Raw genomic sequence first — 144179 nt, 5'->3', positions numbered from 1 at the left:
TACCCTTTTGTGTCTCTCTACCTCTCTGGCAGCACATCACTTTAGAAGCAAACACTCAGATTCCAGATCAATGCATGGCTAATAGATGAAGCTTCTGGAAATCCCCACTGACTTTCTGAGAGGCCAGCTTGAAGGATAAGAATGGAGTGAGACACCTCTTCAAACATCTTGGAAACAAATGACAGATTAGTTCTGGAACTGTAATTAGGACCTGAGATGGGGTTTCTTCCATTGTAGAAACTAAACAAACTAGAAGAAAGAGAAAATAAAAAACAAACAAACAAACAAAAACACAACCAAATGTAGTTTATAGACAGGAAAAGGAACAATTAAGTTAGTAAGACTAGGCAAGAACTCAAAGGTAAATATAAGCATGAATTTTATAGGCATGGGATCAGATAAAATACATTTTTAAGCCTTTCAAATCTCTGAATCCCACTGCTATTGAAATGCAGCTGAAGAAATGGAAAAAAACATGGCTAGAAGATTTACCGAAGCCAGGGGAGTAGAAATTCTTGGTACTGGTCAGCCAAACTCATCCCAGGGACAGGGAATGAGGAGTCAAAGGAGTCATGCTCCCACATCATCCTTGTTAAGGACACAAGAACTGTAGCCTCACCCTTCCTCTTTGTAGACACCATATGGGATCAATCTTGGTGATGATGATAAGTCCTTGGTGACTGTGATAGTTCCCTTTAAGCTCCTTCAGATTTGACATGGAACTGGGACTGGGTGGAGGGGTGGAGTCAGAGGGAGAGAAAGGAGTCATAGGGGATGAAAGAGGGTAATGAATATCAAACAAACCACAAGAAGACAAAAAGATGGGACTCCTTCAAGAAGTTTCAACACTTCCCAAATGAGTGAGTTAGGAAAACCTCACTAAATGTACCGCCCCTAATTTAAGGTAGTAAAGAAGAGGTTCTTTTGTATTGTGTTTTCTGAAAACTAGATTAAGTTCTGATGGATGCTTTTGCAAATAAAACAGTAATTCTTAATTTCTCAACTTGCTGGAGCTTGCCACTTGAGCCGGACACCTAGGATGAAGCTGCTGTGTGTTTTTCCAATTTACAAGGACAATCATGAGGGAAGGAGTGCTGTGTTGGGAGCCTAAAGATGTGACTTCCTGCCACCAACCGCTTATGCAAACTTTGGCAATCTGGTGGGATCTCTGGACCTGCTTTCTCATCTGTAAAATGATGCTGGGTCTGATGACCCATTAGAATGCTCTGAGTTCTAGAAACACCCTCAAATTTGATAATCTATAGTTTTAAGTTTATCTCATGTCTTCCCAGTTGACATAACTCTCAGTCATCGCTTCTGGAAACTTCCTCAAAATTCACTTTAAAAGGAAAACTTTACGTAAAATGTTTTCTGTAGACAAATATGTGTCTCTAGTTTTTATTTGCTAAAGACGTGTGTCATGCATGCCATCTGTAGGAACCCTGTAGGAACCCTCTTCTTTTCTCTGCCTCTTTCTGGGGGTTAAGCTTCCTTTCTTACTGTTCTCCACATGATTGCCAAGGATGAGACCAAAATAGAACCCTTAACAACAGTAATAGCATGAGAGGAAAAAGAAAGAAGGGAAGAGAGAAGGCAAGTCCAGGGAAGAGCAGGCCAAAATGAGGAGAATGTGAGGAAGAAACTATTACACAGCCAACCTAAGGAATGAACTTTGCCCCAGGCAGTCCTCAGGATGAGAGGGCTTCAATAGCCCTCTGATGGCTCAAAATTTCTAAAAGAACAAAGAATGCTTTAGCTGGCCTAGCTGAGAATGTACACCTACTTTTCTTGAGTTCTGTGGAACTTTATATTACACAAATAAAAGGGTACTGTAGCCTGACAGTCTCTAAGGCAGAAGTGGGATCTGCCAACCTAAACGAGCAGCCCCAGTGGAGCAGCAGCACCTTGGGAAATTGGGGAGGCGTCCCTGAAGGCCTCCTGTTAAAAAAAGCAGGGGCTGGGCTCCTTTTGGAACACCTGAGAAACATGCAAGCCCATGAGTTGCCACTGGATCCATGGGTAAAGCCCACTGCGACACTCCACTCATTTTTTTTTTTTCAACGCAAACAGTCCTCATCGTCAGGACTGCCCTCAGCTCCTGTGTGAGATGGACACACGGTGTCCCACCATGTTGCATGCATCTGGCCTGGGAAAAGGGGTGAGGTTGGATTTCAGTAGGGATTCCCCACTGGCAACTGTACTCAGCAGCCCTGCTCGAACTCACACAGGACTTATCATCCAGATCTATGACAGGCAAAGCACAAATTCCCACCCACTGATCAACAACTCAGCCCTCCAGAGAAGCAGAATCAGGTTACTGTACAGGGGAATCACGTTGACTCTGTGGGATCCTGGCCCCCAAGAGGAGAAACTTTGTCCCAGAAGAACCAGTACTTAGTTATTCTACTTTACGTCTCCTTTAAAAGTGAACTGCTTTCAGCAAAACTAAACTTTGTTAAAAGTCAGAAGGGTGGCTAAACTTGGCTGGAGTCTGGGAGGGTGGCAGTGATTGGGAAGAGTGAGAAGTTTCCTGGGCGCTGGCAGCATTCTGTTTCTTGATTTGAGGGCTGGTTACACAGGTGTGTTCTGCTTATGAAAATTCACCGTGCAATACAATCATTGTGCATGTTTCTGTGTATATGTTATACTTCAATTTAAAGAAACATTTTCTTTAAAAACTGCCCTGGGCTCTACTCCCCTTCTGGACAGGGGATGTGTTTTTATTCACTGCTCTATTCCCTGCTTTGAGCACAACGTCTGGCTCATAATAAGTGTCTTAGTTCAAGTGGTGGCAGATTTCACATCTGGTGAGGGCTGGCTGGCTTCCTAATTCCTACATGGCTGTCTTCTCACTGCATCTTGGTTGGTGGAAAGGGTTAAGAAAACTCTCTGGGTTTTTTCTTTTCTTTCTTTCTTTTTTTTTTTTTTGAGATGGAGTTTCACTCTTGTTGCCCAGACTTGAGTGCAATGGCATGATCTTGGCTCACTGCAACCTCCACTTCCTGGGTTCAAGCAATTCTCCTGCCTCAGCCTCCCAAGTAGCTGAGATTACAGGCACCTGCCACCATAGCCGGCTAATTTTTTGTATTTTTAGTAGAGATAAGGTTTCACCATGTTGGTCAGGCTGGTCTGAAACTCCTGACCTCAGGTGATCCACCTGCCTTGGCCTCCCAAAGTGCTGGGATTACAGGCGTGAGCCACCACACCCGGCCTAGGGTCTCTTTTATAAGGGCACTAATCCCATTCATGAAAGCTCCACCTTCATGATCTAATCACCTCCCAAAGCCTGCACCTCCTAAAACCATCGCATTGGGGGTTTGGATTTTGTTGTATGAATTTCCAGGAAACACAAACACTGAGACCATCACAATAATACTTAATAAACACTCACTGAGTGAAGAAAAGAGAAGGAACTGCTTTCTGCTGGTGTCCTGGCACCAACCATCTGTCATTGTCCTTCAGAAGCGTTGGCTTCTGAACAATGAGCCACCAAATAGACGCAGTTTACAGATGTCAGCAGCTGGCAACATCTCAGCGCCACCCTTTCAAGAAAGCTCAATGAATAGGTGCCTGGCCTTTTGTGTTTTCAGTTCTCTTAAGCATAGGATGAATATTCAAGTCTGGAAAAACCATGCTAATAACAAATGTAAATCATCTGGGACTAAGTTCCATAGTGGTGAGAAACTTCAAGCTGAAACTTCAAGTGGAAAGGTCCAGCTGCTCTTGGAAGGACCAAAGGACCTGCCCCCAGGAAGTTCTTTCTTAACCCACAGCGGATTGAGCTTCCAGATACCCTGACAATTCCAGGAGAGCCCTGCTGTCAGGTATTCTGTTGTTATCATAGGATATATTTGTTCTGGTTTAAAAAATATACCTAAAATATTTTTCAATCACAAACTTACAGAAATGTTGCAACTATGGCATAAGAATCTTTTTTTTTTTCCTGAATCTTTTTCCTTACATTTGAGAATAAGTTGTTGACCTGATGGCCATGAATCGTTGAATACGTTAGCATGTATTGCCTGAAATAAGGACATTCTGCTACACAGCCACAGTACAACCATCAGATTCAGGATGTTAACAGGGATATGTCACTACCATCGAAACTTCAGGCCTCATTACAGTTTTTCCAACTGTCCCAGTAATGCCTTTTATTGCAAAATGGTCCTACTCAGGATCATGCCTTGCATTTAGTTTTCACGTCTCTTCTGCTTCCTTCAGTCTTTCGTTGACTTTCATGACCATAATACTTTAGAAGATTGTGGGCCAGTTATTTAGCAGAATGGTCTCAGTCTGGATTTCTCTGTTGTTTTCTCATGATCAGATTTTGGTTATTCATTTCGGATAGGGAGTCAGAGGAGTGAGGCATGTTCCTCTCCTTCCATGCTCTCAGATGGCACAGGAATTTGATTTGTCCTCTGACTGGTAATGCTCATTTGTATCACTTAAGAAAGGGGTGTGCCTGGTTTCTCTGCTCTGTCATTACTTGTAATGGTAAGTATTTTGGGGGAAAGGCACTTTGAGACTATGTAAATATCTCATTCATCATCAAATTATTATCTTATTAATTTAATCTGTATGGACTCACGGTTTCCTTGCTATTTATTTAGTGGGTTATAATGTACTACCATCATTCTTTTTAAAAATGTTTAATTTTCCCCCGTTTGGTCATTGTATCCTTTTCAGTTGGCTTCTCTGTCCTTTTGACACATCCTCATCATTCTTTGCATACTTTGTTTTTCTGACATAAGATATTTCAGGCTTATCTTATTTTTTTCCCATGCCAACCCAGGAATCAGCCATTTCTCCAAGGAGCCACACACATGCATGCACATGCACACACACATGCAAACAGACACACACACTCCATCTTTATTTTTGTATCTTGCTTTGCATATGGAAACATCAAGTTCACATCCATACCCCTGCTTCTAGTCTAACACCAATGCCCGTGCCCTTCACGTGGACTCCAGCACTGTGTGCTGGTCTGCCCCCACCTATGGAGGCCTGCTTGGGCTCTGACATCCTACTCAAGGTCACCTTCATCCGGACAACCTCCTCACCCTGCTTGGGCTCTAACGCCCCTCACTGCTGTCCCCATATGTGGATCTCTTCTTGTCACACTTGGGCTGGAGCTCCCTCTTCCTCCCACTGCCAGTGTGGGAGCCCACCTGGGTCTGCACCACCTAATGGCTTTAGGACCAAATTCTTCAGAAATGGAAGGGAAGAACTGAGAAGTGAAAGGAGAATATGGGGAAGGATAACCTTTTCCTTAATTTTGACCCCAGAATACTTTGTTCAGTATAATTATTTCAAGAGCGTATTATGTTCTTTTGAGATGATTCATCCGTGTCTTTTGGTTTATAACTGAGAGAGATATCCTTTTAGACCGATAAGAAGAAATGCCTGATACTTCTTTATTGTAGTTTCCAGAAAAGTGTTTACCATGTAAGTCATATTACTATTTCAAGCAACCTTGGACAACCCTTCTTGGTTGAGGACAGTTGAAGGGGTGTGTAACAATTCTAGTGATAGTAGCAGAAGACTGTTCTTTGATTTATAGCTCTCAATCAAGACAGCCACTGATAATCTGAATTGCCACCCTTTTACTACCAAATGAATCCAGATCATGCTCAAGAACCTGTACACATTGCTGCTGTGGTGAGTGGTGGAGTGAGGAAGGGGGTGGAATTCTATGTCCATTACCCCCAGAGCTGGATGGAAAGACATTTCAGTGGCAGTGTCTCCCGAACACACCCATATTATCACTCCCTGTGTTTCCCAGTGTTCTTGACCTTTTTCTATCTCAGAAAAGCTCTATTTGCCTGAAGGCATTTCCCAAGGAATATGGGACTAGATTTTGGGCCCCTCTTTCTATTTGAGATGCTTAATCCAGGGCCCTAATACAAAACATTGGTTTCATGCCATTATCAACATTTCTTCCAGAGGGCGTTCATGCCCACAGTTCTCCTGGAGGCTTGTCCTGATAAGCCAGAGGACCCAACTGTTTTCTGTAATCCCCTCTACATTTAAAATAATTGGTGATATAAATCCTGGTTTTAAGAGATTCAGAAATGATGTAATAAGAAATCTAGTAATGAATAAATGCAGTCATTTGAAAACACAGGGAGAGTAAGTTAGTGGTTAACCTCTTCCATGCTTATTGGTTTCTTTCCCTATAAGCCTAGACTTAATAATGGGATTCCAAACCACTTTTCTGGACTTCACCCACCCCACCCCCTGCCCAACCCCAACAAGATTACACTGGGTCCATCACCCTGGACTATTGTTGTACAGAGCTTACTTTGTTTTAGTTATTTAGTTATTCAATTGCTTTTTAAAATGTCTGTATTTCCTACTATACTTTAGATTCCATGTGAGCATACACTTTATAGGCTTATTCATCGGTTGTGACTTTAGTGCTTAGCATAGTGCCTTGTGCATAATCAGAGCTTTAAAAACATTTGTTGAATGAATGAATAAATCAATATTTTCTGAGCGCCTATTATGATGTTATCAACCTCACATTATTTAATCCTAATAGCAGCTGATAGGCTCTGAAAAATTAAAAACTTTGTGCAAATGTGCATAAGTTTTAAAGGGGAGAACCTGAATCCAAACTCATTTAGAGAAAGAATAACCTGTAGTGGTTAAGAGCACAGGTTGTGAAGTCAGACTGCCTAGATTTGGCAGTTTTAGAGGCTGTCATGAGGAATGAATGAGTTAATGCAGAAAAAGCACTTGGAACAGAGCCTGGCACAGAGCCAGAACTTGGTAGACATTAGGGATTAGTATCATTTATGTCTCTCAACCTGTGTCTTTTCCACTCTACCGTGTTGCTTCCTCTCATTAATCAACAAACTTTCTCATGTTCTTAACTGCCCTCCCATTAGCTAAAAAACTAATCAAAATTAATATACTGCTTGCGTACTGTGATTTTAGAAATATCAAAATCTAGAGGCAGAGCCAGGAAGATGGAAGGAGCCTGGGTCCCTGAATCACCATATGGAGGAAAGCCATTCACCAGGAGTATCTGCTTTAGACCGCAGTATAAATGAGAAATGAACTTATATTGGATTACATCTCTAAATTTGTGGGTGTGTGTTAGTTACAGCAGCTAGTGATACCTGGACTAATCTTTTTGCAGCAAACATGTGGGTGGGTAAACTAGACAACCGTTACTTTGTGGAATTTACAACCACTGCCTCTGTTTTTCTTTCCCCTTCCCTGTCTCCCTCTCTGTCTTTGTCTCAGTTCCTTTCTTCTGGAAATCACACTCAAACAATATTTAAATATTGGAGGGAACAGGGAAAGAAAGCAGGAATTCCTACTTAAGCTTCCAAGTCTGAACAAGCCCTTTACTGGAGTATTAGCGATTTACATGGATGTCAGTAAAGTGGGATTTTGGTTCCAATTTATCTGTTGTTTCTTATGAGTATGGTTTTCCCAGAAATTTCATGATGAGGATGTGGTGGTCAGGAAAGGATGTTACATTCCTGCATCTCTATTAGTGATATGATCATAAGAGCACCAAAACTCACTTCTCGTCTTTGCCAGAAGAGACTCTACTGTCTTTTCATCAAAAGAGTGAATTTCCCATATAAAAATTTGTTGCATTCTGTTTCAATTAACTGCACCTATAAGAATCCTGGCTGTTTGAAAAAATTGTGAGATAATCCTACTTGCAGGGTAAAAACCCTGATTAAAACCTTTGGAGTATAATACTTATTACCTCCAAGCAGTGAAACACAAACATTTTATTATTACCCTGCATTGCATTTATCATTAGAGGAAAAAACTGTTTTCATAAAAACAAAACAAAAACAATAATAACAATAAAAACCAGCTTATTTTTGGAATGTTTTTGTTGGACACTATAAAAACCACCTTCAATGTCTTTTTCTCCACCTGTCTAATTTGTTTAGGAATTAACTTGAAGCATTTCCTGTAGAGAAGGCAGGCTTAACCACCCTGCCCACCCTAGCTCAGGTCAAAATCAGATGCTTTTTCATTGTGCTTCCACAGTACCTTCTGCACACATGTATCCCACAGAATGCTAGTGAATTACCTGCTTTCCCTCCTATTCACTTGTTAATGCAGAGTCTTACTCATCTTTAAACTTGGAACATGGTAGAAACTCAATAAATATCTGTTACATGAGTAAATGATCAATAATTTACATCTGTAACCTCCTTTGCTAGGTAGGACACTTTGAATTTGGAGGTACTATTGTACAAGGACATCCCTCAGCTCCTTGGGAAGTAGTGTACACAGAACCTTCCCTTTAGAGAGGGAAAGCACGTTTCTGGGAACTTTTCAAATATTTTATTGAAATCCACTTTTGTTTCCCTTACAAACTCTTTTTTTTTTCATTACTCCATATGCCTCAGTGGACATTTTTCTGGTGGTTCAACATGTTCTTGGCTACAGAAGGCTGAAATACTGCTACAAATTGAGCCTTGTAGGAACTTAAAGGGAGATGTGTCTCATAGGAAACCTGTCCTTCAGCATGCTTTAAGTGAGCCTCAGGCATTTGAAGACATCAGACCTAGACACTAAAATGAAAATAACAAGAAGGAGCTCCTGAGACGGGGATAGGGTGCCTCCGATTTGAATGAGTAGTCAATTGAGTCCAATGAGGGTGCTGACGAGCTGTTTTTCGTGGTTCTGGCAAATGTACCCTGCACCCATAATTTTCTCTCAAGGTATCATTAAAATCAAATGATTCCCTTATTTTGGGTATCCATTTACATTGTAATTATTTTGGTCTTTTGTAGTGACTTTTGTGGTTAAATTAAGCAATTCTACTCCAGCCTGTGTAGATAATGTAATGACTTTTTAATCATTTGTTTTCTACTAGCCAAATTGTTTCCATGATCCCATTAGAAATTCTTCTGTAGTGATTCCAATGGATTTATTGAACTACTGGTGACAGCCACACTGATGAACTGCAGGCTGCCTGCTGCTAGATTCAGCCAATAAGTATCAAATACCTTCCATTTTTCCCTGGAACTAAGAAAGAAACTAATAATTCTGATCGATGGACATAGTTCCTGAGTTTTGCCATAGAAGTCATAAGGAATACCATGTGGGTATGGTAGTTTAAAAACTGCAGTTATTGTTTTGTTCTGATTATAAAGGTAATGCATTTTTTTTTTTTTGAGACGGAGTCTCGCTCTGTCGCCCAGGCTGGAGTGCAGTGGCCGGATCTCAGCTCACTGCAAGCTCCGCCTCCCGGGTTTACACCATTCTCCTGCCTCAGCCTCTCGAGTAGCTGGGACTACAGGCCCCCGCCACCTCGCTCGGCTAGTTTTTTGTATTTTTTAGTAGAGATGGGGTTTCACCGTGTTAGCCAGGATGCTCTCGGTCTGCTGACCTCGTGATCCGCCCGTCTCGGCCTCCCAAAGTGCTGGGATTACAGGCTTGAGCCACCGCGCCCGGCTGGTAATGCATTATTATAGAAAATTCAGAAATACACAAAAATACAAAAAAAAATACTATGAAAATTCCCTATAATTTCACAACATAAAACCATTTCATATTTGATGGCATTTCCTTATAGTTTTTATCTAGTTATCTTTCTATTGTCTCTATCTATCTATCTATCTATCTATCTATCTATCTATCTATCTATCTATCTACCTACCTACCTACCTACCTACCTAGCTACCTTCATGTCTGTCTGTCTGTCTATCTATCATCTCTACTTACCTACCTCTCTATTCAAAATTTGGGCTGTAACTTACATGTGATTTTTTTCCCTTTAATATGTATGATGAGTATTTTTCCATGTCACCGAATATTCTTTGAGGTTATGACTCTTAATGGTTGTACAGCAATCCGTTATATTCATTTGTTCTTTAAATATTTTCCAAACTCCTACTGTGAACAAGCACAGGATTTGCTGTGATTTATTTAGCAATATTCCTGTTGTTTTAACATTGGGGAGCCTTATAGGCTTTTGAAAAGTGGAGAGACATGATATGACTTATATTTCTTAAGGATCTCAACAACAGGGAAATTGCTGTATAAATCACAGCGAATCCTGTGCTTGGCAACTTGGGGAGCCCTTATAGGCTTTGAAGCAGTGGGGAGACATGATGTGACTTTTATTTTTGAAGGATCTCATTTTGCCAAGCGTAAAAAAGCTTTAGTCTTGGTGATGGCCTTTGAGGTTTCCTCCCAAACTTTACCTCTCCTGCTTCATCTCCTGCTCCTCCCCTGCTCAAGCCACTCCAACCACATGGGACTCCCCACTTTTCCTTTGGAAAAGGCCCCTGGGACCTTTTCACCAGCTGTTCTCTATGCCAGAATGCCCAAGAACTCACTGCTCAGTTAGCTCAGTGCCTTCAAACCTTTGCTTGTATCACCTTCTTAATGAAGCAAAATGCTCCTCTCCATCTTACCTCTTGCAATTTCTGATCTCTCTCTCTCTGTCTCTTATTCTATTTTTTTATTTTTTAATTTTTATGTTTTTAGAGATAGGGTCTCACTGTATGATCCAGGCTGGAGTGTAATGCTGTAGTCATGGCTCACTGCAGCCTCAAACTCTTGGGCTCAAGGGATCCTCCACCTCAGTCTTCCAAATAGCTGGTACTACAGGCATGCACCACCACACCCAGCTAATTTTTATTTTTATTTTGTAGAGATGGGATCTAACTATGTTGCCTGGGCTGGTCTTGAACTCCTGGCCTCAAGTGATCCTCCTGCCTGGGCCTCCCAGAGTACTGGGATTACATGCAATGGCCACCATGCCTAGCTGTCTCTCTTAACCTCATATGCTTATTGTTTTTTTTTTTTTTTTTATGGCGAGAACATTTAAAATTTATTCTTTTAGTGATTTTCAAGGACAACACATTAGCTATAGTCACCATGTTGTACAATAGGTCACTTGAACTTACTCTTCTTGTGTAAATGAAATTTTCTTGCTGTGTATTTTTCACATCATCTATTACTTTCTCATGTACTATTTACTTTCTTTTTTCAACTTTTATTTTAGATTTAGGGGGTACATGTGTAGGTTTGTTACATGGTACATTGCATGATGCTGAGGTTTACAGTATGATCACACCATCATCCCAGGTACTGAGCATAGTAGTTTTTCAACTTTGAATATTCTTCAATGTCTAGTGTTCCCATCTTTATCTCTATGTGTACCCAGTGTTTAGTTCCCACTTCTAAGTGAGAACACGTGGTATTCGGTTTTCTGTTCTGCATTAGTTCACTTAGGATGATGGCCTCCAGCTGTATCTGTGTTGCTGCAAAGAACATGATTTCCTATTTTTTATGGCTGCGTAGTACTTCATGGTGTATATGTATCACATTTTCTTTATCCAATCCACCATTGTGGGCACCTAGGTTGATTTCATGTCTTTGCTATTGTAAATAATGCTGCAATGAACATACGGGCATCTGTGTCTTTTTGGTAGAACAATTTCTTTTCCTTTGGGTATATACCCAGTAATGGAATTGCTGGGTCAAATGGTGGTTATATTTTCAGTTCTTTGAGAAATCTCCAAACTGCTTTCCACAGTGGCTGAACTAATTTACATTCCACAGTGTAACAGCCTTCTCCTCTTTTCTGTGGAGTCCCACCGACATCTGTTATTTTTTGACTTTTTAATAAAAGCCATTCTGTGTGGTGTGAGATGGTATCTCATTGTAGTTTTGATTTGCATTTCTTTGATTATTAGTGATGCTGAGCAACAAGCATTTTTCATATGTTTGTTGGCTACTTGTATGTCTTTTTTAAAGAAGCATTTGTTCAAAAGTCCTTTGCCCATTTTTTAATGGGGTTATTTGTTTTTTGTTTGTTGATTTAAGTTTCTTGCAGATCCTGGATATTAGACCTAAGTTTTCTTCTAGGATTTTTATAGTTTGAGGTCTTACATTTAAGTCTTTCTTCCATTTTGATTGTGTATTGTGATAGGGAAGGATTCAGTTTCATTTTTCTGCATATGGATAGAGAGTTATCCCAACATCATTAATTGAATAGGGAGTCCTTTTCCTATTGCTTATTTTTGTTGACTTCGTTGAAGATTAGATGGTTGTAGATGTGTGGCTTCATTTCTAGGTTCTCTATTCTGTTCCATTGGTCTATGTGCTGTTTTTATCCCAGTATCATGCTGTTTTGGTTACTGTAGCCTTATAGTATAGTTTGAGGTTGAGTGGTGTGATGCCTTCAGCTTTGTTCCTTTTGCTCAGGATTGCTTTGGCTATTCAGGCTCTTTTCTGAGTCCATATAAATTTTAGAATAGTTTTATCTAATTCTGTGAAAAATGACGATAGTTTGAATAGTATTGAGTCTGTAGATTGCTTTGGGCAGTCTGGCCATTTTAACAATATTGATTCTTCTAATTCATCAACATGGAATGTTCTCCCATTTGCTTGCATCATCTCTGATTTCTTTTAGCAGTGTTTGGTAGTTCTCCTTGTAGACATCATTCACCTCCTTGTATTGTTAGATGTATTCCTAAGTATTTGTGTTTTTGTGTTTGTGTGTGTGTGTGTGTGTGGCTATTGTAAATGGGATTGCATTCTTAATTTGGCTCTCAGCTTGAATATCATTGGTATATAGAAATGTTTCGGATTTTTGTACACTGATTTTGTATCCTGAAACTACTGAAGTTGTTTATAAGTTCTCAGATTATTATGGCAGATTCTTTATTATTTTCTAGGTATAGAAAATCATATTGTCAGTGAAGACAGATAGTTTGTCTTCTTTTACTATTTGGATGCCTTTTGTTTCTTTCTCTTGCCTGATTGCTCTGGTTAGCACTTGTAGTACTATGTTGAATAGGAGTAGTGAGAGCGGGCATCCTTCGTCTTGTCCCAGTTCTCAAGGTGAATGCTTCCAGCTTTTGACCATTCAGTATGATGTTGGCTATGAATTCATCATAGATGGCTCTTATCATTTTGAGGTGTATTCTTTTGATGCCTAGTGTATTGAGGGTTTTTATCATGAAGGGATGTTGGATTTTATTAAAAGCTTTCTCTGCATCTATTGAGATGATCATATGGTTTTTTGTTTTTAATTCTGTTTATGTGGTGAATCACATTTATTGATTTGTGTATGTTGAGCTAAGCTTATATCCCAGGAAAAACACCTATTTGATTGTGGTGAATTAAGTTTTTGATGTGCTGCTGGATTCAGTTTGCTAGTATTTTGTGGAGTATTTGTTCATCTATATTCATCAGTGATATTGGCCTGTAGTTTTCTTTTTTGTTGTGTTTGCCAGATTTTGATATCAAGATGATGTTGGCTTCATAGAATGAATTAGGGAGGAGTCCCTCCTCTTCAATTCTTTGGAATAGTTTCAGTGGGATAGGTACCAGTTCTTTGTACATTTGGTTGAATTTGGCTGAGTCCATCCATCCAGGGATTTTTTTTTTTTTTTTGGTTGGTAGATTTTTTTATTACTGATTCAATTTTGAAACTCCTTATTGATCTGTTTAGTGTTTCAATTTCTTCCTAGTTAAATCTTGGGAGGTCATGAATTTCTAGGATTTTATCCATTTCCTCTAGATTTCCTAGTTTGTGTGCATAGAGGTGTCATAAGGATGTTTTATATTTCTGTGGAATTGGTTGCAATGTCACCTTTGTCATTTCTGATTATGCTTATTTGGAATTTTTCTTTTTTCCTTGTTAACGTAGCTAGCAGTCTATCAATCTCATTTATCTTTTCAAAGAACAAATTATTGGGTTTATTGATCCTTTGTATGCATTTCTGTGTCTCAATTTCATTCAGTTCTGCTCTTTTTTTTCTTCTGCTAGCTTTGGGGTCAGTTTGTTCTTGTATTTCTAGTTCTTCTAGGTGCAATATTAGATTGTTAATTTGAGATCATTCTAACTTTTTGATGTAGGCATTTAGTGCTGTAAACTTTCCTTTTAACACTGCTTTTGCTGCATCCCAGAGATTTTGGTATTTGTGTTTGTTTTCATTAACTTCAAATAATTTTTTGATTTTTACCTTTATTTCGTTGTTTACCCAAAAGTCATTCAGGAGCAAGCTGCTTAATTTCCATGTAATTGGGTGGTTTTGAGTATTGATTTGTTATTGATTTCTGTTTTCATTCCACTGTGGTCTGAGAGTATGTTTGGTATGATGTTGATTTTTAAAAAATTGATTAAGACTTGCTTTGTGGCTGAGCATGTAGTCAATCTTAGAGTATGTTCCATGCGCGGATGAGAATAATGTATATTCTCTGGTTGTTGGGTGAAGTATTCTGTAGATATCTTTTAGGTCCAACTGGTCAAGTGTTAAATATAAGTCCAGAATTTCTTTGTTAGTTTTCTGCCTTGATGATCTGTCTAACACTGTCAGTGGGGTGTTGCAATTCTCCACTATTATTGTGTGACTGTGTAAGTCTTTTCATAGGTCTAGAAGTACTAGCTTTATGAATCTGGGTGATACATGCTGGGTGCATATATATTTAGGATAGATCAATATTCTTGTTGAATTGAACCCCTTATCATTATGTGATGCCCTTCTTCGTCTTTTAAAACTTCTGTTAGTGTCAAGTCTGTTTTATAAGAATAGTAACCCCTGTTCTTTTCTTTTTATTTTCTGTTTGCATGATAGATCTTTCTCCATCCCTTTATTTTGAGCCTGTGCATATAGTTACATGTGAGGTGAGTCTCTTGAAGACATAAGATGGTTGGCTCTCATTTTTTAAATGCAATTTGCCACTCTCTGTCTTTTAAGTGGAGTGTTTGGACCATTTATATCAAGGTTAATACTGATATGTGAGGTTTTGATCCTGTCATCATGTTATTAGCTGGTCGTTTCGTAGACTCAATTGTGTAGTTGCTTTATAAAGTCTGTGGGTTATGAACTTAAGTGTGTTTTTATGGTGCCAGGTATTGTTCTTTTCTTTCCGTGTTTAGAACTCCTTTAAGGATCTCTTCTAAGGCTGGTCTAGTGGCCATGAATTCCCTTTGCATTTGCTCATCTGGAAAGATTTTATTTCTCCTTCATTTATGAAGCTTTGTTTGGCAGAATATGAAATTATTGGTTGGAATTTCTTCTCTTAAATTTAAAGATGCTGAAAATAGGTCCCTAATCTTATCTGGCTTGTAAGTTTTCTGCTGAAAAGTCTGCTTTTAGCCTAATGGAGTCCCTTTGTAAGTGACCTGATCTCTTTCTCTAGCAGCCTTTAAGATTTTTTTCTTTCACATTGACCTTGGAAAGTCTGATGACTGGGTCTTGGGGATGGTCCTCTTGCACAGTATCTCACAGGGATTCTCTGAATTTCTTGAATTTGTATGTCAATCTCTTTAGTGAGGTTGGAGAAATTTGGGGGGACTAGATCCACAAATACATTTTTCAAAGTTGCTTGCTCTTTTTCCTTCTCTCTTAGGAATGCCAATGGGTCATAGGTTTTATCTTTTTACATAATCCGATATTTTTCAGAGGTTTTGTTCATTTTTAAAAAATTCTTTTTTCCTTATTTTTTTTTTCTGACTGGGTTGATTTAAAAGACTGGTCTTTGAGCTCTGAGATTTTTTTCTCATCTTGCTGTAGTCTATTGTTAATGCTTCCAACTGTATTTTGAAATTCTTGTAGTGAATTTTTCAATTTCAGAAGTTCTGTTTCATTCTTTCTTAAAATAGGTATATCATCTTTCAACTCTTGTATCATTTACTAGTTTCCTTGGATTGGGTTTCACCTTTTTCCTGAAGTTTGTTGAACTTCCTTGCCATCTAGATTGTGAATTCTATTTCTGTCATTCTAGCCACTTCAATCTTGTTAGGATCTATTGCTGTGGAACTAGTGCAATCATTTGGAGACAAACACTTTGAATTTTTGAATTCCTAGAGTTCTTGTGCTGTTCTTTCTCATCTGAGAGGGCTGGTGTTTCTTTAGCTTTTGAAATTGCTATTGTTTTGATGGAGTTTTTTGTTTTTATACATATTTTTTCCCTTGAGAATTTGTGCTGTATGTTTTATGTAGCCAACTGGCTTCATTTTTGGGTGATTTTAGAGGTCCACGGCTTGTATGGGTTCTTTTTCTGTTCTATTCTTTTTTTTTTTTTTTTTTTTAATGGAGTCTCGCTCTGTCACCTAGGCTGGAGTGTAGTGGCACAATCTCAGCTAACAGCAGCCTCCACCTCCCAGGTTCAAGCAATTCTCCTGCCTTAGCCTCCCGAGTAGCTGGGATTACAGGCTCATGCCACCACGCCTGACTAATTTCTGTATTTTCAGTAGAGATGCGGTTTCACCATGTTGGCCAGGATGGTCTCGAACTCTTGACCTCTGGTGATCTACCCACCTCGGCCTCCCAAAATGTTGGGATTACAGGCGTGAGCCACCGTGCTCAGCCTAACATGGATTCTTTAGTTGTAGCTAGATTCCTGCATTGGGTTTCACATATGAAGTGTGCTGAAGAAATTTTTGTTTGGTGGTCTAATTCAGACTGAGATTCAGTAAATGGCACTTAAGAGTAAGGGCCAGCAGGTAGGCTCTTCCTCATCTTAGCACCTCTTTTGTATTCTCAGCAATGTTCTGGGGAGCACATTTGGGGAGATGGGAGGGCAAGAGATGACCCTCTTGTCAAGTTCATTCCAACAAGGCCTTGGAAGAGCCCCCTCGAATGACTGGTGCCACACCCACATTTTCTTAGCCCGAAGGATGTGGGGCTCTGGTAGGCTGTGTTCCGTCCTCCGTTAGGGGCAACCCAAGCCAAATGTTAGGTCACTAGCAGACCTGCAGTTCCCCAGGGAGCTGGTCCTCTGTGATTGGCATAGTCAGGGTGGGTAGCAGGGTATGTATGGGGGTGGTCTGTTGATGCAGTGGGTCAAGGGCAGAGGATCCCTAGACAAGGCAGTGTTGTCAGGGATATGCAGCTGGTGTGACACCCAAGGCCCTGGGTTTTGTGCTCAGCAGACAGCTATGGGGACAGTACAGCATGTGCTTCCCCAACCAAGTTTCTTCCTGGTGTCTGCCTCCGTAGCAGGCCTGACCAGTTAGTTTTGTCCTAAGCCTTCTGTGCCCAGATTGCTGGTATTGTGGGATGTGGGACTTCACTGGGCAGATGCTGCAGCTAGCAAACAGGGTACATCCTTCCTGGACTGCACTTGTGGAAGGAGGCATGCCCAGCTCCCATGCCAGCATATGAACCTATACTTTATTCTTTTCAGTGTTGTGAGAGTGGGGGCTCCTCACTCACTTGACCTCAGATCTCAGCTCAATACCCTTGAGCTGTGTGCTCAAACTCTGGGGGTTGGGTCTGGGCCATGACTTTGTCCTCTGGCCCCACGGGGTGGTGTACTGACTCCCGGGCTGCAGGCAAAGCACTCGGGCAAGGCAACGAAGGCTGTGCTGTGTGCACGCTCTTGAAGGGGCAGCCAGGCAGGGGCCTTGGGAAGGGCTAGTGGACAGACACACCCCCGTCTTGTGGGAAAGACAGCCCTTCTCCATCCCAGCCCCAAAGTCAACAGAAGCTAGAGTCACTCAGAGCAAGATAGAGAGCTCTGGGGGATGGGCACCTATGGTTGCCTTTTGCTACAGCTGCTTTTTGAAAACAGAATCATATTCTTTGGAGTCTTCTGCACTTCAGTACTGTGTTTCTGGAATTCACCCATGTGTGATTTCTACAGCTGTGGTTCATTGGTTTTTGCTCTATGTTACTTATCCAGTAACATAACAGTAAGTCCTGTTGATTGGGTTGTACTTATCTCTCTTATTATAAATAACACTCCTACAAACATTTTGCTCATGATTCCTAGGGCATTATATGCAAAATCTCTGTAGGGTATATACCTAGGAGTGGAATTGGTGGTTCATAGAGGATATGTATATTCAGCTTTTCAAGATAATATGTAACTCCTCTTTAAATTGGTTGTATCAGTTTATATTCCTGCCAGCAGTGGATGAGTATTCCCATTGTTTCACATTTTTCTTTCTTTTTTTTTTTTATTGAGACAGAGTCTCACTCTGTTGCCCAGGCTGGAGTGCAGTGGTGTGATCTCAGCTCACTGCAACCTCCATCTCTCAGGTTCAAGCCATTCTTGTGCCTCAGCCTCCCAAATAGTTGGGATTACAGGCGAGTGCCACCGTGCCTGGCTAATTTCTTTTTGTATTTCTAGTGGAGATGGGGTTTTGCCATGTTGGCCAGGCTGGTCTTGAACTCCTGGCCTCAAGTGATCCTCTGTCCTCAGCCTCCCAAAGTGCTGGGATTACAGGCATGAGCCATGGTGCCCCGCCCACATTTTTCTAATATTTGGTACTATGGTAAGGTGGCTGGCAAGTGGTATTTCATAATGGTTTGAATTTGCATTTACCTTATTACTAACTTAGGAGGTTGAATATCCTTTCAAATGATTGTTGCTATTTATCTTTCCACTTTCTTTTTTTGGCGGGGACAGAGTCTCGCTATGTCAGCCAGGCTATAGAGCAATGGTGTGATCTCAGCTCATTGCTACCTCTGCCTCCTGGGTTCAAGCGATTCTCCTGCCTCAGCCTCCCAAGTAGCTGGGATTATAGGCACCTGCAACCACACCCGGCTAAGTTTTGTATTTTTAGTAGAGACAAGGTTTTGCCATGTTGGCCAGGCTGGTCTCCAACGCCTGACCTCGAGGGGGGTGATCCACCCCTCCTCAGCCTCCCAAAGTGCTGGGATTATAGGCGTGAGCCATCGTGCCCGGCCTTCTCTTTCTTTATAAGGAGTAATAACCAGCATTAACACAATCATTTATTGGGTACTACTTTCTGTGTGCCAGTCTCTGCATGTCACATGTTATTCCCTTATCAATCTTATGAAATAGTTATCATGATATTTTGGGGCCCCAGAAAAATTATTATTAGAGTATATATTACAAACTGTATTTCTCCAAATCATGGCCTTCACATCTTTATGACATGTGACTTGAGAACCCAAGCCTAGCCTGTAATCCTGCAATTTGACTGTAGGTATCTAATTTCTAAAGTCTATCCTAAGGCTTTTCAGGGATCCAAAAAAATCCCCTAGTGGTTACGTGAAAGAAACATTTCTAGACTTCATCTCCAAAGCCTTTTCTTTGTTACCTTAGCAGAAAGGCTAAGACCACTGGCATTTTTGCTTGTTTCTAGAGTGATATAAGAAATCACTTACATGTGAAAACATCAACCTAGAGCAAGGTATAAGCTTCTTTTCAGAAGGACTGTCTCTTAGAAGAACTATACATTTTTTTTTTTTTTCTCAATGAATGATTTTTTTTTTTTTTCTGTTTGACTTCCAAAAAGGAGTTGGCTGGTGATTATATGAGTCTGGAATTTTAGAAAAGAGGAATGTATTTATTGGTTCTTTTGAATGAATCAATCCAATAAGCATTTATTTTGAGTCTGCTTTCTACAACACCCTGAGATACAGAAAGAGATGACAGAACAAGGGGATGTCATGCCCATCTCCACTATGTTTCCTATTTAGTTGAAAAGTTTCAAACTCTCAAAGTTGGGGGGATTCATTCCTTTTTACTTGTTACAAGTAATTTTTTTCGCATTTATGTGTACCCCTGCCATATGGGGATTACACAAACTTTAGGATAGGGTTCCTGGTTGATTCCCAAATACATAGAAAGTTATCATTTTTAAGAAACATTTTTTGCCGGGCGCGGTGGCTCAAGCCTGTAATCCCAGCACTTTGGGAGGCCGAGGCGGGCGGATCACGAGGTCAGGAGATCGAGACCATCCTGGCTAACATGGTGAAACCCCGTCTCTACTAAAAAAATACAAAAAACTAGCCGGGCGAGGTGGCGGGCGCCTGTAGTCCCAGCTACTCGGGAGGCTGAGGCAGGAGAATGGCGTGAACCCGGGAGGCGGAGCTTGCAGTGAGCTGAGATCCGGCCACTGCACTCCAGCCTGGGCGACAGAGCGAGACTCCGTCTCAAAAAAAAAAAAAAAAAAAAAAAAAAAAAAAAAAAAAAAAAAAAAAAAAAAGAAACATTTTTGACAATGTTGATAGTATATCAGAGCAAAACAAACATCCCAGAGCTTCCTTTCAGCCTTCTTGAGAGAATACCCATAGGGAATATTGTGGGATGGCTCCAAAGAGATATGGAAAGGCGATATGATTCTGCTATATGGAAAGGCGATATGATTCTGCAGCTGGAGCCTCCCTCACCCAATGGAGGAGACCCAGCAAGCCTGGCTGAGAGCTGCGTCTCGGGGAGTGGAGAGGTGTAATGTGTTCTGATGCCACTGTTCTGTGTGATGTGTTGTGTTGGGCCAAGCTAGGCTCAGCGAGTCCACTGGGCCACAGGACCCCTAGGTGTCCAGGCTGCAGGTCAAGGGAGGATGAGCAGAAAGTTAATGAAAGGGATGCACAAAAGGATGACTTGTGACCCACCGAGGTTGGAGCTAAAACTTACCTTTCTTTGTATACCCCTGGGTAGGTCCTCTCCTCAACTGTGCTTGCCTTCCAGCCCCAAACCATGCTATGTCTGATGATTTGCTTTATTAGTAGAATTGAAAATATAACAAAATTTTAGATTTGACTAAAACACATACATACACACTGCACACTCGTATCCTCTCTTCAACGTTTGCATCACTCACTTACCCTTAGCATATATGGTCTTAGGCTGTCATTCACTTAAAAAAAAACTTTATTGAGATGTAATTTGCATACCATGAAAACCTCTCATGTTAGGTATAGATTTCAATGATTTTTAGTAAGTCTGCTGAATGATGAAATCATCACCAAAATCTAATTCTGAAACATTTCCATTATCCCCAGATAGATCCCTGATGCTCATTTGCAGTCATTCCCTGCTCCCTCTGCCCCTCCAGCCCCGGGCAACCACCAATCTACTTTCTGTCTCTGTAGATTTGCCCTTTCTGGGCATTTTATAAAAATGGAATCATACAAAGTGTAGTCTTTGTGTCTGACTTCTTTCACTTAGCATGAAATTTATCCATGTTGTAGCATGTATCAGCATCTCATTCCTTTTTATTGCTGAACAGTGTTCCATTCCTTGGATATACCATACTGTGTTCATCCAGTCACCAGCTGATGGATATTTGGGTTGTTTCTACCTTTTGGCTATTATGAATAATGCTGCTATGAACATTCATATGCAAGTCTTTGTGTGTACATATACCTTGATTTCTCTTGAGTATAAACCTAGGAGTGGAATTGCTGGTTCTTATGGTAAATCTATCTTCTCAAGATCTTATTCACAAACATCCAGTTTCTTAACTTTTTAAGAAGCTGACAAGTTGTTTTCCAAAGTGGCTGCATCATTTTGTATTCCCTGTGATTGACTTAATGGTGTGAGTTCTGTCTCCCTCTGTATGTTGTAGGTTTCTTGAGGACAGCAATCCTGCTCAAGTCCTAAATCACCGCATAGGTTTTGGGTCATTGATGATGATGACTGTAGTGGGCTGAATGTGGCTCCAAAGATACATTTGTCCTAATTACTAGGATGTGAGAATATTACATAGCAAAGGATGTAAGTGATTAAAGATCTTGAGAAGAGAGGCTCATCCCAGAATATCCAGATGGGCCCTAAATGCCTATTGTGTATTTCTTGGACACCATGATATAATGTTTCCTTTATATAAACACAATAGATGTAAATAACCTCACGCAACAGTAAAATAATTAGGAAGAAGTTCATTTTCAGTATTTTTATTCTTTTTAAAATAAGTAATATAATTTAATTTTTATTCATTTATTCACATAATTTAAGTTTTATTCATTTGTAATTTATTGATTTTATAATTTGTATTCATATAATTTAATTTTTAATAATTGCTGAGTTTAACAACTGGCTTATTAGTTTCTTAAAAATTTAACAAGATTCTCACGAGCTGATATAAACTAATTCCAGCTCATTTAGATTTATGCATATAAAGAGCATTCAACAAAACCTTGCACACACAAATGGCATGTATTAGCTAATTACTACTGCTACTACTATTAATTATTTTCACTGGTGAGCTCTACAAAGGCTGAAAGTAGACCTATTCCCTTATTATCCTAGCACTAACACTGAGCTAGGGCCATCCTGTTTTGTGCCCAGGGAAGATTAATTACTGTTTGAAGAGACTCAAATTTAAGGGCATGGTCACCGAAGAACAGCACAGATTTGGTAGCAAAATGAAGGCAATGTTAGCTACTCCATTTCTATCAGAGTGCTTGATGCTGTTCAGATCATGTTAAGAGCCAATTGTTAGGAATAAAGAGAGGGCCCAGAGAGGGGGCAGGTAAGGCAAATCTTGTTTAAGGTGCATCATTTTGGGGATCTAGAGTAAGAACCATCAGCTTGTGAGAGGAAGTGTTGAAGGTTTGTCTCTTTGTTCCCATCTGCTGTTCTTGCTGGTATCTGTGCTCCCTGTTGTCTTTAGTTGGTGACCTTTTGTTCTCTGATCACCACGTCCATCCCTGATTTAAAAGTTGAGTAATATTTAAGAGGCAACTGGAGATCAGGAATTGACAAAATCACCATAAAAGCATACCAAAGGCAACTGACTTTTAAAAAGTCCTTGCCAGGTAATTCACGCATGGGCTCCTTAGATGTTGGATGTTACTTAAATGTCTCAAAAATAAAATCATTATAAGGATCCATTTATCCTTTTGTTTAATTCCATAAATTATAAACTTATACCTAAGTTTGCAGAAATTGCGGTGTTTTCTGATACTCCTATGTGTAAGTAAAGCTAGAATGAAATAGGTCAATTCATTTAGGGGAAAGATAAGCAAATTATGTAAAAAACAGCTGATTTACTTTATACCAGAAATTCTTTGTGTTATAAGTGACAAGTTTCACTCATCCTTGAATTAGCTTCAAAGAGATAGTGTAAATTCTGGAGAGAAAAAAAGAGTGCATTAAAGACCCAACTTGAGGGACTTTAAACTACTTATCTAGGCGTGTGCTTCCCAAAGCATGCCGTATGGAATTTTATTTCTGGGAAATGCTTCAGGAATAAAATTTCCTAAATTATTCTTTTTAAAATAATTTATTTATTTGTATTCATATAATTTAATTTTTAATAATTGCCGAGTTTAACAACTGGCTCATTAGTTTCCTGAAAATTTAACAAGATTCTCTCTCATGAGCTGATATAAATGAACTCCAGCTCATTTAAATTCATGCATATAAAGAGCATTCAAATAAATTCAGGGTGAACAGTCTCTTTGATGAAGTAAGTTTGAGGGTGCTGCAGACCAGTCCCCTCTGACAGATGATGGCACACAGTCACACAGTAAAGGCTCTAAGAAGTGCTGCCGTAAAGACATCCCTCAACTTAGTGTAATTCCTCATTTTCTAGACATATTTGATCCCAGAATCCTGTTTTCACCTAACTCCTATTAATATTCTGAGCAACTAGTGTTTCCAGGACACAATTTTGGAATCTTCACACGAGGGTTGTTACTGCTTCTAAGTGGTTTTGTGATCTTCAGCAAACCCAAGCCCTCAGTTTCTCTGTAGATTTACTGAATCCTTTCACAGAGATGCTGTGAATCGAAATTTCCACAGAGAGTTTCTCTAAAAAGTTTCAAAAACTACTTTTGTGCTGGGCTAACATTCCTTAGCAGAAAGCCAGCTTATGAGTTCTCCTATTACTCCATTCTGCTCAGACTCTCAATAAGGCACATCTGTGGAATGTTGACCTCAGATTGACACACACTTAAAAGTGTTGGTGGACACTTGGCAAAGCCAAGGAAGCTACAACTTGCTTCAGTTTTCACCCTGATGGTCTGTTTCAAAGGTCATTTTCTTCTCTTCCTCATCCTCTTCTTCTTCTTCTCCTTTTTTTTTTTTTTTTTTTGAGATGTAGTCTCTCTGTCACCCAGGCTGGAGTGCAATGGTGTGATCTCAGCTCACTGCAACCTCTGCTTCCTGGGTTCAAGCAATTCCCCTGCCTCAGCCTCCTGAGTAGCTGGGGTTACAGGCACACGCCACCACGCCCAGCTAATTTTTGTAGTTGTAGTAGAGACAGGGTTTCATCATGTTGGTCAGGTTGGTCTCTAACTCCTGACCTTGTAATCTGCCTGCCTTGGCCTCCCAAAGTGCTGGGATTACAGACATGAGCCACTGCACCCATCCCTTCTTTTTCTTCTAAAGGCACAATTGCTGCAGTAATTTTCTGTAGTACATCCTTAGTTGCATCGATGTAGGTTGTTGTGGCATAACCTATGTTCACGTCCTCATTTCAAGGTTGGCTTAAATGTGGAGCCAGATGACTGCAACCTTAAGGCTCACCTCGGCTCATTAGCCTGAAGCACCTCCTTGGCCTGGTTTTGGATTAGAAACAAGGTAGTACAGAATCCAAATAAACAAGCCTGGGCGGAATATCCAACTGACAGAAAAGCAAAAGCCTGTTCTTTACAATTCCAGTAGAATACTTAGGTTTAGCTTGTGTGACACAGCCAAGGATTCATTTTTCGACAAGGTGCCCAGTAGACTTGGTGCCATGGGTGGCTTTGCTTCTGCAGAGGATGTCTTTGTTCTTTCCTCAAAGCATGTTATGTTTTAGGCTCAAATGCAAACTTTGAGCAAATGATCATCTTCACAGAGTAAAAACAATAATCACAGATTTTCTTTTTGGTCTTGGGTGTTTTCTTGAAATGAGGCAAGACTAATTTAGGTCTTTGGGACATTTGTTTTGGGGGTTTTTGGAAAATGTCATATGCTTCTCATTGAATTAAACTTCCATGTTTGAGGATGAATTTATTTATTTATTTATTTATTTTTTGAGGCAGAGTCTCACTCTGTCGCCCGGGCTGGAGTGCAGTGGCCGGATCTCAGCTCACTGCAAGCTCCGCCTCCCGGGTTTACGCCATTCTCCTGCCTCAGCCTCCCGAGTAGCTGGGACTACAGGCGCCCGCCACTTCGCCCGGCTAGTTTTTGTATTTTTAGTAGAGACGGGGTTTCACCGTGTTAGCCAGGATGGTCTCGATCTCCTGACCTTGTGATCCGCCTGTCTCGGCCTCCCAAAGTGCTGGAATTACAGGCTTGAGCCACCGCGCCCGGCCTGAATTTATTTTTTGTCATAAGGCTTAGCATCCCAACTCAGCCAGGTTTCTATGTGTTTCTTCTAATAAAGAACAGCAACGATGACTTGGAATATCCCCAAATTATCTTTTGGATTAAAATAGCTTGTTCACAGAATTCTGAAAAATATCTTTCCCTTGTGAGCTATAAACTTAAAGCTACAAACTCCTTTCCTAAGCAGGAACTAATGTTCAAACAATTTGGACTAAAACATAAAGCAAATAAATACTTGCCCCTCAATTTGCTGTCTACTCTCTTCCCTAATTTTGTGTTTGCAATATTAATTCAGAAGAAATTCAGTAAATGGTCATTGACATAATCGATTCATTGGCTAATAATTATTTCTTTCTTAAGGCTTGAGTTCTTAGAGTCAGCCATGGGGCTGAAGCCAAGAGAAAGGCAAGAGAGGAGGCCAGTGTCTAAGGAGGGGAGGATGTTTTCTATTTTACCCAAACTTCCTCATGCATGGACCTAAGAACTTGCTCCCTGACAGGGCCAGCTTCATGGTGTGGTAACTGTGCAGCTGCACAGATCACTGCTTTGAGAAGGGCCTCATGTTTGTTGCATGCTCTGTTGTCACCATCTTGAAAATTTTAACACTTTTTGAACAAGGAGCTCTACATTTTCATTTTTACTCTGGACCCCTCAAATTATGTAGCCTGTTCTTCTCCTGAGTTATAGACGGCTTGGGCTCTCTGCTTTCTTCTCACTCTTCTCTCCCAGTCATGCCCCGATCCAGGCTCAGGACCTGGACTCTCCATTGCCATGTCCTCTGGAGCAGGAAGCTGAGTACTCACCCTATGGGGAGTCAACTTTCAGTGATCCTTCTGTGGATTTTGTGGATTATTTGTCATCTCATTAGCTTTTTATTTTTTTCCATCCCATGGACCTCTAGTTGGTTTGGACTTTCAAGAAAAGTCAGGTAATTTCAAGTCATGCAAGCTGAACATGAGGAGAGAGGCAAATATGTTTCCCAGGAAAAATTCTGCAATGCCAAAACTCGATGAAAATTACATTTCATTTGTAATTTTTATACTCATCAATGATAAACCAGTAAACAGGTACAAAATCAGCTTACATTTGGAGTTTACATTAGAATTCTAAAAAATCTTACTGAACACCTGAACACTTTGGTTTATGATGTCTGTTTCCCGTATACAGTTTCTATTTTTTATGTTGAACCATATGGAGGCTCATTTATTCAGTGTGCTTATTAAATTTTTATATTTGCACCACTTGTATAAGCTGCCTAAGAATTTTTGCCACAAAACTCCTTTCTTTAAATAGTCATGTATGTCTTTTTAAAAATTTTATTTCTTTATTTTTTATTGCCTTAGGAAATTCTTTAGAAATGGCAATATTTCTTCTTTACCCGATTTAAACATTGCTCACCATACTATATTCCCTTCTCTTCTGCTACCTTGGTAGAAATGATTTTATGAAACTATACTTTATAGTGAAGATTTGTGCCTTCTTGAAGAATATGAAAAGAAACAGTCCTCTTTGTTATTACTCTGTCCATAATACTGAGAGCATTGTGTATTACAGGACACTCTGACTTCTTTACAAGAACCATAGAAGACATTTCTCTGCTCTCAGTGAGATCTGGCTTAAGGCCTATGTTATCTGGGGCCATAACAAGCATATAAATCTAAAATTGTGCCAAAGAGAATAAAATGGCAGATGCCAGAGACTGGGAAACATGGGTGAGGGGAGAGGGGGAGTGAAGAGAGGTTGGTTATGGGTACAAACATACAGTTAGATAGAAGAAATAAATTCCAATGCTTGACAGCAGACTAGGGTGACTATACTTAGCAACAATATTGTGTCTATTTCAAGACAACTAGAAGAGAAGACTTGAAATGGTACCAACACATAAAAATAAATAATAATCCAATTATCCTGACTTGATCATTACACATTCTTTGCATGTAACAAACACTCACATGTGGCCCATAAATATGTAAATTTTGTGTCTATCTATCAATCTATCTAGCTATATCTCAATATGGCAATAAGAACAGAAAGAATTTTAGGCCTGGAGACATATAGTCTGGAATAGTGGATGAGAAGCTGAACTCTGTCAGCATTTTCTTCTTCACCTCTTTTTCATGCAGTTCCTCTATAAATAAATTTGAAAGAAATATTTTAAAGATTATCAGCCTGAAGAGATGCCAAAAAAGTAGCATTCCCACAGACCTACACCTCTTTGATCTAGCCCGAATAGAAGTACCTCATGCAGTCTAACTTCTCCTGACAACTAGTTTGTTTTCATATTTATGGTCTTTGGGCCTCCTAACCAACCATGGTTTCCTCTTTGAGGAATGAGGTTAGGACAAAAGGTGCATATGAGCTTCTGCACACTTGTGAGAGAAAAGTATATGGTCCATTGCTCACAAGTGTGCAGGAACTCATGTATGCCTTTTGTCCAATCCTCCTTCCTCCACCAATTTTATTGTCTACACTATTTCCTTTTGCCTCATTTTTCCTACTTACTTTATCTTGCCAATGGTATACGTCTGACTTAACTCCTTACGACCTTAACTTTTAAATTCTTGTTTAGAGGCGTTTTATGCAGATACTATCCTCCTTTTCATTCTTTGTCTTCTTCTTCCTTCCCTTCCATGTTCTGTTGTATGGTAACTTCACAACAGAAATGACAGTGATTTCATATACCATAAAGTCACAATTATTGGCCTTTCTATTTATATTTTTTCTATTCCCTTTAACATTTATGGCTTTATAATGCATATATTAGTACAGTTATCCATGTTAATAAATAGTGGTCATATATAGGACAGTGTGCTCAAAAATGTCTAATGAAATGTGCAGTTCAAAAGGTTCACAGATGACCAACCAAGATTACTGCAGTTGGCCCCTTTGTTTCAGACTAACTTCCCTACCATTCTATTATTCATCTGTTAGTTAATGTAACTGCAGTGCTTAGAACAAAGTAAGTACTATATACCTTAGCTATGATTATTATCCTATCGCCAAACTTGACTTTCTGACACCATCTTAATCTTCATTATCACAGATTTGGATTTTTACTTACTTAATAGGTTTAGACAAATGAGTTGTTCCCATAGTGGAATCCCAGTGTTGGTTCCCTGGTTCCTAGCCTGCTTTGCCAAGTCTGTGTGATCACAGGCTGACAGGCCAGGCTCTCCCAGTTAGAGGAGAGGTTGCTGTGGTCCTGCACTGCATCAAAAGATGCCTTCCCTTGGCCAAAGCCTTTCCCTTGATCCCTTCTGGTCATCAAGTCACCTCTCTACATCACACAACTGATAATGCCACACCCTAGTGGAAGAAAATCTGTAGACATTAAACTGTCTATGAAGTTAAGTCCACATTCCCTTGGGAGAATCAGAATAACATAGGCTGGAAAGCTGTTCTCTAGGATTTGTGGAGCTTTGTGTTCTATTGTGTCTGCTGAGATAAAGGAAGGAGGGAGAGCAGCATAGTGTTACACTTTGGAGTCAGATGACACAGATTCAAACCCCGTCCCTGTCACGTGAGATCTTACTGTCTCCAAGCCTCAGTTTCTGATCTGTAAAAGGGCATGATGATAATTTGCCTCATAGAATTGTAAGATAACCCATGTACTATACTTGGGAACTAATAGGGCTGTTTGTTTTTTTGTTAGGCTCCCTCAAATCATGGTACCAATAGGTTTTTTAATACATGGGAGCACTTTTCATTTATAACATTCTGACACTTGAGAAAGTCTTCCACTCAAGGGATATTTAACACTTTCTACTTAGTGAGAATGTGAAATATTCTTGAAAGAAATAACAAGCTGAGACCTGACATAAATAGTGTTGCAGGTGGTGACAATAGAGAGCAGTATGGCGTGGCTGGAGTACAGTTAGAGAGCTGGGAGGGAGGGCTGACACTGAAGAGCTAAGGCAAGGGTAGACAAAGGAATAGCTTTGTTTTTTTATGATACTGGAAATATTAACTACCACTAAATTGCAACCAACTTTATTTTCATAAGATAGCATGTGCAAAGATCACCTCCGTGCAACACTCAGAAAACTAAAGCAGCACTTTTATTTTATACATACAAACAGTATAAAATGTTTATTATGTAAGAGCTGTGTTTTGTTTACAATATATTATATTGCTTCAAGCCAATGCAAAAAGTTCATACATTATATTCCCTATTTCATTGTGTTTAGAATATATTATATTGTTTAAATGCCACTACCACAGTGTAATTTTTTTTTTTTAATACTGAATCTCTGGAATAATGGTAAGGTCAAAATATACTGTATTGAGAGTTTAAAAGTTAAGAGCAATTTTTTAAAAATGTGACAAATATCTAAATATCTGACAATAAAATCTGAAATGCTGTAACTTCAACAATATTAATGGCTCCATCCAAATTCTTGTGACTTACACATTTTTGCCCAATTTAACCTTTCGAATGTTCCCCTGCCCCCAGACACCATAAATGCATTGTGATTTTGAAAATATCTGCCAACTACACACTGAAAATTTTAACCTGATCAAATGACATAATATAAAATCTGTCCCAAAGCACTGAAACAAGAAAATCTATACCATCATGCTACAGACGTACTTAGAAAACTTAAAAGGAAGAGTAAATATCAGCTCAGTGATTTATAATGAAGCTAATAAAATTCAGGCCAGTATTCTTAAGTGTAATGAACATTATTTGAACATTCAACACATGAAAGGTTAACAAAGGCTATGAACTTGGTGTAACTTAAAACGTTTCAGATGTCGGAGTTCACCAGATGTAATTGGATTCAGGTGGATCCTGCCGCTCCTCGGCCTTTTTAAGTGAAGGCGTGTGCTGCCTGAGTTGGGCGCCTGCTGGCCTCAGGGCATGTATGAGGCTGGCTCCATACCCTGCAAAATTATTCACAGCTTAAAAGGAAAGAAACTACAAAACCAGGCTCTTCAGATTCATTACTTACCATTCAAATGAAATCCATTTTTGCCTTTTCAACCCAGAGTGAAAAACCACAATGACCACAAAAAGCTACCTGACTGAAGAGATCTCCTTTAAGAGCAACCCATTTTACTAACTCTATGAAACCAGGTTTCTGTTGGATTTCTCGTTCTCTATATATTCTCGCCATGCAGAAACTCTTGATGCAAAATCTGGGTGAATGTGACAGGAAGGACAGTCTCCATTCAAGGGCTGGTAAGGATCTAGCACTGAAATTTTGAATGCAGCTACAGATTTGGTCATTGATCCTTTTCACTGCACTGCAAACCTAACCTAGCTGATATTGATCCAGTTCAATATTGACGACCCTACTGTTCATAAAGATCACATGATTGGGTATGGCTATTGCACTTATAAGACAGGAATTTTGTAAAAATTAAGGACTTCCATTATATGTGTTAGGGAAAAGGTTAAGATTTGAACTGACTCTTCCTTATCAATGGAGATTTATGTTTTGGTCAAGATGGTCATCTGTTTCCACCTGGGTTGTAAATGGAATGTACTGAGTTACACAACTTCAGACCTCCCTTCTTCCTACTTGGGGTGATGCTCAGGGGTAGTGACTCATTTCTCATTTCCTAAAACTGATCCAAGGCAGCAAATTACATTGTAAAAATCTGCCTCCATCTTCTTGTGCATCAAAGTTAAATTCAGCATTTATTTGTTCCTTGTGTTTTTAAATGCAAACGTGCCATTACACAGCTACCGAGAACAGAATACTTTTTTCCTGAATGTGTTTCTTTGAATTGTCAATATGTAGTCTAGTAGCTCTTGGAGTGGTCAAAACCTGAGCCACCAATGAACTGGAGTAAATCCCTACCATGCTGCTTGGCCTGTGACCCATGAAGCCCAAACCTCCCTGTTGGTGAGGGTGAGCCTATGCAGGGACGTCTGTCTCCAGTATCCTCCTCCTCACCATGATGCCTGGGTCCCTGGACCTCCCAATGTGTCATCCCACTGGGAGTATGTTCTTAGCAGAACTCTATGCCTCAGAGCTTCCTTGTCACCTCCCTCTAATCAAAATAAACCCCCTTCTTTCAGTTCAATTATTTTAGCTAATGTACAAAATGGCTGGGTGACCTCTCCTGGAAAACACATTTGCATTTGAATCAAGCACCAGGTCATCTTCTTGGCATGCAATGCTTGGATTTGAAGGAGGCACACTGATGGCAGAAGCTTTCAACAGCATAATCTCCAAGTGGGGGTGCTATTTGGAGGTTGGCAGACCTGTCAGGAGGGCTCATCTACTACACGAGGGCCCCTAACTTGCCTTCCCTTTAGAAGAATGACTGGGTACATCAGAAGTAACGGTGCCCTTGTTCTCCCCTCTTCATCACTTGTGGGGATCACTGGGACCTGGAAGTGAGTCTTAGAAGACTTTTGTAACTAAGTCCTGGGATGTGTGGTCTGATCTAGGTGTGAGGATTTTTGAAAGTTATTTTGATTCTGAGACAAGCCTCAGGGTTTGTCTCCAGTTGAAGGTGGCATAAGGGCTTCGGTTTACTCTTTTCCAAAATGGTGCTAGAAATATTGAGTCACCTACAAGTCTTTTAGTCCAAAGAAGATCTCCTTATCAGTATGTCCTAGCAGGGATACCATTCAACCATTCCCACTGTGTGAGAAGCGATTTTCCTGAGGAGCTGCACTGCTTATTAAACTATGTCCACCTGAAGCCAGTTTAATCAACCATCCAGTTAATTCGGTGGAGAAAAAGCATCAAATCAGTGGCTTAGTGTAGTGATATGGTTCAGCTGTGCCCCCACCCAACTCTCATCTTGAATTGTAATCCCCATAATCCCTGTGTGTCAAGGGAGACACCAGGTGGAGGCAATTGAATCATGGGGCTAGTTCCCCTATGCTGTTCTCCCGATAGTGAGTGAGTTTTCACGAGATCTGATAGTTTTATAAGTGTTTGGCAAGTTCCTTCTATGGTCATTCTCTCTCCTTCCACCTTATGAAGAAGGTACCTGTCTTCCTTTGCCTTCTGCCATGATTGTAAGTTTCCTGAGGCCTCCCTAGCCATATGGAAGTGTGAGTCAAACCTCTTTCCTTTATAGGTTACTCAGTGTCTGGAAGTTCTTTATAGCAGTGTGAGAACAGACTAATACATGTAACCTAGACCAGACACCAACCTACTTTAAAGTAAACAGATGTACAACTACATCTGTTATAGATACATTATCTATACATTATATTATAGCTACATTAAACTAATACAATATGAACATTGTAAAATATAAGCAAAACTAGAAATTAGAAAGATGACCATAAGTATATTAAATGTATATATATATATATCAAATTTAAGATATAAAAAATATTTAAAAACTAGTATATTCTTTTAGCACCCCAATGGATAATTTCAACACTCACTGGGTTGCATGCACCAACCTTTGGAGACTACTGATCTAGGAAAACATCTGATATGTGAGTGATTTGTTCAACTTGTATCCATTACTTTGGAGAGATAATATGGTAGACACAACCTGGAATTTTGTGAATTTGCTTTTTTAAATTAATTAATTAATTAAATTTTAGAGACAGGGTCTTGCTATGCTGCCCAGGCTGATCTCAAACTCCTGGATTCAAGAAATCCTTTTGCCTCAGTCTCCCAAGTAGCTGGGACTACAGGCATGCACCACCAATCCCAGCTAGGAATCATGTTTTTGAAGAGTATGGTGTGTGACTGATGTCTTCCTTTTTTCAAACTAAAGTGGACAGTGGGCCCAAGCTTAGGAGACTGAGTTCTAGCTGCCAGAAATGCTGAAACTGTGTTGTTTTGGTAATTTGCTAATTGACTGTCCCTCCACTCCACAAGGCAGGGCCTTTTTCTGTCTGTGTACTGGTGTGTCCCCAGTGCTTGGATTCATGCTTAGCACAGGAAAGACCACAATCAATACTGAACGAATTTAGCAAGTTTCATTGTGTGTCTAAAATAGGCCAGCTGTTTATCTACATAGCTAGCTCATTTTTGGTAGTAAATTTTGAAAAAAATGTAACTCCATTATAACATCTCTCCCACAGACAACTTTATAAACCTTTTCTTTCCCTCAAAAGAACTCATTTACTTACTATTACCAATACGATTTAAATATTTTAAGAAGCAAAATGCTTCATGTTTTATAATGATACTTGACAAATCATGAATTATAAAATCAGAGGCAAGGAGATACTGATCCTACATTTGATTTAAAAATCTTAATTTCATGTGTCATTTTTTTCATAGTTAACATACTGTATCACCCCAAATCAATCTGTATTACTAATTTAGCCTAGAAAATATTTAAGATATTTTACAGATGTGATGTTTTACAAAGATGCATTACTCTTTACACACTAAAGCTTAGACTCTAAAGTTTAAAGAGGTGGAGAAGTGTGGGGGAGAAGAGACAGAGAAGCTGCTTTTAATGAAATGGAAAGCAGGGCTGAGTTATAGGTTGACCGTTAGCCTTTGAAGTCAAGAAACAGAAGTGAAAAGGCTGGCTCTTCTTCTGGTCTCCCACTCACTTTTATTTTTATTTTTTTCCTTGTTTACAACTTTTTATTTCTCCCACTCACTTTTATTGCAGTGTCTTCCATGCCAACCTTCTTGACACTGGCATTTATTGGGTTCATGGCAGGTTCCATGTGCACCACAGCCAGGCTCGCAGACAGCTAGAATCAAAGGAAATAAAAAGAGTATTTCCTGAGCTTTCCTTTTTCAACAGAATTACATAGTTGCTTTCCTTGCAGTTCTTTAGAATGTGTTAGTTTTGGCTTCATCCTCTAATTTTTTTTCCCTAAGTCAGTCTCCAGCCATAAGTTGGTTTTGGACTTTTTGTAAAGTCCTGAGAAGGATCTTTAAGCATGACATTTTTCATTTGCAAAAGACGTTCAGTAGGATTTTGAAACTGCTGGACCATGGAAGTTTATTTTCCTTAAGAAAACACCTGGCTGGGTGCTGTGGCTCACGCCTGTAATCCTAACACTTCGGGAGGCCGAGGCAGGTGGATCACGAGGTCAGGAGTTCAGGACTAGCCTGGCCAAGATGGTGAAACCCCATCTCTACTGAAAAAATACAAAGATTGGCTGGGTGCGGTGGCAGGCACCTGTAGTCCCAGCTACTCAGGAGGCTGAGGCAGGAGAATCAATTAAATCTGGGAGGCGGAGGTTGCAGTGGTCCTCGATCGCGCCACTGCACTCCAGCCTGGGTGACAGAGTGAGACTCCGTCTCAAAAAACCAAACAAAACAAAACAAAACAAAGAAACCACCTTATAGTTAAAACATTCAGTTGCATGTGTGAGTATCCATTTTTTTACATGCACAGATTTCATACAACGCCTCTGGTCTACATAAGGAAGCATATATGTCAGTGAAGAAAGGTTAACTGTGATGCCCAGGCAACATGCAGTAGGCACAGAAGTATGTAGTGAGAGACTCCTGCTAGTTTAACGACCCGGTAGCCCAGATTGGCAATGTGTATGGGGTACTTACGCTTTGAACAGAGGTCTCCCTGGTAACCTTTGGAACACTTACATTTGCTTTTACCAATGCATTTACCTCCATTTCGACAGGGTTGTGGGCATTTGCCTGAAAAAGAGAAGAATGCAACTAAACAAGGAACCTGGTGCTTCATTCAGAGGTAATTACATTTTTCAGAGGAATTACAAGGCTTTGAGAGGATAAATGCTTTTAAATGGCAATTTTCATTTATTTCAGATCTACTCTGGCTTTTATTTTGTTTGAGTTTTGTTTTTGGAACAGATAGGATAATAGTTTTAACTTATGCTTTTGGATTATAAATGTGTTGCCAAAACGCTGCATTTATATTCTTTTTTTTTTTTTTTTTTTTTTTTTAAGTAAAGACAGGGTTTCATCCTGTTGGTCAGGTTAGTCTCCATCTCCTGACCTCAAGTGATCTGCCCGCCTTGGCCTCCCAAAGTGTTGGGATTACAAGCACAAGCCACCATGCCCAATCCAATTACTTTTTAATAAACGGAATAATCTTTTCACTGACTCATAAATACTTGCTAAGATATACTTTACTAAAAGTTATGACATAAAGGGCCCTTTAAATAATCTTTTCTCTGGGTATTGACTTTTGTTTTTTGGTTCTTTTTGAGATGGAATCTTGCTATTTTGCCCAGGCTGGAGTACAGTGGTGGGACCTTGGCTCACTGCATCCTCTGCCTCCTAGGTTCAAGTGATTCTCCTGCCTCATCCTCCAGTGTTGCTGGGAACACAGACATGTGCCACCATGCCCGGCTAATTTTTGTATTTTTAATAGAGACGGGGTTTCACCTTGTTGGCCAAGCTGGTCTCGAACTCCTGACCTCAAGTGATCCTCCTACCTCAGCCTCCCAAAATGATGGGATTACAGGCATGAGCCACCATGCATGGCCGAGTTTTGATTTTTGAATGTCACTTTTTTTGAAAGTGACTCTATACCTGTACCTGATGACAGTCTTTGCCTAGGATTCCCCAGAAAGCAGGACCTGCATGCAGCTAGTTTATTTGGGGAAGTGATTGTAGGAAACAGGAATGGGGGAATGGGAGGAGTGAAACGGAAGGAGGGAAAGGCAACACAAAAGTGTGTTTGTGGGTGGAAAGCAGGAGTATGGGGCCGCTAAGTCGAGGTGCAGTGGCAATGGCTGGCGTGCAAGGCTGGCCAAGAGGCTGTGAGATGTGACACAAAAGGTGCCCAATATCACAGCAATGTATTTTCCTGGAACATCCTAGGTCCATAATGATACTTCGTAATTTCTTTTTTCTCTTTGCCCAATGAGTATTACGAATGCTTTTCACAGATCTTTGAATCACAGAATTTTAGAGCTGGAGTAAGGCCCTAGGTGTAAAAATCATGTAATAAATTTCTCACTTCTTTCTCCAGAGGCTATTTATTCTCCCTCTGCAATCTATTATTTGCTATCCTAAGTCCTAGCTTCTGAAGAAGTGGAAGATAAGGTACTTTTTACCTATAGCTGAAACCACATCCTATGCCTGGCATAAGATGTTTTGAAGACAGCAAGTAGCCCATAGATTTTGGTAGTGGAGGAGTTTGGATTGCTTTTGCTGTTCTTTTTCTTTTATTTTTATTCACTTCAGCAGAACACTCATTACAAAGGCTTCTGGGTACATAAGGAGAACTAATGAAAATTTATACTAAACCAACCTGCCTTTCACTCTCTAAGCCCTTCTTTTTATTGCCAAAGAAAGCTGTGAAGGAAGTCAACCCCTATATATTTTACTGACAAGTACTATTTGTGACAAGCAAGAAGTAAATTCTTTATGAAAATCATTCTACTAAAAACATTTTATCTTTTTATTTACCTAAAAGGACTTTCTTCATGTATGAGTAGACCAAAGCAGTATTTAGTCATTGTAGAGACAATATAGACATAACAATATTGGGATGTTAAGGTCTCTCACAAACCTGGAATGCTGTTAGACATTGAGGTTTTTCTGCGTAGAGGTGTTCCAGAAACAGGTATTAAAACAAACTTAATAACAGAATATCACCTTTTCATTGACCAAAAGAGGATCCTCTTTTTTTTTTTTTTTTTTTTTGGCCAGGTTTGAATACAAGAATACCATTTACTGTTTAGTTAAGATCTCAGCTCTCACCCAGAAGAAGGAATATCTAACTCCAAATTTCCACTTGCATCAAAGAAATACCTGACTCCAACATATACACAAAATTGGGTCATCTCACAGTACTCTGCAATGCACCAGGTTTTTTCAAGTGAGCAAGGTATGGGATGATAATTATATGGCAGAAAACAGAGTACTCATATGTGAACTACTTGGTGGGCCTGAATTTTCTCCTCCTCTATGAGGGGTGAAGTTGGTAACTGGGATAACACAGAAAATGATTGGTGGAGAGAATCCTTTCATTAACTTCAAGAGATTTTTTGTTTTCATGGCAACAGGGAAGTGAGGACCCTTAGATTCACTGCAGTCAGGAAGGAGGACATTCTCTCCTGGCTATCACACAACAGAAACATGACTGCAGGAGATGTTAGACATTTGAAAGCCATTACTAGTTCAAAGACTATAAGAGCCAAAATTCATGAAGATCTGATTGTTTTAAAATTCAGAATACTGGAAATATCTTTAATATTAACTTATTTTTCCTGGAAATATTTTGCAACCAAATTCTACCCATTAAATAGTGGCAAATTGATTCAGCCTGAGAGATGGCACATTTTTACTTAAGAGACTAAGCCCTGGCTGGGCATGGTGGCTCACGCCTGTAATCCCAGCACTTTGGAAGGCTGAGGTGAGCAGATCACTGGAGGCCAGGAGTTCAAGACCAGCCTGGCCAATATGGTGAAATCCTGTCTCTGCTAAAAATGTAAAAAAGTTAGTCAGGCGTGGTGGCAGGCACCTGTAATCCCAGCTACTCAGGAGGCTGTGGCAGGAGAATCGCTTGAACCTGGAAGGCGGAGGTTGCAGAGATCCAAGATGGTGCCACTGCACTCCAGCCTGGGTGACAGAGCTAGACTCCATCTCAAAAGAGAAAGAGAGAGAGAGAGAGAGAGAGAGAAAGAGACAGAGAGACAGAGACAGAGAGAGAGAGAGAGAGAGACAGACTAAGCCCTGCCTGAAGACAAACAGATTTGACTGTTTAGGCTGCTGGCATTTTTACTGTAACCAATGGATGAGTCCTTGTAAGAACAATGAAATAAGGTATTGACAAAATAAAGACATTAGATTTCTTCCACCTATGCAATTGTAGGATAACTTAAATTCATGACAGTTTAATGAGGAAAAAAGATAAAAGGGTTTTTAAGTGCCAACAATTGTCAACTCTGGGTTTTAGGATGGTAGGTGATTTTTAACTGTTTTCTCCAATATTCTAAAAATTTTTAACAGAGAACATTTTATATTGAGAACTTTTATAAGAAGAACCCACTCAGTTATTTTTAAAATCCTTTTCTAATTCTTTTCTAATAATCTTTGCATTAGAAAAGGATAATAAATAATTTGGGTAGTCTTTTTAACTGAAGGTTCATTAAAAATTTTTGGGAAATCCGTGAGTCTTAGATAACAAGATGAATGTACATATCATCCATCCAGATATTTCTAACCATAGTTTTGTTAACCTACAAGCATGTCTCACAATCAACTCCGAATGAAGTTTGAGATGGTATCATTCTTCTTCTTCTTCTTTTTTTTTTTGAGGTGGAGTTTTGCTCTTGTCTCCTAGGCTAGAGTGCAGTGGCTCAGCCTTGGCTCACTGCAACCTCTGCCTCCACGGTTCAAGCAATTCTTTTGCCTCAGCCTCCTGAGTAGCTAGGACTACAGGCGCCTGTCACCACACCTGGCTGACTGCTGTGTTTTTAGTAGAGATGGGGTTTTGCCATGTTGGCCAGACTGGTCTCTAACTCCTGACCTCAGGTGATCCGCCTGTCTCAGCCTCTCAAAGTGCTGGGATTATAGGCATGAGCCACTGCGCCCAGGTGAGATGGTATCATTCTTGATAGAGGTCAGGAGAAATGAAAATAAAGATGACATCAGAATATACATTCCATTAAAAAACAAAACAAATAAACAAGCAAACAAAATATAGCCAGCAATGAATGAGTGCTGGTGAGGATGTGGAGAAACTGGAACCCTCATACACTGCTGGTGGGAATGTAAAATGATGCAACATTTTGGAAATGTTTGGAAAACAGTCTGGTCGTTCCTCAAAAAAGTTACCATGTGACTCAGCAATTCCACCCCCAGGTAAATATTCCGAAGAAATGGAAACGTCCACACAAACATCTCACACACAGATTTTCATAGCAATATTATTCATAAAAGCCCCAAAGTGGAAACAACCCAAATGTCCAACAACTGATAAATAAACAAAGTGTAGCAAATCCATAAAATGGAATATTATTTGGCAATAAAAAGGAATAATGCACTGATATATGCTACACCATGAGTGAGCATTGAAAACATTAGAATGAACCCAGGTGAAAGAAGCCATACAAGAAATGCCACATCTTGTATGATTCCATTTATGTGAAATGTTAAGAATAAGCAAGTCTAGAGACAGAAAGTAGCTTATTGGTTGCCAGGGTCTGGTGGGAGAGGGGAAGAGGGAGTCACTGCTAATAGGTACAGACTTTCTTTTGGGGATGATAACATGTTCTGGAATTTGATAGAGGTGATGGCTATACAATCTTGTGAATAACCTGAATGGTACATTTTAAAAAGTTGAATTTTATATGATTGTGACTTATATCTTAATTAAAAATAAGAATACAGGGGCTGGGCGCAGTGGCTCAAGCCTGTAATCCCAGCACTTTGGGAGGCTGAGACGGGCGGATCACGAGGTCAGGAGATGGAGACCATCCTGGCTAACACGGTGAAACCCTGTCTCTACTAAAAAATACAAAAAAACTAGCTGGGCAAGGTGGCAGGCGCCTGTAGTCCCAGCTACTCAGGAGGCTGAGGCAGGAGAATGGTGTAAACCTGGGAGGCGGAGCTTGCAGTGAGCTGAGATCTGGCCACTGCACTCCAGCCTGGGCGACAGAGCAAGACTCCGTCTCAAAAAAAAAAAAAAAAAAAAAAAAAGAATACATAATTCAACTATACTTTTTTGTTTCTATACCTTTAGAGGCACTTTTCAACTCAAGACCCATTTCCATATTTTCCTGGTAATGTGGTTGCCATGATAGAAACAGGAAACTTCCGCAGAGGTTTTGGATAAAACTTGCAGTAGGGTGAATCAGGAGCTTTCAAAGACCCACATATTTTGATGCAGTTAGAAAAAAACGAAACAAAAAACCAAGAATATAGAACATTGTCTCTGCCAACAGAAGATTCATAAACCTAAGGACATGAAAGGGCATATTTACATGAAGGAAAATGAGTTTATGAACAAAGATTCATAACCATGAACCAAGTAAGTGTGCAGAGTCTGAAGTAAGTACAGGGGAAAATTGAGGGGAGTTAGTTCAGAGATATCTTTATCTGGGAAGGGTAAATAATAAGAATAGAAACCACACCCAGACAATTAATTGCATGCTCTATGGAAACTTTAGAGGTATTTCATCTGAACCCTATAAAAAATGGTTACTTCATCCACTACTCATTAAAGTACAAAAGCCCACAAATAAATTAGAGGTTGAAAGTTCAAACAGGAACTTCGTCTTATTCAACTTTCAATCTGCAATACACTACTATATACACTACTGTACATACTGTTTGGCTATACCAAACAGTGATGTTTTACAGATACAGCTGGAAATGAAACACAGACCAAGTTTCCCTCAACCAACACATCAAGAAAGGCAGGGACACAGGACCCTTAGTGGACAGACTGACCTTCCTTTTGCTCTTTCTTGAGCATGTGCTTTGGTGCTATCTGTTCTTCTGGATTGTAAGGCAATCTAGGAGGGAGTTATCTCATTTCTGGGTTAAAGAGAAGGCTACATGACTTGCTGAGAGCTACATGGCTGGTCAGTGGCAGAGCCTGGACAAACAATTGGAATACTGGAATATTGATTCCGAAAACAAAGATAAGCTACCACATTTCAACCCTTATGTTTTTAACTTTTGTGTATTGAAGTATGACAAATATACAGTAAAGGCCTAATGTGCACCAATCTTAAGTTTACAGTTCAGATATTTTTATTTACATAAACAGATGTGTGACACTTCACCAATCAAGATACTTGGCATTCTATAAAGTTTCTTTTGCTCCTGCTGTGATTCTTGTTTCCACCGTCATCCATTAGTTTCACCTATTAGCTTGAACTTCAAAAAGATGGGATCATGCAGGAGGTAATTTTTTGTGTCTGGTTACTTTCACTTAGTATCTGTGTGGTTCATTCATGTTGCTGTATGTGCTATTATTTCATTCTTTTTTTATTGCTATGTGCCTTTTTTTCCTTCTTTTTCTTGAGTCTACCTTTTTCTCTTAGATGGGTTGTTAGGCTCAGTCTAGGACATCTGGCAGTGAGCGGCAGGGGAAACAGGTAGGTAGGTAAACAGATCCCAGCTGTCCCAGAGCTCTGATCTACATTTCCATTCTGAACCTATGGGTTCCACATAATGAGGAGGGGACAAAATGAGTAGCAGAGAACAATGCAACATGCTGAATAATCCAAACCCAGACATAACCGAGTCAGAGATCATTTCTTCTGAGTCCTGTGAGGTGAGCTGTGTCACTCTGCCCCACCTTCAGCCAAAATGCATGGCAGCTGAATCTAGCAAAAAGAAACCACTGGCCTAAGACCTTAGACAAGCTATTCATTCTCTCTGGGCTTCCGACTCCTTCTTGATAAAATGAAGGGGTTATAAGGTCTCCCTAAGTCAAAAGAAGGCAGAAAGTTAATACTCACTTATTTCACATTGCTCTCCCTCTAGTCCTGGAGGGCAAATACATTTTCCAGGGTAGAAACAGGTCCCTCCGTTAAAGCAGGTGGTTGAGCAATTTGCTGTTAGAATGAGCAACAGGGGTGTTGCATTAGACAGTAGGTTAAGTCTAACACAAATTTCACTTAAAGTGAGGTACTATTTTTAGGCATCTGCTGCCTGTCCATTTCCTGACGTAAAGAAATAAGCTGCTTTACAAATATAAAAATTGTAACCAATTGCTTGCCTATGTGCAGACTCCAGAACATAACAGGAGACCACACACATCATATACTACCCACCCGTAGGAGTTTCCATCTCAGTGAAGAAAGGCACAGTAAAAAATTAGCTTTTTAAGTTTTCTTATACATATCTATGCCCTTAAAAGGAGAAGAATGGTATAAACCTAAGGATTTTTTTTTTTTTTTTTTTTTTTTTTTTGTAAACATCAGATTGGAGGATAAAGGAAGGGTAAAAAGGAGAAGACTTACTGTGGAATAGATAAAAGAGAAGTCATAAATATCAGGACCTGACAAAGAAAAAAAGCTCCTTTGTTTCAGGACAAGATGAACAAAGGTTTATCTTAATGGGATTGTTTTAAAAAATACACTTTTATGACTTTTGGGGAAAAGAGTAACCGTATTCAGGAAAAGAATGTGGGCCCGAGTGAGATGCCGTAGGTAGGAGTATGGCCACAGCATGGACCAGACGATGATGAAGTTGGCTGTATCATAGTGGGAGCCCAATAACCAGATTATCCAGGTAGTAATCACACTTTGTGATTCATCCTAAACCTTCTCTCACAGTGTCAATTTCTGGAATTTCACCGCTCACTAGCACCTAAAATAGAGGGAGGATGGAGAAATGGGGAGAGGAGGAGAGGAAATATCTAAAAATAGATAAGTTGGCTCATTCTATAAAGGAAATTAAAATGAGAGCTTGGATTTTTAGCAATTCCAGTTATATGACCTATTTGTTCTTGTCCCATATAAAACTGGCTAAAATTCGCTATAGATGAACAAAAGCTAAAGTAAGCTTCCAGTAGGAAAATCAGAAAAGAAATCCAAAAGTTCTAAGTGTATGTTTTCTTTGTGGAAAAAAGTCCACAAAGTAAAATGTTCTATGAATATCATGCCTCTTAGATGATAAATTGTGTTTAAAATCACAAAGATCTCCCAGTTGAAGGCAGTGCTGTATTTACTTGGGAAAATCAAAGCTCTTTTTTTTTTTGGTTTGTTTGTTTTTTAAAAGAGACAGGGTCTTGCTCTGTCTCCCAGGCTGGAGTACAGTGGCACAATCATAGCTCACTGCAGCCTTAAACCTCTGGGCTTAAGGGGTCTTCCTGCCTCAGCCTCCCAGATGACTGGGAGTAAAGGTGTACACTACCATGCCTACTTAAGTTTTGAAATTTTTTTGTACAGATGGAGTCTCGCTACATTGCCCACACAGGTCACAAAAAAATCAAGCCTCTTAACGTGGAAGGGAGCTGTAGCATTTTGGTATGGGATTTAGGATTTAGGAGAACCAGCTCTTGGGGCCTCCTCTTTGCTGCAGTATTGCTAAGGGTGGACAGTTGTTTTTGTAAGTGTGCCCTGTCTCCTCACTTCTGTTTCTCTTGGAGATAAAAGGGAATGATGAGATCAGTGCCCTGAAAAACTTTGGGACCAGTGCCCACTTGGCCTGTGTCCCATGGGCACTGCCCAATTACTGATGTGTAATGCAATGGTAGAATTTGGCAAAGTTGGTTATATAACTTGGCCACGCTCTTAGTACTTGTATGCTATTGTATTGTCATGAGCAAGTTTCTCTACATTTCTGTGTTCAATGATTCTTGATTAGAAAAACAAGCAGCTAGAGACATGAAGTACGTTTCTCTGGGGCTGAGGCCCCACTGGCCAATGCTAAACTCCTTAAGTCCTAAAGGTTGTGATGTCCCAAGGGCCAATGAAAGTTATTCTTTAATATTTGTTCAAATAGATAGTGCTGAGGTCTAGCTCCATAGTAGTAATTAAATCGTTTTTCCAGAGCCTCCACGCATTCCTTCCTGGAGAATAAAAGCACCTTTTGTTGAGGTAGAAAAAATTTTTTTTAGTATTCCCAGATCTCCAGTGAGACTAAGTGGAATTTCAACAGACTTTATAAAAGAATAAAGAAGTTACTGGAGTCTGATGAGTAGGAAAATCTTTCATTTGAAAGATAAAATATTATAAAATATAATATGTACTGGAATATAGATAGATATATTACTTTAACAGTGACCATGTGGTGTTTGTGACACCACAGCACTAGAAAAACACTGCATTTGACACGCCATTATGCAAACCACACCAACAATGGCCACGCCTACATAAGAAGGTCTCTTGTGAATACATGAGTTTTTCAACTAAATCTCTGGAGGATTTGTCTTATTTATTAATAGTTTTGAGGCCATAAGAGTTTAATTCTGCTCTAGAATGCCCAGTTTTAAAATAGCAGAGATACTGAATGCTAAATTTAGACAAAAAGATTCACAGTAATGAATTTTACTCACTGGCTGTTAATTCTTATTAAATAGTGCTTAATCTTTATGAAAACACATTAAAAAATGTTTTTTAATCCGATACTATAGTTTTAAAAGACCACTTTAAAAAAGGCAGAAATGCTTTCACATATTATCTCAATATAGTTATTATATATAGCTCAGGGGTGAGGGACAGGAGGGTCAGTGGCTTAATTCCAAGTCTAGAGATAGAAAAAGCGTGGTCCACAGAGAGATCAAGTTGCCTGCCCAGGTTCAGAGTCACTTGTGGAAGAATCGAGGGCTGAATTAGGTAGCCTGGGTGGCAACATGGTACAGCACAGGATATGAATTTGGGTCAACCGACTCAAGTTCCATAAACCTCACTTTGCTTATCTAGGATGAGATGGATAATACTTTACATATCTCAAAAGATGTTCAGAGTAAAATCACATAACTGTATTATCATAAAAGAGTAAACAACCATAAGTTATTCTGACTCATACTGAAGGCTCTTTCCTTTAAAACAACAACAACAACAACAACAACAACAACAACAAACTGCTCATGGCAATCTTATTTGGTACTAACTGAGTGATCACTAAAGAGACACTTTTCAAGAATAAAATATATTATTCCATCTTAACTTATATGTTTATTGACAAAAAACAATGCTCTATTCATACAATTAGCATTTTTTAACACAAAGATAACTTCATTAAATATACAAATTTCACAGCATAGTCTTTATTTTTTTCCACTTAAAAGATGTGAACTGGGCAAAATAAACAAGTATCTTATAAAGAGTATGAATCATTCAGCAATTTTAGGGCCAAGTTTGAATACACTTACTAAGAGTGAAATCTGGCTGTGTTGCTGCAATGTTGAGAAGGAAGAACCCGATCTCTCTGGGATGTGATTTGTGAGCAGAGTATTGAATCAGGAGTCAGTAAACTTCTAGGTTAGGCAATGTATAGCAGGTTGTTTAATTTTAGCCTTAGAAGGTCACCCACAAAACCGATTTAGGACATACCAAAATTCCATGTGGCATAGACCAGCTAATTGTTCACAAAAATTTGCACTCCACTCACATAATATGAGATGTCAGTGGGAGACAGCTGTCCAGCCAGGGGCAACATTTCTTCTGCCTGAATCCAGGTAGGGCCATGAGGCTAACTCCTACCTATGGAATAGGTGTGGAAGTTTTGTGGGTAACTTCTGGGCCAGGGCTTTAAATTTTTTAATTAATTAATTTATTTTTAGCAGTGCTTACTTCAATCCTTCTCTGCCTATTGGCTGGATCTAGAGAGTTCCAAAGCTCTAGGCAGGACCACAGATAGATGGTGCCTGGGCTCCTGAGTCACTGCATGAAGAAGAGCTGCCCTGCCCACTGACCAGGCAAAATGCACTGGAGCATTCTGTGAATGAAAATAAACTTTTGCTATTACACTACACTAAAATTGGGATTTTAGTTACTATAGCAGCCATCTTTACCCTCAGCCATACACTTTATTTACAGAGCTGTTATGAAGAGTGAGGACATACAAAGTAACTCATTCTAATCAAACATTTTTAAAGTAAAAATAACTTTGTTCTTACAAAGAAACTGTTACCTTTGTCACAGTTCACGCCATAGAATCCAGGTGGGCATATGCAGAAACCAGGAGTCACACAAAGTCCGCCATTCATACACCGTGGGGTGCAAAGGGCTTATAGGGAGAGAGAACCCTGATTAAGGTCAAATGGTATTTTGGAGACAGGACCATTTTGAAATGTCAATAATACAACAGGTCTACATTTTCAAGCTTTGTGGTTGACTCTAAAATGATTACTCTTCAGAGATACAAGTTTGCTATATTAATATTATTTTTGTGGTATAAATTAGGCTATTTTTCAATTTCTCAGCTACTTTCTTAGAGCTGACTTTTGGATTGGTTCCATTTGAATACTTGAATAAATTTTCCCCAGAATAATTTTGACTAAGATGTAGTCTTCTTAAAACTGTTAAATATTTTCAGTCTGCCCCATTTCCTTAATCTTCTAATTCCAAGATAAATGCAAAGAAGAAAAATAAGAAAATATTCTTCTTTCTTACTTATTTTAAAATTATTTTTAAACTATCTCTCACAGGATATTCTTATTTCTTGAAAATGAAAAATATTTTGCTTACTCTAGTCAGATAAGCTCTTAGTATTTAACTTAGTATTTAAACATCTTATGATTAATATTCATTTCCATGCTTATCTTTTTCATATATTTTTAAAAATTAATTTCCCTGAAATCGATGTACTTACTACACAAATTCTTTTCATCCACTTTTTTGCCTTATAACATCATAACTCAGATATATTCTTCGTTGTGAATCAAGCTACTTTTAATTGGAATAATTTCAGATCAGTGGTGATACTAGCTTTTTAAACCCAACTTAAGTGGAGAAAAAAACCCTCAAAATTATCATAAGATTATGCCAAAGTACGGTGGCTGTATTTGTGAAGCGGGACGAGTTGGGGGAGATGGCCAGGAATGGCCACAAAAAGTGGAGGCATTGCGCCAAAGTTTTCTGCCCCTGTGACCAGAAAAATAATTTCAGGTGTTAAAAATCCACATGGGGCTCCTGCATGACATCCATATTCATTAGGAAGGGAGCAAGGGAAGTCAGCTCTGTGTCTTACCTTTCTCACAGTGAGGTCCGTGGAACCCATCAGGACACTCGCAGATGCGTCTTTCATTACAAAAGCCTCCATTTCGGCACCCACCTGGGCACTCAGCTTCACCAGAGAGAAACAAAGCTTATATGGACACCCTTGAAATCATGTTGGGTGAATCACAGCCAGCATGAGACAGTAGTGTTCATTTCTGTTCTAGCCCACCAATTAATCATAATTGATCAAATACCAGTACTTCCAACTCATTCCCTCGATATCACTTGGATTTCACTAAAGCTGCTGCAGAGTAAGATTTTGCCTCTCTTACTTCCAATAGTAGAGGGCTCATGGAAGAAGGTAAGGCAAATTTTATTCTGCCTTCATCTCCTCCTACGGATCTACTGTACCTTGTTAAATTCACACTGCAATTGAATGAATGGTATTGCCTTTCCCCTTTCAGAGGGTAAGATGACTTATAGGCGCATCTTTAGAGCACTGAAAGGCTCCAGAGCTTACATTCTGAGCTAGAAAAGCTTGTATGCGGATGCGAGAGGAGCCTGGGCCTTTATATTTAAATGGGCTTCTGGGGTGTGGTGGGGAGGTACTGAGTGAGGCCTTGACCTGGTAGGGATTACTGGCATGAGGTGGCACCCTGTCCTCCATGGATGTGAGCAGCATCAGGCTTTCGTCAGGGGTTATATTACTGTTGCCTTTGACAAGTGGGAAGTGATGGTAATGACAAGCTACCTTGCCGTGAGCAAACAGAGCAAGAAAGGGGGGGAAATTCATCACGACAGGTGAGATATACTGAGACTCCCAACAACTGTGTTGGAGGAGTGGAAAGGGAGGAAGAAAAGGTGTTTTGAAAAGGTTCCTATTCCTAATATTAAAAGTGGGGTTAAAGTTAGAGAAAGTCTATCTTAGTATTGTTGCTAAATCCTGTGCTTATCAACTCCTCCTTCCGTTGCTGTAGTTATACAGCCATCATCCAAAAAACCATGTGTGTGTGTGTGTGTGTGTGTGTGTGTGTGTGTATAGATATAAATATTTGGCCCAAGTCACACCTAAAGCCCTTACAACATATCTTCTCTTGAATCACCATCAGCGCTTACCTTGCTGACATGTTTTAAAGAAGATAGCATTTTGAGGTGTCTGGAGAATGGTGTTGCCTTCAGAATTCATAACAATCACATTCACTTCAAATGCTGCCACCCCATCCTGTTTTCCAAGACATGGGAAACCAACTTGAACAACTAAAAGAAAAAAAGAGAAAGTATGGGGAAACAGTTAATCTAGTTGATTCTAGTTTTACAGAAATCTTGGGAAGAGAGTCAAAGGACAAAGCAAAAATGTTCACATGTTGTGGATTTCCTTGTATCTCCACTGGAGTAGGAACTGTATTTTGAGCATCTGGGCTCCACAGAAGTTGGGCATCATGTGAGGTGAAGAAAGAGTGAATGACTCTCATTAATTTTTACCTCATTAATACGGAATTGGGGATATTCTGTTCATAGTCTGAACTTGTACTATCTTAAATATTTTCCCTGGAAATTAAAGATGGAAAGAATCATAAAGTGGCTAATTATACATCAGTGTAGCATGGGAAGAACAAAAAGACAAACAAAAATAAATAAAAAGTGGTTGATTGGGGGAAGAAACTTTGTGGCATCTTCGTCAACCTCCATATAATCCAAAAAGGGCTAGAAATAAGCATTTCATAATCTCTTAAATAAAGCCTGATGAGCAATACCCCACTGGTTTATGTTTACTATGTGTATGTGAAAGTGACAAAATACCTTCTCTGAAAATATTTTATGACTCAGACTAGAGGCCAATCATTGGACTGAGTTAATGAAGTTAATATTTTATCAGGCTGTTTGTTAATAAGAAGTGTCCATATCTCAGGCATCTAGAAGAGAGTTTGATGTGATGAAATAATCTCATGAATAGGGTTATATCTAATGGTTTATGTTCCTAAAGAGAAGTTTCTCTTTCTTGTGAGTCTATACTCGGCTTGTGCAAGTGTTGACAATGAAGTCACAAAGCAGGGATTGGGAACTGAAGACATTGCTGTACAAAGAGGGAAGGAGGACACCCATTGTGGGATACCCACAAGTCACTGGGCAAAAATGGGGCAAATCAGACACAATCATTTGCTGAGAAGCTGATTATGTATATTTCCAACATCCACTAGGTTATGATAACATACCCACTGGGTAAGACTGATCTAGCAGATCCACCAGACTTGTTCTTCCTTGTGAATATAAAGAAATATTGCTAATGGGTATACATGTGATTTTTTGCTTCATTTTATTTCTGCATGGCAGGTTATGGTTTCTGCCAAGCTTGTACAGAAACCATATCAAGCTAAGACAAATCCTTTCCTTTTAGAGTGTCAATAAACTTTCTCCCTAGGTTTATAGGAATAAATGGGCTGGAAACTGGTCTGCCCTTTTCTGTAAAGCATTGCACACAAGCTGGTCATACAGTTCCTTAGTGTGCTTTTGGCAACCCAAAACTCCTCTTACAGCTCTGGCATTGTCAGTGTTCATTGCTATGCCATACTCAAAATTACATGGACTTCCATTTCCAGCTCCCCTGAAACTTGAGATTTTAATATTGCAAATCATTATGATGAAAAAGGAACATGGATATTTTAACAGAAATAAAAAGAAAAAACAAAAAATTTGTGTCTAAAGTTCTAAAGTAAAATTGTCCCTATTGAAAACCTTGGCTTAATGAAATCCCATATATAAAAATGCCAATTTACAAAATATTTATGAATGGAGATTTCTACTTCAGAAAGAAGCAAAGGAATTGACAAGTAAGTTCCTTAAATTGTTTGTACTTATACTTCATTCAATTATAAAACTTTACTCTTCTTATGACTCTTTTACATGGACAGGTAGGCCAATAATTGCTTTGAGGCATAAAAAGATAGAAAAATCTGAATGGATACTTAAAGATAGAACTTTTAGAATCTTCCTCACTGCACGCCATCATCCAAACTTTATTCTTTTCCAGGTGTATCTTTTATCTGAACCACGTTCAGCCTCTCTTTGCAATCCACCTGATTCTTTTAAAAAGGCCCTTCAGTTGTATTTTGGCTTCCAGAATCTTGGTATGGAAGAGAAGAGGCTTATCAGTAAACTCATTTTCATTTCTGCTTGCCAGCATTATCAAATTTCAAAACATACCTTGGATGTTAAATATCAAAAACTGTCTTATTAAGTTTGTAGGAAATTTAGTTAAGAACAATTATTAGTTCTTCCACATCTTCAGATGTGCTAAAAGACCGTTTACAAATCCAGTTAAATTATGACTGCATGTTCACAAGCTCCCATTGTCAGTTGTCGGGGATGCTTCTAGAGGGTTTGGAGTGCTCATATAAAAGTGTGTGGTTTGCGGCCAGGTGCAGTGGCTCACCCCTGTAATCCCAGCACTTTGGGAGGCCAAGATGGGGTGCATCACTTGAGATCAGGAGTTGGAGACCAGCCTGGCCAACATGGTGAAACTTGTGTCTACTAAAAATAAAAAAATTGCCAGTACGTTGGCATATATCCATAATCCCAGCTATTGGGAGGCTAAGGCATGAGAATCACTTGAACCCAGGAGACAGAGGTTGCAGTGAGCCAAGATAGAGCCACTGCACTCCAGCCTGGGCAACAGAGCAAGACTCCATCAAAAAAAAAAAAAAAAAAAAAAAAAAAAAGGAAAGAAAGAAAAGTGTGTGGTTTGCTAACATAACCTTTAAGTCAATTAAAGTAAGGACATGTTCATAGAGTTCCCAGGCCTGTGGTGATGCTAGAAGATACGGCTTTCCACTATAACAGGGAACAAAAACGAGGTTGCAAAAGCTAATGAAAGTTTTAAAATAGAAAAACTGCAAGCAATTTTGGCAGATAACTAAAGATGTAGTATCTTCATTTTCTTAGTAAACTAAAACAAATGATATCCCTAAAAATTATTTTACTAAAGTTATATTCAATTACTGTTATAACTGATATGAAATATTTTCCTTCTTATATTTTTTAAAGACCTAGTATACTCTAGGCTTACAATTTTTGCTAATTTTATTTGTGCATAATAATTCCAGCCCTCAAATTCAGCTTCAAGTTAAAAATGAACACATTAAAAATCCCATCAGCCCAGGTAGATAAGTTTTACCTGCACATTTCTACCTCTTTGGAAATAGAAGGCATGTAAGCACAGTTATGATCTGAACCCTACAGCAGAATGATTTGTAAAGAACTAGGAAATAAAGTTTAGAAATTAGGAGGTACCTAGCTTATAATTTCAATGAATTACTATTTTTTTCACTGAGGATATCTTGTGCCAGATCAACAATTAATTTTTAATATAAAAGAAGAAATTACAGAAAGATGTGATAAACCATACTATTACACTTGCCCACTCTTCAATTTTAAAATACAAAGTAAAAATTTTATTTCTTCTTGTGCAAAGCCATTTGTCTTCCTTTCTGTTTATATAAACTTTACCTATAAGACCATTTAGGTAATAATATTTATAATTAAACACCTTTTTAACGTTTTCAAAGAATTTTGCTTTAAAAAACCAAAATCTGACTGTAGTTAGCTGCATCTCCAGTAATTGCCTTTTGTCAACCCTGTGCTCTGCCCAAACTATTTCTCTCAGTTCCCCAAATGTGTGGTGCACGTCCACAATTTCCAGACTGCACACCCAGGTGCTTGGAATGTTCTTGTGTTTTCTGTCCTACTGTCCTCCCACTCAACTTTCAAGGCCAAAATTAAATAGTACTTGCTTTCTTTAGCCTTTCCTAACACCCCTTGCCTGTATAATTACATTTATATATTTTACAAACACCTATATATATTATTTCATTGTGGTGTAATGATTTAATTACGGTTTGCATTCTTTGCTAAGGATGAGAATTCTCAAAAGCAAGAACTGTATCTTATTATGGTAATCTCAGCATCTAGCATATTGTCTGTCACAAACTAGGTACCAACGGATGTGATATATGTTATGGTAGACACAACCACATATCTCGTGTGCACAGGCACACACTTGCACTTCCACACATGCACATACCTGCACAAATACACAGAAACAGAAATTCACCATATACGGTGGGAGATGTGGAGAATAAAATACTAGCAACAGCACTCAGAAAAACAGAGAAAAAGAGAAAAAGAGACATCAAAGGCAGAAAAAGCAGAGACTCTTTGCTTCCAAGGAATAACAGGAATGTGAAAGTCATGTACTTTTGCAACAATAGGCATATGAGTAAAGAGCCACTGTTCCCAAACGCTAGATGAAGTTAGGCTGGTTGTGAATTCCAGTGCAGAATAGGTTGTATAATCTAAACGAGGTGAATTAAAACAACTCAGAAAAACTAAAGCAGATTGAATATAACTCACAGCATTGAAGTACAGACTGATATGCCATTGATTGCACATCAACTAACTCTTCCACAGAAGAAAGCAGCAAATTTGTTCTGATTGCATACTGCTCCCACATACAGATGGGCATGGTGCTCAGATAGCCTCAGCCTCCAGTCAGTTGAGTCCCTGTCCTTACAACAAGGCAAGAGATGAGAAAGGCAGGCAAGAGCCCATCCTCCACACCATATGATCATGAACCGCTACATCACTAGAAATATACAACGTAAATATTCATCAGTCCTTCAAGCTGCCCTGCCAGCCATTCATTCTCTTACCAAATACTTAGCACAAACTCTGGGCTTCACATTCTGCTAAGAACTGGGGTCACCTATAAGAAGATGGTCTCTCCAGCATGGGCACCTATTTAACACAGTGTAGACACTGGATTCCTAAAAGTCCTAGTTGAGAAACACCACTGCTCTGTTGGTTTCATGGTCAGACAAACAGAGTGTTCAAAGAGGCAAAGTCTTGGCTTCGTGAAACTGTTTTTTGTTATACAACTCAGTAATTTTACTGAACCACCCTGCAGTTTGTATTTCCTGTTTTTGTTCTCTTCTGATGCCAGAAGGCAGGCACTTCGTAACTGTTAAAGATCAAGAGTTTTCTTTTTTCATGCAATGTTTAGGCATATAGGAGTCTGTGGGATAAAAGAACAGTTTAGCAGCTTGGGGGTATAAAATAGCCTTATAGAATAATGAATGCTACCTGGATGCTTAAGAGCAAAGACACACTGATTTGGTTACTTTTTAATAATGGAAGGTACCTTCACTTCCCCTACTGGAGGGACTGAGCTAATGAGGCTAATGAGTAACTGCCCTGCAATGGTCTAAGGTTCCCATAAACTTCTTGCACCTGCATTTCTACAAACAAATCCTACATCTGCTTCTAAAAGACTGTGTATAGGGGGGTAGTGGGGTGAGGGAGTTGTATATGCAAAGGATGTGTGTGTGTGTAAGTCTGTGTGCACACATGGACACATGTGTACATATCACCTGGTTCCAAAGAAGGCTTGTTGTTTTTAGTTTCAGGTTGACCAAAGTGTTACCCACTTTTTCCTCTACATTTATTATTTATAAAGAACCCAAAGTATTAGAAAATGATGTTCTATCTAAACATGATCTATTAAAATATCCTCACATCATATTTTGAAAATCTTATGTGTCAATTTCCTAAGAAGTAGAATTTCAGTAAGATTTTTTTTTAACTAGACACAAAAAGTGAAAAAAGCACTTAGGATACAAGCATTAAATTAGAAATTCAAAGATGCAAGATTTACCAGAAGCTGAGCAGGTAGGTATAACTGGTAATTAATGTATTTTTAATGGGCTATGACGAGCTTATATTCATTTATTAATCAGAAAAAAAGAAAAAATATAAAATAGAAATTGAGAGATGTTATGTACTTATTTTATTCTGACTGCTTCTAAAACAAAACAAAAGAGCAAGAAGAATTTTATAGAAAATTATCTTTAGCCAGGTGCTGGCTCATGCCTGTGATCCCAACACTTTGGGAGGCTGAGGAAGGCAGATCACTTGAGGTCAGGAATTCGAGACCTGCCTGGCCAACATGGTGAAACCCAGTCTCTACTAAAAATACAAAAATCAGCCAGGCATGGTGGCGTGTTCCTGTAATCCCAGCTACTCAGGAGGCTGAGGCAGAAGAATTACTTGAACTCAGGGGGTGGAGGTTGCCGTGAGCTGAGACCCACACCACTGCACTCAAGCCTGGGTGACAGAGGGGCACTCTGTCTCAAAAAAAAAAAAAAAAAAAAAAAGAAAGAAAAAATTATTTTCGACTAAAAAGGAACACCATGTGACATGACATGAGATTGAGTGATGACCGTATTCCAAGAATTTGGTGGCTGGAGTGCCTTTCTTTTCTCCACAAAGTAATAAAGCCCTACCAATGCCATCTGAGTGGAATCAGCGTATCCACATCTCTGGAATAGATACTCATGTCTTTGGGGCTACACATCTCAGGTGAATAAATCTTCACCCAGAACCCAAACACATCTAGGTCAGAAACAGATCCTCTAGGGGGGCTGTTGGTCACACCTGCAGCACTGTGATGATCAAAGAGAAACTGAAGTTATACTCCTCCTGTCTACACCCATGATGGCACTTAGATTGGGAAATTAGAGAAACTCTGTGTTTATTTAGTCTCCCACTCTTACAGCACTGGAATGCAACAAGGAAGATCCACTGGAAATGGCAGATAACTGTAATCTGAAAATGCCCTTTGTAAAAGTACCTGATCTCCTGATTACTTTAGAGACTTAAATTAGTTCTGAAGGGGATTTTTATTAGACATCTGACAAAATTTATTTTCACGTTCCTCTAGAAGAATAAGACTAAATTTTTTTAAAAAAGAGAGAGTATGCCATTGATGATTTTAAAACGCTATAAACTACAACTATCACAATAGTAAAATAAAGAGTAATCTCTAGACATACCCTATGTGTAGAAAAACTTAACGTGAAGTAAACAGTATATCTTGAATCAATTCAACTTCTCATGTCAGAAAAGTTAATGACTCAAAAATAATTCAGGTTAGAGCCTTATTTCATAATCCAAAAATAAATTTTTATAAAATGCTAGATGCATATGTAAGTTATCACTTAACCGCTTTCTGAAATAGGAATTAGTACCAAAACATAAATGCAGTGGAAAAAATTGCAAAGGAAAAGATAGGTTTGACCACATAGGATTTTAAAGCCTCTGCATATTCTCCTCTAAAATAAAATAAAATATAAATGTTAAATTGAAAAATATACAGTAAGTGGTAAATATACCTAATATACAACAAGCTTTGCAGATCAGTAGGAAGAACACTATTATCTCAATATAAAAATGAGCATGGTACACATTTTTCATGCTTTAATAGGTACAAGAAAATTTTTTTTTCCTTAATAGGAATAAAAAATACCAAAAGAAGACTGTGATAAATGACTTTTTACTTTTTCTTTCTTTTATCTTTTTTGAGACTGACTTTTTTCTTTTTTGCTCTGTTGCCCAGGTACGATCATAGCTCATTCCCCAGCTCAAACAACCCTCCTGCCTCAGCCTCTTCAGTGTCTGGGACTATGGGCATGTGCCATCATACCTGGCTAATTTTTTAAATTTTTTGTAGAGACAGAGTCTCACTATGTTGCCCAGGCTGGTCTTGAACTCCTAGGCACAAGGAAGCCTCCTCCCTCAGCCCCCAAAAGTGTTGGGATTATAGGTGTGAGTCACCACACCTGGCCTGACTTTTTACTTTATTAGCCACTGAAGTAGTTAATGTGATCAATAACCTATGTTGATGAGATTATAGTAAGCCAAGCATTCTCCCTATTGCTTAACCAGGGTAAAAACGGGTATGATAACCTTTATGGAAAGTAATTTGGCATTTTGGCAATTTGTTTTAAAGATCTTTAAAAAGCTCATAGTTCCTATCCTTTGACACAATAATTCAACTTTTAGGAATCAATTTTAACAAAGTAATGAGATAAGCACCAGGATTTTGGTATGCACATTAATCCAACAATTACTTTCTGAATACCCGCTCTGTGCTGGGCCCTGGGGTAGAGCCACAGTGAACAAAAATTAGGGCTCCTATGTGCATGGAAGTTACCACCCATTAGTTTAAAAAAATTGTGATATTTCTATATTCAAACTCTAAAAACAATGTCATTAACAAGTAATAAGGGAATGGGTATACAAATTATGGTATATCCATAAAATAGAATACTGTAAGATCATTAAAAACAACTTTAGAAAAAATCCATAATGACATAGGAAAGGTTATGTTAAAAGGTTAAAAGCAAAAAAAAAAAAAAAAAAAAAAAAAAAACATGATGCAAAACCAAATATGTATCCACAAGTATGTAAAAATTCAGAGAAAAAAGATTAGAAGGAAATACATTAGGATGTTAACACAAAGTGACTTGTGATCTCTATATATTTCTAAAAGTCAGAAATCCTGGGCTCTAGTCTCAACTCTACTGCTTATTACTATCCTAATATTTGACTTTGGGCAAGTCAGTCAAATCTCCTAAGTCTTAATTTTTTAATTTAGAAAATGGAGCTGCAATTCTGGATTTGACTCACTGCTAGTATTCAAATTAGACAATGCAAGAGTGGGTCTGCTGTAAGCTGAAAAGTTTGAAACAAATATCACATATTATTATTTTCTTAGCAAAGAAGGATCATTAGACTAGAAACGTTGAACCCCTTTCTCCCACTTTTCCATGTCTCCTCTCTCCTTCAAATTCTAATTGAATACAATGCTAACTTTTGGGGAATTTTCTTGACTTACCCCATCTGCCCCCCAATCACTTACTTTGTATCTTTGCCACATTTTTTTGTATCATATTAATCCATACATTGGCCAAATATATCTCACTAGATGTGTTTATTTCTTCTTCTTTTTTTCTTTAAAAATGTCTTGAATCATTTATGAACTTAGTGTGGGCTGGGCTGGGGCTATTCTGAATTTTTAGAAAATTATATAACGATAATCTCTTCACTCCCATCTTAATCCTTTGCCCACAGAATAACAACTGAACTGTCCTAAAATCAACACATCTCTTTAGGAAAACATCTCATAACCTCTCTGATGTAGGACATTTGCATCTTAAATATTCTTATCATCATTACATTTTAAGTATAAACCTTGCTTCAGGCAAAGACCACCCACCTGATGCCTTGTGAGGCACTGTTCCCAGCAGAGGGACATTGACGGTTGGATCTGCCATGATGCCTTTATCCAGGGAGCGCAAGGACAGGAATTCATAGAAGTATTCTGCCTACAGAAAAAGGCACTGACAGTTAGTAACATGGAAACCACAGAGAGGGAGAAGGCACCACTGAATTCATTGTCCATCTGATGGGGCAGAGATAATTTTCATTACAGGAACTCTGGAGCACACAGCATCCAAGATACTGGGTAGGCACAACTCACCCTTCTGTGTTAGACTCTGGAGAGAAGTGATCCCTAAAAACATTAAAAATAGTCACAATAGTCAGTCTGTTTTTGGGGGTTTTTGTTTGTTTGTTTGTTTTTTGAGACAGAGTCTTGCTCTGTTGCCCAGGCTGGAGTGCAGTGGTGCAGTCTCAGCTCACTGCAACCTCTGCTTCCCAGGTTCAAGCGAGTCTCCTGCCTCAGCCTCCTGAGTAGCTGGGATTACAGGCATACGCCACCATACCCGGCTAATTTTTGTATTTTTAGTAGAGACTGGGTTTCACCATGTTGCCAGGGTCTGTCTTGAACTCCTGACCTCAAATGATCTGCCTGCCTTGGCCTTCCAAAGTGCTGGGATTACAGGTGTTAGCCACTATGCCCGCCCAGTAAACTTTTAACTTAAATGATATTAATTGCTGTCTTTATAAAAGAATGAGAAAACAAATTCTCTTAGGGAAATAAGTGATGTCAAACCAGTTATTGACTAAAATCCATCTCAGCTATTTTAGTCATTCTTTAATACTCCTAATTCTAAGTTCTAAAGTGAGTCTTTTGATCAGAATTTGGAGAGTTGTAATGGAGTCCCAAATTTCATAATCTTGCTGTTAACATTTATTTTTTACTCTCATTCCCTTTGAAAGGTTTATATTTAATGTCTCAATTTATTATGGAGAGAAAAGCCAAAAAATGCAAAAACCACCATCACAATAAGACAACAAGTCATAAACTTTTACATTGTAAACATGTTCATTTGCCCACTAAGTCTAGTTGAGAAAATGATTCCTGCTACTCAAATGACCGTGAATATTGAAAGTAATGATGCATAATCTCACTATAGAGCTTTAATGCTTAATAGATTCCCAACTGGATTATTAAAAGGGTTTGTGAAGGCCAGGCGTGGTGGCTCACGCCTATAATCTCAGCACTTTGGGAGGCTGAGACAGGCGGATCACTTGAGGTCAGGAGTTCGAGATCAGCCTGGCCAACATGGTGAAACCCCATCTCTACTAAAAATACAAAAATTAGCTGGGTGTGATGGTGGGTACCTATAGTCCCAGCTACTTGGGAGGCTGAGGCAGGAGAATTGCTTGAACCCAGGAGGTGGAGGCTGCCGTGGGTCAAGATAGCACCACTGCATTCTAGCCTGGGCAACAGAGCAAGACTCTGTCTCGAGGGAAAAAAAAAAGTGAAAGAGAGGCATCACTAGAGATGTTATAGACGTTTAAGCAAGAAAACATATTGCTGTCAATGTTACACCAATAAATTCAATGACTTTGATAAAATGAATTCCTTGAGAAACACAAATGAACACATCTGACATGAAATAGAAAGTTTGAATAGCCTTATGTCTGTTAAGGAAATTATATTCAAAATTATAAAACCCTCCAACAAAAAAAATTCCAGGGTCAAATGGCTTCCCTGGTAAATTCTCACAAACATTAAGGAAGAAATAATGCCAACATTACACAAATTTATAAGCATTAGAGATTGTTATTATTATCATCAATATTGTTTTCATAAGTCTCCTCCCTCAGTTATCAGCTTCCAGCTTGAACCTGGGAGGCGGAGGTTGTCATGAGCTGAGAACATGCCACTGCACTCCAGCCTGGGTGACAGAGTGAGACTCTGTCTCAAAAAAAAAGAGGGGGGTGGGTTGTGATGGTAACAATATGTTCTTGCTTAGAAATAAAGAACAATCAATAAACAGCACCAATGCTAACATGAGAGTTAGGTAAGTTGAGTGGTTCTGCAGTTACTTGTAGAGACATCCAGAATTACATTAATTTAATGTAATGAATTTAATTAATTAATTAATTTTTTGCATTCTATCCATTCAGTTCCACACCCAGGACTACATTAATGTAATTAATTAAATATATTAATTAATTTTTGCATTCTATCCATTAAAGAAATTACATTAACATGGACCCGAAGGAGATTAAAAAAGAATATGACTCTATAAGCAATATAAAATTTATTTTACAACATGAAAGATATTAAGAGATACATGGTATCTCTTAATTCAAACAATTTGCTGCTTTAAATCACAGTATCACATGCAGCAGGCATTAAGGAGGATAATAATGCCAAGGGGTAGTCTCAGATACTGTGGGAACTTGTCTATACTTGAAGTGAATTGAGAAATACTTCCTGGTTTCACTAGGCCAAAAGGAGCACCTTCATGGACCAAATTCCCACTGCATCCCCTCCTGCGAGTTGTGGTCAAGGTTCCAGAAGACCACTGTGAACAATTCCCTAGGTGGGTAACAACATTGTGTAAATTAATTTATAAAATTGATTCACTAGGATGACCCTCAGAATAAAGGGTCACAAGGCAGGAAATCTTTCCCCTGTTTAAGGGAAGGCAGAGGTTTATAAGAAGTCTGATGAAAGGAGTGTTGTCACGAAAGGTGATTCAATTTGGAATGAATTCCTTTGAAAGAGAGAACAGTATGCCTCTCCCTGCAGGAAAAACCAATGACTATTAAAAGTGGATTAATTTTCATGAATCCAGGTGTGGATCATTAAATGAATCATTAAATGACTTCTACCACCTGTACTTCCCTCTACACTTTACTAGATGATATGTATCATTTAACACATTGTTCTAAAATGTATTTTATTTGGCACTATGAAAGGATTAGTGATAGATGCCCTTATAATGAATAACATTTGAATTATTTATATTACTAAGTACAGTAACAGCAATCACACAATAAACATGGGTGTAACACACACCATGTGCCAAAACATTCCAAACACTTTATTAACAGTACATATAATGTTGGAAAAGAACTGAATGGATAGAATGCAAAAACTTTGAAATGAAAATGTCAAATACCATATAAGTTATCGTTTACTACCCCATAATTATATCTTTGAGCTTTGTCACATTATAAATTAAATATACCTTCCTATGTGTGATATATTTTAAAATTACATTTGTAAAACTACAATACTTTTATTTTTATATTTAATAAATATAATTTAACTAAAAATAAACTTTTAATAGAAACTAGACACCCAGATTAAAACAATGATTGTGTAGAATTGATGGTGATTTTTTTCCTTTTCTCTCTTTTTCAGATTTTCTATATGTGAATTTATATCTTTTAGTGAAATAAGTGCATTTATTTTAAAAAACAGCATTAATCATGTACCCTCCTTTCAGCTTTGTGGCTGATGATTCTTTTTCCATAATTCTCTGATCATAGATAAAATATTCTTCTTGAACATCTATTTAACATGGCTGGGTTTATACAACAATTTTATTTAAATCTCTTGCAAGTCTCCTTGAAAGTGTGCTTCAAGGAAACAGCAATTCACATAAAATAGCTTCTGAATGTCTCCTTCTTTCAAAAAACTTTGATGATGTTCAAAGAATATGGAACTGAAAAAATTTCATTCGGAGGCCAGAAACATAACTTTACAGAACCTTCAGGTATGGCCACAGAAGGTAGGCTGAGAAGCATGGAATCTGTTATATGTAGCATCAGAGAGTTGATAATGAGCAGTGGCACGACTGCTCCACATGATGCAGCTAGGCTTAATAGATTTCCCTGGACACCCAATACTCTGATCTAATCAATAACAAACTTTACACAAACGTGTCCCTTTTATTTCTTTGAGAATCAGTAAACATTTGTCTTATTCTAGTAAGACTGTATCATAAGGCAGGAACTGGTTTCTTTCTTGGATCTTATCAGCAAAAGGCCGTTACTAGAGTAAATCGTTTTCTTTCTTGCTGAAGACAATAACTAATGGTGCATGAATCTGTGAAACATGTAATTTCCTGGATACTTGGTACATTTCTTAAAAAAAGATTTTGTCTGTGGTTTTCATTGCCTCTTTAAAAATTCTAACTTTACACTGGAACGTTTTAAGATCAAAAAAAGAAAAGAAAAAAGAAAAATTTTAACTTGAAAACCATTTAGAAATTAACCTTTTATCTCTGATATTGACACTAACTTCTTTCAAAGTTTTACTTTGCCATTGTAAAGAAATCTAAAACCATCAATACTGTAAAAATATTTTTACAAATATAGTATTATGAACTACAGAGTAAATATATTCTTCATTTAATCTAAGAGCTTAAATTAAAAGCCACAATAAATGGCTGATGAACAATATATTTATGCCATACTCTAACTTCTAGATAGGACTTTCTGTTTCTACTTTATTTATAATATAAATATTCTTAGACCCAAATCTCTGCATTGGAAAAACTTGAGAGCAAATAAAATCTAAATTCTATGTCAAAGAGAACAGAGAACTAGCTTTAAAGTTTGGGAACAATTTCCACAAATTGTAGATATATTATTTAGATAAAAGGAACTCAGAGCATGAACAGTAATAGAGAATTGGTGTATCGGAGAGTCTAAAACCTCTATTAGGAAAAAATACATTTTGTTCTATTAAATGACACTAGAGTAAAGTCAGGTAAAGGCAAACAGAGTGATTATCTGGGAAACACATGAAAAGTTGCTTTGTATTCAAACAAAGAATGGGTCTATTCAGGAGAATAATTCACTGGCCTGGTTTGCCATGCAGTAAATTTTCTTTTCATGGAGAAGCATAAAAGACACCCAAATATTATCAAGAGAGGAGTGCTGGAGTTCATTTAACTTGCTTCCAATTGACTTGGCTGAATATTAGGCTTGTTCCTTCCAGATGAGATGAAGACATCATTTAAACAGCAAAATGGGACACCTCATAAGGCCTTTGCTCTGGCACTCCTTTTGGGGTAGACATAGAGAAAGGAAGCAGAGAATTGCATTAACCATTGCGAGGAACGAAGAGAATCCAATATTTCTCTTCTACCTTTGAAGTTCTATGTTTATGGCATGTACTTAATCTAGTAAGCACAATAATTGTAGGAGCCTCTGAGTTAAGAATCAAAGATCTTTTATAAAACCAAGGTCTTCAAACCTCTTTTAACCCATATATCATGATGCTGGCCTAAGTGTTCATGGAAGAACATTAAAACAATAAAGTTATCATCTTTGTTCTAAAGAAGGCTTCAGGCATTTATAGACACAAAACACACAGAAGCCGTAAGGTTTGAAAATTTTCAAATAATTTTTGTTGAATGTTTATTATACTGCAGTTACTTTATTTAATTATCACAACAGTCTATTATTATTATAGCATACAAGTGAATTCAGATTAGCAGATTCACTGGGTATGAGAGGTACTAAAGAGATATGAAATAGATCCTACACTGTATGTGAAGGGCCAGAAAAAATCTAAAATCAGCAAGGAAGGAAAACAGTTCAATGTTAAAGACCCAAACAAAACAAATAAGCATGCCCAATGATTAAAATAATCTGAACATCTAGGGCAAAAATTGCCAGATCTCACATTCTTCCTCAGAATTATTCTTGTTACCTCTGCAAAATTTCATCCTTCAAACTCAAAGTTCACTATCCTTGGACTCTGTGACACTCTTCTGATTCTCAAACCACTTCTTGATTTTCCTGCGTTTCCTCATTGACTCTCCTTTCAGTTCATAAGCATATAAAATAACTAAGACTCTTTTTATATTGTTATGAAACTCAGGTATTTTCACAGATTGAACCATTTCCCTATAGACAGTGATGCTCAACATGAACCATTCACATCCTTCTTCCAAAGCACAGACTCTTCTTGCCATCTGCCTTGTGCCCATGCTCACGTTCTTGGAGCCTGGTTCATTATCTTCCAAAATCAGCTTCCCCACTTGATTTCTCTTTTCTTTTCCCTTTTCCCTTTTTCCTTTCCCCTTTTCCCTTTCCCCTTTTGCCTCTCCTCCTCTCCTCTCCTTTTCTTTTCTTTTTTTTTTTTTTTTTTTTTTTTGCATCTCACTCACTCTGTTGCCCAGGCTGGGATGCAGTAGCACGATCATGGCTCACTGTAGCCTCAACCTCCTGAGCTCGAGCCATCCTCCTACCTCACCCTTCCAAGTAGCTGGGATTACAGGCATGAGTCAATGTGCCCAGCCCCACTTGATTTCTTTTTAGCTGCCAACAGTCTTGTTATTGTTTCAATGAACAGATATTGAATCTCAGGGTTATTGCTGTTTCTTACCTCTATCTCATGTCCCCACAGAAATACACGAAAATCTTATCCTTTCTTCTTTTATATCTTAAGATTCTGTACCTTCCTTTCATCCCCACCACTTCCACCTGAATCCAGCATTTATTTCCTCATATTGGCATTATTATAACATTCTTTGAAATATTCCTTTTGCCTTTCTCTTTAAAAGTGGCCAATACATCAAATTAAACCACCACTTTTGCCATGTTACAATCCTTTCCTGTCCCTGCTTATGGCTGGGATAAGGCCTTCAGCCTGTTACATGTCTCCACAGCCTGGTTCCTTTGTCTTTTTATCTCTCACTACTCCCCAACAGGGATCATCTTCTGGAGCTCACTGGCCTGAAGTGATACCATAGCCATGCCTATATTCCAGTGATTTAACCTCTACTGACCTTCAACAGGACTTAAACCAGCTTGGCCCTTAAACATCTACCACTATGCATTATTATTAAACTTTTCATATGTTTATATCTTGTATTCTCATCTAAATGTTGGGTTCCTTGTGGCTAAGAATGGGACTACATATTTTTTCCAATGGTCTACTGGAGACTCGCTCAACATTGTGCACAGCAAGGCATTTGAAAAATATTTGCTGAAGAAGTGAATGAATGGCCTACTGAGAAACATCCAGAAGTGTAAACCCGGTGCGTTCCAGAACACATTGTTGTGGTAAAATGGCATTAGCCTCTGATTCTAGCGACAGGCAGCAGCTTTTCTGTTTTGGCAATTGCTTAGTTACTTTTATGGGCCAAAAACTTCTCTCTTACTTTTCTGTGTGGTCAGTCGTTGCAGCCCACAATTGAGAATACAGAACACTTTTGAAAAAAGAATAATCAAACACTGACATTTGTTATCTACCTGATCTGTGTATAGTTTATAACTGTTTTATGCTGGTTCTGGTACAAAGCTTTGGCAATGAGGCTCCCAGAAAGAATGTAAGGAGACAATGTAGATGAGGTCCTGTTCTGACATAAGACTTTGCCCAAGGCTCTTCTGGTTTATATTTCCCTCTTGGGTTTCCAGTCACTTTGCCTTCTATAAATTACAGGATGTAATTGCGCTATCACTGGGAAACTGTGAAATACAGATTGAATATCCCTTATCCAAAATGCTTGGGACCGGAAGTGTTTGGGATTTTAGATTTTTTTTCAAATTTTGGAATATTTGAATATATATAATAAGATATCTTGGGGATGGGACCCAAGTCTAAACACAGAATTTATCCACGTTTCATATACACCTTATAGGCTGAAGGTAGTTGTATATAATACTTTAAATAATTTTGCTATTAGTCACACAAAGTCAGGTGTGGAATTTTCCACTTGTGGTGTCATGTTGGCCATCAAAAAGTTTCAGATTTTGGAGAATTTCAGATTTTGGATTAGGAATGCTCAACCTGTATCAACAATGACTATTTTTCCCTGCCTCCTTTTGAAACTAGCGCTTAGAAGAACTTGTTTCAAAAAGGAAAAGGGAAAGCGCCTTCTCATGCAGAGTCGCTATTTATTTTACTGACAGTGGCTTAAACAGGCAATGGAAGAAACATTGCTTAAAGAGAAAATCTCGGTTAGCCAACTTCTTCTGTTCTAGTCATTGTTTTTATATACACTAGACTAGACCCCAGCCAGTGGGCTGGACTGAGGGAGTGAAGTTATTGGAATATAATGGTGATATTAAAACTTGAAGTTCAAATAAACATATCCAGGACTATGAGAGTTTTGTAAACTAAAACTGACAGGAGATCACAGTTTGGCTTCACATGAATCTGAAACTTCTAAGACATTTTCCATTTTTTCCTCCTAGGGTTTGGAATCACCACTGCTCATGCAAACCAGAAACAGACCTGGCTATCTGACAAATCGTTGGCTAGTCACTCTCTTTCAAGATGTCTAAAGATAGAGAAGCAACAGAGGGCTATACTGCTATTTTGTATTAAATAAAACCAACAGTTAAGGTTTTTTATTTATATTTTTTGAGGAAGGCATGACAGAAAAGTAGAAAAGCAAAGCATTGGGAAATGGAAAACACTTTTTTCAGCTCATCTAAAAATTGAAAAAAAAAAAAGGTATTGGTATAAATATGAAGTAGAATTTAAACCAAATTTTGCCCTGTTCAGCACACTGCTTTCACTGGTTTGCCAAAATTTATAATGGAAAGGGTTGTGTAGGCAGCAGTGGGGCTTCTGAAAACTTCTGTTCCCCTCAAACTTCCAGGACAAGTGCCTCCTCCTCACAGTAAGCCTGCTCCAACTCAAGCAGTAGCAAAATCCTGGGTCGATGCCAACCTAAAAATTGGGCATGGGGAGGAAGGAAGCATTAGGCAACTAAGGTGGGGCAAGATAAGGGACTGAGGAAAGAAAATGTCATTACAAGTGGTGTGGTTGACACTGTGGGGACCAGGGACAGTCTAAACAGGAGGTGTGGAAAAAGAAACAGCGTGGAGAAACTTGAGAACACAACGACACATTTCTGTTAGATGCTAAGGCAAGATGATGATTCCAGAGCATGGAGGTGCCCAGAAAGCAGCAGTGTGTGTGCAGGTACTTGGAAGAAGAAGGGAGAGGGAGACAGTTCTGGAAAGGGAAAAGGAATCTCTTTCCTAGTGTTTTTTTTTTTTTTTTTTTTTTCCATCTCATCTCAAGGCTTACATTTGAATCTTTTCTTAAAGCTTCAGAAGCAGTCATTGAGTATTCGTCTGTATGAAGGGAAAAGAGAACTGTGCTAAGAGCTATTTCTTTACTAATAATTTTTTAAAATCTGAGCAATTGTCTGGGCATGGTGGCTTACACCTGTAATCCCAGCACTTTAGGAGGCCGAGGTGGTGGATCATGATGAGGTCAAGAGTTCAAGACTAGCCTGCCCAACATAATGAAACCTCATCTCTACTAAAAATAATAATTAAAAAAAATTAGCTGGGCATGGTGGTGCACACCTGTAATCGCAGCTACTCTGGAGGCTGAGGCAGGAGAATTGCTTAAACCTGGGAGGCAGAGGTTTCTGTGAGCCAAAATTGTGCCACTGCACTCCAGAGTGGGTGACAGAGCAAGACTCCATCTTGGGGGGATAAAACAAAACAAAACAAAAAACCCTGAGCAATTACCTTCACACCTCATGCAGTACATTTGTTCTTCATCAATATCTCATTCCCTTGTTCTCTCCTTCATGCATTTCACATGGTGATATATTTCAGCAAATCAAAATTTTTAGGACAGAATGATATTTACAAAGTGTACATAAAAACTTGAGTAGCACATATAAGTAGCTCAAAGAGACAAAATTAATGTTCCATTTCTTTCGCAGTTCTTTAAAATGCATAGTTACCTCAAGGGGTATATATTTACTTCATTCTATTGATAAAAAGTAAATGTCAAAATTTTAAACCTAAAATATCAGGAGATATATTCAGTGGTGACTTCCAAAATATTTACAATTAGGTCATATTTTTCTTAGTTTACCTTTAGGTAGTTTTCTTAAATTCTTTAGTATTTTTTCATTGAATCCACATGGACAGTATTAACTTATTTGATTTTAAAAAAAGGACAAAAAAAAAACCACAGACTTTCCCCCTTAGCTTAATGTTTTGAAAAAATGCATCAGATATTTTCATAAAGGTTATGAGAAGTGCCTTAATTTGACATTTTTGTTCAAGTAATTGCAATTGCATATTTCAGAATACTATGTTACAAGATATCTTCTAATGAGCAGTTTGTTCTGTTCTTACCTAAGAGTCAAACAGATAAAAAAAGTCTGTAACCTTTTGGTTACTGATTTTCAAGGTCCAAAACTAGTCTTACCAAAGAAGATTTTAAGAACAGTCTTGTATTCGATAAATTTTATTTTACACTTTAGAAAAAGTCATTGTCTAGAAGGTAGAACATACTTGGCTTTTTTAATCTTCTAAGCTCTTCTAGTCATTTGCTATTTAAGAGTTGTTACTCATACATGCATTATTCATTCTGTTTAAGAAAAAGAGAAACTAAGGCAGAATTGAAAATTTCCTGAGGAGTACTGATGATGACAAACCATAATCCGAGGACTAACTAAATCTATGTGGCCAACTTCAATTGTCTTCCCAATCCCCAAGAAATTCTTGTAAACATCACTAGTCTTTCCCTTCTCGTACACACGACAGTTTCATAGTTTCCCCCCAGGTATGCTGTCCCATTCCTGCTATCTTCTCTCAACTGATGTCAATATCCACAAAGAAAACAGAGATTACTATATACGAATCCTCTCAACATTCCCCCCATCTATCTACAAATAGTCTATCCATATCCAATCCTGGTTCCTTTCCACATCCTCTGGCCCCATTATTTATGCCATATGTGCTCATGTAGGTATGCTAATGTGATGAAAAGATTAAAAACCCTGTCTCCACCATCATTATCATGCTTTTAAAAGAGTCAGTAACCACGGCCTCGGTTTTCTTGCCCATCAGTCTTTACTACACTATGGTTTTTGCCCCAGTCACTATTAAAATTTCTCATAAAAGGTTACTGATGACCTCCAAGCTGTTAGTCCAATGAGCCCTTTCCCATCTTTCTCTCTCCTGTCTTCTATGAAAATTTTTAATGAAAATTAACTTCTCCTTCTCTTCTTTTTTGATATATACATAACGACTCTCTCTGAGTTTTCCTTCTCCTTCTCCAATCACTTTCTCTAGTCACCTTCACATGCTCTTCTGTCTATAATTGCACCTCAAAAAAAAAAAAAAAAGTTCTGAATGTGGGTCTATGCATCCTTAGAGAACCCATAGCTTTGATGTTCATATGCATATGAATATTTTTCTGGGGGGAGCTGACTGTAGCTTTCATCACATTCTCACAAGAATCTATGACTCAAAAAAGTTAAGAACCATTGTCTTAAATGTTGATGCTCCCAGGAAACAACTACTTGTCTGCTCTTCTGGCTTATGCTCTCTTCTTGGGGGCATCTTATCTACTTCCATGACTTCAAATTACACCTACATTTCATTAGCCTCCAAGTTTTTTATCTCCAGTTTTCACCCTTCTCCCAATCTCTAGATTCATATTGACAACTGTCTACCAGACATCTCCCTTCGGACTTAACACTGGAAAGATAATGGACTAACTCATTATCTTCCCAATGAGGCTGTTCATTAGTATTCCTTAAGAAAGCATAATATACCTATTACCCAAGACATAAACTTGGCGGTTTTTCTAGACTCCAAACTTCTTTCTTACCAACTACCTCCACAAATTTTCATTGATTTCTCAGCTTTATTCCTGTCTTTTCCTTTCCAATGTTCCTTTCCAATGACCAAAATTCAGACATTTCTCTCTCATGGTCCTGTGCCCTAACCTACCTCCCTGGTAACTCATGCTCTCCAGATTTATTCCCTCAGTCCCCTCAGTCGGCACCATTATCCAATTTTTCTTCTTAAATGCCAACTGGAATATATCACTGCTCCTACTTAACACCCTTAATGGTTTCTTATTACAATGAAGACTTTGGCTACAACTTTCTCTCCAGCTCTGCCAACCAGCCTCTTCTCCCACATCCTGCCTCACAGGTCTTTGATCTGGCCATAGCAAACTTCAAGTTAACTGAGCCACCAGCCTCTGTCACGAATCTTATTTCATACTCTATGCCTGGAGTGTCCACTCCCTGCACTTGTCCACAAAACAAATTTTGACTTACCTCTCCAAGCTGGGATGAAATGTCATCTCTTTGGTGAAACTTCCCTTGCTACAGATGCTTCTTTCCTGTTCCCTTTTCCTCATCTTTACTATTGTACTTACAGTAAAAATCTATTTTCTTGTCTCTTCCCCTTGGCCCCTACCCCAATTAAACTCTCCTCATTGGAAGGGATTTTTTTCTCTTCTTATTTGAATCCACAGTGACTAATCTATTTTTTGTGGCTCAAAAGCTGTTTCTAAAAAATGAATGCAAACATTGGGTTAAGTTAGTATAGTCTAAAAAGTAGGTAAGTCACTTTTTACCATGTCCATTCAAGTCATGAAATTTCTGACTTTCAATGAAACAGAAGCTCAAGTATACTTGCAAAGCCTTGGCTGAGAGAGGTAGACATTGGATCCCAGTCAGCAATCAGTGGGAAATGGGAAAAGGAGTCAACAAGGGAGACTAAGTTGGTCCAGAGCTGACTCTTGAAGGGAGAAAGTCAACAGTCCAAATAACAATGGCCACGAGGCTGTGGAGAATGTGGGTGAAATCTGGGCTAAAGTGAGGCCAGCTTGGCTTGAATTCGAACACTACTATTTACTAGCTGGCCTTGGATACAGGCTTAGCCTCACATTCATTCAACACATATGTATGGCGTGTGCCAGGCGTAAGGCATTGTGTGTGCCTGAGATGCCAAGCTGAGTCAAAACAGACCTAGTATTTGTCCTTATGGAGCTTGCGGGCTGTAAGGGAGCTGATCATTAATCAAGTAAGTAAAAAATTAAGACTGTGATAAAGGGCTTCAGAGAAGTACATGGGATTCTTTGAGCATGTGTACTTTGGCTTAACTTGGGGGTCAGGAACAGCTTGCTTGAGAAAGGATGGCAGAACTGAGATCTGCTCAGTGAGCAGATTTTAAATAGGTGAAGGAGGGGCCGCTTTTTAAGCAGAGGGAAGATCAATTGCATAAGCTCTGGGAGGACTCTGGCAAGCTTGAGGAACCCAAGGAAGCCAGTGGCTACTTTGCAGTGCTGTTGTGAGGATCAAATAATGCATGTAAAGTAGGTGCAAATGTTGGCACATTGTAAGCAGTCAACAAATGCTAGTTACTATACACAGGATCAATATAAAGTCCCTTATTGGTGTGGTGTGGTAGCAGGAGTCCCTAGACAGTGGCAATACCCATAGAAAAAAGCAGCTTGGAGATTCCTGGGTGATGGGAGCTGGAGGGGTGTGATCAAGGGAGGGTCTCCGTAATGCATTGTGGGTATAGGGAGTAAGGTTCAGAATGAAAGAAGGGACTGTAAAAATAGTCCCAAACAACCTTCCTTTTCTAGTTCAAGTTAGCACATACAGGCAAAGTTGGAATTATCTTATTTCTTTAACTTTAAAATAAATTAGAAATGTCTTATCAAACTATTAATTTGCAGGAAATTTAAAGGGTAGGGGAACAAGTTAAACTATACCACAAAGATGTAATCAGTAAAATCCAGACTATGGAAAACTTTATAGGGTAAAAACCTAGTTTCTTTAATACAAATTTGAAGGAATGAAAAAAAGAAATACATGGAGAGGAAATCTCCATGTATTTTCCAGAATTATGCAAGACAAGTATTTTATATATTGTGTATATATTCCATATATAATATATATTATACATTACATATATTATTCCCAGTATTATACAAGGAAATCTCCATGTATTTCCCAGTATTATACAAGGCGAAACTATAGAAGAAGTCTTATTCCCTACCTTTGAGAATCTCTGATAATAATGCTATTTGCCTGAACTTAGCTAATAAGAGTATCTGCTTCTGTTTAAATTAAATTCAATATTGTAACCAATCTCCTGTATTACAGTTTGAATAAAGAGAAATCACAGATTAGGTAAAATGGTGTTGTGATTAAATTCTACTGTGTTTATATTTCCAAAAGCAAGTTTGATTTTCATAAGTCTTGTCTTTTACCCTAGGAATCCATTTCAACCAATAGCTCTGATCAAAGGTTTAAAAGTAAATGAATTCCAATCAATTAAGAACAAAATCTTTTCCAAATTGAGATACACACAGAAGAGCAAATCGTTATATCTGGCTGATCTTTCTGTGTTCATGCCCTTCTTTCATTCATTCACCCAGTAAATATTTACTGAGTACACACCATGTGCCAGGTTCTGCTCTAGGCACTGGGGATGCAGCAGTCAACAAAAGAAGTAAAAACCCTTGGCCCTCATGGAGCCTACTTCTGATGTGATAAAGAAGAGGAGACACATAATTTTTAAATAAATATTTAAATGAACATATAATATATCAAGTAATGACAGGCACTATGTGGAAGACTTCAGTAGAGAAAGATGATAGAGAATAAAATGTGGCACATATACACTATGGAATACTATGCAGCTATAAAAAAGAATGAGTTCATGTCCTTTGCAGGAACATGGATGAAGCTGGAAACCATCATTCTCAGCAAACTAACACAGGAACAGGAAACCAAACACCACATGTTCTCACTTATAAGTGGGAGTTGAACAATGAGAACACAGGGAGGGGAACATCACACACTGGGGCTTGTTGTGGGGTGGGGGGCTAGAGGAGGGATAGCATTAGGAGAAACCTAATGTAGATGACGGGTTGATGGGTGCAGCAAACTACCATGGCACGTGTATACCTATGTAACCTGCAAGTTCTGCACATGTATCCCAGAACATATATATATATATATATATCTGTTTTTATGCATGGTAGGGGATTGCTGTTTCAGAGAGAACAGACTTAGAAGACTGCTGGACTGGGATGTTTTACTAGAGACTGGAATCAAGTGAGAGGGCAAGCTATGCAGATATGTGGGGGAAGAGCAGAGGGAATGCTTAGTGCCAAGTCCTTCAGGTAGCAGCGTACCTGGCACATTCATGAAAATAGCGAAGAGGCCAGTGTGACTGTACCAGAGCAGATGGGTACCATGGTTATGAGCATGCAGCTCAAGGGGAAGCAATGCCTTAACCCACTCAAAGCTGTCTGGAAATCCCAGAGGAGGAACCCGGGAAAGTGCCCATAATAACAAGATCAGTTTTAAACATCCTCCGGGGCCAGAGGAAACTCTGTAGGTGACGTCAACTCCTGTCTGCCTCTTACCTCTGATCTCTCTTGTCCATGACCCCTCTCCTGGAGGAACTAGACCCTACTGAGAAGAGTCTACCATGTTGCAAACAACCAAGCTGCAGCTAAGGGAGAGGAGAATCTTAACTTTAAATAAAGGTCAGAATTTTAACTACCACACAGGAGATTTTAATTACTGGCATGAGAATAATCTTAGCACTAAAGTAATCAGAGGACATTTTATTATCTCAGGCTGACTAGAGAAATCCCAGGATCTGCCTGAGCATCCATCCAAAGACCCAGAGAGAAAGTAGCCTAGTGGTAGGTTTGCAGGAGCCGCTGTGAGAAAGAGTCAAGATCGCTCTGTCTGATTATACATGATGGCATTTTGCCGCTTTGGTGTAACAATTTATGTAAGGATGTTAAGAGTAAAAGAGGGGCAGCAGATTTGCCATTTGTAACGTTAGCCAAACTCACAGTCTGTTTTTTTGTTTGTTTGTTTTTTGCCTGCTTAACACATGCCAGAATATTAGGACACACCTGAACCCTCCTTTATTGCTTTTTACCTATATTAAGTCACACCTTAGCTTTTCAACTTCTAAGAGTTGTTTTCTGCAAATTTTGAGTACTTGCAATTTCTGTTCCTAGACCTATTTAATGGTAATCACTCTCTTCTGAAAGCACAGCATATGACAGTATTTTACAGTCAAAATAAATGATTATATGACAAATGAGAGCAGATACTATAGTTAGTCAAGTTGATTCATTAAAAATATACATACACACACATAGACACATTAAAGTTGAATCAACTGTCATCTTTTAGTGATGACCGTTGATCTGATGTGATGAGAGTTCCCGCACGTGGATAGGTGGATTTGGCTCCTGGATGGTCTGGAACATCGTTAACTCATACAGACTGATTCTGGCCCCGGTTCAAACTTCTAAGCCTTTGTTCTTGAGGCTCAGAGGATGGCTTTGAAGTTCAGGATAAAGCTCTTCTAACACACCATTACCAAAGAATAACCTTTTGATTATGATCTCATGAAAGTATAATCAATAACTTACATAAGTTAAAACCATGGCAAACAGTGATGGTTCTGTAATTGGACCTTTATGAATTCCATATGTTACAATCTCTGCATTAGCTAACAGTTCTGCATATATACATATCTCTTTCCCAAACATAGTCGCTGAACTTTCTTAAAAGACTATGAAACTTTTCACAGCTACTGTCAGCCTTGAACTCTTCAAACCCCTAAGCGTGGGTGTAGTACCTAAAGGGCAGGATTTTTGGAAAGTCTGAAAGGACAAATATTTCTCCCAGATCCAATAAACAGTCATTTGTGGAAAGCAATTTAATCAAAGACAGTAACTTTTTAACCTAATCGCATGGCCTGTGTGCTTTGAAAAATATATCAGGGGAAAAAAAAGACTTTTCTGACAAATCATTGTTAAAATATAAGTGAAAATATGTTCATTTAGCACAGACATGCTCTCGTGTGAAGATCCCAAATGCCTGGGAAGCCATTATGTCATTAACCACATTATCTAGGGTTTATATTTGCTTTCTCTTTCTCATTAAGTGAAATTGCATTATTAGCAAATTAGAAATGTGGGTGTTTAGCGTAGCTTGATTGCCTTCACTTTGGGAGGAAGGGCAGTAAGCATGAAAAAAACAAAACCAACAGAATTTTCTGATCTATCTAAGGGGGCAACAAAGAAGTCTAAATTGAAGGAGCACTTAATGACAGAATAAAAGATATACAAGGAAAGATTAGTCCCATCTTTTTGTACTAAACATGAGATCTTTAAAGAGAGATGAGTATGTAAAGCCAAATGCAATAAATAAAGAGGGCACACATCAAAGGAGTTATTTTTGTGTCTTGGCTTCTTCTTTCCCAGTAACTATTACTAACTTCCCTCCCATTCCCCACTCCATCGTCACCTTAGTCAATTTTGTTACCTGTTATGGATTCTCCTCCTCCTCCTCCTCCTCCTTCTTCTTCTTTTTTTTTTTTTTTTTTTTTTAACAAGGTCTTTCTCTGTCACCCGGGCTAAAATGCAGTGGTGCAATTTTGACTCACTGCAGCCTCCATCTCCTGGGCTCAAGCTATCCTCCCACCTCAACCTCTGCAGTAGCTGGGACTACAGGTGCATGCCACCACATCAGGCTAATTTTTGTATTTTTTTTTTTTTTTTGGTAGAGGCAGGGTCTTACTATGTTGCCTAGGCTGGTCTTGAACTCCTAGGCTAAAGCAATCCTCCTGCCTCAGGTCTCCCAAACTACTAGGATTACAGGTGTGAACCATAGTGCCCAGCTTGAATTTTTCTTTATTTTGGAACATATTTGAAAGTTGTCAAAGCCACGTCTGAGCAAATTTGTAGGTCTCTAGATTCTCTAGTTCAAAATAGCATGTTCAAGCAATCCTTGTGGCTCTACTGCCACTATAGAGAACTTTTCCTCTTGTAAATATGTTAGTAGCTTTCAAATTAGAAATACTGACTCACAATGCATTCATTGTACTCATTTGTATTAAAAATATGATATTTGGCCCCATATCTCCTCTATTTGATTATAATTCCTAGAGGCAGAGATGACAACGATTTATCAGTCTATTTTCAATAGTCCAGTTTATTTTGTAAAGGTAATTTCAAATGTCTTGCACACAAAAAAAGGATGATCAAAGACCAGTAACAGCAAAGGGGAGAGAGATCAGTTTTTTAATATCTTCAGTATGACTAAAGAAAATATCAGTGAGCTTATTAGGGCCCCAGTTGTAATAGAAGGAAATAGGCTACATAAAGAAGAAAAGAAAAGAAACAGATCATGCTCACTTTGGCAACACATATACTAAAATTGAAACGATACACAGAAGGTTAGCATGGCCCCTGCGCAAGGATGACACGCAAGTTTGTGAAGCATTCCATATTTTTCAAAACTTAATTCAAGATGGATTAAATACTTAAATGTAAAACCCAAAATCATAAAAACCCTGGAAGAAAACCTAAGCATACCATTCAGGACATAGGCATGGGCAAAGACTTCATGACTAAAACACCAAAAGCAATTTCAACAAAAGCCAAAATTGACAAATGGGATCTAAATAAACTAAAGAGCTTCTGCACAGCAAAAGAATCTATCATCAGAATGAACAAGCATCCTACAGAATGGGAGAAAATGTTTGCAATCTACCCATCTGACAAAGGTCTAATATCCAGAATCTACAAGGAACTTAAACAAATTTACAAGAAACAAACAACCCCATCAAAAAGTGGGTAAAGGATATGAACAGACACTTCTCAAAAGAAGACATAAGTGCAGCCAACAAATACATAAAAATAAGCTGATTATCACTGATCATTAGAGAAATGCCAATCAAAACCACAATGAGATACTATCTCATGCCAGTTAGAATGGTAATCATTAAAAAGTCTAGAAACAACAGATGCTGGTGAGGATGTGGAGAAATAGGAATGCTTTTACACTGTTGGTGGGAGTGTAAATTAGTTCAACCATTGTGGAAGACAGTGCGGCAATTTCTCTAGGATCTAGAACCAGAAATACCATTTGACCCAGCAATCCCATTACTGGGTATATATCCAAAGTATAATAAATCATTCTATTATAAAGACACACACACACACTTGTGTTTATTGCAGCACTGTTTACAATAGCAAAGACTTGTAGCCAACTCAAATGCCCATCAATGATAGACTGGATAAAGAAAATGTGGCACGTTTACACCATAGAATGCTATGCAACCATAAAAAAGAATGAGATCATGTCCTTTGCAGGAACATGGATGAAGCTGGAATCCATCATTCTTAGCAAACTAACACAGGAACAGAAACCCAAACAACGCATGTTCTCATTCATAAATGGCAGTTGAACAATGAGAACACATGGACACAGGGAGGGGAACAACAGACACTGGGGCCTGTCAGGGGTGGACGGCAAGGGGAGGGAGAACATTAGGAGAAACACCTAATGCATGTGGGACTTAAAACCTAGATGACAGGTTGATAGGTGCAGCAAACCACCATGGCACACATATACCTATGTAACAAACCTGCACATTCTGCACATGTATCCCAGAACTTTAAAAAAAAAAAGAAAGAAAGAAACAGATTAATAGAAAAAAACTCGAGGTATCCAAATCAGCAAGGCTGATGTAATCTGATTCATGATTTGTGTGGATGTATGGACACTAAGAGCTCTGAAAACTGGGCCTCTTTTATTCACCTTAAAAAAAAAAAAAAAAAAAAAAAAAAAAAAGAACAGCTCTGAGAATTATACACCAGTCAGTATCAATATTTGTTTTCATGGCTTTATTAATAGCTAGATGAACAACCTAGATATCAACATAGAGTCACAAGATGCAAGCCATGCCATATTAAATTGATGTCTTTGCTCAAAAGGGAGGACAGAAAACAACAGAGATATCTACCTCCATTTCAAAATTGATATTGATTCCTTCCTACCTGGCATAGTTACAAAATGGGAAATCTAGCCTCTACCATTCTAGGGGATGGCTAAACAATAGACTTAAGAGCCACACCCAAAGCAAAAACCTATATCAGCCTGGTGGACACATTGCGTGGTATTTTATTCAGGTTAGTCTCAGAAACCAATCTATTAGATACTCTTTTTAGTGACTTTGACAAAAGATATGATAGAGACATATCTTTGCCTTTATCAATTCCTGATGTTTTCAAAATGTATAGAAATGTATACAAAATGTATACAAATATGAAGGTGCTCACGTTGCCTACTTCTTTTTCCTACTTTTCCCACTCCCAAGTCTTATCATTTATTCATACTAGTCTATGTTACTTTTCCTGATCCCTCCAAAATCACTTTGTTTCAAAACATCAAGTCCTTCCTCAACATTTATTTCTAAAGTATCTCCTGCCCAGAGAGTAAATCTTCCCACAGAACTCTTTCTGTTGCCATTTTTATAATTACCTTAGCATTGTCTTTTATGTATTTCTGTCTTTGGTGTTTTCCCTTAATTTTCTTTGATTGTATCATATCACTTTGTGTGATATGATTAGAGGAAATTAAAATTCAAAATGTTATAGTATCATAGAGGAAAAACATGTTTACTAAATGGAAGAAGTGAGAAAGAGAGGAGTTGTAATTCTAGGATTGGCAGATTCTGGTGAAAAGAACTCATCTCCAAGAATAAGCCAAAGTTATAAAACAAATTAAGAGAAGGACAACAGCACATCAGGGTTAGTACATGTTGTGCTAGCATAATGTCTTTCCTCCTCCATAGGCAGTGGATAAAGTAAGTCAATTTATGGACACAGACTTTTAGAAATAGGTTAACATAGGGTCAGGCCAATTTTTCAAAGTCATGTAAAAATAGTACTATCTTTAAACATACGTATTATCTGACTGTTAAACACTTTTCAACTCTGTTTGAAAAATCTGTATCTGTAGTTCCTTTTGATGCTGTAGGAATGTCCATAATAAGGAATCTCAGAGAGCTTTGTAAACAGGCCAGTCTTCACAAAGCCCTTCTAAGGGAAAATAGCAGATCACAACACTTATACCACTTTAGAGCTGGAAAAATTCTAAGAGATCATATGGGGAAGTGGAGGACCAGGTAGGTTAAGTTACATTTCCAAAGCCCAACCAGTCAGGACTGGCTCAGCATGCTTTCTATGATACCATATGGCCCCCAAACCAACTACTTCCATTTTGCTATTGTTCAATACCTACCATGTCCTGGGCACTGTGCTGGGCAAAATGGATCATGGCCAGAACTGAGTCACCAAGTAAGCCTGCAACTAGCCCACTCAGCTACTGCCTCAGAATTGAACATTAAAGTGTGTGTGTGTGTGTGTGTGTGTGTGTGTGTGTGTATGTACTGGACAACACAAAAACAGATCAATGGCCTTCCCCATACTCCATTCTAGAGAAAAACTGTAGGCAACTTTTTCTCTCCACATTTTATGGGAGTGTGATATGGTGATGTTGTATCCTAAAACTGAAGTACAGTGAAAAACTCTGCCCTGGTTGTCAAAAAAACATGTGCCCTTTAGCTAGCTCTGTTGCTAACTCCTTCTGAGAAGTCGGTCATCATTTCTAGTCCTTGATTTCCTCATCTGAAAAATGAGGTGGTTGAACTAATCTTTAAGATTCCCTCCCTTCTAAAAGTTCAGAATTCTAAGGAAGCCCTTAGCAATTTCTTTTAAGCTTATATTAATATAGAGTCCTGAGCATTTGGGAAGAGAATATAGCTCATTCTGCATACATACCTAGGTAGAGAATTGATGAGCTCAAAATAGACTTACGTCTTAAAGTCCCAGCATAATTGTTCTGTGCTCTCAGTGACCTAAGATCTAATAGGCAATCTTCTCAGAAACACATGCAAACCTAGAAATTTGGTGCACACATCTCTTTGGAGACATATCTTTGCCTTTATCAATTCCTGATGTTTTCAAAATGTATAGAAATCTTTGGGTAGCCAATTTATGAGATTACTTAGAGTGAGCCAATGGGAATGGTTCAGAATGATTTCCCTCCATCAGATCTGCCCATTTCCCTCCTGTTTGCCGCATGTTCACCGCAGCAGATTTTGCTCAAATAAGCCACGTGATGCTCCTGCCTTTGAAGTGGCTACAGAAGATGCTCTGCAGCAGAGAGGCCAGCAGTCTATAAACAATAATTTGTGTATGCCTACCAGGCTCCGCTTCTCCCCTACCCGCCACCTTGAACTGTTTTATTCCATAGAGAGCAAATTTAGCAGAAGTTAACAGACACTTCAAAGCCTGAAACAGAGTATTTACTCAGATATCAAGACTGCTGGTTCAAGTGAAGCCAGCTCTTTGGCTGCCTGGGTACTTTCTCCAAAGACTCTCCTGTATCTACTCTTTCCTCTTCTTCCACTTTGATATACAGCTCTGGGAGCACTGATTAGCAAGTTAATTTGCCTTTTCTTTTACAAGAACCCGTAAGAATGTATTTGTTAGCTCAGTTTCCTCATTTTTATACAATGTAGTATACACATTCTTTCTCTTAAAAAGTCCTATTTTCCAGCCAGTAATGACAATAACTCTTTGTTTTGACGTTGATCTGCTTGTTAATCCCACTCTATTTTGTCCTTAAGAAAATTGAGGAAATAACCCCTCTGAGCATTGGGAGAATAAATTGCTTAATATTAAAAAAATTTTAAAGCATTTCTACAAAAATAAATGTTCCAAACGCTGTCATTTTAAAATATTTATGAATAAATGCATGTGCACATGTATATGAAGCATACAAAGAAACTCATAAAAATATTTTACTCCTTCATTTAAAACTAGTAGAAAATATGCTTCCTTATTATGTTCAAAAGGAATTACTTGGTTTATTTTTTAGGAATTACCTACTAGTTTTGTACTTGTAGAAGTATAGAAGTATAATTTATAATGTAGTATCCATCTGGTGGGTCCCGTGTTCACAATTATAGTCATCCCCATGCAAAGCCTCTAAACTTCAGGGATCTTAACAGCCCTGATGAAAAGGGAGGAGGATCACTCACCTACCACTTACTGATCCCCCACTGCCCCCTACAGTATAAAATTCCCACTGAGAAAAACTCGTCCTAACTGAACAAAAATGTAGGCACAAATCAACAATTATCAATACTACTTGGAAATCTTCATTTGGAGGATTTTTAAAAAGCAACAAAAGCATACTGAAAAAGAGATTCTTGAATAATTCTGCTGGAAGTATGGAGTAGTCATTACGAGCCATTCAGCAATAATGTATGTGCCAAGAGCCTGTAGAATAATTGGCAATTTGACTCAGAAATTCCACTTCTGGAACTCAGTCTTATGGCAGACATCCTAAAACAGAAAAAGTTTTATGCATCAAGTTTTTCTTCACAGTGTTACTTGTAATAGTAAAAAAAATATATATATATGTAAAATTTAAATAGAATGTTTAAATAAACCACAGAATAGGGCCAGGCGTGGTGGCTCACACCTGTAATCTCAGCGCTTTGGGAGGCTGAGGTGGAAGGATCACTTGAGCCCAGGAGTTCAAGACTAGCTTGGGCAACATAGTGAGATCCCATTTCTACAAAAACGAAATAATAAAATACCGCAAAATATTGTGTAGCCACTTAGAAAAACCGTGTATGTAATAACATGGGAAACTACCCTACTGCCCTTAAGCAAAAAGCAAACAAAAAGGACACAAATCTTCTTAGGCGAATTAACGATATATGAATGCTCTTTTCCCATTCTTCTTTCTCCTTTTTGGTATTTTCCAAATATTTTTAAGGGTGTGCTAATTTATGATGGAAAAATATAATGAACTTAAATCCTCAGTCAGGGTTCATATAAAGAAATGGTTATATCCAGGAAATTAAGTACTACAAACTTTAATGAAGTACAGTTTATGTTATTGATGAGTAAAACGTTTTGCAAGTTATAATTACTACGAAGACAACTAGCAATATAAAAACCTCAATTTGTAACAGAGAGACTAAATCTCAGAGTCAATTTCTCAGTTGTTTGTAAAGAGCCAAGCCAGGAATAAATGTCATGAATATCTAGAAAGAAGCTACCATTTGAGGAAGTCTTACAGTATAAGTACTAGTAATACAGTAATAGTAATTAGTAATTAATTCTGTCTACCAGCCTCAGAGTATAACTCCTAAAGTCTGTTTATTAGTCAAATTGAAGACACTGAAATCAAGCTAATAGACAAACCAGACAAAAACTGCCTAAAATGAATTTAAGAAATTTTATTAACATTAATCTGGCAAACAGTATTTTGAAAAGTTAATTCTCTCAAAATTTGCTCTATTTTTGTTACAAGTAATTGTATTGTCCATGCTATTTTTCTTACTGTGATTTAAATTCAAATGCAAAACTAAGAACAATGCAGAAATGATAGTGACCAATCATAAATCACAGACATTTTAGAACTGAAAAAAAAACAAACCGTATAATTTACCAATGAGGACAAAAGTGAAATACTTGTCTGAGGACTCAGATAGCTGGTGTGGGAGCTGGTCTCCTGAGGTCAGCTCAATGTGACACTCTGAGTCCAGAGAGTGGGACACCATTCACTTATGGGGCATTTGGGCATCTTGCCAGCATATCCCCCAGCTTGGGATCAGGCGGACCAGCTTTCTTTGACCGAATGACTTTCACCTAGCACTAACAGCTCATTAATACAAAGGGAAGAAAAGACCCTACTTTTTCATTGTCTACTATGTGTCAAGAATTTTGTACATATTATGCAACTGCATTTTGCTGCCATTGTGAAAAGTAATTAAATTATTTCCTTTAGTACTTGAAGAAACTGAGGCCCTTAAGAGTTTAGTTGATCAAGATTTAACCTGTGCTGCCTTTTGCTTCTCTTTGATAGTAACTTCTCTCACTGGTGGGCAGTTAAGACAGAATACATGGTATACTGGTCAAAGTTCTCCAGAGAAACAGAACCAATAGGAGTTATATACAGAGATTTCTTATAAGGAAATAGGCTCACATAATTATGGAGGCTGACAAGTCTCATGATCTTCATTTGGCAAGCTGGAGTCCCAGGAAAGCCCATGGTGTAGTTCTAGTCTGATGGTCCTTAAAAGCCAGTGTTTCAGCTGGAAGGCAGTCGAACAGGAGGAGTTCTCTCTCCCCACAGGAGCGGCAGCCTTTTAGCTCTACTTAGTCCTTCAACTGATTGTTGGAGGCCCACCCACATTAGAGAGGGCAATCTACTTTATTCAGTCTACGGATTCAAATGTTAACCTCATCCAGAAACAGAAACTCCCTCAAAGACACACACAGAATAGTGTATGTAACCAAATTGTCTGGGCACCACAAGGCCCAGTCAAGTTGACACATAAAATTAACATCACAGGTGATGTTTTGCCAGTATGTTCAGTTCAGGGCCTTGGACTAGGCAGGCAAGGTCCCCAGGGTGTGAATTTATGGAGGCACTCATTCCTAGGCTCATACAAGCACCCTGAGTGCCTTGCTTGCTGTGCCTCTAGTCCTGGCCCTCTGTCCTATCCGAAAGGGTAGTTTCAATCACATCTCTTAGCTTGCAGTGTTTTATATTGGGTGGACAACTATCTATAACCAAGTAAATACTATTCTAGAAAAGCCTTGAATATATAGAGTTTCTGAAAGAATGGATGGCAAAAAATATCTAAAATATCGAGTACAAAAATAGATGATGGGTAAGTATGTCTATGCTTACTATGTAATGAAATGGAAATCCACTTACATTTTCCACTCAAAATGTTTCCTTATAATTCGAATAGTATTTATTGACTGGGCCCTTATATATTTTTATTGAAAGGCAAAAGCCTTTCTCTAAATCACAAACACACAAATCTTTTATGCATTATAGAAAAGTGCACAAATATTAAAGCATCAGGTTTCAATTATTTTGCTTTTGGCTAAAGGCCACTTACTGTAAATTATCAGTTATTCCTCATATTTAGTTATTTAAAGTTTCACTAATGCATGATTTTTCCTCAGTTTTTAGGAGGACTGAATGAACTTAACGAGATAAAATAAATGAAAGCTTTTTTTTTTTTTTTTTGAGACAGAGTCTCGCTCAGTTGCCCAGGCTGGAGTGCAGTGGTGCCATCTCTGCTCACTGCAAACCCTGCCTCCTGGGTTCACACCATTCTCCTGCCTCAGCCTCCCAAGTAGCTGGAACTACAGGTGCCTGCCACCATGCCTGGCTAATTTTTTGCATTTTTAGTAGAGACAGGGTTTCACCGTGTTAGCCAGGATGGTCTTGATCTCCTGACCTCGTGATCTGCCTGCCTTGGCCTCCCAAAGTGCTGGGATTACAGGCATGAGCCACCGTGTGTGGCCAAAACATGTTTTAAATGATTAAGTACATGAAAGGTATCATTACTGTTAGCAGAATAATAGAACGTCTTACTTCAATTCAGGAGAGCTGTACCAATTTACACTTCATCTCTCAGTTTATGAGTGAATGCTTCCTCAAATTCTAGACAATATTGGACGTGCAATAAACTCTAAACTCAAGCCTGCAGATAACTGAGAAACCAGATAAATGTTCAAACTTTGGGAATCAAAAATATTCAGCCAGTCTGGATTTTGCTCTATTTGGCTTCTGAACTAGATCTTGGACATGATGATTTGATATATATAGGACTCTACAAATGAAACTATGTTTTTAAAAATTGATTTGAGTGGACAGGTAGGCCTACCCTTGTGTAATACAGAGGTAAAATAATATACACATATGTACATGTATCTTGGCATTTGAGTGCTAGAGTTCAAACCCAGGCTCTGCAGGTGACTAAGGCGTGACTTGGGAAAGTTGCTTAATTTCCTTGTGGCTCTAACTTCTCACGTGTTTAATGGAAATAAAAATAGTAGCTTCAAGCCCAGGTGACTTGGTGACACCCTGTCTCTACACAAAAATTTTTAAAAACTGGGCACGGTGGTGTATACCTGTAGTTCCAGCTACTTGGGAGGCTGAGGTGGAAGGATCGCTTGAGCCCAGGAGATTGAGGCTGCAGTAAGCCATGTTCATGCCACTGTAATCCAGCCTGGGTGACACAGCAAGACTCCACCCCACCACCAAAAAAATGAGTGCCTTTAGCTGATAGAATTGGTCCCAGTGATAAATGAGATAATCCATGTAAATTACCTTAGAAGAGTAGCTGGCAGACAGTAAATGTCCAATATATGCCGGTTCTTATTATTAGGTTAAATCACATAAAATTCAAGAATTTTTACCTATTAAAAAAGACAATTTCAAGCAAGTGCAACCAATATTTATTAAAGTCACTCTATTTTAACTTCCTCTAAAAGTATAAACTCTTCTTGGTCAGGGTCTTTTTTTAAACTCACCCTCCACAGCACACAGCAGGATACCCTTCATATGTATGCAACAAAATGTCTAAATAATACAGATGAAGATTCAGAAATATCCTGATTTCAAAGAGCTCAAATTGCAATTCATCATGGATTCTGCAGTCAGACTACCTGAGTGTACACCTTGGCTCTACTGCCTACTAGCTGTGTGACCTCAGGCAAGTTATTTAACCTTTTTGTGATCAAGTTGCCATTTTTGTAAAATGAGAATATCAGTAGTGCTTATCTCATAGGGCTGTGAGAATTAAATTAGATAATGATAAAAAGTAATAAGCACAATGACTGGCACATGAGCAATACTTAATAAGCATTAACCATTTTCCTCTATTTTCTTCTGCTACTCCTCCTCCTTCCACCCCACCACCCCTTCTTCTTGTTTGGGTCATAATACAAGGTTTACAGACCAAAATATGATTTTAACATTCTGTAAGTAAGTAAATTTCTAATTCTAGCGATCAACTCTTTTCTCATTAGGGCATAAAGAGTAAAAGACCAGTAAAGTCCATCTGTGACAATTTTATACTTTTGATAAGTATTTAGGAGTCAGGGCTTAAGAAACGCAAAGCTGAATATATGAAGTAGCTGAAGAAATTGGGGGTGTTTATTATAAAGAAAAGATGATTTAAAGGGGATGGGAGCTGGTCTCAAATGCCTATGGTCTGATTTCAAATAAGAAAGGGGTTAAAACATACTCCAGTGACTCCAGAGGACAAGGAGAGGACCAAGACCAGGAATTACTGATGTGACCAGGATAATAGAAGTAGAGCTCCAATTGGGATTTTGGGTTCAGCTGTGTCTCTGGTAGTCTGTGGCACCCACTGGCATGCATGAGATGCCAGGGACCCACTAATGGGGAGTCTGTTTATGCAGTTGCCTAGGAAATAAGGGGGAAGGAAGTTAGAGGTACACATTTGTACTAAAAGATTCTAAGGCCTGACCCTAAGGACCAGGCCTGATTTCTACGGGGACATGGGCTGAAGGAAATTAACATTGGTGTATTTCACTGGGATCAGGGTATTAAGCCATGTGCCTGTATTAGTCTGTTTTGTGTTGCTATAACAGAATAGGCTGGGTAATTTTAAAAGAGTTTATTTGGCTCTTGATTCTGGTAGCTGGAAAGTCCAAGAGCATGGCACTAGCATCTGCTTGACTTCTGGTGAAGGCCTTGTGTTGTGTCACAACACGGCGGAAAAGCAGAAAGCAAGCGGGTGCGTGCCGACTAAGGGAAATGAGGGATTTTGTGGGGGCTTGGACTAGTGCATCAGGGTGTAGCTGAGAACGCTTGACCCACTTTCTAAGAACCCACTTTCATGGAGACTAATTCCGTCTCACAAGAGCAAGCACTCACCCACTACTGTGAGGGTGGTACCAATAGATTCATGAGGGATCTGCTCCCATGACCCAAACACCTCCCACTGGGCCCCACCTCCCAATACCACCACACTGGCAATTAAACTTCAAGAGGAGTTTTTGCAGGGACAAACTACACCTAAACCATTGCACTGCTTTAGGTAACAAGTGACAAAGTTCAATGCCAAATGAAGGAAAGGGGTAGACTCTTCTCCATTTCTGCACAGGACACCAAGCTGTTCTGAGGCCATAAGTCCTGTAGAGAATACAGGCCAGCTCGACCCTTGCGTGTTTTCAGCTTAAGAAGCATGGACAGATTGCACTCAGATCTGAGAAGCAGACTTCTCACCAGTGGCACCATGGGTCAGGATATCTCCATTCAGGATGGCGTGTGTGGAACTCTTCCAAGGACTCACAGAATTAGCTGCTCTTTCCAAGGGAAAAAGTATGAGTAAATGAAAGAGAGCCCCTACATGAACAATAAGGACAGGTCAGCACTTCAGAGTACAAATGCAAGGTAGGAATCTCCAAAAGTAAGCCCACAGACTGGTAGAGTCCAGGGATATTCAAGTTATACTGGGAAGACAGATTTGGACTCATTATAAAAACAACTTTCTATGATTAACAGAATCATATATATATACATATATATGATTATATAACTCATGATTAGTTAACTCATGTGATTTAACATATATATATTTAACTCATGATTTAACACACACACACACACACACACACACGCACACACACACATATATATATATATTTGAGATGGAGTTTCACTCTTGTTACCCAGGCTGGAATGCAGTGATGTGCCTCGGCTCATTGCAACCTCTGCCCCCCAGTTTCACATGATTATCCTGCCTCAGTCTCCCAAGTAGCTGGGATTACAGGTGCTCGCTACCACACCTGGCTAATTTTTGTATTTTTAGTAGAGATGGGGTTTTACCATGTTGTCCACGCTGATCTTGAACTCTTGACCTCAGGTGATCCACCTGCCTCGGCCTCCCAAAGTGTTGGGATTATAGGCATGAGCCATTGCGCCCATCCCAAAAATATTTTTTAAAGCCCACCTTAATGAGCTCCCTGCCACTGGGCATGTTCAACCAGAGGCTGAGAGACCACAATTCATTGATACTTTGGAGAAAGATTGAGCTCACTGAGTTGGATGAGCTCTGGAATCTCTTCCAACTCTGCTCTTCTATGTCTTCTAAAGATACAGCCAGAGAAGGCAAAGAAGAAATTGGATGAACATGGAGAGATAACTCAAAACTTGATTTCTGCCTAAATTTGAGCAATTACTTAAAAGAAAAAGAATATGTAATTGGTATGTAAGGAATCATTCACATTTTTAATGAGGCTAAGTTCTAACTTTTGATGAGTTTTAAGTGTATCAGTGGCAATAAATTTGGGAAACTTTATTTTCCAACCTACTGAATATAGTAATGGTCTATTGAAATGAGTGAGATAAAGATCACAAATGGGCTTCTGTTACACAGAGAGCACCTGCAGGCTAAAAAAAAAAAAATGTTGAGATGAAAAATTCCAGAAAGAAGTAACTTTTACATTGCCATCTGCTGGTTACTGCTGTAAGTGACAGCAATATAAATACAACCTCAAATCCTAATTGAGTTCTAACTGCGAATAAAAATATTGATTGCTTCAACGTGCTTCAAACATGCAGGAATCAAAGTAATTCTACATGTCTATTGGGATCCATCTGGTTATTGTCTAAAGTAGGAGATGTCCTGGCCTGGCACAGTGGCTCATGCCTGTAATCCCAGCACTTTGGGAGGCCAAGGTGGACTAATTACTGAGGTCAGGAGTTCAAGACCAGCCTGGTCAACATGCTGAAACCCTGTCTCTACCAAAAATACAAAAATTAGCCGGGCATGGTGGCTCCTGTAAACCCAGCTACTCAGGAGGCTGAGGTGAGAGAATCGCATGAACCCAGTAGACAGAGGTTGCAATGAGCTGAGACAGTGCCATTGCATCCCAGCTTGGGCAACAGAGCGAGACTCCATCTAAAAAATAAAAAATAAAAAAATAAAGTAGGAGATTTCCTATCTGGACTTGACTTCAGATGTGAATTCTCCCAGTGGTGCATCCATTATTGATACTGAAATAGCCCTTGGAAACAAGGCATCCTAAAAAGCCCTAAAATATACGTTTATTTGGGCCTGTCTTCAGCTCCCACAAACAAGTTTCCTCAAGGGTTGTTCTAGATGTTTCATGTGGAAGAGCTGACTTGCTCTGTCACCTGGTGGTATAGTGACATTTGTCATATTCATCTCCAAAGAATTAATGGCAAGTGGAAGACAGACTATATTAGGCCCAATTATCTCAAGTACATAAAAGCCATGAAGTTAAGCAGAGCAAAAGTTGTTCCACTTGTTAGTATCTTAGTTTGACAGTCTCAGGGTATGCTCTGAAGCACACCAGGAAGCCTATGCAGATAATGCACTCCTCCCACAGCTGAGTTAACGCTCCTTTCTCAGTACTTTCATTGCACCTTGTTCATACTGCAATTATAATACGTTTAATATTGTATTGTTAGATGGGTTATATCTGTTTCCACATTAGATTGTGATCCCTTTGAGGGCAAGCATCATATCCAATTTACATTAGTCTTGTTCATGTTCAGCCTGAGCTTTGGTATTAGATAGGACCTGAATAAATATTTACTGAGTGGAGGTCAAAAGAAGGAAGGGTGATAGGGAGGATGAGAAGGAGGAGGAGGATTCACTCTTCAAAATCAATGTTTCTATTCTCCACTTCATGTCTTAGCTTCAGAGTCAATTTTTTTTCAATTGTCTACTACACTTTGCAATCTGAATGTTCAGTAGGAAATATGTATCCAGGAATTTCCAAATGGATCCCCATGTGTTTGCAGCCCAAACTGTTCTGCCCTTACTGCAGTAATTGATTTCTTAGTTACGACATCATTATCCATGCAACAGTCTCAGAGTCATCCTCTATTCTCTCATTTCCATTAACACCCATGCTCAATAAGTCCTGTTGATTACACTTTCCCTCCCTCTCCACTGCCTGCCTTGGTTCAGGTGCTCCTCACCTTTCGTGGTATCTCAGATAATTTCGAATTGGCTCCTTGTCCTTCGTCAAGCATCCCATCATCTACCTCCATCTGTCCCCAAAGTTACCACTCATAGACAGAACTGTTGAATATCCCTGGACTTTACCAGTCAATAGGCTTACATTTAGAGAGTCCTACCTTACATTTATACTCTGAAGTGCTAACTTGTCCCTTCTATTGCTCCTGTAGTAACTCTGTTTCATTTACTCTTACTTTTTCCCTTGCAAAGACCAGCTAATTCTGTGAATTCAGATACAACATAATTATCTACTTTTAAGCATTCAATGACTGATTATCTATAAGACAAAGTCAACTGTGGCATAACTAAGTTGTCATAATCTTTCCCAAACTTATTTCTTAGACCCATATTCCTCAGTTCTATTCCATAAAAACTACCGTTCTAAATAATTGTCATTTTCCAATTATACCAATGATTCTCAGTTATATGTACTTCCCTATGGGTTATTCATTATACTTAAAGTGTTCACCTCAACCCCACCTGCCTTGGCCACTCTGCCTACTAAACATCTTTCACGACTCAGGTCTGCTGTTACCTCCTTGGTGATGTCTTCTCCAGCAGGTAAGTAATTGCAAATTTACCTGATCAGGAGCAAAATCCTCAGTTTTATACTCCCATAGCATCTTTCTTAGGGCATTATGACCTATATGAAGTCTCTCTACAAATTAGGTGGCAGTTCCCCCTCTGGACAGAGGCAGCTCTGTATCCAAACTTGAGAAGTGAGGTGTGGGCTGGATTTCAGCTCCCACTTGCCCCTTTGGTTGGGTTCCCATATACATACATAATATCACAGTTACTATGATTGCCTTAATGATGGCACAGTCTTCTCCCCAGCTGGTGACTTCCTGAAGCCAGTTAGATCAGTTAAAACTTGTATTTTTAGGACCAAGGACATAGTAAGCACTGAAAAATGTTCTTTGAATTGTTGTTTTTTGGAATGAGAAGATATTCCAAAAGTTGTCAGAGCAGATCTGAGGAAAGTCTCTGAAGTATATAAATATGTAGTGTATATAAATAGGTAAGTGTTCTTACCTATGTGGTCTTGGGCAAGTAACTTAATTTCCTTCTTCTCTTGTTTCCTGGTCTACAAATTGGGGATAACAAGAAATGCTTGTCTCAGGTTACTATGAAGATTCACTGAGAGGTGATCTGTAAAGCACTCAGAAGAGTGCCTGGCCCAGAGTATATACCATGTAACTAATGACAGTAATAGGATACACAAAGGGTATTCGGAGGTGAATCTTTTAAAATTTGGCAACAAACAATACAATTTTGGAGAAGAGAATCTTTATGCTTCGATTTCTGAAAATCTGGAGACAGATCGTGCATTTGTAGAAATATATTACTATTAATGTTAAATGACTGCAGATGTTTTAGTTCAGAGATAGAATCATAACATTTTAGAATTTGAAAGTTTAGAGATAATCCAAATTGCTTTTCTTATACATAAAAGTGTTGGGGCCCAAATGGGTTAAGTGAGCTTTCCACAGTGTTTCTCCATCTGGCCCTCATCACACGTCCAGCCTCATGTCATCATCTCTCCCCTGCCCCCAGTCCCCAATGTTCTCCCTTCCACACACCAAGTTCCAGCCTCATTAACATTTCCCAGAATGCACTTTCACAACTCTGTTGCCCCTGCTTGTGATAGCCTTTCTCCCTATGCCTTCCTCCCATCTCAGCTCATTAAACAACTTCACGAACATCCTTTGAGCTCCAGTTCCACTGTTACATGTCTCCTTGGTGAAGCCTTCCTCTACTCCCCCAGCCCAAACTAGGTGCATCCCCCTCTGTGCTCCTAGAGCTCTGTGTTCATACATCTATTTCGCACTTGTCAGAGCAAGGGCTCTGGATCCTGGCTGCCCAGGTTTAAATCCCAGCTCTGACACTTACTAGTTGTGTGACCCTGGTCCTCTGTGCCTCAGTTGCCTTATCTGTCCAATGGGAATCATAATGAGACCTACCTTGCTTATTCATTCAGTCAACAAATAATTATCAGCTGCCTACTATGTGCCAGGAGCTGTTCCAGGACCTGGAGATATATGATGAACAGGACCAAGCCCTTGTCCTTACATTGAATGAATGAGTTAATAAATTAAAACCTATTATAATCAAGTATTACCATTATTCTAAGAGCCATGAAGAAATATACAGCAGAGTAGGAGACTCAGAGTGATGGAAGGAATGGTGGCTGTTTTATTAGAGAGGGGAGTCGGGGAAGGCTCTCAGAGGAGTGACATTTAATCAGAGACATGGGGGAAGCCAGGGAGCAAGCCCTGCAGAAATCTGAAGGGAGTGCATTCTAGGCAGAGGAAACTTCACGTGCAAAGGCCCTGAGGCAGGAAAGGTGAGCTTGGGGTTGGGAGACAGGATAGCTAACAGGGCTATTGCCAAGTCAATGAAGCAGAGCAGAGGAAATGAGGCACTCCTTATTCCTGGCACCAAGATTTTCAGATTTTTATCTTCTAAATATTTCTCCAACCTGTTTTTCCTCCTCTTCAACCCTGATCTCTCAATCCCAGATTTCTCTCCTTACAGTTGAGCTACCCTCAAAACTACCCTCTACTCTGTGATGGGATAATCTAAACATGTATCTCCAACCCCATTTTCCGCTGCTTTCTAATTTTTCATTATCTGACCTGCCACTGCTTATAGACTAAAGTCCCAGATGCCGTCACATGATGGACAAACCCCTCTAGAAGATAACCCTGGTTACCTCTCCACTTCCTACCTTGTACTGCACACTCCAACCACACCAAAGTACCAGTTCCCCCAGAAAACTCTATTTCTGGTCTCTATGCCTTGCCTCAAGCTGTTTCCTTTCCCTAAAAACCATCCCCTCTTCCACACTTTTGCTTGGCTAACTCCATAGTGAGACTCAGCTCTGGAGTTACTTCTCCTCTATGCCCACATCATCACCTGGGAGTACTTCAGTACTTCCACAACATCACTTTGCAGGAATTGTTAAGAGGATATGCTTATATATCTGTCTCTCCAGTTGGCTTCTAATTTTCTCAAGAGCAGAGAACTGGTTCTTAATCATGTTTTACCGCCAGGGCATGATTTGCGTTCTGGTCCAGGGCAGCTAAGCAAACTACATTCACCTCCTTTCTCATGCTGTCAGCTTAGGAACTTAACCTCCTGCCACTGTCCCTTTGTCCCAGACCTACAACACACAGCTGCCCTGTGAATGGGTTTCAAAAGATGCCTAACAATTTCCAAGATTCTTTCATCACATTCATCTAAAAAATCCAAAAAGAAGATAAAATGTACAGTTCAGAAGGACAGACATCCATATGTCTAGCTGAGAAAAACAGGGAAGGACAGTAATTGTCCTGTGACTTTAGAGTTTGTGCTAATAGTAAGTTTTAAAAGGAAATCAAATATTTGAAGATGCAGGCTTATTTTAAATAAATCCATTTCCAGTGTTCAGCTTCTCATTTTGTAAACTTAAGGATCACTTGCCAACTTTAATTTCTATACTTCTCTTGTACTTTTCCTGGTACTTAAAAAGGTAGTGTAGAAGTTGAGAATAGATGCTAAGTCAATTCTTTTTCCAATTAACATATTATTTTCCTTATTTAAGCTCCCTTTTATGTTATGTTCAAAGTTCTAGACTCCATTAAAAAATGAAATTATTTTTAGTTCTATGTATACACAAAAAGAATTTTTTTATAGTTCCAGGCTCTAATCACACACACACACACACACACACACACACACACACACACACACCCCATCCTGGAGCTGAGAGCTGAGACTAATCATTGCAACTCTTTTGAAAGTTTATTGAGAAAGAAGAGCTAAATGAGGGTTGTGGAAAAACTGTTGCCGACCCAAGACATACTCAACAATTTACTCAATACAAATTTGCAAGATGTTGAGTCTACTCTATCCATAGCCAAGAAGAGAGAAACTTCCCTGATTTGTTTCTATCTTCTACTTCTCTTCCCCGAGATTCTCTCTTCATTATTTGGCCCTGACCTCCCTTCACCAGGCTTCCATTACTTTTCAGATGAGATACAAAGCCCCTTACGATCACCTAGAATATGTTTTCACCTCTAAGACCTCTAAGCCTTAGGACATCCTGAGCTCTCCCCTGGGAAGGCATTTTCCTCCCTTGTTGATGGAACTCATCCTTTGGGATTAATTCAAACATCACCTGGTCAGTGAGCTCAGCGAAGTGGCCCTGGCTCCCTTCCTTCCCCAGGCAGGAAGAAGAGTGGCTTCCTTTGGGCACCCAGCCAATCCTGTACTTCCTAACCTCATTTGGATGAGCGAGATTAATATTTGTTTTCTAGAGTACAAGCTCCTAGAGGGCAGGTACTGGGTTTATTTCTCTTTGTATGCTCTGCACCTAGCTCTGTATTTGTTGATTGAGTGCTTGAGTCGGAGAGAAAGGCTGCACGGGAGAACAACTTGCCATCCACCAAGGTTCTATAGGAATGTAAGCAAGGCACTCACACGTAACTTTACGGAATTGGCTAAATTACTGCAGTAAAAGAAGCTCTGAACTGACAAGGCCTCCTCCAGAGGTCCGGCAACAGGATAAGGGATATTTTCGCGGAACTCAGTCCTCAAAGTTTTTCCCTAACCACACCCATCTTATTCATCAGGGACAATTAAGTTAAATCAGTTCGATCCAAAACAAAATGCTTTGTTGGATATCATACCTTTCTGCTTCACCACAACAATTTCAAAGATTTTATTTGTGCAAGCCATTTAGAATCAGGAATAAATAGGGGGGGTGCCCGTGGAGGGTTTGTTTACATGCTTTTACACCACCATGAAAGGAAGACATACCAGAGTTTACATATATGCCATGTAAATTGCCATAGAACCAGATGTGGCTTACAAGGTACCTTGTAACTCATCTCCTCTAAGCAATAAAGGCCTTTTTTCCTTCTGGCAAAAGTTTGAGAAACTTACTGCTGTTTTCTATCAGCAGATACAACAGATGGCTGGCACATGCCTGCTTTGCTAAATGAAATGGGCTCTCTGCAGAATTACTCTTTGATCCCTAGTGGCATGTCTACAACACCACAATGCAAAATACCACAGCATAGCAGAATCTAAACATTAAAGGTTTAAAGTTGTGCTTTTGATATGAGTACCTCCTGAAAAAAATTCATGCCTACAGTATGTAAACATATTCACATTCCCACTTTGAAACCATGGAACAGGGGTCAGAAAATGAGGCATTTCCTCCATTTGGTGACATAAAACCACTACTAAGGTATGATGGCAAACCCCAGGAGTGCAAAGGTATGAAACCACTTGGGTCGTAACTACCAAAACAATCATAACTCTATTAGGAAAAAATGTAGACAGTACACATTAAGGGAGTTCCGTAATAATAAGTGTTACCATAACTGCAAGGTTGGAAAGAAGTATTTAAGGGTGTTTGACAGTTCCTTTGAAGTTGGAGGGGGAATTCTTGAATTAAAATTTACCCTATTTTTATTTTTTTGGTTTATGTCAAGGGGAGAAAGAAAGGGGAAAAAAAAATACTTTTAATATAAGTCTCTAACTCCAGTCCAATGGGAAACTTGAGACTGCAAACTGTAGCCAATTTAATGGGACCAGTGTTACATCATATCAAACACTATATTACAGAAACAGATCGGTAGGATGATTCTGTTTTTTATAAAATTAGCAATTGTGTGAGTCCATTGTCAGATAAATGGCCTGTTTCTGTTTTCCCTTTTTTCCAGTGGTGCTTTTCTCACTTTAAAGCTGAATTTGGATGATACTGACTGGAATCATTCACAAAGACACCAGTGTCCAGACAAAGTTCTTAAGCCTTTGTTATATTTGATTTTTAAATTATTATTGTTGTTACTTCTGACAGTCTTCAATAATTCAAGACTTTTTTAAAATTGATAGGGAGCTAGGCTAGTGTCACTAACTCATTTGTAATAAACCTTACATGTAGGAAAATGTTTCACTTGATACGCTCTCTCTTCAGCATATCTAATATTTTCTATTTTCAGTGGTTATACATAAAAACAAACACATTCCTGCAGTTTAACTCCATAAAGTCAGTTATTATACAATATATACATGACCTCCCACATCCCCAGGGCAGGAGACAAAATTCTCCTGTTCTTTTCCTGTATCCACAGCAACACTCAGTTTTGTTTTTAAACATCTGTAGATTCAGAAAAACGAAGCTACCCCACTGACTTTTAGTGGTTATAAGAATTCTGCACACTATACACTATAAAAAGCTCACTTTAAGATCTGGACCTGTTGGTACAGATGTCTAGCGCTTGCCTAGCAATCTAGGTGGTAGGTTTGAAATTAATATTGATTGATTATCATCACCCAGAGAATTTCTATTCCATAGACACCAATTTCACTCCAACCCTTGCCATCCATCTTAGAAATCCAGGCCCTTGGTCACAAGGAGGTTGGAAAGCTAGTACAGATGGCTCAGCATAAATCCACTGTCACTGCTAAAACAAAACAAAACAAAACAAAACAAACAAACAAAAAAGCAACATCAAAAGGGATGCCCTGTTGTTAACTAAGTACTAGATTCATAGTACCTTAGCATATTTATGCAGGTGATAGAACATATTATAGTTATCAAGATCAAGTCTATGAGACCCTTGTAAGTAAAGATCTATTTATATAACCTACCTAAATAAAAACATTTTGGTCTTACACCAAATTGGTTCATATGGAAATCAGCAGTGGCCTAATGTTTGATTCTGATTTGTCTAACAAAACTTCTCATTAAATTTTTACTTGAAAGTCATTGGGCTTAGAAAGGGTTATTTTCCAAATAAAATGTTTAATTAGTGCCTTATTTAGAAAAACTAAAATTATTGCTCATGGCCCCTGCCTGTCTCAAATTTAGAGAAAAAGAATAAAGCATGCCTCATTGAAAAATATCATCTATTGAAAAGCTTTACCCAGGAATAAAGAGTATTTTCCCTTAATTACTAAAAATCCATTAAGGCTAAGCTTTTGCAGTAGAAATTCTTCTCTCATCTAAAAGCCTTGAGAAGAGGCATGTCAGAAAATGAGTATCAGGTTAAATGGAGACAAAGTTGTCCATGAAAAATGGGAATTGCAGGGAGCGGGAGAATTCAGGAAAAATGATTTCAGGCAAGAAAGATTTGGGCAGACCTCAAAAGAAATTGATGAGAATCTGATGAGCATTAATAAATTCTTTGGTCTCCGTAGTTATGATGACCCATGACAGTCATTGGTGTTATCATTTTGTTGAGTGATAAGCAGTGTAAAAATGATACCAGATAATAAATTATTTATAATACAAAATATCATACAATTTTAAACTCACACACTTTTTATACACATGTGATGTAAAATATTTTTTAAAATTATAAATGAATTCATTGTAGAAAAACCAAAACATAATAGATGAAGATGTAACTGGTATTTACATCTTGGAAGATCAGATGTTGATGGGATGATTTTTTCTATGTCTGCCAACATATTTTGTAATGGAATCAAACAGAATATACTATATTATAGACCAAGGGTCCCCAACCCTTGGGCCACATATCAGTGCTGGTCCATGGCCTGTTAGGAAACAGGCCGCAAAGCAGGAGGTGAGCAGTGGGTGACTGTTCCCCATCGCTTGCATTACCTCCTGAGCTCTGTCTCCTGTTAGATCAGCAGTGGCATTAGGTTCCCATAGAACTGTGAACGCTGTTGTGAACTGCACATGTAAGGGATCTAGGTTATGCACCTTTTATGAGAACCTAATGCCTGATCATCTGTCACTGTTTCTTATCACCCTCAGATGGAACCACCTAGTTGCAGGAAAACAAGCTCAGGGCTCCCACTGATCCCACATTATGATGAGTTGTATAATTATTTCATTATATATTACAAGGTAGTAATAATAGAAATAAAGTGCACTATCAATGTGATGCACTTGAATCATCCTGAAACCATCCCCCTTCCCTGGTTCATAGAAAAATTGTCTTCTGCCAGGCGTGGTGGCTCACACCTATAATTCCAGCACTTTGGGAAGCCGAGGTGGGCGGATCACAAGGTCAGGAGTTTGAGACCAGCCTGGCCAACATGGTGAAACCCCGTTTCTACTAAAAATACAAAAATCAGCTGGGCGTGGTGGCACGTGCCTGTAATCCCAGCTACTCAGGAGGCTGAGGCAGGAGAATCGCTCGAACCTGGGAGGCAGAGGTTGTAGCGAGCCAAGATCACCCCACTGCACTCCAGCCTGGGCGACAGAGCGAGACTCTGTCTCAAAAAAAAAAAAAAAAAAAAAAAAAATAGTCTTCCATGAAACCAGACTTTGGTGCCAAAACAGTTGGGGACCACTTTTATAAACTACTTAATTTGCATGAGAATCTTCCCATGGCCCCAAATGGATGTCTAGAATATCCTTACAACTGCTTCATTTCATTCTTCTGCCACTATTGCTGGATCCTAAGTTGTATCTATTTTTTAATTTTTATAAACAGCATGATGAGGAACACTCTTGGACCTAAATTTTTATTTATGTCTGTGCTTATTTCCTTGGCATGAATCTCTGGATGTAAAATTGTCCAGTCAAAAAGTCTATATCCTGCCTTTTGCCATCACAGTCTAACAGCCCTGCAAAAAGGTTTACATGCACATCAGCAGCATGTGATAATGCACTGTTCTCCACATACTAAAACCACTTCTAAAAGATCTGACCAAGTTGATGTGGGGAAATGAATTTCACTGTAATTTTTATTTGCATTTGTTGGAAGTGGAACATGAGATGCATTTTAAGTGGCCCAAGAACACTTTGGGTTACTGTAGTGGTCCCCCATCTTTTGGGCACCAGGGACTGGTTTTGCGGAAGACATTTTTTCCATGGACCAGGCGGTGGAGGAATAATTTCCGGATGCTTCAAGCACATCATATTTATCATGCACTTTATTTCTTTTATTATTACATTGTAATATGTGATAAAATAAGCATAAAACTCACCATCATGTATAATCAGTGGGAGCCCTAAGCTTGTTTTCCTGCAAATAGACAGTCCCATTTGGAGGTGATAGGAGACAGTGACAGATCATCAGGCATGAGATTCTTATAAGGAGTGTGCAGCCTAGATCTGTCGCATGTGCAGTTCACAATGGGGTTCACAATCCTTTGAGAATCTTATGCTGCTGCCAATCTGACAGGAGGCGGAGCTTAGTCAGTAAGGCGAGTGATGGGGATCATCTGTCAATACAGACAAAGCTTCACCTCCTGCTGTGCAGCCCAGTTCCCAACAGGCCATGGACCAGCACTGGTCTGTGGCCCAGAGGCTGGGGACCCTTCATTACTGGACCAATAATTTATTGGAAGTAAGTAACACTTTACTGCTTCTATAAGGTCTTCAATCCTGAGGTTATTTTAATGTTGTCCACATGTTGCTAAAGCACTTAAATATAAAATTTAAAACTTCATTAATCAGCCATGTGTTTTGTTTATGTATTGCTGAAATGCCTAAACATTTGATATCATTTGGATGAAATAATCAGATAATGAAATGAAATCTTCATTTTCCATGTAAATGTTTTGATGTGGTTTGGCTTTAGCCATAGATGTCTTTCAAAATACTTAATTGGTATTGAAGTCATTTTTCCCATCTTCAGAATTTCTGTGCATTTCAAAAATGATAGTGCTGGGATCACATAACTTTAGTGAGCAAAATTAGCCATACTTAAATGATATTAAAAATAAAAAAATAATATTTTAAAGCATCTTGCTGCTTGGTATTGTGTAGATTATTCCCCCTCCCCACTTTTCCCCAGAAAGCAGATTTTATATAGTAAGTTGTGGCAACCTATTCAAAGCCTAATAAGTAGAGAGAGAAAGGTAGCTTAATTGAGGTGCTAACATTGTCCTGCATCATTAGATCATTCACATAGGTGAGCAACACTCAAGCAGGAGAAAAAAATATTACAAACTTCATCTTCATGCCAGTTCCACTCTCCTCCCTAATCCCTTACAGGACATATTCCCAAGATTGTATGACATGTCAGTCCATTTTGTACTCACCAATATGCCAATATTTGCAAACAAGCATTATACTATTAAGCAATAGGGGAGGCAACATGGAATTTAAGCCTTTGCTTCAAATTCTATTCTTCAGCAGACAAACACAAGTAAGAAAGAGATAGACAGAGGAGGGAGGGAGGGAGAGAGGGACAGGGGGAGAGAGAGAGAGAGCGAGCGAGAGAGAGCTATTGGCACTTTCTGCTTCTCCTACAGTTAACCAGTTACCAAACCCTTTCAGCTGGAGGGGTGTAGTTCAAGCTACCTTTTAGTAGTTCTTATGAACCCATAAAGGTATAGGTTAAAAAATGTCTTTTCAGAAATATAGAATTAATTGGCCATTTAGTTAATGATCATCTGATGAGTGGTCGACCACAACTAAACAGATTCAGCTGAAAAGGAGATAATGAAAGGCCATTCATTGGTTTATTACTGATTTCACAATATTCCCTACTTAATTGTTTATAAAGTATCTATGAAGAGGGACTTGTAGGGAGAAAAGGAATAATCTCCCTATAGAGCAATAGAAACCTCAATGAGCCTATCTGCAAAATGGGAGTATTAACAACAGATGACTTTCCTGTTATAAACCTCAATGAATCCAAAACCTCAATTTTTTTTTTTAACCACATAGCAATGGAAGTGTTGAAGGGTCTAGATTTGATCATTTCAGAAGAAGAAGAAAAAGAGAACAGACTTGAGGGGAAAAAGACAGCTAAAATGGTCATGTCTATACCATAACAGGTAATTAGAGGGAAACAAAGTGGTTTCTCAATTCAAAATAGTTATTTTTTTATAAAGTGTTTTCTGTATCACATTCTTCTTGAAAAAATCATTTAAGGAACTTTAGAATAAAAAGACCTCAAAATGTGGTTTTAATTATAATTATAATGATTTTCATAGTAGACACATTTTACCAACTAATAAGCCCAATGATTTTCATAGTAGACACATTTTACCAACTAATAAGCTAAAGAATTTATTACTTACCATTTGTCCTCTAGAGTAAATTCTCCAATTGTACAAAAGAAATTAAATTCACACAAGCATTTTATTCTTTCTTTCTAAAATTAGAAGCCATAAAATGTACAAAAGGTAACATATAAAAGATGGTAATGTGCTAAGGAATAAAAGGAATGCTTCTTCATAAAAAATAGATTGCAGTTTTCTTTTCCATATGAAAGCATTTAAAATGGTAACTTGAAAACATAGGCTGCAATATTTTACAACTTTCTTACATGACACCTTATGGGTCTAACTTCTACCAGAAATATGCAACATTCATATTCCAGTGAATAACATTCAACATACTGGCTTTTTAAAAGTGCACAATGTCAGAAATACTTATAGACTTTAAAATTTGTTGTAAAGTATAAAGAATGTCACAAGTGATTAGAAACTACTATGGGAAAAGAATATTTTAAGTATGTTAAATTTTAATGTCAATGATTACAGAAACACAGTGATGTTGGTGCTGCAAATCTTTATATTTCCAGCAGCCTCAGGACACTGAGTCTTATCAGAATAGTGGGCTTAGGCACATGGCTTACTCTTTTCTTTTGAAAATCATTAATTTATATGGCAACTTGAAATAAATGGAAATTAATTCTTTATTTGCTTTGGCAATCAGATGAGAAATTTCTCTTAATAACTGTAAAATGTGCCACGCTACACACTGTACAGTACTATTTCCACCTGCCATAAGGCAGTGGAAATATTAAAGGGTAATTTTCTCAGAACTTACCTGCCCTGCAGCTTGCCAGGTAAAATTCATGGAATGGATATTGACAGGAATAGCTGGCATTCTCTGTTGCGCTTTTCTGAAATCATGTGTAAAAGGTGCCATTTTCCCCTCTGAAACAATCAGGATATCTTCTTCAAATCCTGGTTTTTAAAATAATACAACGATCAAACCAGGCAGACTTGAAATCATCTAAATCAGAAGTTTCAAGCAAAAAGAAAACTAAATAATTAGTATGGGTCATTTCTGTTCACAAGGCATCTGCCTTCGGTACCATCAACGCTACTAAGATTAACTGTTCTCCGTGGATGATGAGAATGATGTCAACAGACCCATGCTTTCACGGAAAAGGGATGGACATGGAGTTAACCGATGCAAACAAATGCTGGGTGCATCTAAAAACGCAGGGCTATAAAAATTAACAACAGCACGATCAGAACACTAGATCAGCTTTGGTTTCTTAAAAGAGAAGTTTATAAGCTTTCAGATGGAAAATCTCTAATTAAAAGGTGGGAACACTCTTTTATGGAAATTAAGTTTTAAAACACACGAAATGCAGGTATCCCTCCTTCTTGAAGAGTGGAGAGAGGAGGACATAGGCAGGGGAAGGCGCTGGACGCGGGGGCCTTACCTATGAGTACTCTCGCCTGGTGAGCATCGATCCACAGGTACAGGCTCTCCTCCCGCGGCTGCCCGGCCTCAGCCCGTAGTGCCAACAGGCACAGGAGGATGCTCCAGAGCCAGAGAGCGGCGGCAGCGAAGGCGCTCCTCCGGGCCATGCTGCTCAGGACCTCCTCGCTGCGGGGGAAACTCCTCGTGCCGCACCTACGCAACCTGGGGCCGTCAGATCCTCGGCTGCGCTGCAGCTCCCTCAGCCTGAGCTGTTCCCGCTTAGACGGCTGGGACCGTCGCTTCCCAGCCTGGGTGCCAAGGAGCCTGCGAGAGCAGGAGGAGGAGGGGGCAGGCAGGACGGGGGAGGCTGGGGGGGGGGGGGGCAACGGGCGTGAGCCGTGCAAGAAGATGGGGCGCGGGCGGGAGTGGGGGTGGCAGAGACGTAAGACTGGCAAAGCTGGCGAGGCCGGCAGTCAGCGGGGCAAATAGAGCGAGAACAGAAGAGCGGGAAGGGCTGGCGCAAGCGAGGTGCGAGCGAAGAGTGGGGCCTGCAAGGCCCGGGCGGCCGCCACTTGGGGGCGCTGTGGGGGTCCCCCGGGGGCGGGGCCGCGCGGGACCCCTGAGTCAGCGTTCACAGCGCGGTGAGCCCAGTGCAGCGCACGCGAAGTGGGCGTGTAGGGCTGGCGAACCCGGAGAAGGGCACTCAGAGACCCCTGGGACGTCACTCGCCTAGGGCCAAGGGAGGCTTCGCGGGAGGGAAATGGGGAGAGCAGACAATGCTGGGCTTGACTGAGCGCTGATGATGGTGATGGTGAAGAGGGTGATGACTCCTATTCCTCCTCCGGCGCTCACTGAAGGCGCAAATTGCCCATCGTCTCCCTTTCAGCCGGCAGGATTCCTCTCTCCGCCAACCCTATGCGCTCTGTTCTGCGATTGGCTGACACTTTGCGCGTTCCCAAGCAGCTAAAACTCGAGGCTCCACTGTCCGGTGGTCTGATCGCAGGCACTGGCCTTGGCTCGAGGGGAAGGGCGTTCAGCTGCTACTTGCCCGACACCCAGCAGTTGGGGAGGCCAGTCTGTCTCCCTGATAACGCGGCAGTGCCCGGAAGAGTGCCCTGGGCCGTGGTTGATAGCTGTACCCGACCCTCCGGGGTAGGGCTCCACTAACGTCGTGGATAGCTTCACGTTTGCTGATATTTTTTAGAAGTTGCTCAGTTCGGCCGGGCTCACGCCTGTAATCCCAGCACTTTGGGAGGCCAAGGCGGGCGGATCACCTGAGGTCAGGAGTTCGAGACCAGCCTGGCCAAAGTGGTGAAACCCCCGTCTCTACTAAAAATGCAAAAATTAGGTGGGCGTGGTGGCGGTGACCTGTAATGCCAGCTACTCGGGAGGCTGAGTCAGGAGAATCGCTTGAACCAGGATGTGGAGGTTGCGGTGAGCCAAGATCGTGTCACTGCACTCCAGCCTGGGCGACAGAGCTAGACTCCGTCTCAAAAAAATATAAATAAATAAATAAAATAATACATTTTTTTTAAGTTGCCGAATTCACAGGTGCGTGGGGGCAAAACCAAGGCTCTGGCCTCGTCTGTGAGAAGCATGCTTGGCCGGCAGTGGGCTGCAGCATAACCTATCCACCTGGCCCAGCAGAAAGAACTTATTTTTGCCTCCTGCCTAATTCCTTGGATGCGCAAAGAAAACAGAAGCAAAAGGGTTTTTTTGTTTGTTTGTTTGTTTTGTTTTTAATAAAAAAAACTTAGAAAGTCTTTGGACTCAGAAAAGGTTCATTTACTTGTCTTTGTTCTTTAGTACCCGATGCTGTGACAAATGCCTCAAAGATCAAATGTCTGGGGCTGGGCGTGGTGTTTCAGTCAGTCCTTTGTAGAGTAGCAGATGCCGCAAGAGGGAAAAACAAACAGAAACAACAGAAGAGAAGCTGGACATGTGCGGGCATCAAGTTAAATCAGTGTTAGGTTCTAAGAATATAGATTTCCAATAAGGAAATATTTGCAGCTATACAACCAACCAATAGAAAAAAAAGGAAAAAGGGAATTAGATAAGAAGTCTATGACTGAGTTGAACTTGCAGTGTATTAATTTTTAAAGTACTTTTATTTAAGTGTTTACTTACTCCTCACAACTCTTAAGTAGTTACTACTATTATTCTCATTTTACTGACGAGGAAAGAGGGCTCAAAAAGTCCAGTAAGTTGACTGTGGATATCCAGCTGGTAAATGAGAGTAAGGGTTCAAATCCCAGACACTCTGACTTCAAAGCCCATTCTCTTAGTAAATTGTACCTCATAATGATAAATAAATCATAATTAAGTCTGTTTGCATCCAAAGCTTTGCAGTCATTTTTCCTTTAAAATAAAAATATTTACCTGTTTTCCAACATTTCATTATTTTTTATTTCTGTGAATATTCATGTATATAATGTATGAACATTAGGCTGCTTTTAAAACACTTCAACGTTGTAATGCCAGTGTCACCCAGGTAAAGATAATAATTTCACAGCACAATAGGCATTTTCTTTGACTTGGAGTGTGTGGTTTTAATTTAACATTTTTTTCCTAGTTCTGCGCAAACCTCTATGGCTCTTGGTGCAAGGACGCCCTCTACAGGTTTTCCTAATCAAATACTAATTAAGAAGTACTCATACCGTTTATTTTTTGGTGCAAGAAAAAGAGGAACTCAATTCTCTCTAATTCAGTTTCCTCTAAGTGAAATTCTTCCGCAGCAGTTGAATTTGGTGTTGATGACTATGGTAATCTGTCTTGCTATAAGCACATTGTTTTCCTTCCAGAATGGTTATTTTCTGTTTACTTCCCTCCAGCAGAGGATACTTAGAAAAATAATATTCTAGTAGAGATAGATAAAGAAAAATGCTATTTAAAAATGTTTGAAATAAGCTCATTTGGTTATTAAAGGGGAGGAAGGAACATATGTTGTGTTATGCAAGAGGAATTTTTAAGAGTAGCAGCATGGATCTTTTTGTCGGGAGGTCCATCTCTAAGAGATGAATCAGGCTTGACCCTCCTTTCTGTTGTTAAGGAGCAGTTAATATAGCTATTTCATTAAGAATTAAGTTTTTAAATTTCTTTAAGCAAACACGTGACAATATTTACTAGCATATGATAAAAATTTGGAAATAATGTGCTTGGCAAGTCAACTTCATTTCATTTGGAAATTATGCCATTTATTTTCCAGTTCATTATGCTTCCTTTCCTTGTGCGATTCCCTCTCACCAATTATGTGTGCAGGCAGCTTCATTTATTTGTTCATTAACTCATTTGCTTATTCAACAAAGATTTATTAAACACCTATTATGTGTAAGACACTGACCTGGAAATTATAGTACAAATAAAACATGATCATAGCCTTCAAAGTGCAATAGAGCTACTAAAATAAGTAAGACAAGCACCTAAACAGATGTAATGCAAGGCAGAATGTGGTGATTGTTGATAAGGCAGAAAGACTGGAAATTCATAGACGAAATCTTGTATCTAGAATTCTGTACATTTGTTCATTCATTCATTCATTCAAAATATATTTACCCAGTGTCTGGGTATACCCTATATAAGCACAGAGGATAGAAAGGTAAGTGAGAAGACAGTCCTGCTCTCAAAGAACTCTCAATCTAACAAGGGAGTGTGTTGAGAATAAACAATAGGGAGGAATGAATGTCATGGTGGGAAAATGCACAGGGTATTTTGGGACTGAGGAAAATCCCTCGAGGCAGACTGGGTTCTGGGAACACTTTCTAGAGTAGAGTGTACTTGAGCAGTCCTGAAGGTCAAAGGGTCAAAGGGGAGTTGATCATGCAAGGGGAAAGATAAGGAACACCCATGCATAGACAATGGCAATAGTGAGAGCAAGAGACATGAGAAAGAATGGCACCATGCAGGATCTGCAGGTGCTGAACCTGTAGTATGATGAGCCTGGAATGGGAGGGGGAGGGAGCACCTGGGGATAAAGCCCAAAATGTAGGCAGGACCTGGTTATGGAAGATTGTGCTGAGGACAATTCCAAATAATTTGTTTAGGGTCGCTGTCCTCAAAGAGGCGAGGCGTAACTCCTCACTCCTGAAGTGTGGGATGTACAGAGTGACTTCCTTTTATAGCGTGCAGTGTGGAAAGTGGGGAAAGTAACAAACCTGATAAACACTACTTCAACTAGGTGATCAAGAGCATCAGCAGTGATGAGTCAGGTGGATAGTATGTGCCCTTGATACGATGTGATGAGAATGGTACTTTACCTCTGTGATCTTGCTCCTGAAAACCCATAACCCCAGTCTAGTCACAACAAAAATATCAGAAAAACCCAACTGAGGGACATTCTACAAAATTCTGATCAGTATGCCTCAAAACTGTCAGTGAATAAAAAAGGGAAGTCTGAGAAACTCGTAGCTAAGAGGAACCTAAAGACACATGACTACCAAATGTAATGTGCTATCCTGGACAGGATCCAGGAATAGAAAAAAGACATTAGGTAAAGCTAAGGAAATGTCAGTCAACTACTACTAACACTGTATCAATATTGGCTCATTAATTGTGACAAATGTACCATTCTAATGTGGGATGTTAGTAACAGGGAAAGTTGGGTGTGGGGTATATGGAAACTTTCTGTACTATCTTTGCCATTTTTGCTGTAAATCTAAAACTGTTCTAAAATATAAAGCTTATTTTAAAAATTAAAAGTCAAGACTTGAATATGTTTAAAAAATCTTAGCTGCTGACATTTGAAAAGCAGATTTTTTAATTAAAAATTTGATTTCTGGCTTCTCTTGAAAATGTAGAGATCTGACAATATTCCCTTCTGACAAAGAATCAGATGGTGTGAGTAGTGGCTGCCCTTCAAACAGGGCTAGCGCGCCCATTCCTTACAGTTGCACTATTCCACCTAGCATGCTTTGCTCTTTTACTTGACCATCTAGGCTTCTATAGGCTCCTGAGTTTGCCATGCATGTCCTGGAGACCTGGAGGAACAGGGAAGACGACGGTATCTGAGGGGGCTGAAGCCAGTGCTCATCTTGGAAGTGCAGTTGTGTGGGAACCAGGGCAAACACTGCTCTAGAGGTAGGTCTTGTCAGTGTCCAGCCATTCACTCACCCAGGCAAGTTGCCAGAACTATCTTGGTGACTGCAGGCATTGGGACTGAAACTGGGGCATATCAGCTGCACCCTGAGCTGTGTCTTGGAGAAGGAAGGAGCAGATATGCCTCTACTACACTGCTGTGGAGAGGGAGACGCAAGATAGTAAATGAAAAGGGCAAGTTGGCGAGGATTATGCTTAAAAAATAAACTCTCTTCTTATACAACTATATATAATAGCTATACATAACTATGGATAGACTATAACTGTCTGTCTATTCTATAATGTCTGAAAGTTTATATAACAAAATATTTCCAGTGGTTACCTATAGGAAGTAGGAACACGGACAGGGAATGATTTTCCATTTATGCACAAATATTTTTCTGATTCATAATAAAATGAGCCAATGCTTTTGTAATTAAAAACCATTTTTAAGAAGAGAAAAAGGTTGTTTTATGCCTGTTTCAGTCAGTTTCTCCTGAAGTAGGCAGCTGTCAACACCTAGGTTAGCACCTCTTGCTATGCGGCTTGCACACTTTACCACTTAAGAACTGCACATCACAACACATGACAGCTCATTACTGAAGCACAGCATGACTGGAGCATTCCTCATCATCCTATGTGACATTCTTGCCCTTCTTTCTTCACATGATGGCATTGCCAAGCAACCTAGCATATCTTGTCTTCCAAAAACCGTATCTGTTCTTTTTTGTTCATCCATGCTGTTTTATCCTTATGACATTTAATGAAGGTTTTTTTTTTTTTTATATATGATAGGGAAGAAAGGGAATACAATTTCATTGCCCAATAGTGGAGGAATGAGAAATTAGAGTATCTTCATAGGAAGAAGTATTATTGAACTATTAAAATTGATGTTCTGACAGATATTCAACCATGAATCTATCACCACAATAAAGATAATAGATACTACCTATCACTCCCAAAAGTTTAACAAAATATACACTTTAAATATGTGCAGTTTATTGGATGTCCACTATATTTAATTAAACCCGTTTTAAAGAAATTTTTTAAAATAGTGTTTCATCAGGAAGAAAAAATGGTAAATTGAACTGTATTAAAATTAAGAACCTGTTATCAAAAGACAGTATTGAGAGTGAAAAGACAAGCCATAGAATGGGAGAAGATATGTGGATGTATGAGACTCTTATCCAGATCATATAAAGAATTTCCACAAATCTACAAGAGAAAAGAGAGTCCAGTAGAAAAATGGTCAAAGGCTTGAACAGGCACTTCGTTAAAGAACATACCTAAATACCAATTAGCACATTAAAAATGGCAACTTCATTAGCCATCAGAGAGGTGTGAATTAAAACTACAGTGAGAAGCCACTTCAGACCCATCAGAATGGTTAAAATGAAATAGAAAGAATATATGAGGTTAGTGAGGATATGAAGCAAACAAAACTTATATACTACTGGTAGTAATGTAAATTGGTACAACCATTTTGGAAAACTGAAAAGAAGTACTAAAGCTGAACCCAGCAATTATACTCTCAGGTATAAGCCCAACAAAAAAAGATGTCTCTCTCTCTCTTTCTCTCTCTCTCTCTCTATATATATATAGTCATCCAAAGTCATACATAAATATATATGTGTGTGTGTGTATATATATATATATATATATATATAGTCATCCAAGCACATGTTTATAAAATCCCTGTTTATAATGGCACCAAAATGGAAACAATCCAAATATCTATTGACAGTGGAATGGATAAAGAAATTATTACATATTTATAAATGGAATATTACATAGCAATAAGAATAACAAATTGTATTAGTTTTTGTGATTAAAAGCAATGGTAAAAAGTCGCAATTACTTTTGCCCCATCCTAATAATTACAACATTAATGACTCTTGAAAACATCATGTTGAGTTAAAAAAGCCAAAATGTACATACTTTGGTTTTAAATATGATTCCATATTTAAAAAATTCAAAAATATGAGAAACTAACCTATGATATTAGAATCAAGATAGTGATAACCTTTGAAGAGTGGTAATGATTGGAAAGGACATAAAAGAGGCTTCAGTGGCACTAGTAATGTTTTGTTTCTTGATTTGAATCTTGGCTACATCAGAAGGTTTCTTTTGTGAAAATTCAGTAAGTTGTCCACTTACAATTGATGTACTTTTCTATATGCATGTTATAGTTTAATAAAACATTCATTAAAATTAGAAAAAATCATGAATGGGCTAGAAGAAAACATGGGCAAATGTACTTGTAAGTTTAGAATGGGGAAGGGCATTCTAAGGAAGACAATAACTATTTTTTAAAGATATATAAATTTGGCCAGGCGCAGGGGCTCATGCCTGTAATCCCAGCACTTCAGGAGGCTGAAGTGGGAGTATTGCTTGAGCTCAGGAGTTTGGGACCAGCCTGGGCAACATAGTGAGACCCCCATCTCCACAAAAAGTTTTAAAAATAGCCAGGTGTGGTGGCCTGGGCCTGTAGTTCTAGCTCTTGGGAGGCTGAGGTGGGAGGATCTCTTGAGCCCAGAAATTTAAGGCTGCAGTGAGCTATGATCACTTGCTACACTCCAGCCTGGGCAACAGAGCAAGATTATGTCTCAAAAAAAAAAAAAAAAAAAAGATGTATAAATTTGACCTGAAAAAAGTTTTAAACAGCTATGTAGCAAAACCCACCATAAACAAAATACTAGGGAAAATATCTGCAAAAACATGACAAAGGGAAAATTTCCTAAATTTCTAAAATGTGTGTACTAACCAGTAAGTATGCCATCCAGTAGAAAAATGGACAAAGATATAGATGATTAACAGAAACAGAAAGACAAAAAGATACTTCATTCATAATGAAAGAGAAATGTTGTTTTGTTTTACTGATTGCCCAAATATAAAATACTGATAAATATAAAATTAAACAAATTAAAAAGTAAATACACATAAATATTATCAAGAATATAGGAATCAGAAAATCTAATATATTATTGGTGAGAGTGTAAATTGAGTCATCTTTTTTGGAGAACAATGCTCTATTTCCCAATATCCGTAAAAATTTGACATCCATATATCCTTTGACTCAATAATTCCACCGCTAGGAATATGAATATACTTGAAATATACTGACTTCTTTCTAATCTAAGTTCTAGCCTTCTACCCATTCCTACATTCAGAAAGTTATCATAGACACAGACATCTTAGAACACAGACACTTGAAGCATAAAAAATTCCATGGGTAACAGAAGTCCTATATAAAGGAGTTTAATTCAGAATAAGCCTCAAATAATGAAATGAGACAATTCTGACATATTGCTTTGATGAGGCCATTTTGCCTGGAGTGGGAGTGGGCACACCATATTCACTCATCCTTTTGACAGAGTTGTTTTGGTGTCAATAGGAACGTGACTGCCACTGCCACAAAGGAACCCTCATTTCTTCTTTCCCTGAGATTTTCTGTGTCTGATGAGGCTGAGGAATGGCAAAAAGCTGAGGGGTGTGGTGAAAACATCTAGTTCATATATTATGTGAGAAAAAATATTGAAAATGTGGTCTATAAACATTCTAGAAACAAATTTAGGTAAGCATTTGGCAATCTTTCTAAACATAAATATTAAAGCCAGAAGCCACATAAAAGATAGTCTGTCATCTATCTTTGCCTTTTACGTGGTTTCTGTATATGTGCATATCTATATATCTATATCTATTTACCTGGATATAGTACATATCTATATAGATACTTCTATTTATATAGATACAGATATATAAATATAGTTATTGGTGTAGGTATAGATATACTCAGTGATTCCAGCAGGAAAATGTTAAAGGATTAATTAAACAACATTAAAGTATTAAAGAAACAACATTAATGGATACATGATGTCCTCAGGGGAAAATGTTGGGTTAAAATCCCTAATATAAGGCAATTCTTGCCAAATTTTCAAAAAAGAGATAATTTTTAAAGAAAATGATTATCTTAAAAAATCTTCAATATATAGGCACTTGCTTTATTTTAAAATTAAGCTTCAAAAGTAATTAACGGTAAATTATTAGTAGATGAAAAATGGTTTAAACTTTATTGTATAATTTAGATAAGGTCTCATCAGATGAGCCTTTTGGTTACAGCTGTCTTGGTCCTGTGGGAACCTCAGTGAGAAATGTTATCTGACACTGGAAATAGGAGACTTGAGAATATTTTTTAACAAATTTTGACAAAAGAATTTTTTTAAAAAAACTTTATTTATGAGACATTATTATCATCAAGAAAGGAGAAATTGTCTTCTAATTGCCAGGAATTAAGATTTAAACCATCAAAGACTATACCAAATCTACCTTGATTTAGCTCATAATAGAACAAACAACAAATAAACAAATTGCCTACCAAAGTACTCTTATACCCTGAGCAGCATTGGAAAATTAGCCCGATAAGGAAGGAAGGAAGATAAGTAGGATTCTTATCAAGATCTGGGCAGATCTTTCACGAATAAAAGCTAACTGCAAGGCCAAGCTGGATATTTCTTGATTCACTTTAGGAAAGTAGATATAATATCTACTTATATATAATATCTATAATAAAGTAGATATTAATATCTACTATATTAATATTTTGTAGTTAGCTGATGAATGTTTTGACCAACATGAGTTACTAAGTTAGACTCCCCTCCCTAATTTTTCTTCCAAATTATCCAGATCCAAGTACAAATTATCTGGGTAATGTAGACAAAATAAGAGGTTTGGTTTTACTTATACAACTAGCAAAATCAGACAGACCTTCCAGGAGGATCTCATCCATCTACTCCTCCATTTTGACTATATCTTACTTCTCTAGTGCCTTTGTTAATAGCACATGTGCTTCATGATAAAGAATCATAGTTCTGGATAAAAGCTTGAATACTGCATGTGATGAATTTTTTTCATTTGTATGTTGAGTACTTGAGTATGTAAAACTAAAACTGATCTATATGTGACTTTAAATAAATTTTTAAAATTTGTAAAAGAAACAATGTTCATCAAAATTAAGTAAGATATACAATAAAATGCAATACTGCAGGTTAAAATGGTGTCTAATTAAATTTGTTGACACACAGAAAACAATAGATGTTAGTGTGAATGCATGAAAAAGGAATGCTTATAACATTGTTGGTGACAACGTAAATTAGTGCAACCTCTACAGAAAACAGTATGGAGATTTCTCAAAGAACTCAAAGTAGATCTACCATTTGGTCCAGGAATCCCACTATTGGGTATTTACCCAAAGGAAAATAATTTTCTTTTAAAAATAGCTTTATTGAGAAATAATTGATATACAAAAAGCTGTACATATTTAATGTGTACAATTTAAAGTGTTTGGACATATGCAAACACTTGTGATATTATCACCACAATCAAGGCAATGGACATATACAGCATCTCCCAAAGTTTCCTTCTATTCCTTTGTTTTTGTTTCTGTTTTTGTTTTGTGTATGTATATGTGTGGCAAGGACACTTAATATATTGTTAAGATACACCCTCAACAAATTTAGAAGCGCACAATACTGTATAGGCACTATGTTGTACAGCAGATCTCTAGAACGTATTCATCTAGCATAACTGGAACTTTATACCCATTGAACAACTCCACATTTTCCCCACTCCCCTGCCCCGGAAACCACTATTGTATTTTTTGCTTCTGTGAGTTTGACTATCACAGATACCTCATGTAAGTGGAATCATATGGTATTTGTCCTTCTGTGATTGGGTGATTTTACTTGGCATAAATGTCCTCCACGTTTATTCATGTTATCACAAATGATAGGATTTTCTTCCTTTTTAAGGCGGAATAATATTCTACTGTATATATTAAATATATACAATATTTTCTTTATCCATTCATCTGTTAATGGCCACTTGTGTTGTTTCTATATCTTGGCTATTGTGAGTAATGCCACAAAGAACAAGGAAGTGCAGGTATCTTTTTAAAAACAACAACAGTAGGCCGGGCGCGGTGGCTCACACCTGAAATTCCAGCACTTTGGGAGGCTGAGGTGGGCGGATCACGAGGTCAGGAGATCGAGACCATCCTGGCTAACATGGTGAAACCCCGTCTCTACTAAAAATACAAAAAATTGTCCAGGCATGGTGGCGGGTGCCTGTAGTCCCAGCTACTCGGGAGGCAGAGGCAGGAGAATGGCGTGAACCCGGGAGGCGGAGCTTGCATGAGCCCAGATCTCGCCACTGCACTCCAGCCTGGGCAACAGAGTGAGACTCCGCCTCAAAAAACTAAATAAATAAAATAAAATAAAAACAACAACAGCAACAAAACAAACCCAGAAGTCCTGTTTTCAACTCTTTTAGATATATACTCAGAAGCAGAAGTGCTGAATCACATGGTAGTTCTATTTTTAATTTTTTAAGGAACTTTCGTACTGTTTTCCAGAATGACTGCACCATTTTACGTTCCCACCTACAGTGTACATGGTTTCCAATTTCTCCACTTCCCTGACAATACTTGTTATCCTTTGTGTGTGTGTGTTTTTTAAATAATAGTCATTCTAAGAGGTGTGAGGTTATATCTCATTGTGGTTTTGATTTGCATTTCCTTGATGATTAATGATGTTGAACATCCTTTCATATACCTGCTGACCATTTGTATGTCTTCTCTGGAGAAATGTCTGTTTAAGTCCTTTGCTCATTTTTAAATTGGGTTATTGGTATTTTTGTTACTGAGTTGTATGAGTTCCTTATGTATTTTAGATATTAACCTCTAATCAGATTTATGGTTTTCAAATATTTTCCCTCATTCCATAGGTTTTCTTTTCACTCTGTTGGTTGTTTCCTTCACTGCACAGAAGATTTTTAGTTTGATGAAATCCCACGTGTCTATTTTTAATTTTGTTGTCTGTGCTTTTGGGGTCAGATCCAAGAAGTCATTACCAAGACTAATATAAAGAAGGCTTTTTCTTATGTTTTCTTCTAGGAGTTTTACAGTTTCTCATCTTATGTTTAAGTCTATTTTCTATGTTTTACGTTTTTAGGTTTCATATTTAAGTTATATATATATATATTATTTCATTTTATTTTTTATTTTTATTTATTTATTTTTTTGAGATGGAGTCTCACTCTGTTGCCCAGGCTGGAGAGCAGTGGTGCGACCTCAGCTCACTGCAACCTCCACCTCCCAGGTTCAAGTGATTCTCCTGCCTCAGCCTCCCGAGTAGAAGTTTTATATTTAATCCATTTTGAGTTGATGTTTGTGTATAACATAGAGTAAGGGTCCAATTTCATTTTTTTTAATGTGGATATACAGCTTTGCCAGCATCATTTGTGAAGAGATTACCCTTTCCCCATAGTGTTTTCTTGACATTTTGTTGAAGATCATTGGCAGTATAGGCATGGGTTTATTTCTGGCCTCTCTACTAAGTTCCATTGGTCAATATGTCTGTCTTTATGACAGTACCATACTGTTTTAATTACTGTAGCTTTAGCATACATTTTAAAATAAGAAAGTGTGATAACTCCAGCTTTGTTCTCTTTCTTAAGATCTCTTTAACTGTTTGGGTTCCTTGTGGATGTGTATTAATTTTATAATTTAAAACAATTTTTGTAAAAAAGTGACAGCAAGATTTAGGTAGAAGTAGCATTGAATCTGTAGATTACTTTGGGTAGTATGTACATTTTTAACAAGATTATGTCTTTTAATCCATGAGCGTAGGATTATGTCTTTTAATCCATGAACATAGGATGTTCAATTATTTGTGTCTGCTTTAATTTCTTTCATCAATGTTTTGTAGTTTTCAGTGCACAGGTCTTTCATCCCTTTTATTAAGTGTATTCCTAAGTATTTTTTTCCGTTTGACGCTATTGTCATTGGGATTGTCTTCTTGATTTCCTTTTTGGGTGGTTTGTTATTAATGTATAGAAATGGATCTGACTTTTGTTTGTTTAATTTGTATCCTTCAACTTTATAGCTTCATTTATTAGCTTCAAGAGTTTTTTTTTTTTTTTTTTTTTTTTCCCATGTGTGGTGTCATTAGGGTTTTTATGTATAAGATTATGTCATCTGTAAACAGGGAAATTTTGTTCCTTTTTTTCCAATTTGGATTCTATTTATTTATTTATTTTTGCCTAATTGCTCTGGCTAAGACTTCTATGTTAAATAAAAGTGGCAATAGTGAGCATCCTTGTCATGTTTCTGATCTTAGAGGAAAAGCTTTCACTTTGTCACCCGTGTATGACGTTAGCTGTGGGCTTGTCATATATGGCCTTTACTATGTTGAAGTATATGGCTTCTATTCATAGTTTGTCTCTCATCTTTATGAAAGCATGTTGAATTTTATCAAATGCTTTCTCTAAATCAACTGAGTTAATCAAGCAACTGCTATCCTTCATTCTGTGTATGTGGTGTATTACATGTATTGATTTGAATATGTTAAACCATCCTTGCATCCAGGGAAACAACTCATTTGATTATGGTATATGATCCTGTCAGTGTGCTATTACATTTTGTTTGTTAGTATTTTGTTGAGGAGTTTTGCATCTATATTCTTCAGCAACATTGGCATGTATTTTTTTTTTTTTTCTTGTATGTCTTTGGCTTTGGAATCAAGAGAACACTGACCCCATAAAATAATTTTGGAAGTGTTTTCTTCAATTTTTTGAAAAGGTTTCAGAAGGATTGGGATTAATTTTTCTTTAAAGGTTTGGAAGAATTCACTAGTGATGCCATCTGCTTCCAGGCTTTTCTTCACTGGAAGGTTTTTAATTACCCATTTAATCCTCTTACTCATTATTGGTCTGTTCAGATTTTCCAGTCTTCACGATTAAATTTTTATAGGCTGTACGTATCTAGGAATTTATTCATTTCTTCTAGGTTATCTAATTTGTTGACAAACAGTGATTAACTTTGAATAGTTAACGTTACTCGAGATTTTCACTTGTTTCTTTATGTCGTTTAATTGTAATATCTAAATCTTTTACATTCAGCATGTATAAAGAAGAAAGAAGAGAAAGTAAAACTATTTCACTTTGTTTAAAAAATATTTAATTTTTTTCAGAGAGATGGAATCCAAATTTCATGTCTTCCCACAAATGATGATTGTGTTGGAGTCTGCCATAGCATTATTAAAGGTCAGCTATCAATAAATTTGATAAAGTCAAGGCTTACAAAGAGCCTCTCTCATTTTTCCAAGAATACCAAGGAACTGAATCCTCTCTGGAGCCTTATTTACAACGTATTATAGTCTACAGAATTTCACCTTCTCTTTGGGCACTTAATACCATTTGGGAGTCAATGTAGTGTCATTGAAAGAACACAAACTGTGTAATCAAAACTTCTTCCACTTCCCCTCTCACCTCCTAACCTTCAGTTGAGTATGTATTTGAGGACTCATTATTTGATTATTTACTTCAGCTCAGATTCAGTTTAAGGAATACTTCTGGCTTCAAAGTACCCTGAAATATAATACACGCTTCATGAGTGTCTGTTAAATATATATTGAGAAAGTTAATTCAGTGTTTGGTTGGTGCTGTCTTGAAAGTTACTAGTTTCTTTCAAATTACTATAGGCAGTCTGTGAAAATTTACTCTAACTCAGGTTGTTCTGATAATATAAATGCCTGCGACATTCATCACTCATTTGTATGGACCCACATAATTTATTCCCAAGAGGTGTTTGTTCTGCCTTTTGGAGATTGCAATAGAAAGTTTTGTATATTGCAAATAGAAAGGCATTTGCTCTGTCTTTGTGATAGACAATGGGGGCACAGGTCTAGGTTCATCAACCTTAGCAGCACCAACTAGAATCTTAAATAAAACAATGTAACTCTAAAAACCCTTTCCATATGCTAAAAGCAAAATGTTTATAATTTAAAAACTTTTTACCAAAGACCTTATATATTGTGAAAGTTGCCTTATTGATTACTGACAATCCCACTTTATCATGGCATATGAGTCTTTTAATGTGCTGTCAAAATCAGTTTGCTAGTATTTTGTCTAGGATTTTTGCATTTATACTATTTAGAGTATTGACCTGTAATTTTATTTTTAAATAAGAGTTGAATTCAGCCGGGTGTGGTGGCTCACTAATCCCAGCACTTTGGGAAACCAAGGCAGGTGGATCACTTGAGGTCGGGAGTTCGAGACCAGCCTAACCAACAAGGAAAACTCCCCTGTCTACTAAAAATACAAAATTAGCCAGGTATGGTGGTGCATGCCTGTAATCTTGGCTACTCGGGAGGCTGAGGCAGAAGAATTGCTTGAATCCGGGAGGCGGAGGTTGCAGTGAACCGAGATCACAGCATTGCACTCCAGCCTGGGCAAGAGCGAAACTCTGTCTCAAAAAAAGAAAAAAAAAAAAGGTGTTGAATTCTGTGTCTTGCACTCATTCTTGAGAATACTCAAGTTTGCTGAGGCATTTTGCCCTGGACCACCTGAACATGACACATTTTCTTTCCATGTATGGGAAATCAAACAATAACCAGATTGTGTGACTGGCTTCATTCAGATAAATACTGAAGAGCATTTGTGCCAGTGATAACCTTCTTCTTAGAAAACTGTAATTATAGAATTTTAAAAGGAGATCTTCAACATTTCAAGGGAGATCAGCTAATTATGAAAGGAAGACTTAATGAGGGGACAATACCTTGGCAGATTTAACACTAAGAAGTTAGTTTTGTGCAGATGAATCTAGTCTTATTAACTTCCAAGTTGATCAGGACCACAGAGATTGTTTCAGGCTAAAAATACTCAGAACTGGTATAAACAAAAATGATTATTTATTAATCTCTATTTTGTGTCTTTATGTGTGGTCAGTCAGTGGCAGTCACAAGATGAGACACAAGAGAACCTCAGGAAAACAAAATTTATTGTACTCACAGGACCCAGAAACAGGAGGTTCAGCAAGCCACACAAGGCCACATGTGACGGAGAGCCTAGGCTATGGCCTTTATTGGAGCTTCCATGGGAGAGGCAAGGCATTGGCTGTTTGAATAATTTCAGGAGGCTCCAAACTTTAAGGATAGTCCTTAGCTGCCTGGTACCTAGCCCTGGAATGATTAAAGGAAAATAATATTTCTTCCTAGGATGTAAGGGTAACAAAGATGAGGTGTGGCTCTGAACTGATTGGTTTGCATATCAAAGGCATGTTCTTTTTCTATTTCTAAGAATTATCTTGGCCCCAGGAGGAGTAGTCGCTCTCCAGTAAGAAACATTTTTAAGCTGTCAAAACATTATAATTTAGAGAAAATAAATAAATATAAACAATACAATATGCAATATGGGAAATCTATTTCTAGAGACTAGAACACGAAAGTAGCACTTCAAGATATTCCTTTCCTAATGTGAACTTATCTGAGAAATTCAACTGGTAATCAGAAGACTGGCGAACATTAACCCAGGATGATTATCCGGCATGAGATTACTAGATGGCAAAAGAGATACTTCATCTTGGCCAGTGGGTCTCAACTGTAGCCCACTAGGAAGAATTTTAGAAATTTTTTGGTTGTTGAGACTGGAGAGTATTTTGCGCTCTTACAGGTATAAGCCAGGGATGGTAGATGTCCTGCTATGCTTGAGATAAGACCACACTGGAATTGTCCCAAGTCTATACATTTTTTGATTGCCCCAGTGGAGATTCATGTAGATGAAAAACCTACTCATACACAGCCGAACCCTAGAAACCTAACTGCATTTTGCAGTAAAAAACACACTTTTTTTTTTTTTTTTTTTTTTTTTGAGACAGAGTCTTGCTATGATGCCCAAGCTGGAGTGCAATGGTGCCATCTCACTGCAACCTCCACCTCCTGGGTTCAAGCAATTCTCCTGCTTCAGCCAAGAAGCTGGGATTACAGACATGTACACTAAATTTTCCAGAACTACAACTCTTGTGGATAATAAGATTCTCTGAAAAGTAAGAAAGTAAAATCCTACTTGGTTTTGTTCTGATCCTTACCAAGAATTGTTCATATTTCATAAAAATCACATCATCACATCTCCGTTTTTTCTTTTTATTTTCCTGTATTTTTTAACGCAGAACAGCTTCTGATCTTGTTATGTACCCTTAAAATGAAAACTTTTTCATCAAAGTAGATGTAAGCATTTCATTACTTCACTGTGCTCAACCATTTTCATTGTGAATACCTGTTATTTTATTAATTGATTTTTTTTGCTTCTTTTATGTATGTTAGAGTAGTATATTGATTTTTTGAATTTATATTTGTCAAAGTAGATAATATTATTTATGGATTCTATTTGAAGATTATAAAGAGATAAGAGCAGAATATCTGTTATAAAGAGGCAGCTTTGGATCATCCTGTAAAGTCTATATACTCTATGATTCCATTTATGTGACGTTCTGGAAAATCAACAGAATGGGGAAGACATCAATGGTTATCAGGGACTAAAGGTTTGGGGGAGGGTTTGATTACATAGGAGTAGCATGAAGGAATTTTTTGGGGGGAGGTCAATGCTAACTGCTGTGAATCTTGACTATTGTGGTAATTACATGACTACTTGCAGTTGTCAAACATTATAGACATATGCACCAATAAAAAAGTGAGTTTTATTGTATATAAATTTTAAAATAAATTTAAATAATTTTAAAAACTGGAGGCTAAACAGAAATAAAATCCAGAAAATAAAACAACCAAAATGGTGGCATTGAGTCTCATGTTAAAAACCACTGAATTATGCCTTTGAAACCCATGATGACATTCCTGCCTCCAGAAACAGTTCACATCTCTAGTGAATGACCTACTTATTCCCGTCAGGGCCAATTTCATTCTCCTGTGACTAGTGTCAGCTATGTGGAGAAAAAAATCTTTTTTTTATTGAATTCATAGTAATGAATGAACTATATTTCAACCAAAGCCATCAACGTATTGGCAGTTAGAATGAAAAATTCTAGTGATCTTTTTATTATACTATGTTGCCATACTAGTTTTGTGCTAAAGTGGAAGAATACTGTGAGTTCTTAAGTTTTTCCATTCATTGCCAGCATTACCCCTCTAAAGTAAAATAAAATAAAATACCATTACTCATATTATAGTGCCACCTGAGTTTACTAAGAAAGTAGGAAAAAAAAAAAAAAAGGAAAAGCGATTTTCTTAATAACATTAGCATTCACATTCCTAGAAGAAAAGTGTACTGTAATGTCACTTCTATTGACAGAATATACAAGTCTCTTGTGTTTTTATCAGGTGTTTACAATAGGTCAGTGTTTTGGCTAGGGTGTTTAATGCTTTTTGCCATTTATAGTATATTCTGTAGCCTTCTAAAACTGCTTTGGGAAATTTTAACATGTAGAAATGTTTAGTTCACTTATTGCAGGCAATTAAAATAGTTAAGGGAGGAACATTAGCTAATAAAATGTCTTAATTTGGATAATATCCAAATAATAGGTGTCACAATGATGAATTAATAGCTCTTTAAATTGACCTGCCAAACAGCTATTCAACCAATTAAGCCACATGAGTAACTAGCAAGAATATAACATTTAGATGACTATTAATTGGTACCTATGCTAAGAACCTGTAATTCAAATTCAGTATGTTTGGCTTTCTAAAAGAAGAACCAAATAAATATTCGTTTAATAAATTTGCTTCATAGCAATTGACACTGGAATTGAGTGTGAATTCAAATATTTTAGAAATAATAAACAAAATGTACCTTTATGGATTGTAAACTGAATCATGGATTTGAAGGCAGGATCAGAGTTCTTCATGCCCACATTGCACATTGCAGTATCTGTGGCACATAGCCTTCAAGAGGTATCCTACTTCAGCTACTCATGACTGAGTTTGCAATCATCCTGTCCACCATCAATTTAAAATTGGTAGTTTCCATCTAGCAGGGGGGTGAGTGGGGTAGAAGTATAGATGAAATAAGACTGTCCGTGAATACTCAATAGGATAAATATAAACTGAAACTTCTCCTGCTAGTTATGATGGAATAACTGGTACTGGACTTGTCCTCCTATTGCAAACAACTAGAAAATTGGACTATCTGAGGGGAACAGGAGTGGGGAGGCTGAGGCAATTGTAATTTGTAGAGCAAAGAACTTAGAGAATAGAGCTATGGAAGGAAGGAATGAAGGAAGGAAGGAAAGAAAAGGAAAGAAAGAAGGAAAGAAAGAAAAGAAAGAGAGAGAGAAAGGAAGGAATGGAGAAGAAAGAAAGGAAGGGAGGAAGGGAATAAGGGAAGAAGAAAGGAAGGGAATAAGGAAGGAAGAGAAGAAGGAGAGAAAGAAGAAAAGATAGAAAAATGAAGGAAGGGAGGAAGGAAGCAAGAAGGGAGAAAGGAAGTAAGAAAGGATGAGAGGAAGGGAGGCAAGAAGGAAGAGAGGGAGGGAGGAAGGAAGGAAAAGAGGAGGGGAGGAAGGAAGGGAGGAAGGAAGACAGGAAGGGAGGAGAAAGACGGGGAAGGAAGGGAGAGAGAAAGGGAGGAAGGAAAGGAAGGAGGCGAGGAAGGAAGGAAAGAAGAGCTCAAGGAGTCTGTGTAGAACTCACAGACTTCTGAACATTTTTAAGGGGAAACTTCACAATGCTTTTTAAAGAACCACTGGAAAGCTATAAACTGAAAAATTCCCAGAGCCCCCACAGAAGTCGGAGACATTTGGGCCGGGCGTGGTGGCTCAAGCCTGTAATCCCAGCACTTTGGGAGGCCGAGGCGAGTGGATCATGTGGTCAGGATATCGAGACCATCCTGGCTAACACAGTGAAACCCTGTCTCAACTAAAAATACAAAAATTAGCTGGGTGTGGTGGCGGGCACCTGTAGTCCCAGCTACTCAGGAGGCTGAAGCAGGAGAATGGCATGAACCAGGGAGGCGGAGCTTGCAGTGAGCTGAGATCACACCACTGCACTCCAGCCTGGGCAACAGAGGAAGACTCTGTCTCAAAAAAAAAAAAAAAAAAAAAAAAAAAAGAACTGGGAGACATTTAAGTTCCAACCAATCAAAGTGAAAAAGCCTTATTGAACACCTGGGGCACTTGTTAGAGACTCCAGAAGGATAATCCTTTAATGGTAGGGTTAAACTAGCTCTAGAGTAAAGGGTTCCCTAGACCCACCCTGATGAAGCTTTCCAAAAAGATTCAGAAGAATAAAGATAATCTCCAGGTAAACTAACTCCCTTCAAAACAAAATTCAAACACTTTAAAGAAAGATTTTCCTTCTGGAGCTGTTGCTGCCAAAAACATGCCCAAGGTTAATTCAGAGGTCCATGGGGCCAGCTAGCCTGAGCTTGCTCACCTTCAAAGTCTATGCAGCTCCAAAAAAGGACTCACCTCCCAAAAAGCCCATGAAGGCTGATGAGCTTGCATTCTACTTAGTTCCCAAGGGTCAATATAAATATGTGGAGGAGTTAAGAACCCAGCTGGAAGAAAGCGTCTCTCAGCTCTGACATTATCGTGAGCCACATACAAGTTGGTGTCAGGAAACATCCTCCCAGACTAAGCCCAAGATGCAACGTTTGGTTTAGTGGGGATTAGACAGCTATGAATATCTCCAAAATGTATCCTCTGGGTTTTTTTCCAAGACTTGGTGCTATAATTTTGCTGGCCTTGTTGGACTCATTTTGGCTACAGGTTCAAACATAAAGAAGCTGGTGTATCCACCTGGTTTCACAGCATTAGCTGCCTCTATCTATCATCCACAACAAGCCATTGTATTTGCCCAGGTCAGCGGGGAGAGATGATATGATTGGGGTTTACAAAGATACATAGTCATAGAAGATACATGGAAGGAGCACTTTCAAAAGCTAGGAAATGAGAATTCACCTATAAATAAGAAGAAAATGCCATGCTTTGCCCATTTTAATCAGTTATAGGTAAGCATTGGAATCTCCTTACAATAAACCAGGGCTTCTACAGAAAAATGGCAGAGAAGTCAGTATTGAATGTATTAAATTTGCATTCTTCTTCAGGAAAATCTATACTAGGCCTCTGTTATCTTGAGTGATGCTGTCCTACAAGCAAACTAATCTGAAATCCTTTCACCTAGAGATAATGAACAAGCCTTAGAACTCCTCATTCTCATGTTGCTATTTATTTACATAATTAAAATCCAAGTAAAAGAAAAGAAAATTTTAAATGCAGACATTTAAAGCCTAAAATTTGTATACTAAAATCAATATACAAAAAAGTATTAATAGGCATGTGAAGGAGCAGGAAAAAGTACGGGACAAATGAATCAATAGAAAAACACCAAGAAATGATAGCAATAATGAAATTCACAGATAAGGACTTTAAAACACCTATTTAAAATATACTCAAAAATTTAAAGGAGGCCGGGCATGGTGGCTCACACCTGTAATCCCAGCACTTTGGGAGGCTGAGGCAGGCGGATCACCTGAGGTCAGGAGTTCAAGACCAGCCTGGTCAATATGGCAAAACCCCATCTCTACTAAAAATACAAAAATTATCTGGGCATGGTGGTGCACACCTGTAATCCCAGCTACTTGGGAGGCTGAGAATCGCTTGAACCCAGGAGGCGGAGGTTGTAGTGAGCCGAGATTGCACCACTGCACTCCAGCCTGGGTGACAGAGCAAGACTCCATCTGAAAAAAAGAAAAAAAAAGTAAAGGAAAATATGAATATAATGAGGAGAGAGATGACACATATAAAAATAATACAATTGGAACTTTTACACTGAAAAATGCAATATCTGAAATGAAAAAAATTAACCGGATGGGTTTAAGAGTAGATTAGATACTATAGAAGAAAAGATCAATAAACTTGAAGGCATAGCATTAGAAATTATGCAAACTGAAGCATATAGAAGGAAAAAAGAAAAAATAGGGCCTCAGCGATATGTGGAATAATATTATGCAGACTTTCACAAATGTATTTGAATTTCTGAAAAAGGGAGGGCAGGAAGGCAGAAAAAGTATATTTGGAAAGATAATTTCTGAAATATCTCCAAATTAGATGAAAACTATAAACTCATAGATCCAAGAAGCTCAACAAATTGCAAGCAAGATAACTCCCCAAAAAACTATACCAAAGCACATCTTAAACTGCTAAAAACAAGTGATAAAAAGAGAAAAATCTTAAAAACAGGCAGAGAATAAAAGACATATTACTTACAGGGAAATAAACTTAAAAATATCTTCTAGAAAAGAATGAATTTTACAGTGCCAAAAGAACAAAAAGAAGTCAATCTAGAATTCTACATTCAATGATAATGTCCTTCGATAAATTAATATGAAATAAAAAATTTTCAAACAGATATTGAAAAAAATTGGCACCAGAAGACCTTCATTTCAAGAAATACAAAAGGACATCTCAGGCTGAAGGAAAATTAAAACCAGAGAGAAATCAGAAGTGCTAAATATGTGGATAAATATAAAATAATATTTTCTCTTTTTAAAATTTCCTTGAAAAAGAATTGACTTTTTAAAGCAAAGATAATAACAATGTATTGTGAAATTCATAATACATAAAAATAAAGGCTATGACAACAACAGCACAAAGAATGAGAGGGTGGAAATAGAAATATCTATTGGAAGGTTATTATATTTGACGTAGTACAATATTATTTGAAGGTGAATGTGTTAAGTCAAAGATGAAGATTATAAATTCTAGAAAAGACCAGGCTTGGTGGCTCATACCTGTAATCCCAGTACTTTGGGAGGCCAAGGCAGGTGGATCACCTGAGGTTAGGAGTTCAAGACCAGCCTGGCCAACATGGTGAAAGCCCATCTCTACTAAAAATATAAAAAATTAGCCGGGCATGGTGGCAAGCACCTGTAATCCCAGCTACCCAGGAGGCTGAGGCAGGAGAATCGCTTGAACCTGGGAGGCAGAGATTGCAGTGAGCTGAGATTGCGCCATGCACTCCAGGCTGGGCAACAGAGTGAAACTCCATTAAAAAAAAAATCCTAGGTAAAGTATCAAAAATAAATAAATAAATAAATAAATAACCAAAGAAGTGTAGCCAATAAGCTACTCTTACAGATTAAATGGAATACTAAAACATAGTCAATTAATCTAAAACAAGGGAAAAAAGGACATAGAACAGATGTGGCAAACAGAAAACAAATAGCCAAAGAGTAGATTTAAAGGTAACCATGTTATTAATTACAGGAACTATAAATGTCCAAACACCCCCATTTAAAAAGCAGAGATTGGCAGGATTTTTAAAAGGAAAACTCAATGATGCTGTCTACAAAAAACAGTATTTTAAATATGAAGACTCATATAGGTTAAAAGTAAAAGGATAAAAAAAAATACAACAAGAAAACACTATTTATAAGAAAATTGGAGTGGATTTCTTAATATCAGACAAAATCAACTTCAGGACTACAAATATTAGTGGAAAAATTGTTGAAGCTGGGTGACTGATAAAGGACAGTTCATGATACTGTTCTATCTACTTTTGTTTATTGTTGAGATTTTTTACAATAATAAAATTGAGAAGTGAGAAATGTGTTAATACAATCAAACAAGACTCTTTTGTGTATGTGTGTGTGTGTGTGTGTATGTGTGTCTGCACTGAATATACTCATCACTTATTTTGGTTACCCATTCTGAGACAAAAATAGCTTTACTTTTTTTGCGTTAGCAGCCTTATATTATAGAGACCAATCTTTTTTTCCTTTATTACTCTAATTTCTCTTATAATGATTATAATACACACATTTTTGAAATAATGACACCTAGGGACATTAGGAGGGGTTAATAATTCTCCTGGTGAATGTGGGTATTAAGTTCTGGAAAACAGTGGTGGATTTCAGTTTTATAGAGTTCCTAGAATTACTACTTATTGAAACACTGTTTGGAACCTATATTTTATAGCTATTTTTTCAAATAATACAGAACAGAAAAGAATGCTTTTTGTTATTAACAGAATGTTTTTCTTTTTTCACAAAAAAAGAAAAGCAATTTGATAAAAAGGCATATAATTTACATGACAATAAAACACATCACAAGTGTTATAAATAACATTTAGCCCCGTATTGAAAGGATTTTATCATTTAACTTCCTTTCTCTCTATTATTTTTTATTCTTACAATAATTTCATACAGTTTATCACAGATAGGTATTATTTTATTTTCAATCTCAGCAAGGTTTTGTAGATAAGCACCTAAGCTATTCTCATATTCAGAAGTCAGAAACAAAATATGTCTACATGCATTTTCTTTTCTAATTCACTAGTTTTCACTCAAATTTCCATCAGAAACTGAAGGATAATATTAAACACAATTTTACCAAATATACTGCCTCAGACACACAGCATTTTTTGTTACACAGTAATTTTAACATTGTATATTTTCATGAAACCATACAAAGCCCTTTGATATGGTAATTCATTAACATTTATTTAGCAAATATCATGTGCCAAGCACTTTCATGAACAGGAACATAGCTTTATTTGTTTTAATTTATTCCCTGATTTGTTTTGACAAGGATTTTTAAAATGTTTTAAAAGATACATTGGATATAACTTTTCCAGCCAGGGATCATCTTAATGTCTAAGTCAGAACACATCATTGCACACCTCTGCTCAAAACTTTCCAAGAGCTTCCTTTCCCTCCCAGGAAAGAGCCTGTCAGTTGCTTACATTACTCACATTTGTGGTTCTCAATCCTGGCTGCATATTAGAATTACCTAGGGCCCTTTTAAAACCTGCCAAAGTTTAGGTCCTATTTCAACCCAATGAAGTCAGGATTGGTTGCATCAAGTTGGGGGTTCTCCAGGTGGATTCAAATGTGCAGTCAGGGTTCAGAACATCTATCCTGTACCCATCAAGCTTTACCCAACACATACAATCTTCCCCCATCTGTCCATCTCCCAAAACCTCTTCTCCTACAACTTTCCTCACAACCCATTTCTCTCTAGTCACACTGCTCCTCAAGGATCTTCCAACATGCTGGGCATACTCCCAGATCAAGGCCTTGGCCTCAACTAATCCCTCTACCTACAATTCTCCCAATCACAAGTCTTGCTCCCTCACTTCTTTCAGGTCTTTGCTCAAATTCATCTTTGCATTGAGGGTTCCCTGTCTCTGCTTTTTAAACCATACCCTCCTCCCACCATGCTCTGATACTCCCTAATCTCCCTTTCCTGCTTTATTTTGATTGGCAGCACTTGTCACCATCTGATTTATTATACCTTTTATTTATGCATTTGTTTACTATTTCTCTCTGTGTGTCTGTAAATGCCACATCTTCCCACTCCCCAAAACTAAGTGGTCTAAGGGGGCTTTGTCTGTTCTGTTCACAACTATATTCTCAGGACCTAGGACAATACCTGCCACTTATTTGGCACACAATGCCTATTTGTTGAATGAATTTAGAGCAAACAAAAAAACAACACCCTATATAGGAAAATAGCATGAGCCATTTCACAGCAATCTTTACCACAACACTAGGAAGTAGATATTTGTAATTTTGTTCTCAGTCTCTGTCCTTCTCCAGTCACCTCCCATTACTATAGAAGAGATACTTTTCTGGACCACCATGCATTTCACTGCTCATTGCCATCTGCATTTCCAAATCTATTGTTATTTTCATATGATGCTCTTGGCTCCACACAACCATCAGGAGGAAGTGAATGTGGGGTAGACCACACATTCAAGCTTGGATTCACCACTCACCTCCTTATATATTAGTACAGATGTATCACACTTTGGTGAAGTCTTGGGGAAGAAGAGACAGACATTTACATTAAGGAAGTGCAAAAATAGACTTGAATATTAGACTTCTTTTTCCTAAAAGTTCTGTATTGGTTCACCTTAATTAAGACTAGTTTTCTTTTCACACAGGCTCCAGGCTTCAGTTGTGGTCATTTGCTTCTCGTTTCTTCTCTTCTCTCTCCCGTGTTCTCCCTCATCCCTAATTTCTGTTTACTTCTTCATTGAGTACAGTTTAGCCTTCTCTTTAGTTAAAATTTCTCCTTCCAATGCATACTGTTAGGCACTACTTGCACTTACAACTCTTTGTTAAGATAATTTCCTAAATAAAAATAGCTCTCCTCCACTTTAAGAAGAATTATGTTGCCAACCATAGAATTAAGTTTTCTCTGTTAAAAAATGGTTATGCATAAAGGCTGGGTGCAGTGGATCATGCCTGCAATCCTCACACTTTGGGAGGCCAAGATAGGAGGATCACTTGAGCCTAGGAGCTCAAAACCAGCCTGGACAATATAGCAAGACCCCATGGCTCAAAAACACTGCCTTAAAAATTAGCCAGGCATAGTGGTGTATGCCTTAGTCCTAGCTACTCAGGAGGCTGAGGCAGGAAAATCACTTGAACCCAAGGGTTCAAAGTTACAGTGCATGATTGTGCCACTGCACTCCATCCTGGGTAAAAAAGCAAGACCCTGTCTCTATTTTTTAAAACTATATACAAAGAAGAGAAAGAAAGAGGTTAAGTGACTTCCCCAAGGTAAAATATCTAGTAATTAGAGTTCAAACCTAGATGGTCTGTGATACCTGTATTTCTTAACTTGCTGATGATAAGAAAAAAAAAGCCCTGGGTTTGGTAGACATTAGTATTGCCATTTCACAGAAAAAGATACCAGCTCATCTTATTCAGCTTTGTTTATAAATAAAAAGATACTGATCTTTTCGTTATATCACATTGTAACAGAAGCTGAAATACCTTATGTTGAGAAATTGTAAGTTTGGTTTATATAACAAATATAACTGTAATGCTCTATTTTGAAGAACTATAAATTTAGGGAGATATATAATTATAGCCTATAGTTATATAGCATTTGCCAGGTGACAGGCACTCTTTTAAGCATTCTACATGTGTTAAGTATATAACTCATATAACCTATATGACAACCCCATGAAGTGGGAGTTATTATTATTATTATTATCCTCATTTTATAGTCACACAGCTAGTAAATGGTAGAGCTGGGATTTTAAACCAGGTACTTTGATTCCAGAGTATGTGTTCTTTATCACTCTGTAATATGAAGAAATAACTCCTACTTTAAATTCTTTTTTTTTTTTTTTTTTTTTTTTTTTTTATTATACTTTAAGTTCTAGGGTACATGTGCATAACGTGCAGGTTTGTTACATATGTATACTTATGCCATGTTGGTGTGCTGCACCCATCAACTCATCAGCACCCATCAATTCATCATTTATATCATGTATAACTCCCCAATGCAATCCCTCCCTCCTCCCCCCTCCCCATGATAGACCCCAGTGTGTGATGTTCCCCTTCCCGAGTCCAAGTGATCTCATTGTTCAGTTCCCACCTATGAGTGAGAACATGCGGTGTTTGGTTTTCTCTTCTTGTGATAGTTTGCTAAGAATGATGGTTTCCAGCTGCATCCATGTCCCTACAAAGGACGCAAACTCATCCTTTTTTATGGCTGCATAGTATTCCATGGTGTATATGTGCCACATTTTCTTAATCCAGTCTGTCACAGATGGACATTTGGGTTGATTCCAAGTCTTTGCTATTGTGAATAGTGCCGCAATAAACATACGTGTGCATGTGTCTTTGTAGTAGACTAATTTATAATCCTTTGGGTATATACCCAGTAGTGGGATGGCTGGGTCATATGGTACATCTAGTTCTAGATCCTTGAGGAATTGCCATACTGTTTTCCATAATGGTTGAACTAGTTTACAATCCCACCAACAGTGTAAAAGTGTTCCTATTTCTCCACATCCTCTCCAACACCTGTTGTTTCCTGACTTCTTAATGATTGCCATTCTAACTGGTGTGAGATGGTATCTCATTGTGGTTTTGATTTGCATTTCTCTGATGGCCAGTGATGATGAGCATTTTTTCATGTGTCTGTTGGCTGTATGAATATCTTCTTTTGAGAAATGTCTGTTCATATCCTTTCCCCACTTTTTGATGGGGTTGTTTGTTTTTTTCTCGTATATTTGTTTGAGTTCTTTGTAGATTCTGGATATTAGCCCTTTGTCAGATGAGTAGGTTGCAAAAATTTTCTCCCATTCTGTAGGTTGCCTGTTCACTCTGATGGTAGTTTCTTTTGCTGTGCAAAAGCTCTTTAGTTTAATTAGATCCCATTTGTCAATTTTGGCTTTTGCTGCCGTTGCTTTTGGTGTTTTAGACATGAAGTCCTTGCCCATGCCTATGTCCTGAATGGTACTACCTAGATTTTCTTCTAGGGTTTTTATGGTATTAGGTCTAACATTTAAGTCTCTAATCCATCTTGAATTAATCTTCGTATAAGGGGTAAGGAAAGGATCCAGTTTCAGCTTTCTACTTATGGCTAGCCAATTTTCCCAGCACCATTTATTAAATAGGGAATCCTTTCCCCATTTCTTGTTTCTCTCAGGTTTGTCAAAGATCAGATGGCTGTAGATGTGCGGTATTATTTCTGAGGACTCTGTTCTGTTCCATTGGTCTATATCTCTGTTTTGGTACCAGTACCATGCTGTTTTGGTTACTGTAGCCTTGTAGTATAGTTTGAAGTCAGGTAGCGTGACGCCTCCAGCTTTGTCCTTTTGACTTAGGATTGTCTTGGCAATGCGGGCTCTTTTTTGGTTCCATATGAACTTTAAAGCAGTTTTTTCCAATTCTGTGAAGAAACTCATTGGTAGCTTGATGGGGATGGCATTGAATCTATAAATAACCTTGGGGAGTATGGCCATTTTCACGATATTGATTCTTCCTATCCATGAGCATGGTATGTTCTTCCATTTGTTTGTGTCCTCTTTGATTTCACTGAGCAGTGGTTTGTAGTTCTCCTTGAAGAGGTCCTTTACATCCCTTGTAAGCTGGATTCCTAGGTATTTTATTCTCTTTGAGGCAATTGTGAATGGAAGTTCATTCCTGATTTGGCTCTCTGCTTGTCTGTTGCTGGTGTATAAGAATGCTTGTGATTTTTGCACATTAATTTTGTATCCTGAGACTTTGCTGAAGTTGCTTATCAGCTTAAGGAGATTTTGGGCTGAGACGATGGGGTTTTCTAAATATACAATCATGTCATCTGCAAACAGGGACAATTTGACTTCTTCTTTTCCTAACTGGATACCCTTGATTTCTTTCTCTTGCCTGATTGCCCTAGCCAGAACTTCCAACACTATGTTGAATAGGAGTGGTGAGAGAGGGCATCCCTGTCTTGTGCCAGTTTTCAAAGGGAATTTTTCCAGTTTTTGCCCATTCAGTATGATATTAGCTGTGGGTTTGTCATAAATAGCTCTTATTATTTTGAGGTACGTTCCATCAATACCGAATTTATTGAGCGTTTTTAGCATGAAGGGCTGTTGAATTTTGTCAAAAGCCTTTTCTGCATCTATTGAGACAATCATGTGGTTCTTGTCTTTGGTTCTGTTTATATGCTGGATTACGTTTATTGATTTGCGAATGTTGAACCAGCCTTGCATCCCAGGGATGAAGCCCACTTGATCATGGTGGATAAGCTTTTTGATGTGCTGCTGAATCCGGTTTGCCAGTATTTTATTGAGGATTTTTGCATCAATGTTCATCAGGGATATTGGTCTAAAATTCTCTTTTTTTGTTGTGTCTCTGCCAGGCTTTGGTATGAGGATGATGTTGGCCTCATAAAATGAGTTAGGGAGGATTCCCTCTTTTTCTATTGATTGGAATAGTTTCAGAAGGAATGGTACCAGCTCCTCCTTGTACCTCTGGTAGAATTCAGCTGTGAATCCATCTGGTCCTGGACTTTTTTTGGTGGGTAGGCTATTAATTGTTGCCTCAATTTCAGAGCCTGCTATTGGTCTATTCAGGGATTCAACTTCTTCCTGGTTTAGCCTTGGGAGAGTGTAAGTGTCCAGGAAATTATCCATTTCTTCTAGATTTTCTAGTTGATTTGCGTAGAGGCGTTTATAGTATTCTCTGATGGTAGTTTGTATTTCTGTGGGGTCAGTGGTGATATCCCCTTTATCATTTTTTATTGCATCTATTTGATTCCTCTCTCTTTTTTTCTTTATTAGCCTTGCTAGCGGTCTGTCAATTTTGTTGATCTTTTCAAAAAACCAACTCCTGGATTCATTGATTTTTTGGAGGGTTTTTTGTGTCTCTATCTCCTTCAGTTCTGCTCTGATCTTAGTTATTTCTTGCCTTCTGCTAGCTTTTGAATGTGATTGCTCTTGCCTCTCTAGTTCTTTTAATTGTGATGTTAGAGTGTCAATTTTAGATCTTTCCTGCTTTCTCTTGTGGGCATTTAGTGCTATAAATTTCCCTCTACACACTGCTTTAAATGTGTCCCAGAGATTCTGGTATGTTGTATCTTTGTTCTCATTGGTTTCAAAGAACATCTTTATTTCCGCTTTCATTTCGTTATGTACCCAGTAGTCATTCAGGAGCAGGTTGTTCAGTTTCCATGTAGTTGAGCGGTTTTGATTGAGTTTCTTAGTCCTGAGTTCTAGTTTGATTGCACTGTGGTCTGAGAGACAGTTTGTTATAATTTCTGTTCTTTTACATTTGCTGAGGAGTACTTTACTTCCAATTATGTGGTCAATTTTGGAATAAGTGCGATGTGGTGCTGAGAAGAATGTATATTCTGTTGATTTGGGGTGGAGAGTTCTATAGATGTCTATTAGGTCCGCTTGGTGCAGAGATGAGTTCAATTCCTGGATATCCTTGTTAACTTTCTGTCTCGTTGATCTGTCTAATGTTGACAGCGGAGTGTTGAAGTCTCCCATTATTATTGTATGGGAGTCTAAGTCTCTTTGTAAGTCTCTAAGGACTTGCTTTATGAATCTGGGTGCTCCTGTATTGGGTGCATATATATTTAGGAGAGTTAGCTCTTCCTGTTGAATTGATCCCTTTACCATTATGTAATGGCCTTCTTTGTCTCTTTTGATCTTTGATGGTTTAAAGTCTGTTTTATCAGAGACTAGGATTGCAACCCCTGCTTTTTTTTGTTCTCCATTTGCTTGGTAGATCTTCCTCCATCCCTTTATTTTGAGCCTATGTATGTCTCTGCATGTGAGATGGGTCTCCTGAATACAGCAGACTGATGGGTCTTGACTCTTTATCCAGTTTGCCAGTCTGTGTCTTTTAATTGGAGCATTTAGTCCATTAACATTTAAGGTTAATATTGTTATGTGTGAACTTGATCCTGCCATTATGATATTAACTGGTTATTTTGCTCGTTAGTTGATGCAGTTTCTTCCTAGCCTCGATGGTCTTTACATTTTGCCAAGTTTTTGCGATGGCTGGTACCGGTTGTTCCTTTCCATGTTTAGGGCTTCCTTCAGGGTCTCTTGTAAGGCAGGCCTGGTGGTGACAAAATCTCTAAGCATTTGCTTATCTGTAAAGGATTTTATTTCTCCTTCACTTATGAAACTTAGTTTGGCTGGATATGAAATTCTGGGTTTAAAATTCTTTTCTTTAAGAACGTTGAATATTGGCCCCCACTCTCTTCTGGCTTGTAGAGTTTCTGCCGAGAGATCTGCTGTTAGTCTGATGGGCTTCCCTTTGTGGGTGACCCGACCTTTCTCTCTGGCTGCCCTTAAGATTTTTTCCTTCATTTCAACTTTGGTGAATCTGGCAATTATGTGTCTTGGAGTTGCTCTTCTGGAGGAGTATCTTTGTGGCGTTCTCTGTATTTCCTGAATTTGAATGTTGGCCTGCCCTACTAGGTTGGGGAAGTTCTCCTGGATGATATCCTGAAGAGTGTTTTCCAACTTGGTTCCATTTTCCCCCTCACTTTCAGGCACCCCAATCAGACGTAGATTTGGTCTTTTTACGTAATCCCATACTTCTTGCAGGCTTTGCTCATTTCTTTTTCTTCTTTTTTCTTTTGGTTTCTCTTCTCGCTTCATTTCATTCATTTGATCTTCAATCGCTGATACTCTTTCTTCCAGTTGATCGAGTCGGTTACTGAAGCTTGTGCATTTGTCACGTATTTCTCGTGTCATGGTTTTCATCTCTGTCATTTCGTTTATGATCTTCTCTGCATTAATGAGTCTAGCTGTCAATTCTTCCACTCTTTTTTCAAGATTTTTAGTTTCTTTGCGCTGGGTACGTAATTCCTCCTTTAGCTCTGATAAGTTTGATGGACTGAAGCCTTCTTCTCTCCTCTCGTCCAAGTCATTCTCTGACCAGCTTTGATCCGTTGCTGGTGATGGGCTGCGCTCCTTTGCAGGGGGAGATGCGCTCTTATTTTTTGAATTTCCAGCTTTTCTGCCCTGCTTCTTCCCCATCTTTGTGGTTTTATCTGTCTCTGGTCTTTGATGGTGGTGACGAACTGATGGGGTTTTGGTATAGGTGTCCTTCCTGTTTGATAGTTTTCCTTCTGACAGTCAGAAGGACTCTCTGTTGGTCTGTTGGAGATTGCTTAAGGTCCACTCCAGACCCTGTTTGCCTGGGTATCAGCAGCAGAGGTTGCCGAAGATAGAATATTGCTGAACAGCGAGTGTACCTGTCTGATTCTTCCTTTGGAAGTGTCCTCTCAGGGGTGTACTCCACCCTGTGAGGTGTGGGGTGTCAGACTGCCCCTAGTGGGGGATTTCTCCCAGCTAGGCTACTCAGGGGTCAGGGACACACCTGAGCAGGCAGTCTGTCCGTTCTCAGATCTCAACCTCCGCGCTGGGAGATCCGCGGCTCTCCCCAAAGCTGTCAGACAGAGTCGTTCGCGTCTGCACCGGCTCCCGCTACTTCCCCTGTTGGTCTTCAGCTGTGCGCTGTCCCCAGAGGTGGAGACTACAGAGACAGGCAGGCTTCCTTGAGCTGCTGTGAGCTCCACCCAGTTCGAGCTTCCCAGCGGCTTTGTTTACCTACTTAAGCCTCAGCAATGGCGGGCGCCCCTCCCCCAGCCTCGCTGCTGCCTTGCGGATAGATCGCGGCAGACTGCTGTGTTAGCAGTGAGGGAGGCTTCGTGGGCGTGGGACCCTCCCGGCCAGGTGTGGGATATATTCTCCTGGAATGCCTGTATGCTTACAGCGCAGTATTGGGGTGGGAGTTACCCGATTTTCCAGGTGTTGTGTGTCTCAGTTCCCCTGGCTAGGAAAACGGATCCCCTTCCCCCTTGCGCTTCCAGGTGAGGCGATGCCTCGCCCTGCTTCAGCTCTCGCTGGTCAGGCTGCAGCAGCTGACCAGCACCGATTGTCCGGCACTCCCTAGTGAGATGACCCCAGTACCTCAGTTGAAAATGCAGAAATCACCGGTCTTCTGTGTCGCTCGCGCTGGGAGTTGGAGACTGGAGTTGTTCCTATTCGGCCATCTTGCTCCGCCCCCTCCTACTTTAAATTCTAACCCTGCCCACACATTTGAGGATTTACTATATGCCAGGCTATTCTAAGTGCTTTAAATATTGTATTAATCCATTTAATCTGCCATTACAAAATACCTGAGACTGGGTAATTTATAAAGAACAGGAATTTATTTCTCACAGTTCCGGAGGCTGGGAATTCTAAGGTCAAGGTGCCAGCGGATTTGATGTCTGGTGAGGGCAGCTCCCTGCTTCCAAGTAGGTGCCTTGAACACTGTGTCTTATAGTAGAGAACAAAATGGACAAAAGGGAGCTAGCTAGTTCCCTTGGGCCCTTTCATAAGGGCACTAATCCATTCATGAAGGCAGTGCCATCAGGACCTAATCACCTCCTAAAAGCCCCGCCACTTAATGCTATCACACTGGCAATTCAGTTTCAACACATGAATTTTAAGGGGCATTCAGACATATGTTGTGTCATTTAATTCTTACAAAGTCCGGGTGAGGTAGGCATTATCACCCACATTTTACAAATATGGAAACTAAGGCTCAAAGAGCTAAATTACTCATATATGCTAATGGAGCAAACAGATGGTGAGCCAACACTTGAATCCATGTCTTACTATATTATAATATATTCTCTTTTCAGAATACATAGTGCATCTAGAAACATACACATACAAATACATACAAAATACTTGGAATCCAAGTTCTCAGTGAACTTACATGTTAAAAAAGAAATGTGTGAACTTTTGATTTTGTTTTCAATTTTTAAAAATACAATAAAAATGATTGGAACCCTGTTTTTCTCTTGACCTTAAGGGAAAAGATGATGTCCTATTTTTTGTATCTCAATACTAAGCACAGTGCTGGTGAATGAAAGAGCAAATATTCATTCCCATGAATAGGGATTTACTTCTTAAATCCTGAATTTTGGATATGATGGACTCCTAAAAATGAGGTTTGTGCTTTAAATGTGATAGATATTGGAAGTTATCATATAAGCAGAAGAGATACTGTAATATTTGGAAGGTATTTAGCCTCACAAATAAATTAGCTGTAGACATTTGGTTAAATGAGATCTAGCCGAATAATATGTCTGAAATAAAATGGGCTATTAATATGGGGAATTTGGTTAAAGAAACTGCTTTTTGGGCTAGGGAGAAAATGATCATAGTCAACAAGAGAGTTTAAGACTGTGTGCGTATTTTTAAAAAGAAAGGGGATGATAAAAGGGTTCTGAACACAGGGTGATGTCAACCTGGAAAGAGTGCTTGGAAAATATCACCTGATGGAGAGTAAGAGTAGTGTTTCTACGTGGGTTTCTACAATGAACCATGCTGGGCAGGAGGCTAGGATGGGGTGGTAGGAGCTGTGGTCCCCAAATATGTCAACATCCTAATCTGAAACCTGTGGATGTGTTACTTTATATGGCAAAAGGGTCTGCAGATGTGATTAAGTTAAGTGTATTGATGGTGAGATTATCTTGTGTGCCCAATATCATTACAAGGGTACTTGTAACTGGAAAATGGCAGCAGCAGAGGTAGAGAAGGAGATGTGACATCAGAAGCAGAGATTGAGGTGATGAACTTTAAAGATAAAGGAAAGGATCACAAGCCAGGGAATGCAGACAGCCTCTGGAAACTGGAAAGGGCAAGGAAACAGTTTCTTCTCTAGAGCCTCCAGATGGAACGCAGTTCCACCTACACTTTAATTGTGGACCTATTTAATTTAATTTAATTTAATTGTGAGACCCACTTTGGACTTCTGAGTTCCAGAACCATAAAACAATAAATGTGTTATTTTAAGACACCAATTGTGTGGCAATTTTTTACAAGAGCAATAGGAAACTAATTCAGAAGCCAAGTTATCAATCATCATCATGGTCAAAGAAGCAGTTTTTAAAGAAGACAAGGCTGAGCAAGCAAAAGAATATATCACTAAGAATAAGATTAATAAGTGGTGCTAGGTAAAATTTCCATATATACAAAACAAAAGACAAATGATGACATACTGTGAAAAATGCCTGCAATAAATATGGCAGAAAAGAAATGACATTATTTTTGATAAAGAGCTTTTCCAAATTAAAAAAAAAAATAGCATCCTTATGACAAAATAAGCAAAGGACAACAATACACAATACCCAGGAAGAGTACAAATGGTAATAAGTATATGTTTAAAAAGTAATCTCATTTCTTTTTTTTTTATTATACTTTAAGTTCTAGGGGACATGTGCACAACGTGCAAGTTTGTTACATATGTATACATGTGCCATGTTGGTGTGCTACACCCAGTAACTTGTCATTTACATTAGGTGTATCTCCTAATGCTATCCCTCCCCACTCCCCCCTCCCCACAATAGGACCCGGTGTGTGATGTTCTCCTTCCTGTGTCCAAGTGATCTCATTGTTCAATTCCCACCTATAAGTGAGAACATGTGGTGTTTAGTTTTCTGTTCTTGCAATAGTTTGCTGAGAGTGATGGTTTCCATCTGCATCCATGTCCCTAAAAAGGACACAAACTCATCCTTTTTTATGGCTGCATAGTATTCCATTGTGCATATGTGCCACATTTTCTTAATCCAGTCTGTCACTGATGGACATTTGGGTTGATTCCAATTCTTTGCTACTGTGAATAGTGCTGCAATAAACATATGTTGCATGTGTTTTTATAGCAGCATGATTTATAATCCTTTGGGTATATCCCCAGTGATGGGATGGCTGGGTCAAACGGTATTTCTAGTTCTAGATCCTTGAGGAATCACCACACTGTTTTCTACAATGGTTGAACTAGTTTACAGTCCCACCAATAGTGTAAAAGTATTCCTATTTCTCCACATCCTCTCCAGCACCTGTTGTTTCCTGATTTTTTAATGATTGCCATCCTCACTAATGTGAGATGGTGTCTCATTGTGGTTTTGATTTGCATTTCTCTGATAGCGAGTAATGATGAGCATTTTTTCATGTGTCTGTTGGCTGTATGAATGTCTTCTTTTGAGAAGTGTCTGTTCATATCCTTTGCCCACTTTTTGATGGTGTTGTTTGTTTTTTTCTTGTAAATTTGTTTGAGTTCTTTGTAGGATTTGGATATTAGCCCCTTGTCAGATGAGTAGATTGCAAAAATTTTCTCCCATTCTGTAGGTTGCCTGTTCACTCTGATGGTAGTTTCTTTTGCTGTGCAGAAGCTCTTTAGTTTAATTAGATCCCATTTGTCTATTTTGGCTTTTGTTGCCGTTGCTTTTGGTGTTTTAGACATGAAGTCCTTGCCCATGCCTATGTCCTGAATGGTATTACCTACGTTTTCTTCTAGGGTTTTTATGGTATTAGCTCTAACATTTAAGTCTCTAATCCATCTTGAATTAATTTTCATATAAGGAGTAAGGAAAGGATCCAGTTTCAGCTTTCTACTTATGGCTAGCCAATTTTCCCAAAACCATTTATTAAAGAGGGAATCCTTTCCCCATTTCTTGTTTTTGTCCAGTTTGTCAAAGATCAGATGGCTGTAGATGGGTGGTATTATTTCTGAGGGCTCTGTTCTGTTCCATTGGTCTATATCTCTGTTTTGGTACCAGTACCATGCTGTTTTGGTTACTGTAGCCTTGTAGTATAGTTTGAAGTCAGGTAGCGTGATGCCTCCAGCTTTGTTCTTTTGGCTTAGGATTGTCTTGGCAATGCGGGCTCTTTTTTGGTTCCATGTGAACTTTAAAGAAGTTTTTTCCAATTCTGTGAAGAAAGTCATTGGTAGCTTAATGGGAATGGCCTTGAATCTATAAATTACCTTGGGCAGTATGGCCATTTTCACAATATTGATTCTTCCTATCCATGAGTGTGGTATGTTCTTCCATTTGTTGTGTCCTCTTTTATTTCACTGAGCAGTGGTTTGTAGTTCTCCTTGAAGAGGTCCTTTACATCCCTTGCAAGTTGGATTCCAAGGTATTTTATTCTCTTTGAAGCTATTGTGAATGGGAGTTCATTCATGATTTGACTGTCTGTCTGTTACTGGTGTATAAGAATGCTTGTGATTTTTGCACATTGATTTTGTATCCTGAAACTTCGCTGAAGTTGCTTATCAGCTTAAGGAGATTTTGGGCTGAGACGATGGGGTATTCTAAATATAAAATCATGTCATCTGCATACAGGCACAATTTGACTTCTTCTTTTCCTAACTGAATACCCTTTATTTCTTTCTCTTGCCTGACTGCCCTAGCCAGAACTTCCAACACTATGTTGAATAGGAGTGGTGAGAGAGGGCATCCCTGTCTTGTGCCAGTTTTCAAAGGGAATGCTTCCAGTTTTTCCCCATTCAGTATGATATTGGCTGTGGGTTTCTCATAAATAGCTCTTATTATTTTGAGATACGTTCCATCAATACCAAATTTGTTGAGAGTTTTTAGCATGAAGGGCTGTTGAATTTTGTAAAAGGCCTTTTCTGCATCTATTGAGATAACCATGTGGTTTTTGTCTTTGGTTCTGTTTATATGCTAGATTACGTTTATTGCTTTGCATATGTTGAACCAGCCTTGCATCCCAGGGATGAAGCCCATTTGATCATGGTGGATCAGCTTTTTGATGTGCTGCTGGATTCGGTTTGCCAGTATTTTATTGAGGATTTTTGCATCGATGTTCATTAGGGATATTGGTCTAAAATTCTCTTTTTTTGTTGTATCTCTGTCAGGCTTTGGTATCAGGATGATGTTGGCCTCGTAAAATGAGTTAGGGAGGATTCCCTCTTTTTCTATTTGGAATAGTTTCAGAAGGAATGGTACCAGCTCCTCCTTGTACCTCTGGTAGAATTCAGCTGTGAATTCGTCTGGTCCTGGACCTTTTTTTGGTTGGTAGGCTATTAATTATTGCCTCAATTTCAGAGCCTGCTATTGGTCTATTCAGGGATTCAATTTCTTCCTGGTTTAGTCTTGGGAGAGTGTAAATGTCCAGGAAATTATCCTTTTCTTCTAGGTTTTCTAGTTTATTTGTGTAGTGGTGTTTATAGTATTCTCTGATGGTAGTTTGTATTTCTGTGGGATCGGTGGTGATATCCCCTTTATCATTTTTCATTGCGTCTATTTGGTTCTTCTCTCTTTTCTTCTTCATTAGTGTTGCTAGCGGTCTATCAATTTTGTTGATCTTTTCAAAAAACCAGCTCCTGGATTCATTGATTTTTTGGAGGGTTTTTTGTGTCTCTATCTCCTTCAGTTCTGCTCTGATCTTAGTTATTTCTTGCCTTCTGCTAGCTTTTGAATGTGTTTGCTCTTGCTTCTCTAGTTCTTTTAATTGTGATGTTAGAGTGTCAATTTTAGATCTTTCCTGCTTTCTCTTGTGGGCATTTAGTGCTATAAATTTCCCTCTACACACTGCTTTAAATGTGTCCCAGAGATTCTGGTATGTTGTGTCTTTGTTCTCATTGGTTTCAAAACATCTTTATTTCTGCCTTCATTTCGTTATGTACCCAGTGGTCATTCAGGAGCAAGTTGTTCAGTTTCCATGTGGTTATGTGGTTTTGAATGAGTTTCTTAGTCCTGAGATCTAGTTTGATTGCACTGTGGTCTGAGAGACAGTTTGTTATAATTTCTGTTCTTTTACATTTGCTGAGGAGTGTTTTACTTCCAACTATACGGTAAATTTTGGAATAAGTGTGATGTGGTGCTGAGAAGAATGTATATTCTGTTAATTTGGGGTGGAGAGTTCTGTAGATGTCTATTAGATCTGCTTGGTGCAGAGCTGAGTTCAATTCCTGGATATCCTTGCTAAGTTTCTGTCTCTTTGATCTATCATATGTTGACAGTGGGGTGTTGAAGTCTCCCATTATTATTGTATGGGAGTCTAAGTCTCTTTGTAGGTCTCTAAGGACTTGCTTTATGAATCTGGGTGCTCCTGTATTGGGTGCATATATATTTAGGATAGTTAGCTCTTCCTGACGAATTAATCCCTTTACCATTATGTAATGGCCTTCTTTGTCTCTTTTGATCTTTGATGGTTTAAAGTCTGTTTTATCAGAGACTAGGATTGCAACCCCTGCTTTTTTTTGTTTTCCATTTGATTGGTAGATCTTCCTCCATCGCTTTATTTTGAGCCTGTGTGTGTCTCTGCATGTGAGATGGGTCTCCTGAATGCAGCAAACTGATGGGTCTTGACTCTTTATCCAATTTGCCAGTCTGTGTCTTTTAATTGGACTATTTAGTCCATTTACATTTAAGGTTAATATTGTTATATGTGAACTTGATCCTGTCATTATGATATTAGCTGGTTATTTTGCTCATTAGTTGATGCAGTTTCTTCCTAGCATCGACGGACTTTACATTTTGCCATGTTTTTGCAATGGCTGGTACTGGTTGTTCCTTTCCATATTTAGTGCTTCCTTCAGGATCTCTTGTAGGGCAGGCCTGGTGGTGACAAAATCTTTAAACATTTGCTTGTCTGTAAAGGATTTTATTTCTCCTTCACTTATGAAACTTAGTTTGGCTGGATATGAAATTCTGGGTTGAAAATTCTTTTCTTTGAGTATATTGAATATTGGCCCGCACTCTCTTCTGGCTTGGAGAGTTTCTGCCAAGAGATCTGCTGTTAGTCTGATGGGCTTCCCTTTGTGGGTAACTCAACTTTTCTCTCTGGCTGCCCTTAACATTTTTTCCTTCCTTTCAACTTTGGTAAACCTGACAATTATGTGTCTTGGAGTTGCTCTTCTCGAGGAGCATCTTTGTGGCATTCTCTGTATTTCCTGAATTTGAATGTTGGCCTGCCTTACTTGGTTAGGGAAGTTCTCCTGGATGATATCCTGCAGAGTGTTTTCCATCTTGGTTCCATTTTCCCCGTCACTTTCAGGCACACCAGTCAGACGTAGATTTGGTCTTTTCACATAATCCCATATTTCTTGGAGGCTTTGTTCATTTCTTTTTACTCTTTTTTCTCTACACTTCTCTTCTCAGTTCATTTCATTCATTTGATCTTCAGTCACTGATAGTCTTTCTTCCAGTTGATCAAGTCAGTTACTGAAGCTTGTGCATTTGTCACATAGTTCTTGTGTCATGATTTTCATCTCTATTAGTTCTTTTAAGGTCTTCTCTGCATTGATTATTCTAGTTGTCCATTCAGCCATTCTTTTTTCAAGGTTTTTAGTTTCTTTACGCTGGGTATGTAGTTCTTCCTTTAGCTCTGAGAAGTTTGGTTGACTGAAGTCTTCTTCTCTCAACTCGTCAAAGTAATTCTCCGTCCAGCTTTGTTCTGTTGCTGGCAATGAGCTGCGTTCCTTTGGAGGGGGATATGCGCTCTGATTTTTTGAGTTTCCAGCTTTTCTGCAGTGCTTTTTCCCCATCTTTGTGGTTTTATCTGCCTTTGCTCTTTGATGATGGTGACATACTGATGAGGTTTGGTGTGGGTGTCCTTTCTGTTTGTTAGTTTTCCTTCTAACAGTCAGGACTCTCAGTTGCAGGTCTGTTGGAGTTTGCTTGAGGTCCACTCCAGACCCTGTTTGCCTAGGTATCAGTAGCGGAGGTTGCAGAAGATAGAATATTGCTGAACAGTGAGTGTTGCTGTCTGATTCTTGCTCTGGAAGCTTTGTCTCAGGGGTGTACCCAGCCGTGTGAGGTGTGAGGTGTGAGGTGTGAGGTGTGAGGTGTTGGTCTGCACCTAGTGGGGATGTCTCCCAGTTAGGCTACTCAGGGGTCAGGCAGTCTGTCCGTTCTCAGATCTCAACCTCTGTGCTGGGAGAACCACTGCTCTCTTCAAAGTTGTCAGACAGGGACTTTTACATCTGCAGAGGTTTCTGCTGGTTTTTGTTTAGCTATGCCCGTCCCCAGAGGTGGAGTCTACAGAGGCAGGCAGGCCTCCTTGAGCTGTGCTGGGCTCCACCCAATTCGAGCTTCCTGGTGGATTTGTTTACCTACTTAAGTGTCAGCAATGGTGGGCGCCCCCTCCCAGCTTCGCTGCCACCTTGCAGTTAGATCTCAGAATGCTGTACTAGCAATGAGGGAGGCTCTGTGGGCGTGGGACCCTCTGGGCCAGGTGTGGGATATAATCTCCTGCTGTGCCGTTTGCTAAGACCCTTGGTAAAGAGCAGTATTAGGGTGGGAATTACCCGATTTTCCAGGTGTTGTGTGTCTCAATTTCCCTTGGGTAGGAAAAGGAATTCCCTCCCCCCTTGCACTTCCCAGGTGAGGCGATGCCTCACCCTGCTTCAGCTCTCACTGGTCGGGCTGCACCTGCAGACCAGCATCAACTGTCTGACATGCCCCAGTCAGATGAACCCGGTACCTCAGTTGAAAATGCAGAAATCACCTGTCTTCTGTGTCACTCACCCTGGGAGCTGGAGGCTGGAGCTGTTCCTATTCGGCCATCTTGGGCCCCCCCCCCCCCCCCAGCCACCGAAAAGTAATCTCATTTCAAATGAAGAAATGCAAATTGAAACAAGACTATGATACCATTTTTAATTTACAAAACTGGAGCAGGCTTTTAAAAAAAATCATATTCAAAGTTAGCAAGAATTCCAATAGACTGGTAGTCTTAGCCACTGCTGATGAAAGTGTTTAGTCATGAGCTCCTTTTGAAAAATGATTTACTAATATTTATTAAAAGGTTTTAAAATGTTTACATTGTTTGATCCAGTAATTCTGCATTTAGGGATTGGGCTGGTAATTGTTTTGCCTCATCCATGTCTCTATTCCACCTCCTCTTTGTCCTACTCTATGTCTTGTATAGATTAGATTCACAAGCTTCCTTGCTCTCTAGCTTCTAGTATGGTTTAGCCAATAAAAACACTTAAAGGAGCTCAGAGGGAAGAAAGGAGATTTGGGAGTATTTATTCTCCCCAACTGCTCCCTCCTTGCAGCTGTAGTTTTGTGAGTGGCATCATTCCTCTAAGCCAGTCCTTCTTCTCAAACTTGAGTGCATCAGAATCATCTTGGGGCTTTTTTCCTAACTCAGTAGGATGGAGACAGGGCCCAGGAATTTGCATTTTCAACAGGTTCCAGATATTTCTGATGCTGCTGATCACAACACTACATTTGGAGAAGCACAGCAGTAAAGCCACAGTTCTCCTGGGACAGTCTCTATTCCTCAGCTGATACTTTCTCTGTGTTCCAGTGACCCTATAGCCTCCCCTTTCTCCTTCAGATCTAGGTGCAGATAAGGACTTCTTTGACAATCCCTGAGTGTTTCACCATTCCTTGTTGATTCCCTTATAATCCTGTCCACACCTCTTGTAATCAGTCCCTTCATTTAATTCTCTTGAATTGAACACTTTGAACATGTGCCATTAGTTTTCTGCTAAAACGCTGGCTTTCATAGAAATTTGTCCTGGGGAAATAATCAAAGATGAAGACACAGACTTAAGTGTAAAGATGTGTTTTTGCAGCATAATTTGCAGTAGCAAAAACATTAGAAACAAGGTATACGTTCAACAACAGGGGAAACTTAGAATATTATACACTTATGAGTGACTAATTACATAACCATACTGACTAACGTGTGGAATACTCACTGATGAAATGTTTAAATGAGAATAAGATATAAAACTACACTTAGAGAACATTCCCAATTTTGTAATTATGTGTGGATATGCTTGTATAAGGTTTAAATTGAGGTGAAATTGGAAAGAAAGTGTAGTTTACTTGACAATGACTACAGACACAGTTTATTGAAGGAAGATTTGCTTTGCTGGTATATTTGTATTTTTCTGATTGAATAGTTTGAACCAAAAGTGAAATTCCTACTTAATTTTTTTTCTCTTTTATTTCCAACTGGTATCAGCATGAATACCACATTTTACATAAACTATAAATATGTTTAAATAGAAAAGAGTCAGAATTCTATTCTAGCAATGGAATTAATTCCTTATGTCACAACCATTTTCTATATGACCCTTTTTAACACATGGATTCAGACAAATGTAATCCACAAATATTTACTGAGAGCCTGCCCTCAAAAAATTGACATTCTAGGAAGAAACACAAGACACAAGGATGCAATGTGGAATAGTAGGAAAAATGCAACTTGGAATGAAAACACCAGAGTTGGAGTCTGGGCTATGTCATAATAACAATTAAGCAGTTCATAAAATCTTTTGCAGAGGATATAGTAGAATGTAAATTATAAAGCTCAATTATGTAATCAAGGAATCATGAAAAGCTTTTTAATTAGAGTCTAAATGCTCTGTGGCATGCATAATGGCAAGTACGTGTTTACTAAGTCAGAGTTAACATTAGTCTGTCCTTTTAATTCTTCTCTAATTCAGAACAGATAAACACATTGTTCTCACTGCATAGGCACAATTACAAAAGTTTTGGAATATTGGTTACATTGAAAATGAATATTCAAAAACCGGAGCTGATGGTTAAAACAGAGGTGGCATTATTCTTAGAAGGGAAACTCAGAATACCCTGACTCTTAATTATGGTAGGTTTTCATAAAGAAGACTGGAAAGGCTGCTTAGGAATCTAGCTCATGAAAAGAAAATGTGCAGTACAACATTGGTGTGGGCCAGAGATAAAATGATAAAGAAAAATTGTACAGCAGAAAGATGACACAATAGTGGACTAATGGCATCAAGCTGATATTGACTGAAGGGTTCAGATAAAATTTGAATGTAGGAGAAAATGGAATATCAAATTGAGGGATATGAGCAACTAAAATGTGATGATAGTTCCAATTCTGATATTTTCTGTCTTGATTACAGCATCCTGATATTCTAATTATCCCATTCTTTCATGCCCACCAAACCTAC

At 38.6% G+C, this 144179-nt stretch overlaps 1 protein-coding gene, 1 non-coding gene and 1 pseudogene across 2 annotated transcripts; 2 read left to right on the top strand and 1 right to left on the bottom strand.

Moving 5' to 3' along the window:
- Positions 1-29008: 29008 nt before the first annotated feature.
- WIF1 (WNT inhibitory factor 1) lies at positions 29009-100859 on the bottom strand. Its single transcript, XM_010386909.2, has 10 exons — positions 100336-100859; positions 99708-99847; positions 56538-56646; positions 47546-47686; positions 46461-46556; positions 45402-45497; positions 41279-41374; positions 34434-34529; positions 33518-33613; positions 29009-29856 (listed from the first exon to the last, which is right to left on the bottom strand). Exons 1-10 carry the CDS (start codon positions 100481-100483, stop codon positions 29735-29737), a joined length of 1140 nt encoding a protein of 379 aa, XP_010385211.1. The 5' UTR covers positions 100484-100859; the 3' UTR covers positions 29009-29734.
- Positions 74446-74552, top strand: LOC115900098. The gene has a single exon (XR_004059778.1). It is a non-coding gene; the product is annotated as a U6 spliceosomal RNA (small nuclear RNA).
- An 11498-nt stretch (positions 100860-112357) lies between the features above and the next one.
- On the top strand, positions 112358-121178 carry LOC104680840 (annotated as a pseudogene).
- Positions 121179-144179: the final 23001 nt, after the last annotated feature.

This window comes from Rhinopithecus roxellana, chromosome 10 (assembly GCF_007565055.1).
Source record: "Rhinopithecus roxellana isolate Shanxi Qingling chromosome 10, ASM756505v1, whole genome shotgun sequence".
Taxonomy (NCBI): Eukaryota; Metazoa; Chordata; class Mammalia; order Primates; family Cercopithecidae; genus Rhinopithecus; species Rhinopithecus roxellana.
The sequence above is the reverse complement of the archived record's forward strand: the minus strand, read 5'-3'. Positions and strand labels throughout refer to the sequence as shown.

Coding starts and splice junctions, on each gene's coding strand:
- WIF1 (XM_010386909.2), bottom strand. CDS start 100,483: ATGGCCCGGAGGAGCGCCTTCGCTGCCGCCGCTCTCTGGCTCTGGAGC. Junction 46,557..47,545: donor CTTTAAAACATGTCAGCAAG/GTAAGCGCTGAT, acceptor TCTCTGGTGAAG/CTGAGTGCCCAGGTGGGTGC. Junction 45,498..46,460: donor CGGACCTCACTGTGAGAAAG/GTAAGACACAGA, acceptor TCTCCCTATAAG/CCCTTTGCACCCCACGGTGT.